The sequence below is a fragment of the Salmo salar genome, chromosome 06 (genome assembly GCF_965601325.2).
Source record: "Salmo salar chromosome 06, fSalSal1, whole genome shotgun sequence".
NCBI classification, from domain to species: Eukaryota; Metazoa; Chordata; class Actinopteri; order Salmoniformes; family Salmonidae; genus Salmo; species Salmo salar.
The window spans coordinates 63,026,947-63,171,125 of record NC_138296.1 but is presented as its reverse complement, the minus strand read 5'-3'; the positions used below and the strand labels follow the sequence as shown (position 1 = coordinate 63,171,125).

Sequence of the window (144,179 nt, the reverse complement as noted above, 5' to 3'; positions counted from 1 at the left end):
CTTCCTGGGCCACAGACACACGGCATACTTTTGTTTTCCCCTGAAAATGCAGACATCAGGGCAGCATATCATCATTAATAAATGACCAAACATACTGTACTGTATTCTCTTTTCATTCTCTTGTTCAATGGAGAGAGCACCACCCTCATGATTCATACTTTATTATGGCGGGGGGAAAATGACGCTTTTTAATGTATTTTTTTTATATCACCTTTATTTAACCAGGTAGGCCAGTTGAGAACAAGTTCTCATTTACAACTGCGACCTGGCCAAGAAAAAGCAAAGCAGTGCGACAAAAACAACAACACAGAGTTATTACACATGGGATAAACAAACGTACAGTCAATAACACAATTGAAAAATCTATATACACTGTGTGCAAATGTAGTAAGATTAGGGAGGAATGGCAATAAAAAGGCCATAGTGGCGAAATAATTGCAATTTAGCATTAACACTGGAGTGATAGATGTGCAGATGATGGTGTGCAAGTAGAGATACTGGAGTGCAAAAGAGCAAGAATAAATAACAATATGGGGATGAGGTAGTTGGGCGGGCTATTTACAGATTTGGCTGTGTACAGGTGCAGTGATCGGTAAGCTGCTCTGACAGCTGATGATTAAAGTTAGTGAGGGAGATATAAGTCTCCAGCTTTAGTGATTTTTGTCATTCGTTCCAGTCATTGGCAGCAGAGAACTGGAAGGAAAGACGGCCAAAGGAGATGTTAGCTTTGGGGAGGACCAGTGAAATATACCTGCTGGAGCGTGTGCTACGGGTGGGGCTTTACCTAGCAAAGACTTATAGATGACCTGGAGCCAGTGGGTTTGGCGACGAATATGAAGCGAGGGCCAGCCAACGAGAGCATACAGGTCGCAGCATACTACGAGAGCATACAACTCAAATGTTTACAATTGAAAGCCTATTTCATGAAGTTACATGTCCGAGTCATACATATCACAACATACACAGGCACACAATCTTACCACCCACAATATGTTATATTGATATCATTTCATATGCAAAATACTTAGGAGAGAGAAATCGTCCTGCCATTCAACAAAGGACGAAGCATTCCCTATATACAATCCAACACAAGGCAATATGAAGTCTAACATTGATTCATAAAGTAATAAAGGGAAAACCCTCGGTTTTCATTTTCTTTTCATTTTCCACAGGAAATAATATGTGTGCTCTCCCAGCTGTGTGTAAAGCCCCACGAGGAAGTGATGGAGATTTGTTGTTCAGACAGCAGCATATGGCGGAAACCTGCTATGAGAACCTATCATTGCTGCCTCAGTACTTGTGCAGTGGTAAGAACATTTAGGTTGGTGGTTGGTAGAATCCATGTACTTATTTAGCAATATAATCTTAAAATATAGTCTTGCCAGTTTGCACATAAGAGCGCCATTAGGACTGCAAGGCTCCTGAATACAGACCTTTATTGAAGATGAAAGGTACAGTACATTGGAGTTTGAGAGATTAAATATGAGAGAGAGAGCGAGACTAAAATAGAAACAGTTCGGGACACTATTAGGGGAAGCCCTGACGCTGTGCTAATGCTCTCAAACCAATTTCAATTGAAAAAAAAAAACAGTACATTTCCTTGAATGATATCTGTATAGTCAGTTACCACTTAGTGACACCAAACCAGTGTATAGGCTATTTCTGCCTTCACTGTAAACATCTTTCAGTACCAAGAAATCACTAGCTTCCTTCCCCACGCAACAAAACCACACACACACACACACTTCAGGGTTTCCATTAGCCAGTAATAATCAGTTTTTGGCAAAAAAATAAATAAATCAGATGTCCGGGAGAAGAAAAAAAAATCTGATTGCAAAATAATGCTTTTTAGCCTATTCATTAATGGAAATACCAGTTGATGGAAATACATTTGACCTGTCATGCTTATCGGTCTATGGGTTGCATAATTTTGTGGAATTAAATTGGCGGGTGTATATATTCGTTATGTAACTTATTTATCACAAGCGCACAGTACAGAGCCTTTGAGCGGATGACAGCACTTTTTAGAAGCCCAATCATTACGCAACAATTCTACTGTAAATGCAATCGTGTGTTAAAAATAGTTTTTGGGCCACGATTAAAATAAGCTACTATTTTTATTTCTCAACTGGTAATTGAAGCGCGTTTCCCATTCGCCATTCAAATGCATAGGCAACGTAAGGCAGACTTCCTCAGCGCCTCACACACCACTTTGCAATGAGCTGGAGGCAGCATCCATTTTGAAAACATATGACCAAAAATATAAACCCAACAATTTCAAAAGATTTTACTGAGTTACAGTTCATATAAGGAAATCAGTCAATTGAAATTAATTAATTAGGCCCTAATCTATGGATTTTACATGACTGGGAATACAGATATGCATCTGTTGGTCACAGATACCTTAAAAAAAAAAGGTACGGGCGTGGATCAGAAAACCAGTCAGTAAATAGTGTGACCACCATTTGCCTCACGCAGCATGACACATCTCCTTCGCATAGAGTTGATAAGGCTGTTGATTGTGTCCTGTGGAATGTTGTCCCACTCCTCTTCAATGGCTGTGTGAAGTTGCTGGATATTGTCGAGGACTGGAACACACTGTTGTACACGTCGATCCAGAGCATCCCAAACATGGGCAACATGTCTAGTGAGTATGCAGGCCATGGAAGAACTGGGAAATGTTCAGCTTCCTGTCACACCCTGATCTGTTTCACCCGTCTTGTGCTCATCTCCACCCCCACCAGGTGTCTCCCATTTGTCCCCATTATCTCCTGTGTATTTATACCTGCGTTTTCTGTTTGTCTGTTGCCAGTTCGTCTTGTCCCATCAAGTCCTACCAGTGTGTTTTCCCGTTTTCGAGTTGCTATAGTTGCTGTTTTCTAGTCCTCCAGGTTTTGACCATTCGCCTGCCCTGAGCCTGTCTGCTGTTCTGTACCCTTCTGACACTGCCCTGGATTACTGACCTCTGCCTCCTCCTCTGTCGTTTGCCTGCCCCCTCCTCTGTCGTTTGCCTGCCCCCTGTTTGATAAACATCTGTGATTCGAACTGTCTGCATCTGAGTCTTATCCTCAGTCCTGATACTTCCAGGAATTGTGTACAGATCCTTGCAACATGGGGCTGTGCATTATCATGCTGAAACATGAGGGGATGGTGACAAGATTTTTGGCACGACAATGGGCCTTAGGATCTCACCACGGTATCTCTGTGCATTCAAATTGCCATCTATAAAATGCAATTGTGTTTGTTGTCCATAGCTTTTGCCTGCCCCTACCATAACCCCACCGCCATTATGGAGCACTTTGTTCCCAATGATGACATCACCAAACCGCTCGAGCCCACACGACGCCATACGTGGTCTGTCAAATTCTCAAAAATGACATTGAAGACGGCTTAAGGTAGAGAAATTAACATTAAATTATCTGGCAAGCTCTGGTGGACATTCCTGCAGTCAGCAAGCCAATTGCACGCATCCTTTAAAACTTGAAACATCTGTGGCATTGTGTTATGTGACAAAACTGCACATTTTAGAGTGGCCTTTTCTGTCCTCAGGTGCATCTGTGTAATGATCATGTTTAATCAGCTTGTTGATATGCCACACCTGTCAGGTGGATGGATTATCTTGGCAAAGGAAACATTTTCACTAACAGGGATGTAAACAAATTTGTGCACAATATTTTTGTGCATTGGAACATTTCTGGGATCTTTTTTTTCAGCTCATGAAACATGGGACCATAACATTACATGTTGTGTTTTATATTTTTGTTCAGTGTAGCTACTTAATTATTTGAAACCTGAATGTTTTACTACATATTATGAGGCATGTTTTACCTTGCTTCATAGTAGCTTATACAAAATCCGACCATATCCGTGGAGGATATTATTGTATAAAAGACTTTCATATGCCATGGAAACCATCTTCTATTGGTTTTCAACTGTCTTTCATTGTCCGGTATCAAAATTCGCACGTAGCCTACTGCCTTGTGCCCATTGTTGCGCTAATAATGTGAAGAAATAATAGCTGATCAACATTTTAAGCTTTTAAACTTTTTTTTAAATGTATCCTTGGCCAACTGGTTGTATGAATTTGAGATCTATTGTCCCACAACTGTCCCAGAGTCTGTTTGGGCAATTTCTTTCTCGACAAGCTGACCAATAGAATAGAGAGTATAAAACTTTATGGGGGATAGTAGATTCTCATAGGTGGCGCGTCCATAAGGCTAGGTAGGGGAAACTAAGCTTTCCCTAAGTAAATTGAATTAAATTGCCAAAATGATAAATGGACAATGTTGTTTTTATTGATCTGTTTGTTTGTCAGTGTCAGCAGCGTAGGCTACCCTGTAATTTGTAGTATTAAAAAAATATTCTGCTAAATGTCTCCAGTCATATAAAATGTAGTAAAATTGCATGAAGTGTGTTTTTCCCCATGCAAAGAAAGAATAAAAGTATCTGATATTGCCTATAACCCAGGCCTCTACGCTATGTGTGCTCAGCCATGCATTGAACGGTCTTTTTTGCGAACAGTGATTGAGTTATATTATTAGCCTAAATTATGACTATCCAATCTACTCATCACATTACATAAGTCTGCAAATGCGATGATGCATGGAATGCTTTATTGTAAAGGTGCATTTGTCATATTTTTTTTTGCTTCCCCAAACTTGAAACTCACGTGCCGCCTATACATAGACTACTGTTCATTACTCACCTTGTCGGCGGAGAAAAGCAAATGCGGATAGTTATTATAACATCTTCAAAGTGCACGGTAAGGACACAAGTCATTGCATCCTCGACTTGTATGTTGATTAATTACCATAATCTGAATGTGATTTCTGTCATTCTGAGCAGCGTGTGTGGACTCCCTAATCAGGTTATGTACCCAATGCATATGGGTCCGGTAAATTTCTCAAAATGTCTGCTAAATTAAAATGCTGCCGGTCAAATGTCTGGTACCACATTTTCATAATGGGACTGGTTAGATAAACAGTCCAGCTAATTGAATTCCGCCTTGAAGGAATATTCCCAAAATGGCCATCTCCATGAGGCCTGAGCCAACCCTGTTTTGACAGGCTTTCATGCAAGCATATCAGTTGCGCACATCATTTAATCCGATGATGTTAGTGCAACAATGACCCAGCGGCACATGCTTGGGTTTCAGTCATATTCTTTCCACCATGTTTCGTTTTGGGGTGGAGTCTACGAGCTGTGAAGAAGTGAACACACCGGCCTTTGATATCACTAAAGTAAAAATGCAAAAGCAGAAATGACACAAAGATGCTTCTGGGGATTCACGTGGAGGAAATCATATGATCTCCTAGCTTGACATGTCAACCACAGGAGGCTGCTGAGGGGAGGACAGCTCATAATGAAGTCTGGAATGGAGTAAATGGAATGGTATTAAATCAAGCTTTATTTATATAGCACATTTCAGAAGTGGAATGCAACGAAATGTGCTTTACAGGAAAAAACGAATAAAAAAACTAAAATAAAAGCTGAAATATTTACTACATAACAAACAAGATAAAAAACTAAAGAAAAGCAAAGCTAAAAAGGATGTGTTTTAATATCTCTTTTAAATATGTCCACAGTTTCGGGTTTTCTGGACGGCTATTCCAGAGGCTTGGGGCATAGTAACTAATGGCTGCCTCTCCATGCCTCTTGGTCCTAGGCTTTGGGGTAGTTAAAAGACCAGTGCCAGAGGACCTGAGGGACCTACTGGGTACATAACTTAAAAACATGTATTGGAGTGCACAAATGTGGATTGACTTACAGTGGCAAGAAAAAGTATGTGAACTCTTTGAAATTACCTGGATTTCTGCATAAATTAGTCATAAAATTTGATCTGATCTTCATCTTAGTCACAACAATAGACAAACAGTGTGCTTAAACTAATAACACACAAATTATAGTTTTTTTCTTGTCTATATTGAATACATAATTTAAACATTCACAGCGTAGGTTGGAAGAAGTATGTGAACCTCGAGGCTAATGACTTCTCCAAAAGCTAATTGGAGTCAGGAGTCAGCTAACCTGGAGTCCAACATATGAGACGAGATTGGAGATGTTGGTTATAGCTGCCCTGCCCTATAAAAAACACGTACAAAATTTGAGTATTGCTATTCACAAGAGGCATTGCCTGATGTGAACCATGCCTCGAACAAAAGAGATCTCAGAAGACCTAAGATTAAGAATTGTTGACTTGCATAAAGCTGAAAAGGGTTACAAAAGTATCTCTAAAAGCCTTGACGTTCATCAGTCCACGGTAAGACATTGTCTATAAATGTAGAAACTTCAACACTGTTGCTACTCTCCCTAGGAGTGGCCGTCCTGCAAAAATGACTGCAAGAGCACAGTGCAGAATGCTCAATGAGGTTAAGAAATATCCTACCTAGAGTGTCAGCTAAAGATTTACAGAAATCTCTGGAACATGCTAACATCTCTGTTGACTAGTTTACGATATGTAAAACATTAAACAAGAATGGTGTTCATGGGAGGACACCATGGAAGAAGCCACTGCTGTCCAAAAGAACATTGCTGCACGTCTGAAGTTCGCAAAAGAGCACCTGGATGTTCCACAGAGCTTCTGGCAAAATATTCTGTGGACAGATTAAACTAAAGTTGAGCTGTTTGGAAGGAACACACAACACTATGTGTGGAGAAAAAAAAGGCCCAGCACACCAACATCAAAACCTCATCCCAACTGTAAGGTATGGTGGAGGGAGCATCATGGTTTGGGGCTGCTTTGCTGCCTCAGGGCTTAGACAGCTTGCGATCATCGACAATTGAAGCTTAACAGACGTTGGGTGATGCAACAGGCCAACGACCCAAAACACAGAAGTAAATCAACAACAGAATGGCTTCAACAGAAGAAAATACGCCTTCTGGAGTGGCCCAGTCAGAGTCCTGACCTCAACCCGATTTAAAATGCTCTGGCATGACCTTGAGAGCGGTTCACACCAGACATCCTAAGAATATTGCTGCACTGAAACAGTTTTGTAAAGATGAACGGTCCAAAATTCCTCCTGACCGCTGTGCAGGTCTGATCCGCAACTACAGAAAACGTTTGGTTGAGTTTATTGCTGCCAAAGGAGGGTCAACCAGTTATTAAATCTAACGGTTCACATACTTTTTCCACCCTGCACTGTGAATGTTTACCTGGTGTGTTCAATAAAGACAAACGTATAATTGTTTGTGTGTCATTAGTTTAAGCAGACTGTGTTTGTCTACTGTTGTGACTAAGATTAAGATCAGATCAAATTTTATGACCAATTTATGCAGAAATCCAGATAATTCCAAAGGGTTCACATACGTTTTCTTGCCACTGTAAAAACAAATAGAAGAATCTTAAAATGAATTATAAAACTCACAGGCAGCCAGTACAGAGACCTTAAAACCGCTGTAATGTGTGCTCTCCGTCTGGTCTTGGTCAGTACCCACGCTGCAGCATTCTGTATGTTTTGCAGTTGACCAATGGCTTTCTTGGGTAGACCAGACAGGAGAGCATTACAGTAGTCAAGCCTGCTTGTAATAAAAGCATGGATGAGTCGCTGTATCAGCCTGAGAGAGAAATGGCTGTGACTTGGCAATGTTCCTCAGGTGGTAAAAACCTATTTTGGTCACATTCCTAATGTTTGATGTGTTCGATACCATTCCATTGATTCGTTCCAGTGATTACTATGAGCCTGTCCTCCCCAATTAAGGCGCCACCAGACGCCTGTGATGTCAACATACACCCCTAGTGAAGCTGTCATACTCTGAATTCATCCATGGTTAAACATTTACTCATCTGTAAAAATCCGTTAATTTTAGCCCATCAGTACGTCAGCGTAAACCACACAATCTGAACAACAAAAAAAAAACTGTAAAACACAGAGACAGATTTCATCTCCCCACACTAGATTTGTCACACAAATGGCATCATTGTTGTTGTGTGTGTGTGACCTTCGGAGCACTGGGCTGATGCTGAGCACAGAGCGGCTACTGAGCTCTGAGGTTAGGGGGACGACCCACGCGTGAGCCCCACATCTGACCTAACGTGGGCTTAGAGCAGAACAGCAGCTATGCGATTACATCAGCACTGAACACAACACAGGCCCCTGGTCATGGCCCTTTCAAAATGGCCTCTGCTATTAGAGGAGAGGGTGAGGGGACAGGGAATGTCACACAGAAGACTGTGACTACAGTGGCCCCAACCAGATTGTCAAAATGGAGCACAAAGTGGTTGGGTTGTGTTACGCACATCCAACTAGCATAAATCCAGCCAAAATGACAATACAAAGACCTGGATTGATTTAGCCAACAAATGTGGTGATGTTGGGCAAGATATGAACCAAAGCATCCCAGTTCAAATGAAAGCACCTGAAAAGCACAAAAACCCAGTCCAAAGAAGCGGCTGTATAGCGTGATTTACTATATGAGCAGGTCAGAGCAGTTTTGTCAATCTGTGGTGCGACAGCAGAGAGTAGCAGCATGCCATGCTGTCACAGGATCAACAGTGAGCAGCATCATGGTGGTTTGGCAGCTCTCTCTCTCCAGCAGAAGAATGGGAGTGAATGGGAGAAAGTGCACAGTTCTGTATCTGTGATTTACAAACTGCACTGTATGCAGACTGACTGGGCTCCAGGTGCCAAATGGTGAATTACACAGAGGAAAAGGCTCTGCATACCTCATTACTATCAGGTTAAATTACTCAAAAGAGCTCGCCTCTGTAGGAAAGTTCATTATGACAAGAGCAGCATGCACTTGCCCTTTCCAAGCTGAAATTTCTACAAGGACAACAGTGGCTAAAATGCATTATGGAAAAGTCCAAACCTTTTTTTCAAAACATTAAGGAATATTGAAGAGAGACGAGGGAATATTTGCTCAATCTTGTGCTGAAATTAGACAAAACAAACCTCATTCATGTACATCGGGGATGGGCAAATTTGATGGGGGTGGGGGCCGCGAAATTATCTGAACTCCTCATGAGGGCCCTCAAATGCTCCCGAGTCTGCGCACCCACATGTGCAAAAGAGGGCCGCCGCCCATGGAACGTAACCTTGTGAACCATGTTGAGTTGGTGTATGTGTGGCTTCTATGTAAGATGATATTTCAACATGAGCAGGGATTTCTGTAGTTTCCAAGGTTACCATTGTGGATCCTGCAACCAAAAAAAAAAACCGCAGGAGCACCTTGCAGACAGCTTTTCACACCAAACAATTATACTATGCATCCATGCCTGACACCTGAAATCAAGCTGACAATATAGGCCTATGTTCAGCAATTGTAATACAAGCAGCTTTTCTGTAAAAGACTTGTAGTAAGTTTAGTCAGCAAGTTGCCGTGCCAACCCGAGTCAATGGTCAAAAACCAACAGATACAGGAACTCTGGAAGTTGGGATAATAGTACAAGCCTAGGCAAGTTGTCTGTACATTCTTAGCTTTAGTAAAAAAAAATAATAATAATAATAAATAAAATCAATTTGAGAGTTATTTACATCAATACTGAAGAGCAGCAAATGTGATGTGTAGCCCAATAATTAAGCAACTTGTCTCTCCATCATCTTAGTTGATGGAGAGACAAGATACAATAGTCCCGACATCAACTACTGTACCGGATAACCAACTGTAAAGTTTGGTGGAGGAGGAATAATGGTCTGGAGCTGTTTTTTATGGTTCGGGCTTAGTTCCAGTGAAGGGAAATCTGAACTCTACAGCATACAATGACATTCTAGACGATTCTGTGCTTCCAACTTTGTGGTAACAGTTTGCGGAAGGCCCTTTCCTGTTTCAGCATGACAATACCCCTGTGCACAAAGTGAGGTCCATACAGAAATGGTTTGTCAACATCAGTGTGGAAGAATTTGCCTGGCCTTCACAGAGCCCTGACCTCAACCCCATCGAACACCTTTGGGATGAATTGGAACGCTGACTGCGAGCCAGGCTTAATTGCCCAAAATCAATGCCCGAACCTCACTAATGCTCTTGTGGCTGAATGGAAGCAAGTCCCCACAGCAATGTTCCAACATCTCATGGAAAGCCTTCCCAGGTGAGTGGAGGCTGTTATAGCAGCAAAGCGGCTGGCAACTCCATATTAATGCCCATGATTTTGGAATGAGATGTTCAACAAGAAAGTGGCCACATATTTTTGGTAATGTAGTGTATTTAACCTGTCTTTGACAAAACCTTCCTACAGGGTATGAAGGAAACGGACCAAATATAGCTTGGTATGGCATCTGACCTTCGTTGACAAGTAGTTAAAGAATAAGAAACTAACAATACAATAGTACTCCCATTTGGTACAGTAAGTGTAATGCAAAACAATGAAAATGTATTGGCCTATGTAAACTAGGCCACAGCTATGTAATAAACAACCAGTTACTATGTTTGGGACCTGTACTGCATAGAGGAAATAGCATAAGTGCATTCATGACTTGATTTTAGGAAGGATGCCTAGTATTGTATTGATAGAAGAATGTGGAGATCAACCAGCACAATTGACCCCAACTAACAAAGGAAAGTGGCAACCAATTTCACAACAACGGGTTGGTTTATTCTCAAAGACTGCATATTCTCAGGAGTATTCAATGAGGAGGTTATTATCCAACCCACTTCATGTAATTACGAGTATTTGAAATATGCATAAATAGCATTGTTTTTCTGAATGAGTCATATCCAAGTCTTGAAATATTTCTAAATTATTTTAATGGAAAAAGTGGGTCATCAACAAATGCTGTGATGAACACAGCAAAGGATGTGAAGGAATACAAGTTGGCAACATACAGTACGACGGTCTTCACAACCAAGTGATGGCAAGCTTGTTCACTGGTTGACTATAGCGCTTCACTATATACAGACTAGTCAACCAATAGAAACCAATCAAGAAATCAACATTTGCTTCATTGTATCTTCATCGCGATGCAATCTTTTATGAATGAATTGGATAGAATGTTGATAGAGATGGTTATCACTTGGCTACTAGTGCTGTATGGTAAACAAATTCACCAAGCGGCTCAATGCGACAAGGCACTGAAGGTTGACTGTTTTTGCAGACACTGCACATTGATTTGATTTCTAATGAATACACACAACGCGTTCGAGGATCGAGGGCAGGATACTTGAGATTGGCCAATGCAATTTGCACGTTCTTATTATGGCAACGAAAGCCTATAAATATATTTCGGAAACATCTGATCTGTAACATCAGCCTACAAACAAGAGACAAAATGCGTTATCCACAAGAACACACTAAATTGACCCCATTTGCTGTTACAATTGATACAATCAAAGTAATTAATTTCGCACTGTTAGCTATAGGGAGCGATTCAACAGAAACAGGATAGTAAAGGATAAATGGTTCCTTACCGATTCGAAGGCGTTTAATTAACCGGACGAATGTATTCCATTGCAGTTGTAGATGAGACAGACGCTTATAGTTTTTAAGAAAATAATGGCCAAATAGCTTGCAGAAATCCAGCGCTATCTTCGTGCTGCCCCACTCCCTCGCTGTAGCTGATGAGTGTGATGGCGTTGTCTTTGCAGGGCCACAATTAAACTAACGAGACCAGTGGCGTGATTGACAACACCGCCAGCCAATAGAATGGGAGGATGCTTTTAGTGAGGAACAGGGGATTGTAAACAGGGCCACGTTCAGTTTCCAAACGTGCTCGAACGTTGCAGATAGAAATGCCATAAATAGAGCCTCCGTGATTCCATGTTCTACATGTCAGAGAGGCGTGTTTGCTTTAACATATTGATATCTGAACATTCCAAAATGTTGTGACCTACTGGACGCGCCCCAGGTTTGATAAAGTCAACAGGCTAGGCCTATGTGGAGAGCGTTGAAGTTGAGATACTATTGCATTAGAAGTATTTCCATGACATCAGATTAATTTGGGGTCTAGACTAGGACAAGGCGTGGTTGCCCATAATGAATGTTAATCAAAAGATGGAGGGACGACGTATGCCTACTTCACATTTAGGCTATGAAAAAAAATAAAAAAATAAATGGAAAACTGTTCAATTAGAACAGTGCGTGGCCAATTAACATGCCTATAGGCCTACATGAATACCAAATGTTAGATACTTTTCGAGTTGAGAAGATACAAAAGAACTGCTCAATACCAGGAAAAAGTGTAGGACAATGCAATGTCCTCCTCCTCATCGTCATCCTCACCACCATCATCAGTGTGATTCAATCGAAGATTATTGGAATTCAGTCAATTATTCCTCGCGTTGACACCGCGCTCTGATAACCATTGCGTTGGGGCGCCCTCTGCTGCTTAAAGACAACAATGACCAGTTTTCGTCACTCAAACTGCCCCCCCCCCCAGTTATCCCTTATTATAAACCAGGTAGTTTGGGTCCTGTATGCAGATTGGCTGAAAGCCACGGTATTTGATTTGATTTGATATTTAAGGGATAAACGCTAAACGCAACTGTACCACAGTTGCCAAAGACAAAAATACTTAGGCACAAATTTACCGGTAGAAAATAATAATTTGGTTGATATTTTCATTTTTATAAGCAAATTCACACTTTCTCATCTTTTGGTTGCTAGAGATGCAGTCGTTCGTTCAATTGAATTGGTTCTATTTTTATGGACACGACCCAGCTGTTCGTTCTATATGTTCCGTTGCCATGCTCGGTGGCAACCTTTTTATCCCTTGCTTGCTAGCTAGCCAACTAGTTTGTTTAAGCAGTTTTCTATTGACATTTGGATACATCATTTGGATACATTCAAATGAGTGATGATGCCCGAATTTGCCTGGCAAAGATAGACAAGTTTGCCTTCTCATCAGGACACTCAACACTGTTAATTACGAGGAAATCACAGTGCATATCAAACTCTAGGCTAGAAGCTAGCTAAATAGTTTGTTGCTGGCAAACATGCCAATATGACAAGCAAATAAAAACGTACCAGTTGCTGGAAACAGCTGGTTAAACTAGAAACGTGGGAGGAATGGGCAACATAGTGCCACTTGCGTCATGACTGCAACAGTACGAACCGGAGAAATTCACGTTCATCACATAAGTATATATACCTTTTTGCTTAATTATACCTTGATAGAATTCAGGAAATTAGATCTGGATTATTCGAATACCAGTGAGATCAGATATGGAAATGTAGTCACACTTATGAAACTTCTGTTTTCAATGTCATGCCTTTATTCTAGAAACAGGGGTCTAGAAAGTAATTGCAATAGCCCTAGTGTAAACATTCTCAGCATAATACCAGAGCAAATGTCAGTGTGGGCATGATATTCTATGGAGAGGTTAGCCTACAGCTTGACCCTTGTTTCAGACTAGCTTCTCTGTCATTTCGAACAATGGATCTTTTCACATCACGCTTTACAATGACAGTAGGCCTACTTTACATACATGCATTGCCACAGACAATGCCACTACAACCATGAACTATTTAGTCAACGCTCTCACAGACAAAGAAGGGTATAACAGCTCTGAGCTCCCTGCATGTCAGTGTCGTGGGGGGGATGGTCAGTGGGTACTTGCAGCTGTTGCCTCTCAGAATCCTCTGTTATAATTGAAATGGCAATAATTGAAATGCCAGTTGTTTTCAAATGCCCCATGAGCAGTGAATCATTGACAGCCATGCTACATGCCTGTGCCAGCTACTCAGTCAGTCAGAGAGCACAGAACCTGTAGTTGTTCCCCACAATGAGGTGGAGTCTATTAACACCGGCATCTGGTCAACCCCTTAGCTGCCCCTCACCATTGGCTATAAGCCTTTTTGAAATGACACCCAGCATAGCGGACATTGTGTAAGCAGAACTATCTTATACACTGCGTGGACAATTATTAGGCAAGTGAGTATTCTGATCTTATCATTATTTCTATTCACATTTTCCAACTCCAAACCATATAAACTTGAATGCTTATTGGATTTAATCATTTTCAGGTGATATGTATTTGTGTAATGAGGGAGGGTGTGGCGAAAGTGAATAACACCTTATATCAAGGTGTGCATAATTATTAGGCAGCCTCATTACCTCAGGTAAAATGGGTCCAAAAAGAGATTTAACTGACACTGAAAAGCCAAAAATGTAAAATGCCTTTCAGACGGATGCGACACCCTTTAAATAGCTAAACTATTGAGGCGTGACCACCGGACAATCAAACGTTTTGTTGCGAATAGTCAACTGGGGTGCAAAAAATGCATGGGGAAGAAAAGGCGCAAATTAACTGCAAAAGACTTGAGAAGAATTAAACATCAAACTACCAGGAACCCATTATCCTCCAGTGCCACCGTATTCCAGAACTGCAACCAACCTGGAGTGTTCAAAAGTACAAGGTGTCAAGTGCTCAGAGACATGTCCAAGGTCAAGAAGACTGAAACAAGACCACCACTGAATAAGATTCACAAGTTGAAGCGTCAAGATTGGGCAAAGAAATACCTGAAGACAGATTTTTCAAAGGTTTTATGGACAGATTAAATGAAAGTGACTCTTGATGGACCAAATGGATGGGCCTGTGGCTGGATCAGTAATGGACACAGGGCACCACTTTGAGTCAGGTGCCAGCAAGGTGAAGGAGGGGTACTGGCATGGGCTGCTATCATTGAGGATGAGGTAGTTGGACCTTTTCGGGTTGAAGATGGACTGAAACTCAACTCCCAAACCTACTGCCAGTTTCTGGAAGATTCTTTCATCAAACAGTGGTACAGGAAAAAGTCCTCAGCATTCTAGGCCATGATCTTTATACAGGACAATGCTCCATCACATGCATCCAAGTACTCCACTGCTTGGCTAGCCAGCAAGGGCCTCAAAGATGCCTGAATAACGACCTTGCCCCCTTCCTCACCTGACTTAAATCCTATTGAGAACTTGTGGGCCCTTCTCAAATGTGAGATTTACAGTGAGGGAAGACAATACACCTCTTTGAACAGCATTTGGGAGGCTGTGGTTGCTGCTTCAGCGAAAATTGATTGTGAACAGATCAAGAAACTGACAGACTCCATGGATGGAAGGCTCATGGCAGTTCTTGAAAATAAGGGTGGCTATATTGGTCACTGAATATTTTTGAAAGGCCAACATTTTTATATATTTGTCATTTTGTGTTACTTATCTGTTACATTTACTCTAAAAATTGAGAATCAACAAGTGAGTTGAGAGAAATTATTTTTGTAATTTAGTTGCCTAATAATTCTGCACACTAATCGTTGCCTAATAATTGTGCACACTTATATATTTCCCTGAGAAAGACAAAACTCACTTTTCCTTTGTTAAACATTCAGGTTTGAGGTTCAATAACATTTTGGATAGACTGAGAGCATTGTGTTTGTTCAACAGTAAAATTAATCCAGAGGAATACAATTTGCCTAACAATTGTGCACGGAGTGTATAAATTAAGTTGAATTCCTCTTTTTCCCCCTCACAGTGTGGATACAATTTTCCAGTCGTACTTTTGTTCTGTAAATCTGAAACGCATACGTATGCATGTATTATGTATGTATAAAAGTACTGATTGCACAGAACAGTAGAAAGGAAATGCACATATTGTAACACAATCGCTGTGGTCATAATGCCTGAGCTTCGTTATAGTACTTATAATGTATACAGCACCTGACCTTAGAATAGAAGCAAGTACCACTTTTCTCCAGAGAGTGGCAGTGATCAGTAACACAATGAGCCCTGACTCCTGTTGACCACCATTACTAAACATATATTACAGTGGGTTAGCCTACATGACTGCAAGGCAAACTGTCACGCCCTAACCTTGGAGATCTTTTATTCTCTATTTTGGTTAGGTCGGGGTGTGACTAGGGTGGGCATTCTAGTTTCTTTATTTCTATGTTGGCCTGGTGTGGTTCCCAATCAGAGGCAGCTGTTTATCGTTGGCTCTGATTGGGGATCATATTTAGGCAGCCATTTCCCCACTGTGTTTTGTGGGATCTTATTTTGAGTAAGTGCATGTAGCGCCTCTGTCGTCATGGTTTGTTGTTTGTAAAGTTTCACTAAAATAAATATGTGGAACTTAGAGCCCGCTGCGCCTTGGTCCGTCTCTCCATCCTGACACAAACACTGTATTTCATCCAAAACAAGAATTTGTGGCTTTGCTCTCTTAAGCCTTACAATGACAACGGAACAATTCAGACCCGTCAAATCATTCACTGTAATAACAAATGATAAGTTCCAACCCAAACCACAGTCCTAAAATTACTTTTTCCATCCTGCTCCACCCAATGTTGAAGATCACAAACTAGGATCTGTTTCTCTGCTGTTAGTGCTGCCGTTCAACTGCTTTATGTCATACACTTAATGTAAACACTCAGAATGAAAGCCTTCAGCAGAAGTATTAATAACGTAATGGAAATGTGAAATGTAAACTTCGTGTTTGAAGAGAGGGCACTGTCATAACGGTTTATCATTCAGTCCAGCCATCCCTGTCTTGGACAATGGCTTCCTTGTCTTGTATTTGGGCTCGCCACAGACGTCACAGCATATCTGCTGACCCTATAGAGACGTGTAACTGGGTCATTTTAGAGTTGACGCTGGGACCTTGAGGTTCCATGGCTGGTAGAAGGTCGCACGCAGATGGTTAGTAATTCAACATGGTAATCTGACAAACATTCCGTGGAGCAGCTTGCTGTGCTGGAGAACGAGTCAAACTTACTGTATAAAAAGGCTCATCATGATCATGGATCAACAACTTCAAACACATTCACGTCTAAAAGTAAGAGTTAGGAGTGTCAAATACAAAATTCACAGAGTTTATTATCAAATAGAAAAAATGGTTCCCTATTCAACTTGCATATGTGTGATATTTTACATAATTGGTTCTCTCTGCTCTTTCACAGTGTGGACACTTGGGTCTTTATATGAAATCACAATGCATGATGAACAGTAAGGCATTTGCTGGCTGGAACTGAGTTCACATCTCAAGGTGAACCTGTTAGGTATGAGCAGTACTGTAGGGGTGTGTAAACTGATAAGACACGCACTCAGGGGCTTCCGGTGACGCAACTTAAGAAATGGCTGCCTAGTTTTTCGAACTGCACATCGGTTGGGTATTTACCCCCCTAAATTCAAGTATTTACTCAGAGCATTGTAATAACTTAAGTAAAATGGAAAAGGGGAAAATAGGAAAAGGTCGCGGAGCTACAACAGCCCGTAACAAGACAGCAGAAAATATAATCGTCGATGAATCCGAGATGGCTAATGCTAGCGCAAATAAGATAGCAGCAGCAAAAGAACCCTCATTTCGTGAGGTGATAAAGGAGGAATTGCGCGAGGCGCTCACAGGCTTACGAGAGGAACTAAATGTGTTCAAGATAGACATTAACCAGAAACTTGAAGAAAAAAAATTAGAACTTCACAGCATATCTACAAGAATGGGGGACGCAGAACAGCGCATTGGGGAAATGGACACATGGAACTCCGCAGTCAAGGAAATACTTGAACAGTCACTGAAAAACCAACACGCACTACAGGCAAAAGTGACAGAACTCGAAGGTTTCTCACGTTGAAACAACATTAGACTTTATTACGTAGTAGAGGGCGCAGAAAAATACTCTATGCCCAAATTCGTGGAGGGTCCATTCAAAGACATACTTGAAGACGACACTGACCTCGGAATTGAGAGAGCACACCGAGCTCTGGCCCCAAAAACCCCCAGCGGCGCCCCACCAAGATCAATAGTAGTACGGTTCCTAAAATTCTCAGTCAAAGAGAAAGTCTTACATGCAACCTGGAAAAAGCCTGTCAGCTTCCAAGGCCAACGAGTGTTCTTTGATCATGACTACGAGGGATAGATACTGAAAAGAAGGAAAGAATACACCCCCATTAAGAAAGCACTTAAAGAGAAGGGTATACGCTTCCAAACACCATTCCCGGCAAAAATGCGGGTATTTCTGGAAAATGGCCCGGTTACATACGAGCATGCAGACGAGGCGGCTGAGGATCTGAAGTCGAGGGGCATCCCAGTGGAGTATACCGCCAGGAGAAAGGCGACATCACCGGCGGGAAGACTTGAGCAGGCTCTCCCATGGATCGTTATCGACAAGCAGAGCCATGGAGAAAGAGGGAAACCACCTCGGCGAGAGGACGTTCACATCCGAGAGAGACTCAGGCATTTCCAACGGGAAGATGGAAGACACTGAATCAGATTTAACAGAATGAATAGTTACCGCGAGCTGTTAAGACGTTGGGTTGTTACGGTTGACATCGCAATAGGTAAAGTATCTCCCCTATTTTCCCCCAATGCTGAACAAGGGTGAGTAGCCAAACGTATGTGTTCTTTATGAACACACTAAGTAGCGTCACGTTAATAACATATATATTAACTAAGTATTAATGACACATTGACAACGGGGTGACAGAAGGGCATATCAAGGGGAGGATTCATGATATGCACGCATGACTGATATAGTTTTCACTTGTAATTAACCGATGTGTATAAGCGACGAAATAGGCGCCCTTATTATTTTCATTTCCAACAGGTCTGGTTTGTGACTACGTCAGGCATTTTCATATCTGAGCGAGGGGCCCCTCCTGCGGACAGGCTCATCCCCTCAAACCCCAGAGGCAAGAGACAGTCCTCTGACATGGGAGTCCAAATACCAAAGTATCTTCCCACTTTGGTTTACTTTATTATCGTTCTTGATTTTTCGTTCATTTTTAGGCTCAAGATAAGCAGGCAGATATGGTGCAAACATTTTTTTTTTTTATATCGATGCATCATCGGGAATTTAAGGTCATAAGTCTCAATGTAAACGGACTGGGGAGTGCCATCAAGAGAAGTAAGCTAATAGCAAAGATGAAACGGGAGAGAGTTGACATACTATTCTGGCAGGAAACTCACTTATCCACACCTGAACACGAGAAACTCAAGAAAATGGGATATAGGAATACATTTTTTTCTTCTTACAAAATGGTGTAGAAGGGGAGTTGCAATCTTGATCCCAAATTCAGTTAATTTTGAGTTTATGTCAGAAATAAAAGACAAGGAGGGTAGATTTATACTTGTTAAATGTAAACTGGATAACAAGGACGTTACATTATTTAATGTATACGCACCCCCAAGACATGGTCTTCTACAGGAAGGTGTTTGATTGAATTGCCACAGAAACTTCTGGCACTCTTTTCTGTGGAGGGGATTTTAACACAATTCTAAACTCAAAATTGGACGGCACAAATCAACATAGGAAAATGAGTCTAGTTGCTAAAAAGATCAATAGGATATTGCAGGATCTAGGACTGCTCGATGTATGTCGTGACACCCACAAGACCGATAAGGAATATACACTGCTCAAAAAAATAAAGGGAACATTTAAACAACACATCCTAGATCTGAATGAATGAAATAATCTTATTAAATACTTTTTTCTTTACATAGTTGAATGTTCTGACAACAAAATCACACAAAAATAATCAATGGAAATCCAATTTATCAACCCATGGAGGTCTGGATTTGGAGTCACACTCAAAATTAAAGTGGAAAACCACACTACAGGCTGATCCAACTTTGATGTAATGTCCTTAAAACAAGTCAAAATGAGGCTCAGTAGTGTGTGTGGCCTCCACGTGCCTGTATGGCCTCCCTACAACGCCTGGGCATGCTCCTGATGAGGTGGCGGATGGTATCCTGAGGGATCTCCTCCCAGACCTAGACTAAAACATCCACCAACTCCTGGACAGTCTGTGGTGCAACGTGGCGTTGGTGGATGGAGCGAGACATGATGTCCCAGATGTGCTCAATTGGATTCAGGTCTGGGGAACAGGCGGGCCAGTCCATAGCATCAATGCCTTCCTCTTGCAGGAACTGCTGACACACTCCAGCCACATGAGGTCTAGCATTGTCTTGCATTAGGAAGAACCCAGGGCCAACCGCACCAGCATATGGTCTCACAAGGGGTCTGAGGATCTCATCTCGGTACCTACCGGTCATGCTGGAGGATGTTGCAGGCAGCAGAACGTTCTCCAGGGCGTCTCCAGACTCTGTCACGTCTGTCACGTGCTCAGTGTGAACCTGCTTTCATCTGTGAAGAGCACAGGGCGCCAGTGGCGAATTTGCCAATCTTTGTGTTCTCTGGCAAATGCCAAACGTCCTGCACGGTGTTGGGCTGTAAGCACAACCCCCACCTGTGGACGTCGGGCCCCTGACCGTTTGAGCAGACACATGCACATTTGTGGCCTGCAGGAGGTCATTTTGCAGGGCTCTGGCAGTGCTCCTCCTGCTCCTCCTTGCACAAAGGCGGAGGTAGCGGTCCTGCTGCTGGGTTGTTGCCCTCCTACGGCCTCCTCCACGCCTCCTGATGTACTGGCCTGTCTCCTGGCAGCGCCTCCATGCTCTGGACACTACGCTGACAGACACAGCAAACCTTCTTGCCACAGCTCGCATTGATGTGCCATCCTGGATGAGCTGCACTACCTGAGCCACTTGTGTGGGTTGTAGACTCCGTTTCATGCTACCACTAGAGTGAAAGCACCGCCAGCATTCAAAAGTGACCAAAACATCAGCCAGGAAGCATAGGAACTGAGAAGTGGTCTGTGGTCTCCACCTGCAGAACCACTCCTTTATTGGGGGTGTCTTGTTTATTGCCTATAATATCCACCTGTTTTCTATTCCATTTGCACAACAGCATGTGAAATGTATTGTCAATCAGTGTTGCTTCCTAAGTGGACAGTTTGATTTCACAGAAGTGTGATTGACTTGGAGTTACATTGTGTTGTTTAAGTGTTCCCTTTATTTTTTTGAGCAGTATACTTTTTACTCAGCCCGCCACACTGAATACTCCAGGTTAGACTATTTTTTCATGTACAGTGCAGATAGACACAGGCTTAAGGATTGTAGGATCAGGCAGAGCGACTTATCAGATCATAATGGAGTTTTCCTTACTCTACACCTTGATAGCAAACCAAGAAATACTCTATGGAGACTTAATACTAGCATGCTGAATGATCCAGCATTCAAGGAATCAATAAAGACAGAATTGAACATCTATCTGGAGAATAATGATAACGGGGTAGTATCTCCTGCTACATTGAGGGATGCAGCTAAGGCGGTTATTAGAGGAAAGATCATAGCCACATCATCTCTCAAGAAAAAGATTAAAGCACAGAAACTGCTGAAATTACAGGAAACACTAAGAAACTTAGAATGATCTCATAGTCAATACAAAGATCCTCTTATATTACGAGAGATTCAAAAGGTAAAAACAGGAAATTGACCAGATTTATAGAGAAGAAGTAGAGAAAAAGCTCAGGTTCCTGAAACAACGATATTATGAAGCAGGCTCAAAGGCAACCAAATTACTAGCATGGAGACTCAGGAAACAACAAGCACAGAATACCATTTTCAAAATAAAAGACCCTAAAACAAAGAAGATCACATGCAAATTACATGAAATACAGAATGCATTTGAATCAGATGCGTGAACTTACACAATAGAGAAAAGTACCTCTTGAAGGTCCTACTGGCAGCCAGTAAAAAGGCTATCACTAGGAAATGGCTACAAAAATAACCTCCCACAGTGACACAATGGATAGACATTGTAAAAGAAATACACCACATGGAGCGTATGACCTTTGCTTTAAGAACACAAGAGGAGAGAGGTCAGGAATACTGGGAAGAATGGGTTTCGTATTTGGAAAAGGTCTAATTCAAAGATGTCAATGTACAGTGAGGGAAAAAAGTATTTGATCCCCTTCTGATTTTGTACGTTTGCCCACTGACAAAGATCAGTCTATAATTTTAATGGTAGGTTTATTTGAACAGTGAGAATAACAACAAAAAAATCCAGAAAAATGCATGTCAAAAATGTTATAAAATGATTTGCATTTTAATGAGGGAAATAAGTATTTGACCCCCTCTCAATCAGAAAGATTTCTGGCTCCCAGGTGTCTTTTATACAGGTACCGAGCTGAGATTAGGAGCACACTCTTAAAGGGAGTGCTCCTAATCTCAGTTTGTTACCTGTATAAAAGACACCTGTCCACAGAAGCAATCAATCAATCAGATTCCAAACTCTCCACCATGGCCAAGACCAAAGAGCTCTCCAAGGATGTCAGGGACAAGATTGTAGACCTACACAAGGCTGGAATGGGCTACAAGACCATCGCCAAGCAGCTTGGTGAGAAGGTTACAACAGTTGGTGCGATTATTCGCAAATGGAAGAAACACAAAAGAACTGTCAATCTCCCTTGGCCTGGGGTTCCATGCAAGATCTCACCTCGTGGAGATGCAATGATCATGAGAACGGTGAGGAATCAGCCCAAAACTACACGGGAGGATCTTGTCAATGATCTCAAGGCAGCTGGGACCATAGTCACCAAGAAAACAATTGGTAACACACTATGTCGTGAAGGACTGAAATCCTGCAGCGCCCGCAAGGTCCCCCTGCTGAAGAAAGCACATATACATGCCCGTCTGAAGTTTGCCAATGAACATCTGAATGATTCAGAGGACAACTGGTTGAAAGTGTTGTGGTCAGATGAGACCAAAATGGAGCTCTTTGGCATCAACTCAACGTGTTTGGAGGAGGAGGAATGCTGCCTATGACCCCAAGAACACCATCCCCACCGTCAAACATGGAGGTGGAAACATTATGCTTTGGGGGTGTTTTTCTGCTAAGGGGACAGGACAACTTCACCGCATCAAAGGGACGATGGACGGGGCCATGTACCGTCAAATCTTGGGTGAGAACCTCCTTCCCTCAGCCAGGGCATTGAAAATGGGTTGTGGATGGGTATTCCAGCATGACAATGACCCAAAACACACGGCCAAGGCAAGAAAGGAGTGGCTCAAGAAGAAGCACATTAAGGTCCCGGAGTGGCGTAGCCTGTCTCCAGTCCTTAATCCCATAGAAAATCTGTGGAGGGAGCTGAAGGTTTGAGTTGCCAAACGTCAGCCTCGAAACCTTAATGTCTTGGAGAAGATCTGCAAAGAGGAGTGGGACAAAATCCCTCCTGAGATGTGTGCAAACCTGGTGGCCAACTACAACAAACGTCTGACCTCTGTGATTGCCAACAAGGGTTTTGCCACCAAGTACTAAGTCATGTTTTGCAGAGGGGTCAAATACTTATTTCCCTCATTAAAATGCAAATCATTTTATAACATTTTTGACATGCATTTTTCTGGATTTTTTTGTTGTTATTTTGTCTCTCACTGTTCAAATAAACCTACCATTAAAATTATAGACTGATCATTTCTTTGTCAGTGGGCAAACGTACAAAATCAGCAGGGGATCAAATACTTTTTTCCCTCACTGTAACTAATATGATGAAGGTATGACGTGCACTATAACTGCCAGATCTTTTTTGTCGTTCTTTTATTTTACTTTATTTGTACCTTCTTTGTGTTCCTACAATAAAAAAAGACAGGCACTCGGGAAGACCTACTAGATAACAGACAGGGACGGGACGGAGTGAGTTCGGTTCAGGAAGAGGGATGCACCAGCAAAAATATTTTGATAAAAAGAGCACAAGGCTATTCGAACCACACAAAGGTGTGTCCATGACAGTATACACTGAGTGTACAAAACATTATAGTATCCTAATCCTAATATTGACTTGCTCCCCCTTTTGTCCTAAGAACATTCTTAATTCGTCAGGGCCTGTGCTCTCCAAGGTGTCAAAAGCATTCCACAGAAATGCTGGCCCATGTTGAGTCCAATGCTTCCCAGTTGTGTCAAATTGGCTGGATGGCACCTACTACCATATTCTGTTCAAAGGCACTGAAATATTTTGTCTTGCCTATTCTCCTCTGAATGGCACACATACACAATCCATGTCTTAATTGTCTCCAAGCTTCATAATCCTTCTTTTACCTGTCTCCTCCACTTAATCTACACCAATTGAAGTGGTTTTAAGAGGTGATATCAATAACGGATCATAGCTTTCACCTGGATTCACCTGGTCAGTCTGTCATGGAAAGAGCAGGTGTTCCTAATGTTTTATACACTCATTGTATACAGAAGCTAAGAAATTATATTTGGTGCATAAATGAACTGTTACTATTGTACTTCATTATCAACCAATATATGACCTGATAGTCACCATAAAAATCTATATACTGTACATCTTTTCACAACAAAATAACATTTTTGAAATATAAAGCCAAACTGTATAAACATGTCAGTTAAGTGACATCATTGTCTTACGTACGAAATGGGAAATAGCTTTACAAGCTACAACTATGTTCAAGCGTTCTTAGCAGATAGCTTACAATGCACAGTTGAGTTCCTTGGGCTAATGGTCTTTCCGTGTAGAAGTCATCCAGAAGACAGTACCACAGGTCTCAAAGTATCAGTGCGGACTGGTGGCTTGTCCCACTCCAAGTTCTTCAGTTTATGATGTCTGGGTTCCTTGTTGGACATTCCTCATAGAGGTCTGGTTTCATGTTCCCTTCCTCTGAGTCCTCACTAGAAGAGACAAGGGGATATCATTGGATTGCTATTAACATTACATGAACATAACACCAGTTCAGCACCGTAATTAAGCAATACGGCACGAGAGGGTGTGGTATATGGCCAATATACCATGGCTAAGGACTGTTCTTAATCACGACACAACCTGTGCCTGGACACAGCCCTTAGCCGTGGTATATTGGCCATATACCACAAACCCTGAGGTGCCTTATTGCTATTATAAACTGGTTACCAACGTAATTAGAGCAGTAAAAAAAAATATTTCTCATACCTGTGCTATACGGTCTGACATACCACAGCTGTCAGCCAATCAGCATTCAGGGCTCGAACCACCCAGTTTATAATAATAGTTATAGTACAATATTAAAGGTTGAAATGGCTACTAACCCAGGCTTAGATGTTCATCCCTGGTTTCAAGGCTGTATCTCCAGAGTATAATATTGACAGATAAATACTAAGGAATTTAAAGTGTTAAATACTATGTAATAGAATATTCCCTCTCTCTTCCCCTTCAGTGGACAAAAGAGGGTAAAGACCTGATGCTGGATCCTTCCACATCCTGGATGTTGTCAGCCAGGGGCTGGTGGACTGTCTCAGGCAGCAGCAGGGTGAGGGCTGCCCCTAGCAGAGTACACAGGCCAAACAGAACCATAGGAGCCTTCTTACTGACACCCCTCAACAGGTAGATGATTGGGGCCAGGACTCCCCCTGCCCGGGCACACATGGAGCCCATACCGATCCCACTCTGCCTGAGGATCACATTGGAGACTTGTTCAGCCAAACTAACGTCACAACGTTATATTTAAGTGCTGTAATAAAGACTGTGGATCAAGATTAGTCTCGCCAACATCCCAAAAACAATTACAGTACTTACTGTGGTTGTTTACGTCAAGGCAAATGTATAACTTTTCATATCGAAAACAGAATACAATGAAAGAGGATTGTTAATACATTCAAAACCCTCTTGAGCAGTTGTTTCAAACCTTATCAGAAGCTTGCGCTGACCCTAACATAAATCTACTGAGCCCAAGTTGGCTATTGCGATGGGGGAAATAAGTTATGTTACACACTGATGCCAGTTATCTTGCTTAAGAAATACCTCAGCCCCCTCTCCACGACAAAAGAAAGGTCACAGAGATATTGACAGAGTAGCAGAGAGGATTATTTAAACAACTCCAAAAATGGTTAGGCTCATTTTGGGACCTCATGATCTACACCTGTTTGACTCTGCTGGAAACACGCCTAGACATCAGCAGTCCATATTAGTCAGCAGAACACTACTTTTGACCAGAGCCCTATTGACCAGACGCTCACCTTATGACAGTAGGGAAAACCTCTGCTGAATAGATGTAGACTATGGTCAGGGAGGCGGTGATCCCAAACTTTCCTACCATGGCCAGGACTGTTCTAATAATGGAGAGATCTGTGTGTGTGAGAGAGAGAGAGAGAGAGAGAGAGAGAGAGAGAGCGAGAGAGAGCGAGAGAGAGAGAGAAGTGATGGGGTTAGACGTTAAAGGGGTGAAGAGCTGGGCTGTGTATATGTATAGCACCTGCAACTCAAGTCTACATCCCTGTGGATCAATCTACCGCATTCCAACTGGTGACCGTAAACATCTAAGGTAGTGGCCTCGAGTGTGAGACTGACATGACTTCCCTGAGGGCCGCGGTGGGAGTTCTGAACAACTCTTACTCTACATCCAGGAGGTTACGTCGGCAACAAACTCTGGTTATTACAAAAGGACCTTGGTATATACAAATAAATATTGTGGCTTGAATACCTTTTTCAGTTTCAACCAAAAGCCAAGTTCCAAGCCACAAAGACTTTCCATTTGACACTAGCTAAACCCTAATAAACAGGGCTATAAAACAACACAACTGTGGCATCATTCAATGTCAATACAGTGAGGGAAAAAAGTATTTGATTCCCTGCTGATTTTGTACGTTTGCCCACTGACAAAGAAATGATCAGTCTATAATTTTAATGGTAGGTTTATTTGAACAGTGAGAGACAGAATAACAACAAAAAAATCCAGAAAAACACATTGTAAACCTACACAAGGCTGGAATGGGCTACAAGACCATCGCCAAGCAGCTTGGTGAGAAGGTGACAACAGTTGGTGCGATTATTCGCAAATGGAAGAAACACAAAAGAACTGTCAATATCCCTCGGCCTGGGGCTCCATGCAAGATCTCACCTCGTGGAGTTGCAATGATCATGAGAACGGTGAGGAATCAGCCCAGAACTACACGGGAGGATCTTGTCAATGATCTCAAGGCAGCTGGGACCATAGTCACCAAGAAAACAATTGGTAACACACTACGTCGTGAAGGACTGAAATCCTGCTCCGCCCGCAAGGTCCCCCTGCTCAAGAAAGCACATATACATGCCCGTCTGAAGTTTGCCAATGAACATCTGAATGATTCAGAGGACAACTGGGTGAAAGTGTTGTGGTCAGATGAGACCAAAATGGAGCTCTTTGGCATCAACTCAACTCGCCGTGTTTGGAGGAGGAGGAATGCTGCCTATGACCCCAAGAATACCATCCCCACCGTCAAACATGGAGGTGGAAACATTATGCTTTGGGGGTGTTTTTCTGCTAAGGGGACAGGACAACTTCACCGCATCAAAGGGACGATGGACGGGGCCATGTACCGTCAAATCTTGGGTGAGAACCTTCTTCCCTCAGCCAGGGCATTGAAAATGGGTCGTGGATGGGTATTCCAGCATGACAATGACCCAAAACACACGGCCAAGGCAACAAAGGAGTGGCTCAAGAAGAAGCACATTAAGGTCCCGGAGTGGCGTAGCCTGTCTCCAGTCCTTAATCCCATAGAAAATCTGTGGAGGGAGCTGAAGGTTCGAGTTGCCAAACGTCAGCCTCGAAACCTTAATGACTTGGAGAAGATCTGCAAAGAGGAGTGGGACAAAATCCCTCCTGAGATGTGTGCAAACCTGGTGGCCAACTACAAGAAACGTCTGACCTCTGTGATTGCCAACAAGGGTTTTGCCACCAAGTACTAAGTCATGTTTTGCAGAGGGGTCAAATACTTATTTCCCTCATTAAAATGCAAATCATTTTATAACATTTTTGACATGCATTTTTCTGGATTTTTGTTGTTGTTATTTTGTCTCTCACTGTTCAAATAAACTTACCATTAAAATTATAGACTGATCATTTCTTTGTCAGTGGGCAAACGTACAAAATCAGCATGGGATCAAATACTTTTTTCCCTCACTGTAACTTCAGTGCCAGGGGGATACTATAAGTGATCAAGTACCTCAGGATGTTTATAAACAATACTTTAAAAGGCACATTAAAGGCAGCAGAGTTTTGTCTGGAAAGCTCCGTACCATCGGGAATGAAGACAGTGAGCAGGCAGGCTAGGCCTCCCACAACGAGGAAGGCTATCTGGGATATCCTCCTGGAGCGGTTGAGGGTGAAGAGAGTGATGGTGCGAGCAGGAATCTCCACCAGGCCAAAGATCAGCTGGGTCAGGTAGATGCTCATCCCAAAGTCAGAGATGTTTAGGGACAGGCCGTAGTAGACCAGCACGTTGACAAACCTGGACAGGCAGAGATGGAATGGTAGGGGAAACACTGATGAGGCAAAGAAGGGGTTAATAACATTCTACTGTCACAGCAGTGAAACAAGGACTTCCTTCTTCCTCTGGTTTGCCACAAGTCTACCATGCAGAATAGAGATCTACAGTACACAGGGTGAGAGTTGAGAGGTTAATGTTGCAATGAATAGGAAATTAGAAGAAAGTGTCGAGGAAGCAACAATGTCTCTCTAGCCACAGACAGGGTAATATAACCCTGGCATAATCAAGGTACTTTTCTACCAGAGTAAAATTACAAAGAAGGCCTCATCTAACTTGGACTGGATAGGGAATACAATAGAACATTTCACAATAGTGAAAAAGTTACGTCTATTGGCAATTTTTTTCTCATTTCTCATGGCCTGGTAAGCTATGTAAAGTATTCACATTCGAATACTAATCCTCCAGTGTTACCTCAGTGAGTGACATACTGCAATTTGAATGGCTTACACAACAAGCACAGTGACTTAAGGATTAAGGAGGCCTTGAGAAGCTTGGTCAGTGAATAATTCTGCAAATGCCATTGGCATACCACATCAAGTGATCAACCCACAATAAAAAGACTAGATGAAGATTAGTGTGTTCGACTGATGCGTGAGTGAAACAGTTGATGATGTGATAAATGCTTGTTTGCCCCCAAGAGGCATGTGTCCTGACAAAGATCTACTGTATGTCTATTTCTCCCTCAATGACAGATTGTATTTGAGGCTTAATCGCTGCCAACTTCACAAGCAATTAGTGAACCCTGAAATGAATGGCAGGACACTCACCACAGGTAAAACATGATCAATGAGCTCCTCCTCATTTTTGGAGTTCGGACCAGGTCAATGACTGTGTGTTTTGTCCTCTCTATCTTCACCATGTCTTTGTACCCCTGGAAAATAACTGGCAGATTAGCCATGAGCATTTCACAGTGATGGTTATAAGTAAAGGAATGAGCTCATCAAAGCGATAAGCACACCAATGCAATTTATATAATGTTCATGCCACTGCATGCCTTACAGTATCGGGACAACATGCAAAGCAATTTAACATGCTCAGGCTTTAGCGCTATTGCTCTCAACATTGCTTGTATATTGAAGTGTTGTTTTGCAAGTGCTTTTATCAAGGCTGTTGGAATCTCTCTCTATAGCAATTAGCCTGTCGACAAAACAACATAACCAACAAACCACACCTGACATATCTCTATGTCCTCCCGCAGGGGTTTGCCGTTCATCAGAGCTGCTTTCCTGACGAGATCCATGGCCTCCTCGTACCTCTGGTTGGCCATCAGCCACCGAGCTGACTTTGGTAGGACCCTAAGAAGGTAGAGGAGAGGTGTTCAATTGAGCCACACACATAATCAACTACATATGACAACGGGCATTAGTTTGACCCCATGGGAACAAGAGATAAACATGAAGTTACATTTAGCCATGAGGTAGGAAGTAGGCCAATACTTGTCCTACAATATCAGAGAAAATATGCACACAATCTTGCAATTTAGATATACTTAGATATTCCCAAATGGCATGTAATGACCCATCTGGCTTGGATTATTGAAGACAAAAGGGTTCCTCTTCATTCTCTTGAAATTCTCCTTTAGTGGGTTGGCGTGCTAGCCTGGAATCCAAACTGAATGATCCTTTCATTTTACTGAAGATAATGAAAGTGAGTGATATTCAGTTTGTAGTCCAGGCTATAGGCATACTGAAGCTGGCCAGTGACTCACCAAATGTAGAAGATGAAGAGGAAGCCTGGTGCTGAGATGGCCAGCTGGAGCTTACGCCAGTCTCGGATGAGGTAGGCCAGGCCTGCCAGGATGATGTAGCCAAACCCAAAGAAGTAGTCGGTGATGATCCCAGCTAGCATGCGGTGCTTTGATCCTGTCCACTCTGTGCCTTTGGGCCACAAACAAATCAGTATAGAGAGTAGAAAACCAGCACCTTATCATCTTCATTTTGCTAAGATCACAAGTCAATAACTTTATGAATATTTAATGTATGTATGTATGTGTGTGTATGAGAGAGAGAGAGAGAGAGAGGAGAGAGAGTGAGAGAGAGAGACTGACCCAAAACAAATGCGTTCATGATGACAGCAGAAATAGTGGTTCCAACAACAAAGCGCAAAAAAACATACACGTAGAAATTTGGGGCGAAGGCAGCTCCGACCCCACAAGTTGACTGGATAGTCAAACCAACCAGGATTATGTTCCTGCGTCCATACCTGAAACAAGAAAGAGGGAGATTATACCTTTTTAAATGACTAGAAACTGTTTCACCTGAGGTGTCCTCACTCACGGCACTGTACGAGTGTGTTGAGAATGAATTGGACTGATAGGGAGTGGGAAATGTGCTGCAGATTAGATGCACTCTTTAATATCCCGTGTTAAAATGCTTCAAATGCTTTTGACTTGGCTGGCCTACAAGAGCTCTGAATAAGACTGCTACTACTGAAAATAGTCTGTGCAGACATTTCTCTGTGTACTTTCTATAAATAATCCGAGTTACACAAAGAAAATGTGCCAGCAAATGTAAATATCAATACAAGCTGCAAAGTGTTCATTGAGCTCAATTTTTGTTTTACTTCACCTAAAGTGGGACTGAGTTTGTGTGAGTTTTGTTTAGCATGACCCTGCATTAAGTTTGTGACCTACCTAGAATGCATGTCTCATAGATCATCAGGCTAAATGAGATTAAAAAAACACATGGTGGAAAATGCACAGTTGTTTTATACTTACTTATCAGCTAAGAAACCAAACAGCACAGCGCCAACCACTAGACCAAACATGTAGATTGAGGAACCAACATTGTTTAGATTTGCGTGGTCACACACCAGATCCCACTGTCAAGGACAGAGGGTTCAAATTAGTTGAAAAGCTACGTCATATTGGCAAGCACCAATTGCACAGCCCTGTAACTGTATTTTGACTGTGGTGTCCAAATATTTTGCCCATGAGCTATAGAAGCCTATGAGCACATGCTTCTCAACAGATTCCATCTAAGTGTCCGTCATGGCTCTCACATCAATTATAACAGATGAGTCGTTACATGTAATTTCAGCATGCCATGACACGCACCATCTCAGATTGTTCTGAAATCGTGTCTGTATTTACAAATCGATAAGATTAGCGTTCCTGCAACATTATTTAGTTGAAAATCAAATAAAAGGGTCAAAAGCCACCGACGCACCCACCACCAATCTCACCCCTACAACCAGTATACAGTATCAGTTCTCTATGTCTGACAAGTAGTATGGAGCTGCGGCTTGGAGTATTGCTTCTTCATCCAAAGTAATATATTCCCTGTGAATCTGATATTTTCCCCCCCTTGTTCAGAGAAGTTAGCCATTGAAGTCACTAGTTTGCATTTCTTTACCATAAATGTGTGTGAAAGTACAAGGTTTAGCCCATTAGATGCCACTGTTTCTGCTACTGCCACACCGTTTATTAACTTGCTGGTCTCTTTTTTGTGTTTATTAAATGGATCACAACCTTTTCTTTGCAAACCAATAGTCAAGACAGTCCTTCATGAAAGCCATTCAGTTTCACCTTCTCATAACAACCCTTATGCTTCAAACCAACTCTCCTTGAATTGTCCAACAAATAGCAGGCCTCTGAGGCAGCTATCACTATGATACAGTTCTCACATGATTATTTCCTGCATGGCCAAAACTTTGATGGAGAAATGGCCTAGTGACTCAAATGTGGTGACAACCTGAATAAAATAATACAATTATAAGCCATTGCATTGCAGTCCTATGTTTTTCAATAAAATAATTGTATCTATATCTACACTACCGTTCAAAAGTTTGGGGTCACCTTGGGTTTGAAAGAAAAGCACATTTTTTGTCCTTTAAAATAACATCAAATTGATCAGAAATACAGTGTAGACATTGTAAATGTTGCAAATGACTATTGTAGCTGGAAACTGATGATTTTTCATGGAATATCTACATAGGCGTACAGAGGCCCTGTAATGTCGTGTGTGTAGGTGGCATGGAAGTCAGGTGCAGGAAAATCGAACTTGGTATAAATGGAGTAGTTTAATAGTCTTTAACAAAACTCCAAAACCAAAGTACATAATACATAAAAGTGGGTACAAGAACCCGTCGCGCACCAATACATAATAAACGAGCATACAAAACAAACAATCTCTGACAAGGACATGAGGGGAAACAGAAGGTTAAATACACAACATGTAATGAATGGGATTGGAACCAGATGTGTAGGAAGACAAGACAAAACCAATGGAAAATGAAAAATGGATCAATGATGGCTAGAAGACCGGTGACGTCGATCGCCGAGCACCGCCCGAACAAGGAGAGGCATCGACTTCGGAAGAAGTCGTGACAGTATTCCCCCCCTGACGCGCGGCTCCAGCTGCGCGTCGACACCGGCCTCGGGGACAACCCGGAGGACGAGGCGCAGGGCGATCCGGATGGAGACGGTGGAACTCTCACAGCAGGGAAGGATCTAACACGTCCTCCACTGGAACCCAGCATCTCTCCTCCGGACCGTAACCCTCCCAGTCCACGAGGTACTGAAGGCCCCTCGCCCGACGTCTCAAATCCAGGATGGATCGAACAGAGTACGCCGGGGCCCCCTCGATGTCCAGAGGGGGCGGAGGAACCTCCCGCACCTCAGCTTCCTGGAGCCGGCCAGCCACCACCGGCCTGAGGAGAGACACATGTAACGAGGGGTTAATGCGGTAATCGGGGGGAAGCTGTAACCTATAACATACCTTGTTCACTCTCCTCAGGACTTTAAACGGCCCCACAAACCGCGGACCCAGCTTCCGGCAGGGCTGGCGGAGGGGCAGGATTCGGGTCGAGAGCCAGACCCTGTCCCCTGGTGTGAACACCGGGGCCTCACTGCGGTGACGGTCTGCGCCAAATTTCTGGCGCAGTACGGCGCGCTGAAGGTGGACGTGGGCGGCGTACCATGTTTCCTCCGCGCGCCGGAACCAGTCGTCCACCGCAGGAGCCTCAGTCTGACTCTGATGCCAAGGAGCCAGAACCGGCTGATACCCCAATACACACTGAAAGGGAGAAAGGTTAGTGGAGGAGTGGCGGAGCGAGTTCTGGGACATCTCTGCCCAGGGCAAGAATGCCGCCCACTCCCCCGGCCGGTCCTGGCAATAAGACCTCAGAAACCTACCCACATCGTGGTTAACTCTCTCCACCTGCCCTATACTCTCGGGGTGAAAACCTGAGGTAAGGCTGACCGAGACCCCCAGACATTCCATGAACGCCTTCCAGACCCTTGACGTGAACTGGGGACCCCGATCAACCCCGATATATCCTCAGGCACCCCGTAGTGCCGGAAGACGTGTGTAAACAGGGCCTCCGCAGTTTGTAGGGCCGTAGGGAGACCGGGCAAAGGGAGGAGACGACAGGACTTAGAAAAATGATCCACAACGACCAGGATCGTGGTGTTACCCTGTGAAGGTGGAAGATCGGTTAGGAAATCCACCGACACGTGCGACCACGGCCGTTGTGGAACGGGTAAGGGTTGTAACTTACCTCTGGGCAGGTGTCTAGGAGCCTTGCACTGCGCGCACACCGAGCAGGAGGAAACATAAACCCTCATGTCCTTAGCTAAAGTGGGCCACCATTACTTCCCACTAAGACAGCGCACCGTTGACCGATCCCAGGATGACCAGAGGAGGGTGACGTGTGGGCCCAATAGATCAGCCTGTCGCGGACAGCAGATGGAACGTACTGACGCCCGCTCAATGTCCGCGTCCAGCTCCCACACTACCGGCGCCACCAAAGAAGAGGCGGGGAGGATGGGAGTGGGATCCATGGGCCGCTCCTCTGTGTCATACAGCCGGGACAGTGCGTCTGCCTTAACATTCTGGGAGCCTGGTCTGTAAGAGAGGGTAAACAGAAAACGGGTGAAAAACATGGCCCACCTTGCCTGGCGAGGATTCAGTCTCCTTGCCGCCCGGATGTACTCCAGATTGCAGTGGTCAGTCCAGATGAGAAAGGGGTGTTTAGCCCCCTCAAGCCAATGTCTCCACGCCTTCAAGGCTTTGACGACAGCCAACAGCTCCCGGTCCCCCACATCATAGTTTCGCTCCGCCGGGCTGAGCTTCTTAGAGAAGAAGGCAGAGGGGCGGAGCTTCGGTGGCGTACCTGAGCGCTGAGAGAGAGCACAGCTCCTATCCCAGCCTCGGACGTGTCCACCTCCACTATGAATGCCAAAGAGGGATCCGGATGAGCCAACACAGGAGCCGAGGCAAACAGAGCACTCAGGTGCCTAAAAGCCCTGTCTGCCTCAGCTGACCACTGCAAGCACACCGGGCCCCCCTTTAGCAGTGAGGTAATGGGGGCAGCTACCTGACCAAAACACCGGACAAACCTCCGGTAGTAGTTGGCAAACCCTAAGAATCGCTGCACCTCCTTCACCGTGGTGGGAGTCGGTCAATTACGCACGGCTGCAATGCGGTCACTCTCCATCTCCACCCCTGACGTGGAAATGCGATACCCTAGGAAGGAGACGGACTGTTGGAAGAACAGACATTTCTCAGCCTTGACGTACAGGTCATGCTCCAACAGGCGACCAAGCACTCTGCGCACCAGGGACACATGCTGGGCGCGTGTAGCGGAGTATATCAGAATATCATCGATATACACCACTACACCCTGCCTGTGCAGGTCCCTGAAAATCTCATCTACAAAGGATTGGAAGACTGATGGAGCATTCATCAACCCGTACGGTATGACGAGGTACTCATAATGAGGTGGTACTAAATGCTGTCTTCCACTCGTCTCCCTCCCGGATACGCACCAGGTTGTACGCACTCCTGAGATCCAATTAAGTGAAGAAGCGCGCCCCGTGCATTGACTCAATCGCCGTGGCGATAAGCGGTAGCGGGTAACTGTACCTCACCGTGATTTGATTGAGACCTCGATAATCAATGCACGGGCACAGACCTCCATCCTTCTTCTTCACAAAAAAATAAAGTTGAGGAGACGGGTGAAGTGGAGGACCGAATGTACCCCTGATGCAGGGATTCGGAGACATTTGTCTCCGCTTGCGACAGAGGATACATGTGACTCCTGGGAAGTGCAGCGTCTACCAGGAGATTTATCGCACAATCCCCCCATCGATGGGGTGGTAATTGAGTCGCCTTCTTTTTACAGAAGGCGAGAGCCAAATCGGCATATTCTGGGGGAATGCGCACAGTGGAGACTTGGTCTGGACTCTCCACCGTAGTAGCACCAACGGAAACCCCTAAACACCTACCTGAGCACTCTCGCGACCACCCCGTGAGAGCCCTCTGTGGCCAAGAAACAGTGGGATTATGACAAGCTAACCAGGGTAGGCCCAGCACCACGGGAAACGCAGGAGAGTCAATAAGGAAAATAAAAAAAAATCCCGTGTGACCCCCTGCGTCACCATGCCCAAAGGAGCGGTGGTCTCCCTGATTAACCCTGACCCTAATGGTCGACTATCTAAGGCGTGAACGGGGAAGGGCACATTCACGGGAACAATGGGAGTCCCTAAACTATGAGCTAACGCTCTATCAATGAAATTCCCACCCGCGCCTGAATCTACGAGCGCCTTATGCTGGGAATGCGGGGAAAATTCAGGAAAAGTGACAGACACAAACATATGTGCAACAGAGGGCTCTGGGTGAGAATGGTGCCGGCTCACCTGGGGTGACGCCAGAGCACCCTGCCTGCTGCCTCGATTCCCAGAGGAACCAACCCGGCACCGACCAGCAGTGTGACCTCTGCGGCCACAGATGGTGCACGAGCGGGATCCCCCTCCGGTCTCCCTGCGCACCGCCCCTCCTAGCTCCATGGGTATCGGAGAGGGGGTGCGGGAGGATGGAACCACCAGACCCCGATCTGGATGTCCGCGAGTAGCCAGCAGGTTGTCCAGCCGAATGGACAGGTCCACCAGCTGGTCGAAAGTGAGGGTGGTGTCTCTGCAGGCCAGCTTCCGATGGACGTCCTCGCGCAGACTGCAGTGGAAATGGTCGATCAGGGCCCTGTTGTTCCATCCCGCGCCGGCAGCCAGGGTCCTAATCTCCAGGGCAAACTAGTGGGCACTCCTCGTCTCCTGCCTCAGATGGTAGAGGCGCTCACCTGTCGCTCTGCCCTTGGGTGGGTGGTCGAAGACTGCCCGGAAACAGCGGGTGAACTCCTCAAAATGGTCCAATGCCGCATCTCCCTCTCTCCACACGGCGTTGGCCCACTCCAGGGCTTTCCCGGTGAGGCACGAGATGAGGGTGGACACCTCACGGTCCGATGGAGCTGGGTGGACCGTGGCCAGATAGAGGTTTAGTTGGAGGAGGAAACCCTGGCAGTTGGCAGCACTCCCGTCGTACTCCTGTGGCATGGAGAGACGGATCCCACTGGGTTCAGGCGGGAAAGGGGCGCTCAGGATAGACCCCGGTTGTGCTGGTGGAGGCGCTGGAAGAACTCCCTGTCTCTCCCAGCGGTCCATTGTCTGGACAACGCGATCCATGGCAGGGTACCTTATCCTGCTGACTGGTGTTTTGCGGGTACTAGTTAATGAAGCTGCCATTTGAGGACTTGTGAGGCGAACCCACAAATGCTGATGCTCCAGATACTCAACTAGTCTAAAGAAGTCCAGTTTCATTGCTTCTTTAATCAGTACAACAGTGTTCAGCTGTGCTAACATAACTACAAAAGGGTTTTCTAATGTTCAATTAGCCTTTTAAAATGATAAACTTGGATTAGCTAACACAACGTGCCATTGGAACACAGGAGTGATGGTTGCGGATAATGGGCCTCTGTAAGCCTATGTAGGTATTCCATAAAAAATCTGCCGTTTCCAGCTACAATAGTCATTTACAACATTAACAATGTCTAGGACCATGCCTCAGGACTACCAGGCCTGATGACTCCTTGCTGTCCCCAGTCCACCTGGCTGTGCTGCTGCTCCAGTTTCAACTGTTCTGCCTGCGGCTATGGAACGCGAAGCGAGGCGGCCATCTTTGTCGGTGCCGGAAGTAGAAGTGGAACCCTGACCTGTTCACCAGACGTGCCACCAGTCTCAGACCTGCTGTTTTCAACTCTCTAGAGACAGCAGGAGCGGTAGAGATACTCTGAATGATCGGCTATGAAAAGCCAACTTCTGAGGTGCTAACCTGTTGCACCCTCAACAACCACTGTGATTATTATTATTTGACCCTGCTGGTCATCTATGAACATTTGAACATCTTGGCCACGTTGTGTTATAATCTCCACCCGGCACAGCCAGAAGAGGACTGGCCACCCCTCATAGCCTGGTTTCTCTCTAGGTTTCTTCCTAGGTTCTGGCCTTTCTAGGGAGTTTTTCCTAGCCACCGTGCTTCTACACTTGCATTGCTTGCTGTTTGGGGTTTTAGGCTGGGTTTCTGTACAGCACTTTGTGACATCAGCTGATGTAAGAAGGGCTTTATAAATACATTTGATTGATTGATTGGTCTACACTGTATTTCTGATCAATTTGATATTATTTTAATGGACAAAAAAGGTGCTTTTCTTTCAAAAACAAGGACATTTCTAAGTGACCCCAAACTTTGAACGGTAGTGTATATGTAATGTGATTGGTGACATTTACCATTAAAGCCAACCCTTGGAAGTTGTGGGAACATAGGTTTTTGGTTTACCATTGGTTCTGGGAACGAAGCCAAGTTCCCTGACCGGTACAACTGAACATTTTTTAAACGTTCTGAGAACGGAAGAGAATATTTTGCCTCTTCTGGGAAGGTACATTTTTAGTTGCAGGGAGGTTCTGAGAATGTTTTACTATGGTTCCTTAAAAGTTTTCCTGTGAGGATTTCTTTTAAAAATAAAACATTTAGCCTTTTTCTCCCCAATTTCGTGATTACGATCTTGTCTCATCGCTGCAACTCCCCAACGGGCTCGGAAGCCAGCCGCACCAATGTGTCGGAGGAAACACTGTTAGACTGACGACCGAAGTCAGCCTGCAGGGGAACGAAGTCAGTCTGCATGCTTCCTTGTCTCATCGCTTCAACTCCCCAACAGGCTCGGCAGAGGCAAAGGTCGAGTCATGCGTCCTCCGAAACATGACCCGCCAAACCACGCTTCTTAACACCCGCTCACTTAACCCGGAAGCCAGCTGCACCAATGTGTCGGAGGAAACACCATTCAACTGACGACCGAATTCAGCCTGCAGGCTTCCTGGGAGGTTTTATTAACATTCTGAGAACAGAAATGATAGGTTATTTTTAAGGTTCCTTAAAACTTTCACTGAATGTCTCAATAAGACTTTTAATAAAACTAATAGCTTAGGTTGTCACGATTGTCGTATGAAGGAGCGGATCAAAGCGCAGCATGTGTATCGTTCCACATCTTTATTTAACTGTGAAACTATGCAAGACATACAATAAACTAATAAACAAAAACAACAAACCTTGATGAAGAGGTGCAACATAAACTAACTCAAAATATAATCTCCCACAAACCCAGGTGGGAAAAACAACTACTTAAATATGATCCCCAATTAGAGACAACGATGACCAGCTGCCTCTAATTGGAGATCATCCCCCCCAAAAAACAACATAGAAAAACAGAAACTAGAACCACACAACATAGAACATTTAAACTAGACAAAACCCCCTGTCACGCCCTGACTTACTCTACCATAGAAAATAAAAGCTTTCTATGGTCAGGACGTGACAGTATCCCCCCCCCCCCCCCAAATGTGCGGACTCCGATCGCAAAACCTGAAACAACAAAAAAACAGGGAGGGTTAGGGTGGGTGTCTAATGTCGGTGGCGGCTCTGGTGCAGGACGAATAACCTTCTCATCCCGCGGATCCTCCTGCATCGGAGGCGGTTCTGGTGCGGGACGAAGAACCCTCTCATCCTGCTTATCCGCCAGCATAGGAGGCGGCTCCGGTTTGGGGCGTAGCCCCCGCTCCGCCCGCTAATCCCTCCGCTTTTGTGTCACCGGACCGTGGATCGTCGCCGAAGGACCCGGACCGTGGATCATCGCCGGAGGCTCTGAACTGAGAACCCCCGCTGGAGGTTCTGGACTGCAGACCGTCGCTGGAGGCTCCGGACTGCGGACCGTCGCTGGAGGCTCCGGACTAGGGGACGTCATTGGAGGCTTCGTGCCATGGATCATCACGTCGCTGGAGGCTCCAGACTTGGGACCCTCACTGCAGACTCAGTGCCATGGATCATCGCTACAGGTTCCGCGCCATGGATCATCACTGGAGGCTTCTTGCCATGGATCATCACTGGAGGCTCCGGGCCATGGATCATCACTGGAGGCTTCGTGCCATGGATCATCACTGGAGGCTCCGGGCCATGGATTATCACTGGAGGCTTCGTGCCATGGATCATCACTGGAGGCTTCGTACGTGGAGCCGGAACAGGTCTCACCAGACTGGGAAGACGCACTGGAGACCGGGTGTGCGGAGCTGGCACAGGATATACTGGGCCGTGGACGCGCACTGGAGGTCTGGAGCATAGGGCTGGCACAACCCATCCTGGCTGGATGCTTACTTTAGCCCGGCAAGTGCGGGGCGCTGGCACAGGACGAACTGGTCTGTGAAGGCGTACTGGCGACACAGTGCGTAGAGCTGGCGCAGGATATCCTGGACTGAGGAGGCGTACTGGAGACCAGGAGCACTGAGCCGGCACAATCCGTCCTGGCTGAATGCCCACTCTAGCACGGCAAATACGGGGCGCAGGCACAGAGCGCATCGGGCTATGAATGCACACTGGAGATATAGTGCGCATCACAGCATAACACGTTGCCCGACTGGTCACATGCTCCCCACGGTAAGCACGGGGAGTTGGCTCAGGTCTGAACCCTGACTCTGCCAATCTCCCCGTGGGGCTGCCTCTCGTGTTTGCCTTGATGGTATAACACCTCGTAACGTCGCCGTTCTGCTCTCGCTGCTTCAATCTCCTCCTTCGGACGACGATACTCCCCGGCCTGCCTCCAGGGTCGTTTCCCGTCCCGGATTCCTTCCATGTCCATTGTTCCTGACCACGCTGCTTGGTCCTTTTGTGGTGGGACATTCTGTCACGTTCGTTGTACGAAGGAGCGGACCAAAGCGCAGCGTGTGTATCGTTCCACATTTTTATTTAACTGTGAAACGGCAAGACATACAATAAACTAATAAACAAAAACAACATAGAAAAACAGAAACTAGAACCACACAACATAGAAAATTTAAACTAGACAAAACCCCTTGTCACGCCCTGACCTACTCTACCATAGAAAATAAAAGCTTTCTATGGTCAGGACGTGACCTAGGTTAACTGCTATGAACTCCAAGCACAGTTAGGACACATATAAATTAATTTGCTTAGGCATTAATCATGCAAACACATTTAATTTTTATTGTGGCACGGCATCAGTGAAATTTGAACCTACGATCTTATGTTCTCTACCCATGGAATTAGTTCACTGCTCCACCAGTATGGCGCTAACTTGTCATGTCTTTTTTTTATTCATACAAAGCTGTTCATTTTAGTCAACTCAAACAGACCCCATTTCAAAGGAAACTAGCACTCTTTAAGATCAGGTGTGGCCAATTAGTGGCCAACACACATGACAAGATAGAGGATACTTCCTCAATATGTGCTGAGAATGTTCCAAAGCCAAGAAACTATGCTGCAACATTCCCAGAATGTTGTGGGAAGGTTATATGCAAAATAACCATAGGACAACCACACTCTCACCAAGCTCTAAGAAACATATGGTTCTCAGAACGTTATGTGCTAGCTGGGTGTGTGTCTGGGACTATATCCAGACCATTAAAACCATTAGAACTGCTGTAGTATAATGGTTTGCTTGTTCACCAAGAATGGTCTAACTAATCCAGAACTTTTGTGAAGGGAATAAACCACACACAGAGCAGCCATTTCCTGGACACAGATTAAGCCTAAGAGAAGGACAAACTGAATTGCTTTCATGGAGAACTGGCTTGAATTGTGAGGATGACCACACATTTTATTTTCATCATGAGCAAAAGCTATTGGTTTTCTACCCAAAGTTCCAAAGAAAATGTTGTAATCCATTTAAACACAAGACCAGCTGGATAAAATTGTGTGGCAGCAGCAGGGACAGTGGCATCTCCAATGGCATTGAGGAGTACACCACATCTGTCATTGGCTTCATCAATAAGTGCATCGATGACGTCGTCCCCACAGTGACCGTACGTACATACCCCAACTGGAAACCATGGATTACAGGCAGCATCCGCACCGAGCTAAAGGCTAGAGCTGCCGTTTTCAAAGAGAGGGACTCCCGCTATACCTTCCGACGAACCATCAAACAGGCAAAGCGTCAATACAGGACTAAGATCGAGTCGTACTACACCGGCTCTGACGCTCGTCGGATGTGGCAGGGCCTGCAAACCATTACAGACTACAAAGGGAAGCACAGCCGAGATCTGCCCAGTGACACGAGCCTATTGGACGAGCTAAACTACTTCTATGCTCGCTTCGCGGCAAATAACACTGAAACATGCATGAGAGCACCAGCTGTACCGGAAGACTGTGTAATCACGCCCTCCGCAGCCGATGTGAGTAAGACCTTTAAACAGGCAACATTCACAAGGCCGCAGGGCCAGAGGGATTACCAGGATGTGTACTGCGAGCATGCGCCCACCAACTAGCAAGTGTCTTCACTGACATTTTCAACCTCTCCCTGTCCGAGTCTGTAATACCAACATGTTTTAAGCAGACCACCATAGTGCCTGTGCCCAAGAAAACTAAGGTAACCGTCCTAAATGACTACCAACCCGTAGCACTCACGTCTGTAGCTACGAAGTGCTTTGAAAGGCTGGTCATGGCTCACATCAACACCATCATCCCAGAAACCCTAGACCCACTCCAATTTGTATACCTCCCCAACAGATCCACAGATGATGCAGTATCTATTGCACTCCACACTGCCCTTTCTCACCTGGACAGAAGGAACACCTATGTGAGAATGCTATTCATTGACTACAGCTCAGCGTTCAACACCATAGTGCCCTCAAAGCTCATCAATAAGCTAAGGACCCTGGGACTAAACACCTCCCTCTGCAACTGGATCCTGGACTTCCTGATGGGCCCCCCCCAGGTGTTAAGGGTAGGTAACACCACATCCACCAAGCTGATCCTCAACACATGGGCCCTCAGCTGTGCGTGCTCAGCCCCCTCCTCTACTCCCTGTTCACTCATAACTGCACGGCCAGGCACGACTCCAACACCATCATTAAATTTGTCAATGACACAACAGTGGTAGGCCTGATCACCTGTAGGGAGGAGGTCAGAGACCTGGCCGTGTGGTGCCAGGACAACAACCTCTCCCTCAACGTGATCAAGACAAAGGAGATGATTGTGGACTACAGGAAAAATAGGACCAAGCACGCCCCCATTCTCATCAACGGGGCTGCAGTGGAACAGGTTGAGAGCTTCAAGTTCCTTGGTGTCCACATCACCAACAAACTAACATGGTCCAAGCACACCATGACAGTCGTGAAGCGGGCACAACAAAACCTATTCCCCCTCAGGAGACTGAAAAGATTTGTCATGGGTCCTCAGATCCTCAAAAGGTTCTACAGCTGCACCATCGAGAGCATCCTGACTGGTTGCATCACTGCCTGGTATGGCAACTGCTCGGCCTCCGACCGCAAGGCACTACAGAGGGTAGTGCGAACGGCCCAGTACATCACTGGGGCCAAGCTTCCTGCCATCCAGGGCCTCTATACCAGGCGGTGTCAGAGGAAGGCCCTGAAAATTGTCAAAGACTCTAGCCACCCTAGTCATAGACTGTTCTCTCTGCTACCACACGGCAAGTGGTACCCGAGCGCCAAGTCTAGGTCCAAGAGGCTTCTAAACAGCTTCTACCCCTAAGCCATAAGACTCCTGAACATCTAGTCAAATGGCTACACAGACTATTCACATTGCCCCCCCTCCCCTCCCCTCCCCACACCACTACCACTCTCTGTTGTCATCTATGCATAGTCACTTTAATTAACTCTACCTAAATGTACATACTACCTCAACTAACCGGTGCCCCCGCACATTGACTCTGTACCTGCACCCCCTGTAAATATTGTTGTTTTTTACTGCTTCTCTCTAATTACTTGTTACTCTTATCTCTTATTCTTATCCATATTTTTTTTTAAACTGCACTGTCGGTTAGGGGCTCGTAAGTAAGCATTTTCCTGTAAGGTCTACACCTGTGTTATTCGGCGCATGTGACTAATAACATTTGATTTGATATAGTGGGCAAAACCTGGTACTTTCACAATCATTTATCATAAATAATGTAAGTGACTTCAATTGGTAGTTTCTCTGAACAGGTGAACGAAACATCACAAGATACACAGGGATGCAATAATCCAAGAATCTCAGAGAATCTCGAATCTTAATTCTATACTACAATCTGAGAAGAATTTGAGAAGGTGGGTGTCAATCTTTTTGAGGTGGAACCACACCCCATGGAATGTAAACGAACGGGTCATGAGTTGTCATACAGCCTACTGTATAGACAGCCTTTAACAGTCGGCCTCCCAGTGGAGGTCTGATCAAATCAAAGTTCATTGGTTGCGTACACAGTTCTGCAGACGTTGTCGCAGGTGCAGTGAAATGCGCATGTTTCTCACCCCAACAATGCAGCAATATCTAGCAATACAATAACAATAAACACATAACCCCCCCAAAAATAAATAAAATAAAGTACAATAAACGAAGACATTAAGAACGGGCAATCCTAGGTCAGTGTTTGTAAATCAAAAACCTTCAACATGTTCTGCGGGCTGGGACCATTCCATTATGGTTAGTGTTGCTGTGTGAAGGTCCCTCAAGAAGCACTAGACCCAAACAGTTCATTCAAGTATCCCCCCACCCAACCCTGATCCACATACTGTTTACTAGTGGATCATGGGGAAAATGAACTTCACTGGCCAGGCTTTAGAGAGAGAGAGAGAAAAGGAGAGAGAGAGAGAGAGAGAGAGCGAGAGAGGATGCCTGCACCACAGGAGTCCATCTCACAACCCTCCACTCTCCCCCCAGCCCAGCCTAGATCAGGTTCAGATATCACCACCACTACACAGTTACATAGCTGTAAAAATGCTTCCAGGGAAAAATGAGTTCCACATAACCAACTGCAGAATGGCTTCAATTCATATGAGAATGTGGGACCAGAAGGTGTTCATCACATTTGAACCCCCCCAGACAGACAGAGAGAGAGCCTGCCCTGCCTGCCACGTCCATTTTCCTGGCGTGTCTCTTACTCACCTCGGTTGCCACGGTGCTGTGGAAGGTCTCCTTGCTGAATTCCCATCCCCCTTGGCAACCCTCAGTGGCGTGGCTGTCACTAAGGGCCAGGGCGGTGCTGTGATTCAGCTGGGCCAGCGGGGTGCCAGGGATCCCCCCAGGGGCAGAGCAGGACCGGCCAGGGTCACCGTCTGGGCCGGTCACCAGGCTGAAGTTGAAATTGGGAGGGTCTGAGCTGGCGGTCAAGGGCCAGGTGGTGTTGGTGGAACGACAGAGATGAGGGGGGACGGCCCCTGTGAATACGGATATCAGCATGTGGAACGCCAGCAGGATCTGGGGGAGGCAAATCCACACATACAGGCTCTTCTGGAACTTGCCAAAGCCCCCAATATGAGAAAGAATCTCGTCAAAATTCATGCTTCTTTCCATGGCTGCTATTCCAATGCAGACCTTACCCTAACATATCACCACAGATTCAAGAAGTCCAACACAGCAGTGCACTCTCAAGTTGCCACTAAAGATCTGAGGGTGGAACAGAAAGCTGAAGGCTGAGAGGCAGCTGGCACAGAGCTCAGGATCATCTATGAAGGCTGGTTTAATAATGAGTTGTGTCAGTCTTCTCATTCAGATGCAATCACACCTGTCTGTAGCGTAGTGAACCCTGAGTGCAGGCAGGCTGTTGATGTCGTCTGCGGTGTTGTGAACCCGCAGCACTCCCCTAGCAGGGTAATATAACTGTCATCTGCAGGGAGGGAGGGAACTAGATCATGGGGTGGAGTCCTAGCTCAGAAGGAGGAGTTGCTCTTTGTGATAGCTGAGTGACTGCATTCACTCGCGCTCCCTCTCGCTCTGTTTATTTGCATGGTGAGAGTCTTACATTTTGGAAACCGTGGTAATAAGTCATATAGAAGCCCATAACACAACATACAGACATAAACATACAGACATATGTCCCGTGTGGCTCAGTTGGTAGAGCATGGTGTTTACAGGGTTGTGGGTTCAATTCCCACGGGGGACCAGTACGGGAAAAAAATGTATGAAATGTAAGCATTCACTACTGTAAATTGCTCTGGATTAGAGCGTCTGCTAAATGACTAAAATGTAAAAAAAATAAAGTGAAGGCTAATTGTCAAATGTGTCAGAGGGACTCAAATTTCAAGAGGGATGTACAATAAAAGTCAACCTAAGCCCAAAGTTATCATGCAGATAACTCCTTAGAAAGTGTGTACATGTATTTTTGCTTTACATTACATTTTCAACAATCAGATTCCCAACAATGACGTGGGAATATTGCTAAGCTGTAAATCCACTTGCCTGCCCCCTGAGACACTACAGTTGCAAAACACCACCAAATGCCCCCAGTTTAAAGAAATGCATATTCTCTCTGGCACCCAATCATTCATCTGGCATGGGGATGCCAACAGGGGAGAGCTGGCTGAGGCTAAGCTGGCCAGACAAAAGCAGCAGATAAATACCATGGCAGGGGACTTGTACATGACACAAATGAAAGGCATGTACTCTGGCAACTCCAAAACTACCCATTTTCCCTGGCTCTTATCATTTCATCTTTTCCCCTGTTGTGGTGTCACATGTTTGAACATGCTGAGTGCTCTTTTCTCTCAATGAGCCACAGCCCATCACTCTCAACTAGGGAGTAACTCAATAATGTCTGGATGTTGAAATGACTGCCACTGACTATCATGATCATATTCCTCAGACTCACATGTGAAACTAGCATATGAAGATTTCCTGTGTTTCTGGAGTGACATGAAGACAGCGTCTATGCAATAGATCCTGTGAATGGCAGTGTTGGAAGAACAGGAAGCCAATGAGAAACAATTTGTTTGTAAATTGTTTGTCAATTGTTTCTCCCTGATAATGATCCAAATTAATGTGTAGTTCCATAAAGGGTAAATGCTTTCTTCGGAATGATGGCTAGCGAAGTAGAACACTTGAAAAATTAAAGGAAAGCCAAAACACTCTAGGAGCTCAGATGCAAAAATTGAATAACCTAATAACCAACGTTTCAGACAAGCTGTTTTCATCAGGGTATAATGACAAACTGTAACGAGGGTCGTATAAAGGAGACCAAGGTGCAGCGTGTGAAGTGCTCATATTTACTTTTAATGAATATACTTAAACAAAAAAAAAAATTGACCGACAACAGTTCCGTCAGGTGACATACACTAAACAGAAAACAACTACCCACCAAACCCAGGAAGAAAAACCCCTGCTTAAATATGATCTCTAATCAGAGGCAACGAGGATCAGCTGCCTCCAATTAGAGATCAACCCAAACAATCCCAACATAGAAATACTAGAACTTAAACAGAAATAGAAAACATAGAACCCAAAACACCCCCTGTCACGCCCTGACCTACTCTACTATAGAAAATTACATCTTACTAGGATCAGGACGTGACAGTACCCCCCCCCAAAAGGTGCAGACTCCGAATGCAACATAATCAAAACAACAACAAAACACAAAGGGAGGGTAGGGAGGGTGACAAAAGTCTATGGCGGCTCAAATGCAGTCCACAACTTCCAGCATAGGAGGCGGCTCCGGTTCTGGGCGTACTCCCCGCTCCACCCGCTGATCCTTCTGCTTTATTACCACCTGACCGTGGATCGTCGTCGAAGGAACCGGACTGTAGATCATTGCTGGAGGTTCCGGGCTGCCGCTGGAGGTTCCGGGCTGCGGGCCGCCATTGAAGACTCCGGGCTGGGGAGCGTCACTGGAGGCTCCGGACTGGGGAGCGTCGCTGGAGGCTCCGGACTGAAGAACGTCGCTGGAGGCGTCATAATAGGTTCCGGACTAGTGACCGTTGCTGCTGGCTCCTTGCCATGGATCATCTCTACAGGTTCAGCGCTAAGGATCATCACTGGAGGCTTCTTACCATGGATTATCTCTACAGGTGCCGGGCCATGGATTATTCCTACAGGCTTCGTGCCATGGTTTATCCCTACAGGCTCCGGACCATTTATAATCCCTCCAGGCTTTTTGCCAAGGATTACTTCTTCAGGTTCCGGGCCATGGATTACCTCTTCAGGCTCCGGGCCATGGATCATCACTAGAGGCTTAGTGCCATGGATCATCACTACAGGCGTCGGACCATCGATTATCACTGGAGGCTTTGTACGAGGAGCAGGAACCGGTCTCACTGGACTGCCTGCTCAAAGCAGGCACCGGCCGTACTGGGTTATGGATGCGCACTGGAGGGAGAGTGCAAAGAACAGGCACAGGACGTACTGGATTCTGGAGGCGCGCTGGAGAGAGAGCACGAGGAGCAGGCACAGGACGTACTGTGCTATGGAGGCGCACTGGAGAGAGAGTGCGAGAGGCAGGCACATGCTCACCACAAAAAGCACGGGGAATTGGCTCAGGTCCCAGTCCTGGCCTAGCCAAACTACCCGTGTGCCCCCCCCAATTCTTTTTTTGGGGGGCTGCCTCTTGTTCTTCCCAGGTAGGCTCCGATATCGCTCGATTACCTGGCCCCAAGTCCAGTCTCTCCTCTCAATCCACTCCTGATGTGACCAGGTGTCCATTTCTGCCCGGGCACGCCGCTTGATCCAATCATTTTGGGTAGTTCTGTACCGAGGGTCGTATAAAGGAGACCAAGGTGCGGCGTGTGAAGTGCTCATATTTACTTTTAATGAATATACTTAAACAAAAATCCAACCAACAACAGTTCCGTCAGGTGACATACACTAAACAGAAAACAACTACCCACCAAACCCAGGAAGAAAAACCCCTACTTAAATATGATCTCTAATCAAAGGCAACGAGGATCAGCTGCCTCCAATTAGAGATCAACCCAAACAATCCCAACATAGAAATAGAAAAACTAGAACTTAAACATAGAAATAGAAAACATAGAACAACCCAAAACACCCTTTGTCACGCCCTGACCTACTCTACTATAGAAAATGACATCTTACTAGGATCAGGACGTGACACAAACACTGTGGGGTGACTAGTTTATATGGTGTCAAAGGACACACACAGGTGTCTGTGATCATGGCTGGGTGTGGCCTGATATCATTGGTTAAGTCTCAGATGTAAAAATAACATACCAAAAACATGAATAGATAGCATACTATTATAGATACAATTTGGCTACATAGGCCTACAAACATTTACAATAGCAAAATGACAACAATCACAAGAATGGCTTCTACGTTGAGACCGAAGGGAGCAAAAGTCTTTAAATTAAAGATCCAGGCAGCCTCTCGTTTTAACAATAAATTGTCGAGGTCACCCCCTCTCCCAGGGAGGGTGACATGTTTGATGCCGATATAACGTAGGGACGAGATCGAGTGGTTTGCTTCCAAAAAGTGGGCCGCAATTGGGTAAGTTGAGTTTTTGCACCTAATGATGCTACGATGCTCCGAGATTCATACTTTTAATTCACGCTTTGTTTTACCCAAATCATTTTTTCCACAAGGACAAGTTATAAGATAAATAACTGCCTTCGTGGAGCACGTGATAACACCTTTGATTGGGATCTGTTTCCCTGTTTGGGGGTGTCACGCCCTGACCATAGAGAACCATTGTTTCTCTATGGCATAGTAGGTCAGGGCGTGACTAGGGGGTGATCTAGTATTTCTATGTCTATGGTGTGTTCTAGTTTCTTTTTCTATGTTGGTGTTTTGTATGATTCCCAATTAGAGGCAGCTGGTAATCGTTGTCTCTAATTGGGGATCATATTTAAGTAGTTGTTTTCCCCACCTGTGTTAGTGGGATCTTGTTTTGTATTTGTGCACCACTTAGTCACGGTTCTTTTATTTCATTTGCTGTTTTGCTAAGTTTCACATTATAATAAAGATGTGGAACGCTACTCACGCTGCGCCTTGGTCCAATTATTATGACGATCGTGACAGGGGGGTGTTTGAAGGATCTACATTTATATGAGCCATTGCATTGAGCACAGCCATTTGTAGTTTCCATCCAGTAGGGGCGCAAATAGACTGTTGTGCAGGGATATCTTGGGGTGGTAAATCAGAGTTTACCAATTGATATCTGAGATTTCTGCCCCGCGAGAATATGATCAAGGGACGGTCCGAAAACACATTACCGATACGATCATCGGAGCTTAGAATATGCCAATGTTTGTGAACGGTTCCCTTAATTTGTTCAGAGGACTTTGAATAGCGGGTAGTTAGAACAGAAGAATGCTTCTTTTGGAGAGACTGTCCTTGAAAAGATCATGGCTCGGTTTGTTTTGAATTTTCTCAATGGCAGTATTAATCTGACCATTTTTGTACCCCCTCTCCTTGAATTTTCTTTGCGTCTCAGCCATATTTCTGTCGAAATCTGATTGTTTTTTGCAAATTATTTTGATTCGACAAAATTGGCTGTAGGGCAAACTGTTTCTTAAGGGAAGCGGGTGACAACAATCAGCCCTCAACAAACGATCAGTTGGTTTCCTGTAAAGATCAGTGTATAGAACGTTATCCTCACACAAGATCAGAAGATCAAGGAAACTGATTTGACGTGTGTCAGATTGCATAGTAAATCTCAGATGCTCAGAAAAAGAGTTCAGAAAAGCATGGAATGCCTGGAGCTGTTTTGCATCACCCCTCCACAGAACAAAAATATCAATATACCGTTTCCAAATAATGATCTTAGGCAAGAAAACATTTTTGAGAGGATTGAAAATGGACTGTTTCTCCATGTAACCTACATACAAATTAGCATAGTTAGGAGACATGGGGGATCCCATAGCAGTACCCTTCGTCTGAATAAAGAAATCATTTAGAAACATGAAGTAGTTGTGTGTGTGTGAGTACTATTTCAGCCAATCTTATAATGCATGCACTGGAAGGTAGTTCATTAGGGTCACGTTGCAGAAGAAAATGTTCCATAGCTTCAATACCGCCCTCGTGTGAAATATTCGTGTATAACTACTCAACGTCAAAAGTAACTAACAAAGTATTATCAGGGAGAGGATCAAGAGATTCAATAATAGAGATCATAATGCTGGTGTCCTTTACAAAGGCGGGGAGCTGTTATGCGAGTGGTCTAATAAAAAAGTCGATAGAGGGGCCGTTACTGCATCAATGCCCGCTACAATAGGGCGCCCTGGAGGTTTTGTAACATTCTTGTGTCATTTCGGCAAAGTATAGAAAGTAGCAATTTTAGGGTGTTGAATAGACAAAAAGTTGTGTTCTTTTTTGGTTATCTGACCAGAACTTAAATTCCCATCTAGGACAGTAAAGATGGTCTTCTGAAATTGGGAAGTGGGGTCACTTCTGAGTTTCTTGTAAAAGGTGTTGTCAAGCAGTTGTCTACATAAACAGTCCTATCCAAGAGTACAACTGACCCACCCTTATCAACAGGGCGGGTAAGGACTGACGCATCGGACTGTAAATCAAGCAATGCTTGTTTTTCATCCTTAGGTAAATTATGGAAAGATATGTACTCCTGTTTGTTCTTGAGGAGATGAACAACATATTATTGAACGAGTCTGCAAAATGTCTCATTAGAGTGATTGCGATTGTATGGAGGTACAAAATAACTCGTACTTCTAAAAGGAGTCGGGGTATGTGCAGGTGAGCAACCTACATGTTCAGTGGAAATATCACGATTAGGGGAGATAAAGTATACCCCTTAAACAGATGTTTTGTTAAAAACTTAAACATGTCTACCTTAACATCGAAATCGTTGCACTGAGTTGTAGGCACAAAATATAACACTTTATTAAGCAAGGAGACATGGGCAGGGCTCAATATCTTGCTTGATACATTGAAGACACTCAGTCCCGTGGGTCCCTCTGCCTCTGGTAGTCGTTTCTTCTTACCTCGTCGGGTGCGCGTGTCCGCCGCCACCTCCGAGCTTCGGTCGGCCCAGTCTCTGGTTGGATAAAAAACTGGCTCTGGAAGCGGGTGGATAGAAGTAAGCGGCCTCCCTCATGCGTCTGTCATGGAGAGGAGAAGCAGAACATTCTGCCAGCTGTTCAAGGGTAACGTGGGGATTTCATAATGGAAACTACATCTTAGAGTGGGCTGGATAATGCAGGCAACGGCATGATATCACCGGACAGGAATAAAAACCGTAGTAAAGTGGAAAACAGGCGGGCCAGGGAATGGCTGTCACAGACTTGGCGTGGTGGGCACTAGGCAGTAGGCTGTAATCTGCTCTAGTCTGATATAGGTTTAATGCAGATTCTTTGAATGGTGTGTTTCAAGGATAACTACTAATAATGTAAATCAGGAATGGCCCTCGGATCAATTTCCAAAGAAAAAAATATATATATGTTTTTGAGGGTTAGAATAGTAGAATACACAAGGTGCAATTTCAAAATTTGGTTGTGCATCAGCAGTTTTTCTCTTGTTATGTCAGTCACTGACAGTCACTCAATTAGCCCATGCCAGCTAACATTTTTTAGATAGGTAAATTAGTCTAGCGGCCAGCTATCTAAACTTATAGTAATCATGGTTGAATTAACGACCGGGGTCCCCCCCTCTCCCACAGATATCATATTAAAAACTGCAACCATTTCCCTCTACTCCATGTGTGGGTATGGATGTGAGTACGCAGACCCGTGAGCCACTGTGGCCCCCCATGATGAGTTCAGATTTTTTGTGGCCCCCACCCCCATCAACGTTGCCCATCCCTGATGTAAGTGTATGTCATATCCATAAAACAATACATCTGTTTACAAACCATCAAAAACCGGTAGTCAAAACCGGCAGACCTGCCTTGAGAGCAGTCTTTGTTTCCACTACAGCAAGATTGACATGTGAACATTCCTTGACGTTTGCAATTTATTTGCATAATTCCTCAAATCTAAGCGAATCAGATAAACAACCAATCTTACAACCTTTCATAAGCCTCATTATGTGAAGATGCGTTACACTTCTGTTGAAGCATGCTGTTACTTCTTCAGTCCAACATATTCTTAACCACAGATGGTTTCTATAACGGAAACCACTTTGAGTAACTGGCAATGGCAGTTACTCTACTCCGTTTTAGTGTGAGATCATGTGAAAGGTGTGTGGGTGGGTAATTTATGAGTGGCTGAGCTGAGAACACAGCTTTGGACAGGAATGTCCCCCAGGGCCCCCCTGTCTATGGGACCTGTCAGAGATGGCTCTTGAGAGGAAGAGGAGGTGGCCCTCTGTTTCAATGTTTATTAAAGCACTCAGAGAGGTCTCACCTACATTTTTTGTTAAATAGCTTTTAGCGATCACCAACGGCGGAAACAGAAGTGTGAATAATTGCGCTGTAACTGTCAAGTCCAAGACATCAGGTAGTATATTTAAGACGAGAGTGAAAGTAAAAATAACTACTCAGTTTGAACCAGAGACATTTACTGCACAATGGGGTTCATGAAAGAAGCTCTGGCACAAATTCCTGTTTGTGATATAGGATTCCCTCTGATTGTTCTGTGTGCCCCCTTGTGGTAGGAGAAGTATATTTTATGCAACAGGCAGCTACAAAACTGTCGGCAGGGTTACTATTTCAAAGACCTTCGGAAAGTTTTGCTGTCATGCACTGGCCATAAGAGAAACACTTTCATAACCCCATGATATGAATATGTTGGATGAAAAGTAAAAATAACCATTATGTACGGATATTATGAAAAATAACTTTGGCTATTGCTTTACCTTTTAATCAATACATGCTACTCTTGGAGAGATCATTCCTAGAAGGGAGTCTTGCCTGAACGAGTGGCTGCATTCCAGATCAGTGTGTGTGTGGGTGTGTGTGGGAAAAAGAGAGAGAGAGAGAGAGACTGTGTGTGTTAGTGTGTCAGGATACCACAGGCCCCTCCACCACTTCATTAAGAAACTAATACATGTATGTGTTTGTGTGTGTGATGCCTACCTCAGCACCTACGTCCCAAGCCCAGTATCCTGTCCACAGACCCCATCCTTGCGTGCGGCACAAGAGGAAGGGGGACACATCAGCAGCTTGTGCCCCCACATCCACTGGGGCCTGTCTCTGTCTGTCTGTCTGTCTGTCTGTCTGTCTGTCTGTCTGTCTGTCTGTCTGTCTGTCTGTCTGTCTGTCTGTCTGTCTGTCTGTCTGTCTGTCTGTCTGTCTGTCTGTCTGTCTGTCTGTCAATATCAGGACGTCTGACTGTCAGTTAATCTCCGCATCTATACTGAACAAAGGTATTTTGTAATTTGCATTTTTATTTATTTAACCTTTAATTAACTAGGCAAGTATAAACGCAACATGCAACAATTTCTACGATTTTACTGAGTTACAGTTCATATAAGGAAATCAATCAATTGAAATAAATTTGTTAGGCCCTAATGTATGGATTTCACATGGCTGGGAATACAGATTTGCATCATGCAGTGCGACACATCTCCTTCGCAGTTGATCAGGCTGTTGATTGTGGCCTGTGGAATGTTGTCCCACTCCTCTTCAATAGTTGTGTGAAGTTGCTGGATATTGGCGGGAACTGGAACACACAGTCATTCTACACATCGATCCAGAGCATCCAAAACATGCTCAATGGGTGACATGTCTGGTGAGTATGCAAGCCATGGAAGAACTGGGACATTTTCAGCTTCCAGCAATTGTGTACAGATCGTTGTGACATGGGGCTGTGCATTATCATGCTGAAACATGAAGTGATGGCGGCGGATGAATGGTACGACAATGGGCCTCGGGATCTCATCACGGTATATCTATACATTCAAATTGCCATTGATAAAATGCAATTGTGTTCATTGTCTGTAGCTTATGCCTGCCCATACCCCACCACCACCATGGGGAACAACGTTATGTTTACCACCATATGTTTACAACGTTGACATCAGCAAACCGCTCGCCCACACAACGTCATACATGTGGTCTGTGGTTGTAAGGCCGGTTGGACGTACTGCCAAATTCTCTAAAACAAAGTTGGAGGGGGCTTATACAGTTTAAGTCGGAAGTTTACATATACTTAGATTGGAGTCATCAAAACTCGTTTTTCAACCACTCTACAAATTTCTTGTTAACAAACTATAGTTTTGGCAAGTCGGTTAGGACATCTACTTTGTGCATGACACAAGTCATTTTTCCAACAATTGTTTACAGACAGATTATTTCACTTATAATTCACTGTATCACAGTTCCAGTGGGTCCGAAGTTTACATACACTAAAATGACTGTGCATTTAAACAGCTTGGAAAATTCCAGAAACTTATGTCATGGCTTTAGAAGCTTCTGATAGGCTAATTGATATCATTTGAGCCAATTGGAGGTGTACCTGTGGATGTATTTCAAGGCCTACCTTCAAACTCAGTGCCTCTTTGCTTGACATCATGGGAAAATCGAAAGAAATCAGCCAAGACCTCAGAAAAAATATTGTAGACCTCCACAAGTCTGGTTCATCCTTGGGAGCAATTTCCAAATGCCTGAAGGTACCACATTCATCTGTACAAACAATAGTACGCAAGTATAAACACCATGGGACCACGCAGCCGTCATACCACTCAGGAAGGAGACGCGTTCTGTCTCCTAGAGATGAACGTACTTTGGTACGAAAAGTGCAAATCAACCCCAGAACAACAGCAAAGGACCTTGTGAGGATGCTGGAGGACAGTATACAAAAGTAAAGGTACAAAATTATCTGTATCCACAGTAAAACAAGTCCTAACCTGAAAACATAACCTGAAAGGTCGCTCAGCAAGGAAGAAGCCACTGCTCCAGAATCGCCATAAAAAAGCCAGACTACGGTTTGCAACAGCACATGGGGACAAAGATCGTACTTTTTGGAGATATGTCCTCTGGTCTGATGAAACAAAAACAGAACTGTTTGGCCATCGTTATGTTTGAGGAAAATGGAGGAGGCTTGCAAGCCGAAAAACACCATTCCAACCGTGAAGCACGGGGGTGGCAGCATCATGTTGTGGGGGTGCTTTGCTGCAGGAGGGACTGGTTCACTTCACAAAATAGATGGCATCATGAGGGAGGAAAATTATCTGGATATATTGAAGCAACATCTCAAGACATCAGTCAGGAAGTTAAAGCTTGGTTGCAAATGGGTCTTCCAAATGGACAATGACTCCAAGCATACTTCCAAAGTTGTGGCAAAACGGCTTAAGGACAACAAAGTCAAGGTATTGGAGTGGCCATCACAAAGCCCTGATCTCAATCTCATAGAAAAATTGTGGGCAGAACTGAGAAAGCGTGTGCGAGCAAGGAGGCCTACAAACCTGACTCAGTTACACCAGCTCTGTCAGGAGGAATGGACCAAAATTCACCCAACTTATTGTGGAAAAATGTGGAAGGCTACCCAAAACATTTGACCCAAGTTAAACAATTTAAAGGCAATGCTTCCAAATACTAATTGAGTGTAGGTAAACTTCTGACCCACTGGGAATGTGATGAAAGAAATAAAAGCTGAAATAAATAATTCTCTCTACTATTATTCAGGCATTTCACATTTTTAAAATAAAGTGGTGATCCTGAATTTTTACTTGGATTAAATGTCAGGAATTGTAAAACTGAGTTTAAATGTATTTGGCTAAGGTGTATGTAAAGTTCCGACTTCAACTGTAGTAGAGAAATTAACATTAAATTCTCTGGCAAAAGCTCTGGTGGACATTCCTGCAGTCAGTATGCCAATTGCACGCTCCCTCGAAACTTGAGACATCTGTGGCATTGTGTTGCATGACAAAACTGCATATTTCAGAGTGGCCTATTAATGCCCCCAGCACAAGGTGCATCTGTGTAATGATCATGCTGTTTAATCAGCTTCTTGATATGCCATACCTGTCTGGTGGATGGAATATCTTATTAAAGGGTTACTAAACACTGACATATAGCACTGAAATATAGCAAATGAGACTAGTACAATTTAAACATCCAAATCATTGGTGTTTTGTTTGGGCGCGGCTTACGGTGCAACACAGTGACACAACATCACCTCTCAATGTACAGCAACAATGAAGTATAACTCAGTTTGACAATATTCTCTGCCTAGACAGTGCATTATCAGCTTTTAAGGGGCATAAAGTCTAATGAGGTCTAATGCTTCGAAAACCTTGACCTATTATTCAGTGTACTCGTGCCTCTCGACTACTTCTGTATGCGATACAAATCAAACATTGGTGTCATATGAAGCTTTACCGCTTGCTCTGTAATATGAGTAGTATTTGAAGCCCAGAGTTGATCCTCGGGCATTGTTAAAGCAATTGTACATGAGAGAACGAACAAATGACTAGTCGGTACTCGGCTCTGCCTCGTATCTACGACCGCAGCAGAGTCGTGAAAAACAGTTGTTTACCACAACGTCGGGTGTAAAATTGCTTTACTACAATGAAATAAACAACATTATTTTAAAATGTATTCATAGGTTACTATTTCATCCCTCAAGAAGTATATACTGTTGTCCCAACACAAATCTTGAGTTGCAAGCCAAGCCGACTGGTCATTTGTTCGATTGTCACCGTTGCCAGCCAAGCCTACTGGTCGTTTGTTCCATTGAGGTTTGTTCCATTGGCACGTTGCTATGCCAAACAAAGATCGTTGCTTTGCAGGCTCTTCTCCCTTGCTAGCTAGCAAACTACACAGCTAACACAATCCCTTCAAACTGATGCTGGAGAGACAGCAAACCAGCTGCATTTTGTTTCATTTGAACTGTTACTCTATTGAGATGAAGTATGCATGATTTTGCCTGTCATAGAAAAGCTGTATGTTTTGTCCAGACATGTTGATTCTCTTTGGGCTGGTGGAAATCGCATTTCAAAATGTTGCAAAGGCCGTAGAAGCAGACAGCAACATGTGTTTAAATCCCTGCTGTTGCAAACCAAATGCTAGTATACAAGCAAGGGGAAATAATGTTTAGATGCTTTTTTTTTTACAGTGGACATCGAGTTTATGGATTACCTGGCTGGGAAGATGAGTCAGTGGATCCAGTGATTTCTCAGATAGAACAGTAAACAAGTAGCCTATTTATGCGTCATAGGCCTACCCGTTGTCAACAAAAAAAATGTGCACCGCTTACAACATTTTAACCAATCACAATGCTTGTTTTGACCAACCCTTTATAGAAACTACTATTACCACTACCATTACTACTACTACCACACCTACTACTACTACTACTACACACACACCCAGTCAGAAGGGAACATTAGGGCATACTATACTGAACAAAAATATAAACACAACATACAACAACTTCAAAGATATGACTTAGTTACAGTTCATATAAGGAAATCAGTCAATTTTAATAAATTGATTAGGCCCTAATCTATGGATTTCACATGACTGGGAATACAGATATGCATCTGTTGGTCACAGATATCTTTAAAAAAAAAGGTAGGGCCGTGGATCAGAAAACCAATGTCTGTGTGAAGTTGCTGGATATTGCCGGGAACTAGAAAACACTGTCACACGTCGACCCAGAGCATCCCAAACATGGTCAATGGGTGACATGTCTGGTGAGTATGCAGGCCATGGAAGAACTGGGACATTTTCAGAATCCCAAACAGATATAATATTTGACTAAAACATGATAATGTATATAGTCACATTTGTATATGATCAAGTGTCTCTCTATTATGCGTGGGAATAACTGGGAAAAGATGTCCAAAATTAAAATGACTTCCTGGTGTTTTTACAGAGAGAATGATCATAACCTACTCTACAGTATCTCAGATGAGCACTACATTTAAACGAATGATTACGGTTTTATAACCATTTTTGATTGGATTATTTTCATTCAAAAAGTGATTTCAAAAATTCTAAATAATATGCTTATACCACAGTAAATTGTAGCAAAAAACGATCAATAACCTGTTATTATCTGTAACTGTAGTAGTAGATTGTTGTGTTAGGGGTAGGAGGTAGGTTACTGGCTGTGAGACGGACCTCTTTACACAGTGTAAATAATTAAGGAATGTTACCTCAAATATATCCAGGTCCACCAAAACAAGGACATGCCCAGCACCACACGAAGCCGAAAAACCCTGTCCACTCCTGCTTGAGAATATCACTTCTATATAAATTAATTCACATATACTGTCTATCTTTAGAGTATGAGTGTAGTGTAAACATGTTCATCTAAAATGTGTCAGTATAGTGTGGTTTCAAATACGTTTTAACTGAAAGCTACAAGGTTTGAGAATAAAGCACAGATGAATCCAATATGAATGTGCTTGTGTTAGCCAATAGATCTACAGACTGGGGGATAAACAAGTGGGCCGAACTTGGAGGTCTACGAGCATACCAGAAGTTATGAAGTTAAATATTTCTCCTTTGGATCAGTAAGCCAAAGAAAGGTGTGCTTGAAGGAGACAGAGGGGTGCTTTGTGCCTCTCCACCAGGTCAGCTCCCTCGATCTCTCTCTTTCCCATTCCCCCTCCTTCTCTCTTGGTCGCTATCCCTCCTTCCCACTCTTTCGTTCTCAAGCTCCCAGAGTTCACCCAAACCTGGGTACTTAAAAGATGCTATCTCCGCTCTGCTCTTTGCTACTGGTCATTCTAGCTCAACAGGTAAGAGCTGCGACTTTCCTTTTCTCTTAACAATAGTGATGAGTTGTGTCTCTGCGGTCTCTGATAGGACCAGGCTTGATGTGATACTCAACACCTGCTTTCTAGGGAGAACCAGGAAAAGGTGTTGACAACAAACCATAGAGAAAGGTGGTAGGGTTGATCTCAAAGTAAGGCATCAGTTGAACAGATGTTATTCACACCTTACAATATGGGGAACTTACGTTACTTTCTAGGTTAATGTTATCTGAGTGAAAGTGTTTTCTTGGCCTTATTTTATATTTACAACTTGATTCAAGGTTTTGTTTTGAATGAGTGGCTAATTCTACAGTGGCAGGGAATTACTACTGAGGCTTGCTGAGTGAGGTAACGTCACAGTAAAGTCGCAGTCAAAAGGGTTCCCTTTACGTCACTTTTTAAAAGACGTTCCTGGCAAAAGAGGGCAAGAGGTATGAGGTTCGCTGTGCTTTTGAAATGAGCGCATTCTGTAAACCTGGTAGAAAGGATTCCAATTTTTGGCATAACCAATCAATCAAATGTATTTTATAAAGCCCGTTTTACAACAACAGTTGTCACAAATTGCTATACAGATACCCAGCCTAAAACCCCAAAGAGTAAGCAATGCAGATGAAGCACAGTGGCTACGAAAAACTCCTTAGAAAGGCTGGAACCTAGGAAGAAACCTAGAGAGGAACCAGCCTCCGAGGGGTGTCCAGTCCTCTTCTGGCTGTGCCGGGTAAAATTATAAGAGTACGGCCATTTAGTAGAGAAAAGAGTAGAGAAAAGAGTTGAGATTGTAATCAGGGGTTGGGGAAATATTTTTGGTTTACAACGGTTTTCCAGGATTGCAAAAACGGGGTACTTTGCCCTTGTCCATATCTCCGTTTTTATTGTCATAAAGAGCATGTCTAAGATCACATGGGACACCAGAAAGGACAGGAAAGTTTTGAGGTCACACAGTGCACCAGATAGGACAGACAGACCCTTGCCCCCCACACTCACTTTGCCAAAGCACAGCCCCCACACCACCAAAGGGAAATCAACAGACCACTAACTTACTACCCTGAGACAAAACAGAGTAAAGCCCACAAAGATCTCCTTTACTGTACGAGCCCGAGGGGGGTACAAAACCAGACAGAAAGATCACGTCAGTGGCTCAAGTCGAGTATAGCAAATAAAGCCTGGCATGTCGTGATGCGCCCTAGGGATGGCATGGGAGCCCCCCGTAATAGGGTCAGAGGCAGAGAATCCACGTGGCGAGGGGAGAGCCGGCTAGGCAAAAACAGCAAGGGTGGTTCGTCACTCCAGTGCCTTGCCGTTCACTTTCGCACCCCTGGGACTGACTACACTCAATCGTAGGACCTACAGAAGAGTTGAGTCTTCAGTAAGGACTTAAAGGTTGAGAGACCGAGTCTGCGTCTCTCACATGGATCGGCAGACCATTCCATAAAAATGGAGCTCTATAGGAGAAATCCCCAACTCCACCTGTTTGCTTAGAAATTCTGGGACAATAAGGAGGCCTGCGTCTTGTGACCATGGCACATGTGTAGATATGTATGGCAGGACCAAATCAGAGAGATGGTAGGAGCAAGTCCATGCAATGCTTTGTAGGTTAACAGTAAAACCTTGAAATCAGCCCTAGACTTAACAGCAAGTCAGTTGATAATGATAATCTGAAGTACCAAAAAGGGCCAATATGTCATCTGATACAATTCCATACATTCCTTGAAAGTTACCAAAATTCCAGTAGTTTACTGGTAAATTTAGAAAGTTTCCAATAATATATCATCCATTTGCAGTCCTAATCATAATCAATGGGCATTCCATTGACTCGCTCCCTTCTTCCATAGAGTTGTAAATTTTTATATAATACATTTTAAATCTGTGCTATAGAATTTCCATATGTTGGAACAGAAATGAATTGCTCCCAGTTAAACTGACCTAAATACTGCGACTTACTGCTAATGTACAAAGGAGCTACTTGTTTACGTCTGAGGGCGGAAGAGATTTTTTCGAGGGCTCTATGTCGACATAAACATGGCTATTTCTAGATTAATAAGAAGTCATTGCTGATTCTGGAATGAAAAAGACAAAGATTGTAAAGCAATTTACACATCAGGCATGTATGATATGTTGTGTGTATCAAAATGGCAATCTGAATTCTATCACTATTAATACTGATATAATTTATAGATTTTTTTGGCCTAAGATCGATTTTTATAATTCGTTAATGGAATTTGTTGATACTTTTGTAAGAACACCATGTTACTAGTCCTGCATTGTTTTGGTGTTGTTATCTTTTTATCCTTGTTCGTAGCCTCTTGACTGTTGTGAATGTTCTACCTTAGGTGACTTCTTGGTGAACTTTAAACTTTACCAAGAATTTACCAAAGGCAAAACTATATGAAGTCACATAAGGCAACACAATCGCAGGCTTTGTTACCTATTGGGTAACGATTATCTTTGACTACATATCCATAACACATTTACAGTATTACACGTCTATAAGCATTTCATTATCATTTTATAACAGGTCCCATTATTAAAGGTTAATAAAGTACATCCATAGCATATCTATAGCAGATTCATGTCATGCTATGCAATAACCAATATTTAATATCTTAATACAGTAGATGCATCATTACAATGAAAGTGTAGTGTCATCATTATGGCAGTTGTTTTTATTTTCTATAAAAGGGTGCTTCTGTATACCAATGTTAGTCAGTACGCCAAAATATATACACGGGTGGGCTGACATCACGAAAATGATGCGTGCGCATCGATGGTACCGGACGCCGTGCGTTGTTATGATTCTGAACGGTCAGATAGCTAGCAACAATGACAAGAATCGTAGGTGGCTTATTTCAGCTAGTTTTATGTAGTTCGTGATACGTCTTGTTTTGAGGCGTTTTGGCTGATTTCATGTCAATGCTAACATGGCTAACATTCGCTAGCTAGCGAACAAACAACTGTAACGATGTATTTGAGAGACAACAAGTGCTCATCGTGCAAATGTACTTATGTTTTCAAGAAATATTTGGAGACTAAATATAGTTTACATGTTGTCAACAATAAGCCAACCCTGCCTGTTTTGCCCAATGGTGGCGCACAAGTCGGTTTTGTTGCTAAACAACCTACCCACCTATAGCCCCGTGACTTACCTTCTTCTCACGGAGGTCAATGGTGCATTATTATCCCCACAGGGTTGAATCGTCTGTAAAAATGTTACGATCAATTCGTGTAGTTGAGGGTCATAATATAACTCATTAGAATTATTTTCAATCACTTTGGCATTTTTTTCAGATGGAAGTGGTATATTTTAAAAACTCTTAAGTACAAAACTGTTAAGACTTGTAATGCCCCCAATCTTACGTGCAGAACCTTCGATTGTGCATTCACCCATGAGTCATTCATGCAAAATCTACGTTTTCCGTGAAATACCACGAGAACATTTAGTTTAGTCACCAATGCATCAAATAATGAAAGGCTCACCATTTAAGTCATATAAACTACCATTGAATCCAATAGCAAAAAATACAAGATACACATTTCAAAACTGTTCTTTTTGAAGTGCTGAATTTAAACAATAGTAGATGGTATCATTTTCCATACAGTATTTCACGATTACTTGACATTTTTAAAATAATTTGTATGCAATGGCAGGTTGTGAGCATGTTGAGAAATATGTATGTCTTACAGTTTCATTGTCCTTTTACAGTACATACATAGGACAAATCGTCAGAAATATGGGTTTTGTATGCCATTTCTGCCCCATGCAACATTGTACAAGATCACCTTTCTATGCGACTTGTCAACTGATACAATATTGCCTGTCGGCATACAGTGTATCAATAAAATGTATATAATGAATAGAATATATTGTTATATACAACCCAAGTATTTCAGCAGTGCATTGTACACTACACTATAATTCCAAAGGGTAGCACAGAGTGACTCTTTCCACTTTGTCCTATTGAAGCAATGGAGAATAATGAAGTAGTATTTACAGCCACATCCATATATGATTTGGTTTTACATTCCAACATAACTTAATGTCCAATTTATACATTTAGAGAATTGTACAGTGTTCAGCATTTAATAAACTATATACGTTAACTAGGCACTACATCATTTGGTTCAGTAGTTATTCGTTTTGAGTAGTTTGATTAAGTGATAGTCAATTGTATTGTTAACAAATTACAAGAAAATCATATCAAAAGTAAAGTTGATTTTGAAAAGCAGATACTTAGATTGAATATGTATCCAAATTGAAAGTGATTTGGTGCAGTGAAGAAGTGACTTTGTGGATTTGTTTGCTGTACTCAGCAAAATAATTTGCTTAGTTTTGAAACCATTTTGATGTTTAGATTTTTGCTTAGAGTTGTGAAAATGTACCACGCACTTGTGAAAATTGCACCCAAGTGAAAAAAACTGTAACAGCCCTCCCCCACATCATAATTAGACCTAAATTGGCCAAACTGGTTTATAACGCACACATGAAGGGTCTATGTATGAATTCTATTCAGTCAAAGTTAAGTCAAATCTATTTTCTCATTCATAATGCATTGATAGCTAAGCACTTCATGGTAATTAATGCCGCGTTCACGTGCTATCAGAGTTAGCCGAAGCTCAAATTTCACTTGAATGCTCCTCCAAGTCGGAATTAAAAGTGGGAAACGGAGAAAATGTTGTCACCCGATTTGCTGAGTTGTGACATTTTACCACGGACTTTTTCAAATTTTCAACCAAAAAATAACAACAAATAAGTTTGACAATACAACCGTATCAATATGGATAATGTTGCTAGTCTGACCATATTGTTAAGCAAGCTATCTAACTTTATTGTTAGCAACTTTATCAAGCTAGCTAAAATGTTCCGACTTCAAAAGCACTTGAACACAATCATGTCTGACTTACCACCCCCCAGTTTCCTATTTCTCACGAGCATGTGAAGCCAGCATACCTGTGAAGTTTGCCACTCTGATCTATAACACCAACATTATAAGGTCTATGAATTCTATGCAGTCATTGTACTGTCATTGCTATTTTCCGATTTATAAAGCATTTATAAACATGCCTCACTTATTTAAAAAAAGTATACGGACACCACTGATTGTTAAAGGAAATATGAACATTTTATTTACATTTTCCAGATGTAGTAGAGAAAACAATTGCGGAGGACATTGCCGAAGAATCTTACTATTGACATTTTTCAGTTTGACTTTTCTTAAATAGATTCATATTCAAACATTCAAATTCAATTCCCCATTTCAGACTCATAGCAATAATTATTAGTGAGTAAAATGTATTAACACAAGGTGTCCCCCCCCCTTACTTGGCTACTAATGTAGCTAGCTAAGCACCTGGCATAATGTAAACACGTTAATCATCAAGCTGTTGCTTTTGTTTTGACTGCAGAGAAGAGGATGAGGTCAGTGACATCACTTCCAGGTGACAGCCTACTGTGCATTCAGAAAGTGACTTTTTCCACATTTTGTTGTTACAGCCTTATTCTAAAAGAGATTCAATTGTTTCCCCTCATCGATCTACACACAATACCCCATAATCACAGAGCAAAAACTGGTTTTTAGAAATGTTTGCAAATGTATACATTTTTTAAAACTGAAATATCACATTTACATAAGTATTCAGACCCTTTACTCAGTACTTTGTTGAAGCAACTTTGGCAGCTATTACAGCCTCAAGTCTTCTTGGGTATGACACTACAAGCTTGGCACACCTATATTTGGGGAGTTTCCCTCATTATTCTATGCAGATCCTCTCAAGCGCTGTCAGGTTGGATGGGGAGTGTCGCTGCACAGCTATTTTCAGGTCTCTCCAGAGATGTTCGATTGGGTTCAAGTCCAGGCTCTGGCTGGGCCACCCAAAGACATTCAGAGACTTGTCCCGAAGCCACTCCTGTGTTATCTTGGCTGTGTGCTTAGGGTCGTTGTACTGTTGGAAGGTGAACTGTCACCCCAATCTGAGGGCTGAGTGCTCTGGAGCAGGTTTTCATCAAGGATCTTTTTGTACTTTCCTCCGTTCATTTATGCCTCGATCCTGACTAGTCTCCCAGGAAAAACATCCCCACAGCATGATGCTTTCACCACCATGCTTCACCGTAGGGATGGTGCCAGGTTTCCTCCAGATGTGACGCTTGGTATTTAGGCCAAAGAGTTCCATCTTCGTTTCATCAGACCAGAGAATCTTGTTTCTCATGGTCTGAGTCCTTTTGGTGCCATTTGGCAAACTCCAAGCGGGCTGTCATGTGCCTTTTACTGAAGAGTGGCTTTCGTCTGGCCACTCTACCATAAAGGCCTTATTGGTGGAGTGCTGCAGAGATGGTTGTCCTTCTGGAAGGTTCTCCCATCTCTACAGAGGAACTCTGGAGGTCTGTCAGAGTGACCATCGGGTTCTTGGTCACCTCCCTGACCAGGGCCCTGCTCCCCAGATTGCTCAGTTTGGCCGGGCAGCCAGCCAGGTCTAGGAAGAGTCTTGCTGGTTTCAAACTTCTTCCACTTAAGAATGATGGAGGTCACTGTGTTCTTGAGGACCTTCAATGCTGCACAAATGTTTTGGTACCCTTCCCCAGATCTGTGCCTTGACACAATCCTGTCTCGGAGCTCTACGGGAATTTCCTTCGAAATCATGGCTTGGTTTTTGCTCTGACATGCACTGCCAACTGTGGGACCTTATATAGACAGGCATGTGCCTTTCCATATCATGTCCAATCAAATAAATTTAACACAGGTGGACTCCAATCAAGTTGTCGAAACATCTCAAGGATGATCAATGGAAACAGGATGCACCTGAGCTCAATTTATTTTGAGTCTGATTGCAAAGGGTCTGAATACTTATGTAAATAAGGTATTTGTGTTCTGTTATTTTTTAAATAAATTTGCAAAAAAATTCTAAAACCCTGTTATCGCTTTGTCATTATAGGGTAGTTAATCAATTTTAGAATAAGTCTGAAACCTAACAAAATGTGGAAAAAGTCAAGGGGTCTGAATACTTTCCGAAGGCACTGAGTATACAAAATAGGACCTAGAGTGAGACCAGGTGAATCCAGGTGAAAGCTATGATCCCTTATTGATGTCAGTTTTTAAATCCACTTCAATCAGTGTAGATGAAGGGGAGGAGACAAGTTAAAAATTGATTTTTAAGCCTTGAGACAATTGAGACATGGACTGTGTATGTGCGTATTCAGAGGATGAATGGGCAAGACAAAAAATCTGCTTTTTACCGGGGTATGGTAGTAGGTGCCAGGCGCCCCACTTCGTGTCAAGAACTGCAATGCTGCTGGGTTTCCTGTGTGTATCAAGAATGGTCCTTGACACAACTGTGGGAAGCATTGGAGTCAACATATGCCAGCATTCCTGTGGAACGCTTTCGACACATGCCCCAATGAATTGAGTCTGTTCTGAGAGCAAAAAGTGTGTGTCTGTCTAAAGGGGGGCAGTACGTCCAACTGGCCTCACAACCGCAGGCCACGTGTATGGTGTGAGACCGGCAAGTCTTTTGCATGACAATAACCGGCTGACAAAATTACATGACCGTCACAGCCCTAGCTTGGCCTTTAGGCATATTCACTAACACTGGTATGGCAGAAGCCCACTACGGTGTCATTGCAATTATGCATCTATTAAGATACCTAAATATGAGCTCTTGCATAGCATGACATGAATGCACTATAGATTAAATCAAATCAAATTTTATTGGTCACATACACATGGTTAGCAGATGTTAATGCGAGTGTAGTGAAATGCTTGTGCTTCTAGTTTCGACTATGCAATAAAATCTAACAAGTAATCAAACAAATTCACAACAACTACCTTATACACACAATGTATACTAATATGCGAATGATATAGTTTATTAATTATTAACATTTAACAATGTGGTTAGGACCTGTTAAAGCAAGTTAATGAAATGCTTATAGACGTGTAATGAATGCATTATGGCTATGTAATCAAAGTAAATCGTTAGCCTGTTAATTCCACCTCCCAAGCAGTGGTCTTTTACCACTGCACCACATGGGGATCCTGAGTGGCGCAGCGGTCTAAGGCACTACATCTCAGGACTTGAGGCGTCACTACAGACACCCTGGTTCAATTCCAGGCTGTATCACAACCGACCGTGATTGGGAGTCCCATAGGGCGGGGCACAATTGGCCCAGCGTCGTCCGGGTTTGGCCGGTGTAGGCCGTCATTGTAAATAAGACTTTGTTCTTAACTGACTTGCCTAGTTAAATATAGGTTACATTTAAGAACCCTGTCCTTCCTTCCTTCCCTCCAGTCTCTATGCAGGGCTCAGAACCATGGTGGGCAGCTATCTGGTCCGCGAGGAGGCAAGGCCATGTTGGAGAGGAAACAGTTGTGCCAGTGGCCGTGTAAGTGCAGGGCCAAGCCCCAGTGTGCCCCGGGGGTCAGCTCAGTGCTGGACGGCTGTGGCTGCTGTAAGAGCTGCGCCCGGCAGATAGGAGAGGCCTGCAACGAGAGGGACATCTGCGACCCCCACAAGGGCATGTACTGCGACTTCTCTAATGACCAGCCGCGATATGAGGTCGGAGTCTGCGCTTGTGAGTGAACTTTTCGTTTCATATGTTACCCGTTCGGGCTATTCATAAGTTAAAAGTCAATGTATGACTGAATGTCTCAAGGTCAATAAAAAAAAATTCAGAGGGGGCAGGTGCTGGATTGTGTAATAGGACTCAGCTACTTCAAAGACCTGGCTAGAAACTGTACTACAGCTAAATACTTTAATCTCATGCTACTCACCCAGGATTGGAGATTTGCATAAACCTGTAGTTCCATGGGATTGGTTGACTCATTTACCCATGGTCTCTTTGATCATGAAAAGAACCCATTAGGTCACACACATATATCAATCAGGCAAACACCCCAAGGCCAACCACACTAATAGAAACACACTTAGACCAGAAGAATGCTGCAAGCAGTGCACAGGCCAGTCAACCAAGTCGTGTTCAGTTTCCCCATCTCCTTCTCTGTAGACTTGATGGCAGTTGGTTGTGACCTGAATGGGGCCCACTATGAGAACGGCGAGGCCTTCCAGCCCAGCCCGCTGTATAAATGCACGTGCATCGCGGGAGCCATCGGCTGCACCCCGGCCTTCATCCAGAAGCCCGCTGGTCTCCTGGGTCCTACCCCTCTGAGGAGCAACGCACCCCTGCCAGCTGGCCTCCAGAGCGCCCCTGGTGCCTCCAGAAAACACCAGCAGGACACAACAAACATGGCCGCCATGCCAGGTGTGTGTTTACAGGGAAAACCAGGGCCAGAACCGCCAGCTTGTCTGCCCTGGAATGCTAATTGCTGTAAAAGCAGGATGGAAAGAGGGAGGCGTTTTGATTACTTTGGCTGGGAAGTGCGGAGGGTGGATGGAGTGTGGCTGACTGACTGTGGTTAGCCACACAGAGGGAGTAGGGTGGATGGTTCCAGTCATGCACAAAGGTCCATAGAGAGCTCTAGTTCACTTTCCATCAAAAGCACCAATGCCTCTTTTAAGGATGCTTCTTTGATATATTTGAGTAAATGTTCGCTTTGCTTGGCTTGATAAACACGAATGTCCTGCTTTCTAGTGAATCTGAAAGGTTAGCCATCACTAGGTCTTGATGTTTTTGATATTGCCAACACACAAATCAAATATGTTTGCAATCACTGACTTCAAACCTTACAAAGATGCAATTGAAACCATCTTGACATCATGGCCCGCCTAAAGATCATTTCTTTCCAACTGGGTTATCCAATTATCTTTAGCAGGCAGAATGACTGAGGACCGAGGGCTCTTGATTCACTCTGAACAGGTATGTGCTCTGTAGCAGCATGGCGGCGTACAGGCGGGTTCCTTCATCTATCGATGCCCTTTTAATACTGTAAAACCGAAAGCTTACAGGGATCCTCCTTTAGCCTGGAAGAAGAATTGCCTGATCCAGACCACTCCGTGGAGCCCCTGCTCCAAGACCTGCGGCCTGGGTATCTCAGTCCGGGTCAAAAATGACAACGGCAAGTGTGAGATGAGGAAGGACCGCCGCCTCTGCCTGCTGCGGCCGTGTGAGAAGAGCATCATGAAGTCCGTCCAGGTGACTGACCACTGATCAGCCAGGCTCTCTCTGAGAGATGATGTGTTCTGATGGTAATCGGTGAAATGTTAAATAACTGACTTGTACGCCCACAACACCCAGTGATATTTCTAATTCTGAAAATATGACAATGGTCTTGTAACTACTATATACAGTGCCTTCAGAAAGAATTCACACCTCTTGACTTTTTCCACATTTTGTTGTGTTACAGCCTGCATTTAAAATGGATTAGATTGTCACTGGCCTACACTCAATACCCCACAATATCAAAGTGGTATTATGCTTTTAGAAATGTTTACAAATGAAAAGCTGCAATGTCTTGAGTCAATAAGTATTCAACCATTTTGTTATGGCAAGCCTAAATAAGTTAAGGAGAAAAATGTGCTTAATAAGTCACATAATAAGTTGCATGGACTCACTCTATGTGCAATAATAGTATTTAACTTGATTTTTAAATGACTACCTCATCTCTGTACCCCACACATACAATCATCTGTAGGGTCCCTCAGTCGAGCAGTGGCTTTTAGACATAGATTCAACCAGGTTTTTCAATGCCTTGCAAAGTAGGGCACATATTGGTAGATAGGTAAAATAGCAGACATTGAATATCCCTTTGAGCATGGTGAAGTTATAAATTACACTTTGGATGGTGTATCAATATGCCCAGTCACTAAGAATATACCGGCGTCCTTCCTAACTCAGTTGACGGAGGGAAAGAAAACCGCTCAGGGATTTCACCACGAGGCCAACGGTGACTTTAAAACAGTTATAGTTTAATGGCTGTGATAGGAGAAAATTGAGGATGGATCAACAACATTGTAGCTACTCTCTAAATGACAGAGTGAAAAGATGGAAGCCTGTACAGAATAAAAAACATTCCAAAACATTCATCCTGTTTGTAATAAAGTAATACAGAATTTTTTTTTAAACTAACTTTGTCCTTAATACAAAGCATTATGTTTGGGGCAAATCCAACACAACACATCACCGAGTACCACTCTTCATATTTTCAAGCATGGTGGTGTCTGTTGTTATGGGTACGTTTTGTTTATCACCGGCAAAGTGGGGGGGGGGGGGGGGGGGGTTTGGGGGGGGGCTAGATACAGTTTGACTTAAATTGTCTTGAAAATCTATGGCAAGACTTGAAAATGGCTGTCTAGCAATGATCAACAACCACCTTGACAGAGCTTGAAGAAATTAAAAAAGATAATGTGCAAATATTGTACAATCAAGGTGTGTAAATCTCTTAGAGACTCACAGCTGTAATCACTGCCAAAGGTGATTCTAACATGTATTGACTCAGTGGGTTGAATACTTATCTAATCAAGATAAATATATTTATATATATTACCAGTCAAAAGTTTAGACACACCTACTCATTCAAGGGTTTTTCTTTATTTTTACTATTCTACATTGTAGAATAATAGTGAAGACATCAAAACTATGAAATAACACATATGGAATCATGTTCAACAAATCAAAATATATTTTAAGTAGCCACCCTTTGCCTTGATGACAGCTTTGCACACTCTTGGCATTCTCTCAACCAGCTTCATGATAAGGTAATCACCTGGAATGCATTTCAATTAACAGGTGTGCCTTGTTAAAAGTTCATTTGTGTCCAAACATTTGACTGGTACTGTATATAAACTCAGCAAAAAAAGAAACGTCCTCTCACTGTCAACTGCGTTTATTTTCAGCAAACTTAACATGTGTAAATATTTGTATGAACATAACAAGATTCAACAACAGACAAACTGAACAAGGTCCACAGACATGTGATTAACAGAAATTGAAAAATGTGTCCCTGAACAAAAGGGAGGGTCAAGGCACCTGCAAGTTCCCGGACATTTCTGGGGGGAATGGCCCTAGCCCTCACCCTCCGATCCAACAGGTCCCAGACGTGCTCAATGGGATTGAGATCCGGGCTCTTCGCTGGCCATGGCAGAACACTGACATTCCTGTCTTGCAGGAAATCATGCTGGAGGGTCATGTCAGGATGAGCCTGCAGGAAGGGTACAACATGAGGATGATGTCTTCCCTGTAACGCACAGCATTAAGATTGCCTGCAATGACAACAAGCTCAGTCCGATGATGCTGTGACACACCGCCCCAGACCACGACAGACCCTCCACCTCCAAATCGATCCCGCTCCAGAGCACAGGCCTCGGTGTAACACTCATTCCTTCGAAGATAAACGCAAATCCGACCATCACCCCTGGTGAGACAAAACCGCGACTCGTCAGTGAAGAGTCTGACCAGTCCTGTCTGGTCCAGCGACGGTGGGTTTGTGCCCATAGGCGACGTTGTTGCCGGTGATGTCTGGTGAGGACCTGCCTTACAAAAGGCCTACAAGCCCTCAGTCCAGCCTCTCTCAGCCTACTGCGGACAGTCTGAGCACTGATGGAGTTGTGCGTTCCTGGTGTAACTCGGGAAGTTGTTGCCATCCTGTACCTGTCCTGCAGGTGTGATGTTCGGATGTACCGATCCTGTGCAGGTGTTGTTACACGTGGGCTGCCACTGTGAAGGCAATCTGCTGTCCATCCTGTCTCCCTGTAGCGCTGTCTTAGGTGTCTCACAGTACGGACATGGCAACTTATTGCCCTGGCCACATCTGCAGTCCTCATGCCTCCTTGCAGCATGCCTAAGGCACATTCACGCAGATGAGCAGGGACCCTGGGCATCTTTCTTTTGATGTTTTTCAGAGTCAGTAGAAAGGCCTCTTTAGTGTCCTAAGTTTTCATAACTGTGACCTTAATTGCCTACCGTCTGTAAGCTGTTAGTGTCTTAATGACCGTTCCACAGGTGCATGTTCATTAATTGTTTATGGTTCATTGAACAAGCATGGGAAACAGTGTTTAAAGCCTTTACAATGAGTTTTTATCCATTTTGATATAGATCTTTAACAAATCAATTTTAATTTCACTTTGTAGCACAAAATGTGGAAAAAGTCAAGAAGTGTCAATTCTTTCTAAAGGCACTGTATGCTCACAAAAGAAGAGCAGAAGTATGATAGATTGATAGAAACCCTATCATATGACAAGAGAAGATTTAACTATGTCCCTTTTCCCCTCTAGATGCTGAGAGGAAAGACATGTAAGCCCAAGTTCCAGGCTCGGAAAGCAGAGAAGCTGACCCTGTCTGGGTGCACCAGCACCAAGAGTTTCAAACCCACTTACTGCGGCATCTGCACTGACAAGCGCTGTTGCGTCCCCAACAAATCCAAAATGGTGACCGTCAACTTCAAGTGCAAGGGCGGCTCCAACGTGCGCTGGAAGATGCAGTGGATAACGTCCTGCGTGTGCCAGAGGAAGTGTAATGACCCTGGGGACATGTTCGCAGAGCTACGCTTTCTCTAGCACCTTCTCCAGCATCTATAATCAACCTCAGAGCCATGTCCATGCCCACAGACTAACACAGGCCTGGCCTTACTGCCTCTGGCCCCGTGCTGCCCGAGTCATGGTATTTGTGTGTACAGGGCTGAGCTGGTCAGGGTTCGGTCTGGCCATGAAGTGCTACTAAACAGTGCCTGTGTTCTCTGGCGATGTGCCAATGGGCTGGTATTGAACGTTTAAAATGTGGAACCTCAACTCATGAAGACTGGAGAAACAACTTGTTCTGGGTATATTGCTTGACAATTAACATGAAAGGAAATGTAATGTAAGTGATGACAATGTGGGCTTAGACCTCAATTCTAGGGTTTTTAACAGTACCTCATTAAACAAGGCTGTGAGTGAGGCCATTAGTGGCAACAGGGATAGATAGAGCAAACATGATCTGGGTCAATCTTAATGAATCTTTGTAGCGATCCATTGATTATACCCCTTATCAACTCCAAACAGTGTTGTACCAGCTGGATCACAATACATCTTCCTACCAGTTAATTCTCAACCAAGTTTGCACCACAATACCTCATACAATCTCATGTCCACTCTGATTCACTAGAGATTTAGAATCAAAATCAATAAAATGAATTGTTATTATTTTCCCCTGTGTTGTTAACCTTTTTCAAGGCATACATAATCAATAACTCAGTCATTAATTGTAATTTTTAATGGATAAGGAATACCATTTAGACACAGGTAAGAAATCCTTTGTAACTTATAAAAATAAATAAACCAAGTTATTAAATTACAGTACTATTTTCTGCTAATAAAACACAAAAGTGCTTTGCACGCACACACAAACACGCTCCACCATGTGTAGTCTGCTAGTGCGAACACACACAGAGGACCTTCATGTGGCGATGTTGAGCCTGGCAGCGTCAGGCATAAGTCTGTCCTTGGTGGCATCCAGCTGACTGTACTCTTCTATCAGAGAGGAGAGGGAAGAGAGAGCCTCCATGAAGCAGCCCTGCTCCATCCCATCCACATGCAGGTAGTGATGCATGTGAGCCTGCCAAAACAATCCATCATGTCAGATTAGAATATACTCCACACTGATTGCGAGCAGAGGAGAAAAAAAAACTGATTGGGAAAATACAGGTGCCTACAACCCTGCTTAGAGAACATTAACTGCTGGTCTTTCCTTAGTATAACTCTGGTATTGTCCACTGTGAAATAGAAATGGGTCTTTTTGCTGTCTTTAACCCTCAATCTTCTGGACCGTTAACACTTATTCTGCAACAGAGTTGAAGATTGAAGATTAGGATGTACCTTCTTCCTGTAGAGCTTGGTGAAGCGGTCTCGGAGCTCCATGAAGGTGGGTTTGACACAGGTGTTGTTGGCCAGGGCTAGTAGTGAGTGGGAGTGACCCACAGGGGGCACAGAACACAGGCCTGTCTTCCATCCCTCCTGATTCCATGACACAAAAGGCAGCATGGGCTTCAGTCTGAGAGGAAGAAGGGAAAGAGAGTAAATGCTGCTTTTCTATGAAGACGGATAGGATCTGCTTTTCCTTCTCAATAGAGAATATTCATTAAAAGTGCATTTTAGGCTCTGGGAAAAAAAAAACTAAAATAAATAAAAAAATAAATAAAAAATCAGCCCACAGGGTGTTTTTTTTTTTTTTTTACTTAGTCACAAGAAACCCATTAAGACCAGGGTCTCATTATCAAAAGGTGCCCTGAACACAGCAATACAACAAAATTAATCACTCTAACAAAGACAAAACTACAAGTTACAACATTACAAACAACAATTTCTTCTTCTTAAAAAAAAATACAACTCTCATTCAACACATCTAATACTAGAGTCAAAAACTGCCATGGCAGCACCAGGGAATCAAGATGCAAAGAGTTCTGCAGGCGATTCCAAGAATGGGGACCATTAAAACGGAACGCGTATCTACCTAGAGCGGTACAGAGTCGGACTAGTGGAATCTCGAGTTAACCACCCCTATGAATGGGTTTGGTGTCTCACTTTTTTTCTCTCCCCTGTGAAGTAGGTTGCAAGCTTTTTCAGCAGAGCTTTGTAAACAAAAAGGAACTAATGAAGTGCTCTATGGGACTTTAGTGAGCACCAGCCAACCTTCTGATACGGGATGCAGTGATGAGTACTAAACCAGTCACCTGTGATAAAGCGAAGTGCTCTATGCTAGACTGCATCCAATGGTTTTAAAGTGGTGTCTGCTGCAATTTGATAAATGGCGTCACCATCGTCCAAAACTGTCAGGAAAGTTGATTTTTAAAACCTGCTTCCTGCTGTTTAGAGAGAGAAGATATATTAAAAAAAGAAAAAAAAAAGAAGCCCACTTTAAATCTTAGCTTTTTAACTAGCTCAACCATGTTTTTTTAACATGAGATCTTTAATAATCCAAAAACGGCCAGACATTTATTGGCGGGAACACACACACGATGAATCATCCGATGAGTAAATACTATATGTAGTCCATCAGACATTTTTTGCATGAATTAGAGAACATATTTAGATTTGCCCGCATTAAGTCAACAAGGGCTTTCTGTAATATACTGTAACAAAATCAGATTGCAGCTCTAACATAGCTTGGTCAACAGTTGGTGAAAATGGCGTACATAACCGTATCGTTTGCGTACAGATTCATATTACAGGAGATTACAGGTCGCAGACACTGAATCAACCTACATATCCAGGGTTGATTTTAAAAATGGTATCTTCATGCGCAGGCTAATTCAACAACCAAGGTGAATAATACTGTCGCTATCTAAAGCCACTAAACGTGCCACAAGGTCTCTGTGCTCCAGGAGATTTCCCCTCCTGATTTAGATGGTGGTCACACACAAGTATGTGCTCTCATAGAAGCTCCTGTTTCTGTTGCCCTTGACAACATGCCACGTGAAAAAAGGTCTCTGCAGGGAGAGGAGGAAAGAAGGTGGGAGCTGAATGGGCCAGTCATGAATCAGGGGCGTCTGTATTGGAGCACAAACACACGGCGGTGAATGGGAACACTATTTGAGAGTGAGCAGTTGGGAAGGTCATCTCTGGGTCTTATGAGTAGTTATGATGCTGGGTGAACTGGCAGCCCTTTTTATTCGAGGCGGGGGAGGGGAGGATAGTGCTCAAAGTCATTTCCCCCGTGGGGATCAATGAAGAATTGATCGTTCCATGTCATTTCAACAAGCCACAACACCCACTATCTCAGATTGTTCTAAAGTTTGGTCCAACTCAGATGTTGGGTACTACACTGAACTAAATATAAATGCAACATGTAAAGTGTTGGTCCCATGTTTCATGAGCTGAAATAAAAGATCCCAGAAATGTTCCATACGTACAAAAAGCTTATTTCTCTCAAATTAGTTTACATCCCTGTTAGGGAGCATTTTATCCTTTGTCAAGATAGTCCATCCACCTGGCAGGTGTGGCATATCAAGAAGCTGATTAAACAACATGAACATTACACAGGTAATGAACATGGGGACAATAAAAGGCCACTTTAAAATGTACAGTTTTATCACGCAACACTATGCCACAGATGTTACAAGTTGAGGGTGCGCGCAATTGGCATGCAGACTGCAGGAATGTCCATCAGAGCTGTATCCAGAGAATTGAATGAGCCGCCTCCAACGTCGTTTTAGAGAATTTGGCAGTAGGTCCAACAGGCCTCACAACCACACGTAACCACGCCAGCCCAGGAACTCCACATCTGACGATCCCGCAGGTGAAGAAGCCAGAGGGGGAGGGCTGGGTGCTGAGGAGTATTTCTGTCTGTAATAAAGCCTTAAAAAAAAAAAAAAAAAAAACCAATTCTGATTGTCTGAGCCTGGCTCCACAGTGGGTGGGCCTATGACCTCCCAGGCCCACCCATGGCTGCACCCCTGCCCAATCATGTGAAATCCATAGATTAGGGCCTAATACATTTATTTAAATTGACTGATTTCCTTATATGAACTGTAACTCAGCAAAATTGTGTACATGTTGCGTTTCTATTTTTGTTCAGTATATACACAGTACCAGTATGAGGGCATTTTCTGTTAAACCTTACCAATGCTTGTGCACTAAAATATCCTTCTTTAAGCATAGGCATTGGGCTTGAGTTTGTTAAAGAAACTAACTCATAAGATAGAAAAGTAAGTTTTGCATTAATAGAGGCCTGTGTGTGAAGAACAACCCCATGATGTCTGGGTGCTCAGCCAAGACCTGACAAAAACTAACTGGTCCCTCTTAGCTTAACTGGAGACAGAGTAAAAGGTTATATCCTGCACAGAAGGTGACAGAGCTGTTGTTCTGTTTGGAGCCTGTTTCTGGGCCAAAGATTCATGCTTTGTGTGTGTGACCAGTAGGACCATACATCATCTGGGACGACAGTCAAAGGCGCTTGCTTGCCCAACTTGGGGGAACCGTTGAGCTACTGTTAGAGGAAGTATGTCTGGAGTGACTTCCTGTCACTTTGGTACCCATTGTCCTCACTCAGTTGCGACAGACTGATACAACCTCTCCATTATCATCTGTACCCTGTAACCCAGTTGTCTCCACACACACACACACACACACACACACACCCCCCTTGTTTTTTTAAAGAAAAGCAATTTTTTTGTCCATTAAAATAACATCAAATTGATCAGAAATACAGTGTAGACATTGTTAATGTTGTAAATGACTATTGTAGCTGGAAACGGCAGATTTTTTAATGGAATATTTACAACGGAGGACAGCGGCCTATTATCAGCAACCATCACTCCTGTGTTCCAATGGCACGTTGTGTTACCTAATCCAAGTTTATAATTTTAAAAGGCTAATTGATCATTAGAAAACCCTTTTTCAATTATGTTAGCACAGCTGAAAACTGAGCAAGAGGACAAGTACATTAGAGTGTCTAGTTTGAGAAACAGACGCCTCACAAGTCCTCAACTGGGAGCTTCATTAAATAGTACCCGCAAAACACCAGTCAACGCCAACAGTGAAGAGGCGACTCCGGGATGCTGGCCTTCTAGGCAGAGTTCCTCTGTCCAGTGTCTGTGTTCTTTTGCCCATCTTAATCTTTTATTTTTATTGGCCAGTCTGATATGGCTTTTTCTTTGCAACTCTGCCGAGAAGGCCAGTATCCCGGAGTCGCATCTTCACTGTTGACGTTGAGACTGGCGTTTTGCGTGTGCTATTTAATGAAGCTGCCAGTTGAGGACTTGTGAGGAGTCTGCTTCTCAAACTAGACACTAATGTACTTGTCTTCTTGCTCAGTTGTGCACCGGGGCCTCCCACTCTTTCTATTCTGTTTAGAGCCCGTTTGTGCTGTTTTGTGGAGAGTAGTACACAGCATTGTACGAGATCTTCAGTTCCTTGGCAACTTCTCGCATGGAATAGCCTTCATTTCTCAGAACAAGAATAGATTGACGAGTTTCAGAATAAATATCTTTGTTTCTGGCCATTTTGAGCCTGTAAATCAAACCCACAAATGCTGATGCTCCAAATACTCAACTAGTCTAAAGGCCAGTTTTATTGCTTCTTTAAAGCAGGACAACAGTTTTCAGCTGTGCTAACATAATTGCAAAAGCATTTTCTAATGATCAATTAGCCTTTTAAAAACGATAAACTTGGATTAGCTAACACAACGTGCTATTGGAACACAGGAGTGATCGTTGCTGATAATGGGCCTCTGTACACCTATGTAGATATTCCATTAAAAATCTGCTGTTTCCAGCTACAATAGTCATTTACAACATTAACAATGTCTACACTGTATTTCTGATCAATTTGATGTCATTTTAAAATGGAAAAAAATTAAAAATAAATAAAAAGGTGCTTTTCTTTCAAATACAAGGACATTTCTAAGTGACCCCAAACTTTTGAACGGTAGCGTACATACAAGGTCACGTGCTTTGCAGATGCTTGTATGAGATAGCTTGACTATATAAGGCTGCCGTACTCGTGCGGGGGCTCTCACTTCATTCACTTTGTGAATGGTGCGACCAGCCTCCTTATTGCAATATTGACTTTGCCTCTCCTCATTAGTTAAAGGTAGAATTTCCACCACACCAGTCAGAAGTTTTAGAACACCCACTCATTCAAGGGTTTTTCTTTATTTTTACTATTTTCTACATTGTACAATAATAGTAAAGACATCAAAACTATGAAATAACACATATGGAATCACGCAGTAACCAAAAAAGGACACCAATAAGAAGAGACTTGCTTGGGCCAAGAAACATAAGCAATAGACATTTGACCGGTGGAAATCTGTCCTTTGGTCTGAGGAGTCCAAATATGAAACTTTTCGTTCCAACCGCTGTGAGACGCAGAGAAGCTGAACGGATGATATCTGCATGTGTGGTTCCCACCGAGAAGCATGGAGGTGGTGCTTTGCTGGTGACACAGTCTGATTTATTTAGAATTCAAGGCACACTTAACCAGGATGGCTACCACAGCATTCTGCAGCGACGAGCAATCCCATCTGGTTTGCGCTTAGTGGGATTTGTTTTTCAACAGGACAATGACCCAAAACACACCTACAGGCTGTGTAAGGGCTATTGACTAAGGAGAGTGATGGAGTGCTGTATCAGATGACCTAGCCTCCACAATCACCCGACCTCAACCCAATTGAGATGGTCTGGGATGAGTTGGATGGCAGAATGAAGGAAAAGCAGCCAACAAGTGCTCAGCATATGTGGGAACTCCTTCAAGACCGTTGGAAAAGCATTCCTCATGAAGCTGGTTGAGAGAATGCCAAGAGTGTACAAAGCTGTCATCAAGGCAAAGGGTGGCAACTTTGAAGAATCTCAAATATATATTTGGATTTGTTTTAACACTTTTTAGGTTTCTACATGATTCCGTGTGTTATTTCATAGTTTTGATGTTTTCACCATTATTCTACAACATAGAAATAGTAAAAATAAAGAAAAACCCTGGAATGAGAAGGTGTGCACACTTTTGACTGGTACTGTATTTATTGAATATCATGTGAACCATATTTATTTTTATTTTTTTTAAAAGGGCCAATTTGCCAATTTAAAAGGGCCAATTTCTAAATACAGAAACAATTTCAGGAAAATCTGAGATGGTGCGTGTGCTTTTTGAGGTGGAACAATCCTAGTAGCTCTCTCTGGGTCTCACCTCTCTATGTTCCTGCGGAGGTCCGACACTTGCACGTTGCCACGGACCATGAGGGCACAGGCCAGGTACAGGCTGTGTTTGGGGTCAGCCCGGATCAGCTGGTGGTCTTTACTGAAGGCATCAGTGAACATCTGATCAAGCCTGAGGTAGAGAGGGTACACAGCTAAGGAACAACATTTATACAGAAGGGATACATGCCATTTACATTTTACTCATTCAGTAGATGCTATTATCCATGGTGCCTAACTAACAAAAAAAGTGCATTCAACTAAGAAATACCACACTAGCTCTTCTGCAGTACACTTAACATTATACAGGCCTGGACATGATCATTGGCACAATGTGCTGCTTATATATTTCCCACGTTCATCCTGAAGAGAGACACTGGAGTGAAAATGAATTCCTGTTCAGTCTTGTCCTGTACATTTTTTGCCCGTACTATCCCAATCGCACAACAGTTCTATTACCCCACAACTTTCCTGTCCCAATAGAAATCACCCCCGCTCAATTTAACGCACAGAAATGACAAATTGCTTATTCCGTTAGCTGCACTCTGCTGCATGAGTTTCCATAGCAACAGCCTCCTTTTGGGCTCACGAGACAAGAGCGGGGGCTGTTAGCTAGCTACTATTTTGTTGCCTGCCCAGCTGGGTACCAAAACATTTTCCCAACAAATATATTTTGATTTGTTTCACACTTTCTTGGTTACTACATGATTCCATATGTGTTATTTCATATTTTTGATGTCTTCACTATTATGCTACAATGTAGAAAATAGTACAAATAAATAAAAACCCTTGAATGAGTAGGTGTGTCCAAACTTTTGACTGGTACTGTATAAATAAATGGAATATATTATGTATAACATTGATATTTATTATGTGAACTGTTGGAATAATCGAAATAAAAATGAGTAGGCTATTCTAATTCTGTGGTTGGTGTTTGTCATGAAAGTGAATGAAAAAGACAGTGTAGTAGGAGTTGTGGAAAGTCAGTGCTTCCCAGGGGACCCGACCCTTTGAATAGAAATGTTATCAAGATTTTAGAATATGCTTCACCTATTCAGAACATGACGTTGTTCAAGCAACATGCTGGCACTACCACTGGCAAGCACCTGTATTAGAGCTAACATTTGCTAGCCAGATATTCCCTAGCTTCATATTACGTGCTAGCTCAATGCATTTAGCTAGCGATTAGCATTAGCAGCTAATGCAAAAAAATTATGGGGAGCTTGCTAAGACTAACTTACTAGCAGTTGGCAGAGATAAAGAAACTAATAGTATAATACAAAACATGTGGATTGATATGAAGAAGCAAAGTCGAAAGCAGCATCGTTCTTGTTTCTTGACTGCATGGGAATCCTGTCCCCTTGTCAACCTCTAATCCAGAGATTAAACCGAGACACCTGGATTTAGAACAAGTACCGTTTTATACAGCACAGATAACACAGAGCTTTGCCATTCACTAACTGTCAACAAAGGGCACTTGTACAGAGGGCGGTGGAGGAGCTCCAAACAAGTCCAAACAAAGCAGGAGTAAAATTAGCAATAGGGACAGCAGAGCAGACCTTCTGGTGGGGATGTTGACATCAGCCAGGGTGTAAAGAGGGGTGAGGCTGGGCACCAGGTAGTGCAGTCGAGGGAAGGGCACTAGGTTCATGGCTATCTCATTCAGGTCCATGTTGAGAGATCCCTCAAAACGAGCTGAACTGCAACAAAAGAAAAACAAACAGTTAATTGATATCACATTTCAGAATCAAGCAGACAGAGGCTATCGCCTAAAACAAACAAGTGGTCTTCTTTACTGACGTAAATAACCCCTTTAACATTTCAATGACTGCACTACACAATTACGTTGTTGGTGGTGAGATGGGTTTTTTTAAATTCTAATGCAGCACTTAAATAATTCTGAATTTTCTCTCATTTTTACAGTGGCAGTAAAATGCACTGGAGGAGACCAGACTCCAAACACCTGGGAGGCTTAATGAAGGGAGTCCGAAGGTCAATAAAAAGCCTAGTGCCACAGACAGCAGACAGTTTGTCTCCAGTAGTCTACCTGGTGATATTGAGCAGCAGGTTGGCTACAATGTTGTTCATGGCATCAAAAGGCTTCTCGGCTCCACTGACCCCTCCCTGGCCTGAGATGATGGCACTGTCCTTCTTGATCACAGAACCTGGCTTCCCACTGTGGGACATGTGCTTGATCTTGTTCACTATGTCTACCAGTGACTGGAAGAGGAATCATAAGAACGGATAAACGGAAGGGAATTGTTATTTACAACAGTCAGTAACAGATTGTAAAACATGGTCATGCATAATACGGAAATACCTTGCACGCACGCAAACACACCTGATTCTCCACAGGGAGGACACAGTCGGCATGCTCGGTGAGCTCCCGCATGGCCAAGACACTGTTGTAGGGGGAAGTGACGACATCGTCCTCTGCTGAGGGGTAGACTGAGGTGACGATACGACATACCTCGGGGAACTCCTCCTCCAGAAGTTTCAACACACAGGTGCCCAGGCCTGATCCAGTCCCTGTCCGTCACAGCATAGGACACGACACATCATGGTTATCCAAAACATTACGCTGAAAAAGCTTGAACGTCGTTCATGTAGTAATAATGTGTTTCAGTAGTTATGAGACCATGTATACATTTGTACACTCGAGTCCTCACCTCCACCCATAGAGTGAATGAGAAAGAAGCACTGTAGGCAGTCACAATGCTCTGCTGCCCTCCTCAGCTGGTCCACAATCTGTTCCCTGTAGGCTGAGCCATACGTCCAGTGGCCCACTGCCCTGGAGAGGAATAAAATAGTTGTTTTACAAATTCATATTATCAAACATAAAATGTACCTGCAATCGTACTGATGGAAATTACTACTGAGTGCCAGTCTGGTGCTATCATGCCAAGTCCTTGTCACTCATCGTTATGCCATAAGAAATGGAGTTGGCAAGAGCACCAACAGATCTGGGACCAGCCTGGGATATGACCATGTATAGACTATACAGGAAAAAAAATTCAGAGTTTCATAAAGCAATATTTTGAAGGCATGCGAGATGGCACCCCGCGAGGCAGGCAGGCACAGTCGCTAACCAGTTGTTGCCTGAGCCGGACACGTCCGTGATGAGCTGAGTGCTATCAAACAATTCTCTCAGCGGGCCCTGTAGAATCTTATTCACCACACCCTCCTCCATGTCCACCAGCACCGCCTGTAGTGAAGACATTAGTCTTGTCAGAGGGTGTGAAGCCGACACACAAACAAACACACACGTCAAAGTGAAACAATAACTCGTCACTGGAATTTACCCTGGCCTTCAGGGATTGGATCCTCCCACCAGTGATGTCACAAGATCCCCCGACGCTTCTCCTGGAAATACACACATAGCAGGGAACCACAGGGGTCATTTGAGAAGGCACTCCATTTGTTTGTCTGAATGAACATGCACATTTCACAGCCATGTGGTAGCTAGGGTTGAATGGATCACAGCAAGAGATTGGCAGGATGGAATTACCTTGAGTCAACATTCCGAAAGAAGCTGCTCAGCGCCTCATCGTAGATTCCTTTCTAAAATAAATAAATAGGAAGGCCATGTTAGAGATAATGCAGCTTAGGTAATGAATAGCCTATGCCATTGTCCAATGGAAACATACCAGTAGACTAACTTCCTGTACCATTACACACAACAAGTGATAAGACATGAGGCAAGTATATTTAGGCTACCACCCTGGACTTTTCCCACAAAATCAAATATTTAATAAATTTTCTTTAAAAAGTATTACTTACTTTATTGACATGGGAATGTTCCCGCAAAGCAAGATCCCAAAACCTGCAGCCCACCTGGTTACCACACTGCCCAACTGCAGAACACAGACCATGAAAGCGAAGGGGACAGTCTGTCATAGAACATTGTGAAACCAGCTGACCCATGTAAACATGAGCTAGCGCTTCCAGTTTCAAGTATGATGTAATAATATTCAAGTAATGATATTCCCATTGTTATTCCTCACTCATCACCCAACTTTCGCCAACATGGCGCTGCTTTATTTACGAGACCACGGTAAACAATGAGCTCAAAATAGATCATCTTTGTCACTGCTCAAAAATCGTAGAAGACAGACAGTATCAAACAAACTTACCTTGTACAACAACTGATTGTGTCATCACTGGAAATAATAGCAGTCGTCTACGACGTATTGCAACATTATCGTTTACAGAACTTCCTATCAACTTTCAGGGCAAATGTACACGAATGTAACAACACAGTTGTATAACCGCCGCACACGTTTGTCGCATGTTGATGCCGTATATTTGTCATGGAAACATAAACCGTGGACCAATGCAACTTGTTTCTTTCATCATATTTCCCCCTTCAGTTTGACATCGGCTTGCATCTGTATGGCCGAGATGCAATCGCGATGAATATTGACGCAATCGAAGAAGAACGCGATGAATCAGCACAGAGAAATGTTCCATCAACTTCCATCTTCCACTGTCATCATACACTAGATGGCAGTACACTGTGGTTGAAATTCATACCTCTCCCTCCTAGAATAATAAAACAGGTAAGATCTTATTTATAGCATTCAATATATTTCCCATACAGCAATAGTGGGGTTTTAGGTCCGCCTTCTGGATTCAAAGTTGAAAAATAAAACCATACTTGATAGTCAAAACCAACTTCGCACAACTAAAATAGTACATCGACAAAACTAAAACAAACTCACACTTCTTCCGTCCTCAAAGTTCCATATTTCCCCACTCCGTCTCTTGGGCTTGAGAGGGTAGTACGGCTCGTGACAGCCTTTCATGTAACTCATTCGTAGGGAAGTTCTCCAATCCCAGAAACTGCTCCACAATGATGTCCGTTTTTCTGAACTTATTCTCAATTTCGGCAGTGCCGTTGATCACTATAGCCACAAAGACTACAAAGCCCACCTTCTTAACATGTAGAATATCTGGGTGCTGCTGATTAGAGGCAACCCCTTCCGCCTGCAGTGAAGGCCTACCCACCACCATGGGCACTTCAGGACCATTCAGTGGTGGAAAAAGTACCCAGTTGAGTCTTACTTGAGTAAAAGTAAAGATACGTTAATAGAAAATGACTCAAGTGAAAGTCAGCCAGTAAAATACTACTTGAGTAAAAGTATTTGGTTTTAAATATACAGTTGAAGTCGGAAGTTTACGTACACTTAGGTTGGAGTCATTAAAACTGGTTTTTCAACCACTCCACAAATTTCTTGTTAACAAACTATAATTTTGGCAAGTCGGTTAGGACATCTACTTAGTGCATGACACAAGTAATTTTTCCAACAATTGTTTACAGACAGATTATTTCACTTGTAATTCACCATATCACAATTCCAGTGGGTCAGAAGTTTACATACAATAAGTTGACTGTGCCTTTAAACAGATTGGAAAATTCCAGAAAATTATGTCATGGCTTTAGAAGCTTCTGATAGGCTAATTGACATCATTTGAGTCAATTGGAGGTACCTGTGGATGTATTTCAAGGCCTACCTTCAAGCTCACTGCCTCTTTGCTTGACATCATGGGAAAATCAAAAGAAATCAGCCAAGAGCTCAGAAAAAAAAATTGTAGACCTCCACAAGTCGGGATCATCCTTGGGAGCAATTTCCAAACGCCTGAAGGTACCACGTTCATCTGTACAAACAATAGTACGCAAGTATAAACACCATGGGACCACGCAGCCGTCATACCGCTCAGGAAGGAGACGCCTTCTGTCTCCTAGAGATGAACGTACTTTGGTGCGAAAAGTGCAAATCAATCCCAGAACAACAGCAAAGGACCTTGTGAAGATGCTGGAGGAAACAGGTACAAAAGTATCCATATCCACAGTAAAACGAGTCCTGTATCGACATAACCTGAAAGGTCACTCAGCAAGGAAGAAGCCACTGCTCCTAAACCGCCATAAAAAAGCCAGACTACGGTTTGCAACTGCACATGAGGACAAAGATCGTACTTTTTGGAGAAATGTCCTCTGGTCTGATGAAACAAAAATAGAACTGTCTGGCCATAATGACCATCGTTATGTTTGGAGGAAAAAGGGGGAGGCTTGCAAGCCGAAGAACATCATCCCAACCGTGAAGCATGGGGGTGGCAGCATCATGTTGTGGGGTTGCTTTGCTGCTGGAGGGACTGGTGCACTTCACCAAATAGATGGCCGCATGAGGGAGGAAAATTATGTGGATAAATTGAAGCAACATCTCAAGACTTCAGTCAGGAAGTTAAAGCTTGGTAGCAAATGGGCCTTCCAAATGGACAATGATTAAAGCATACTTCTGAAGTTGTGACAAAATGGCTTAAGGACAACGAAGTCAAGGTATTGGAGTGGCCATCACTAAGTCCTAACCTCAATCCCATAGAAAATTTGTGGGCAGAACTGAAAAAACGTGTGTAAGCAAGGAGGCCTACAATCCTGACTCAGTTACACCAGCTCTGTCAGGAGGAATGGACCAAAATTCACCCAACTTATTGTGAGAAACTTTTGGAAGGCTACCAGAAACGTTTGACCCAAGTTAAACAATTTAAAGGCAATGCTACCAAATACTAATTGAGTATACGTAAACTTCTGACCCACTAGGAATATGATGAAAGAAATTAAAGTGGAAATAAATGATTCTCTCTACTATTATTCTGACATTTCACATTCTTAAAATAAAGTGGTGATCCTAACTGACCTAACAGGGATTTTTTACTAGGATTAAATGTCAGGAATTGTGAAAAACTGAGTTTAAATGTATTTGGCTAAGGTGTATGTAAACTTTCAACTTCAACTGTACTTAAGTATCAAATGTAATTGCTACAATATACTTAAGTATCAAAAGTATAAACCATTTCAAATTCCTTATATTAACCAAACCAGACGGCACTATTTTCTTGTTTTCAAAATTTACGGATAGCCAGGGGCACACTCCAACACTCAGAAATAATTTACAAATTAATTATTTGTGTTTGTGAGTCTGCAAGATCAGAGGCAATAGGGATAACCAGGGATGTTTTCTTGATAAGCGTGTGAATTTGACAATTTTCCTTTCCTGCTATCCATGCAAAATGAAGTTAGCTAGCTAAATTGAAACTGCTGGGGGAAAGGTACCTAGCTGACTCTCACCATAATCACTGCAGTGTAGCTAATGTTAGCTAGGTTTCTAGAAAATAAAACTATAGCTATATTTTAAAGACTTGTTGCTGACTTTTGAACCCTTTTTGTCAGAGTACTTAATTCCACTGCCTGTTTATTTATTAATTGGTGACTGGAAAAGTTGCAAAGAAATATGTCCATCCAAATTTCACTGCAAATAGACTAATAGGCTGTATTGGTTGGGTATCATTTGGCTGATGTGGACATTTACATAACAGGCTGACCACACCGCTGGCATCGCGTGCGCGAGCATTGCAAAATAAATTTAGAAATCTATGTTATTCAATTATTGCATCCAAACTGCTCGCGTGCGCCAACGAGCGTCTGCGTTGCCAAGGGCTAAAATAGAAATCATATTTCTGACGCAGATTATATTTCTGACGCAGATCGCGCTGCAAGGTCCTGCCTCTCCTATCTCCTCATTGGTTTATAGAAGCAGGTACCCACGTGCCATCTCCTCATTGGTTAGACCCACATGGGTGACTGAAAGACGAACGAGGTCAGTGGCGGTAATGCACCTAATTTATGAAATTTGCCAATCGCAATATAAAGTCAAGAGAAGAAAAAGCCTGGAAGGAAGAGAGATGACTAGAAACAATTCAGTTGACCGTTTTATGTGTGGATTAATTGGTAGAGTAGAGGACCTTGTGCATTTCAGGTAAAATAACAACTCAATGTTTATCTCAGGACAAATTAGCTAGCAACAGCAAGCAAGCTAAATAGGACAAATTAGCTAGCAAGTGCAAGCTAACTAGCTAAATTGCCATAAATGTTTAATGCTTTTTGACCTGTCCCCAAATTAATATAATTGGTTCAAAGTTTGTTTTGATATTTTAACCTGCTTGTCGTAATCGAGTTTGGTGTGGGGGGACAAAATACATTTATGTACAATGGCGCACGCGCTCAGCCGGTTTAGGTTCCGTGTGACTGTTTAGTTAGCGAAGTTACCGACTTATAGGCATATTGTTATTCATGTTTTTGTTATTGCATTTTAGGTGGAGAGGGAGTAAGATCGCATGAAAGCAGCATGCTGCCACAACCACTGAATACTGGGGCCTGCCTTGGAGTATTGTTGTATTCATTTCCACCACGTGCCTAGAAATCATATGACGAACCTGCATAGACTAACAAAGGAAAATTGTGTATAGGTTTTTGTTCCAGTACTTCACTAACACATCATTCAACTAATTGTGGTCTAAATTGAACAAAAACTTGCACAGTTTAGTCCCCTGGGACAGAAATCACCCAAGTCTGTATTATTGAAGGAGCTTCCAAAGTTACAAGCTTCAATTCTGCATGATAGAGAATAACATGTGTGGAACTATTTCTATCATGATTGTACTTGCAAATCTCATCCTACAAATTGACAAAACTTCCTTCAACGTGACAACAGTGACAGAACTCTGAGCGAGCACAGATTCAAAATATTCATAGTCGGAAATGGACTTGCAATAATTTTGAAAATAAATGATGCTTTCAAATCTTATTGAATGTATTCAAATGTAGAGTTAAAAGTTTTCAGACCGTTATTAAACCTTTCACACGTCCTGATACAAGCTTGCAAAAATAAATTACACATTTTGCAAATTGTACTTGCTACCACGAAACTCAATTTGCGACCACAAAATGTAAAATACAAATTCACATAGTTCTGTCATGATTTATAATCCCATATAACAAACTCTTTCTCATCCTCAGAAGTACACTAAATAAAAACAGTCCTCTTCTCATAATCCTCTCAGCATTTACTTTACCCATCACTCTTTCCACCAGGTTAGATATCTCAAATGGATTCCTCATGTTTGGCAACTCAATATGCCCCTTCTCAATCTCCCACGTTTCCCATTCTTTTGGACCATAGTCCAATCTTCCTCGCTTTCACCGCCATTAGTTCCAAGATCTACACCTAATCCTGCCATCTTTTTCTCCTTTCCGGCCTCTCTCTTTCTGTGTGTGTAAGGGGAATAAACCAATAACAGCAAGGATTTTAGAATATACATTTTATTCATCAGAAAGTAAGTAGAAAAACTACACTGTGACAAAGCAATGAAGACAATTTTGTTACGTACAGATGTGGCACTATTGAGATGTAGGGATAGGGTGGTGGAAGCATTGTCTGGAACTAGACTTGGCTGCACTCCTACAGTACATCACAGCTCTCTGACAAAAATATAAACTATGCTTTAGGGTTCTATCAACCAAACCAATCCCTTTGGAGTGGGAGTCTGGATTTATGAGTTCTGTCAATGTAGATTAAAGGCCCAATGCAGCCTTTTATATATATATATAGGGGAGTGGAAGAGTGGAAAACTAGAAACGAAAATCCCGCCCATGCAAACCTGCTGATTAGAAGGTCTTTTGTAGATTGTATTTTCAACCAGCTACTATCAGGAAATAACACTGATAAAAAATGTTCTTACACTTTTACAGTGTTAGTTTCATCAGCTGTTGTACAATATTATATAAAACAATGCATTTTGACTGTACTGGGCCTTTAAGAAAATGAAGATACCTTCTCATAGGGTGATACATTTACAAGCCTTCTTAAGTTGGCTATAATATGAGCAGTGGTCCTTAATCACATCATGTTGCAGTCCAACTCTTTTGGGGGGATATTTTCTCATGTGAAACTAATTCATATGGGAGGGTTGGTTACGTTGCCGTGTCATTTTCTTTTCCAAATTAAAACAAACATTGTTCTAGTTAACATCAAACAAGAATAGACAATTTAAAACACAATGAAAATGGCTTTTCATGCTTTATTGACAGTGCGGAAACTTGTTAGGAAGCAGAATTTGGTCAGTCGTGTTGCTGGAGAGCTGGGCTGTATTCGTTATGACAGGGCCTTTAGGCAGCTGGACAGGAGCCCACACTGACGGACCCGCTGACCAGGGCAGCTTTGCTGAAGGCCACTTGGCTCTCGTTCACCGTCAGGTTCCTCATACAGCCTGTGTAGGCCCTCCTAGTGGCAATGCCCTCTGAGAGAAGAGATTCTAGGAAGATATATAATAAACAACATTATAAACACATTTCCTTTTATTTTGCAAACTCAAGGTTGATAGTGCTGCCTCACCCTGTAACCTAAGTACTCACAGTTTGGATGTGTTTTGTTAGTTGGAATGTCAGATATTGTGTCTAGCAAAAACTATTTTGTGTGAAGTTCAGTCGTCTTGAAATGCATGGTTTTGCCACTGACCTGGAGCTCCACCAATGAACACAGGGGCCCTGGCACTCTGGGTACTGGGGTGGAGAGGTCCCACCACATGGTTGACATCTGAGTCCACATCCAGCTGGATTACATTGGCATCTCGGATCACTGAACCAGAGGCAGAAAGGACAACAGAACACATTGTCAGCCACTGCACATAACATGGGCCAATCATTGCAAATGAACCGTGGTCCCATACTGTTTAAATCAGGGGCAGTCAATGCAATAAAGAGATCTCTTACCTGTGATCCTGTGCCAGCTCCCATCACACAGACCCAGTCTGGGAGTGACCTGAGTGAAGAACTCACGGACCCCATTGTTCACCAGCACCACCACCTGTGAGCATAGAACAATACTCGCATTGAAGATCTACTAATAGCAAATTATCAAATTACGACTGATTGCTTTGTATTAGTCGCTTACCGCTCCTTGATGAATATACATGGTTAAGTACTCCTCTGCTGCTGTGTAGACATGCAGTAGTACCCCTGACGCCACACGAGGGCGCACCTCTACCACCAGCTCAAACTTCCGCCCCAGGTTGAACGTGTCATCTGAAGGAGACGGACAGAGTAATTCAAGTAAAGACTGCTCTACCAGCCCCTCCGTCCGTTTGGAACCTCATCTTTAACGCCTGTAACCTGGAATGTTTTACTGCACTTCGGCCCAATGGGGCGTGTGCACATGTGAAACTTAGCCAGCCACAGTAGGGTGTGAAATTGCTCTGCGCTCGTTCAAACAGCTGCAGCTTGGCTTCCAAGACCTTGGAGCCTGCAGCTCTCCTCCGCGCCCTCAACTTTCCCACCAGGCCAAATTTTCACCACAGCTGCACGTGGGATATCAAATTCCGATATCCTGACTAGAGCCTCTCTGCTTCCCCGTCTCTGTGGTGATTGGTGAGCGGCCCAGGGGTTTTGTCTGCTTTCCAGAGAAAATCTAACGTGGCGTGTGATATAACTGACACATTGTTTCCAAACAGCTCCAGGCCCTGCCAAAGTCAACCGTGTACAATGATAGGATGGAGTATGTCCTGAAGATTGCAGGAAAATCAATGTTTCACAAGCTTTTTCTTTGGTATCATACTTCAAATTAATCTGGTAGGGTTCAGCCACAGTATAACGCCAGAAGGGCCTTGAGGATAATCATATGCCATTACTTTCTTAATTCCTAGCAAAATGGAGAGGCTTGGCAAAGTGTGTTTTGTTTGTGTCTTACCCAAGACGACATATCCTCCCTCTTCAGAGAAGTATGTCCCCGGCTCAGAGAGTCCCTCGAAGCACGGCGTCACCCCGAAGGTCTGGGACACGGAGGACAGCCATTGGCCATTCAGCTGGAAGTTCTTCACACAGCCAGTGAAGCTGTACGCAGAGTTTCTCTATTGGAGACAAATACAGCACAGGAAAGTGTAAATGGGTGGTAGTACAGATATCTGTACGTAATATGTTCCACTAACAGGCCCCAGAGAGGGGTCACGTTGATGGTTTATTGTTTTCTGTGGGAAACGTATTGTCTGAGCACAGCAGTCTGAAGTGAAAATACTTGGATGGCTCCCAGTGTGAACATATAATGCCAGAAAAGACTAGAGGACTGTAAATCATTCCAGACATCTCTTATAATGTTCTTTATCGAAAGGTCAGGATCTTGACTTTTTTGTTCTTATACATTCTTGGCCAGGGTTTTCATATGTTTCCAGGTTTCCACTGTAAAAACATTCTGCTCCATTTTTCTTCAGTAGGCTATAAGGTCCTGCTCTGTGTCCCAAATTCCACCTCATTCCCTATATAGTGCACAACTTTTTGACCCGGGTGAAAAGTAGTACACTACATAGGGAATAGGGTACCATTTGGGATGCAGACCTGGGCACTAAGGGGTGTATCATACCAGTATGTTCTGCTGGGCCCTCCCTGGTGGCACCCCTCCCACATAGAGGGTACTGCTGATGTGCCAGGAGACGTTGGAGCCCTGAGCTCTATCCTCCAGCAGTGTCAGCCCATCAATAATTAATCGGCCCAGATTCCCATCACGAATAAAAATAACCTGCAGGAGGAGAGACAAGACAGGGATGTTACACTGTAGGTTAGAACTATGTCACTGCTGAAAACAAGTGGCTTATCCCATAGAACAATCTATTTATGTGTGACAGATGTCAGAGGTAAAAGTTATGTATTTTATGATATGGTTAATAAGTACACTACCGGTCAAAAGTTTTAGAACACCTACTCATTCAAGGGTTTTTCTTTATTTTTACTATTTTATACATTGTAGAAAAATAGTGAAGACATCAAAACTATGAAATAACACATGGAATCATGTAGTAACCAAAAAAGTGTTAAACAAATGAAAAAATATTTTATATTTGAGATTCTTCAAATAGCCACCCTTTGTCTTGATGACAGCTTGGCATTCTCTCAACCAGCTTCACTTGGAATGTTTTTCCAACAGTCTTGAAGGAGTTCCCACATATGCTGAGCACTTGCTGGCTGCTTTTCCTTCACTCTGCGATCCGACTCATCCCAAACCATCTCAATTTGGTTGAGGTCGGGAGACTGTGGGGGCCAGGTCATCTGATGCAGCACTCCATCACTCTCCTTCTTGGTAAAATATCCTTTACACAGCCTGGAGGTGTGTTGGGTCATTGTCCTGTTGAAAAATAAATGATAGTACCACAAAGCCCAAACCAGATGGGGTGGCGTATCGCTGCAGAATGCTGTGGTTGCCATGCTGGTTAAGTGTGCCTTGAATTCTAAATAAATCACAGACAGTGTCACCAGCAAACCACCCCCACACCATGACACCTCCTCCTCCATGCTTTACGGTGGAAAATACACATGCGGAGATCCTCCGTTCACCCACACTGCATCTCACAAAGACATGGCGGTTGGAACCAGTTTAGACTCCAAACCAAAAGACTGGTGGAAATTTGTCCAATGTCCATTGCTCATGTTTCTTGGCCCAAGAAAGTGTCTTCTTCTTATTGGTGTCCTTTAGTAGTGGTTTCTTTGCAGCAATTCGACCATGAAGGCCTGATTCACACAGTTGCCTCTGAACAGTTGTGTTGAGATGTGTCTGTTACTTGAACTCTGTGAATCATTTATTTGGGCTGCAATTTCTGAGGCTGGTAACTCTAATGAACTTATTCTCTGCAGTCTTCCATTCCTGTGGCGGTCCTCATGAGAGCCAGTTTCATCATAGCGCTTGATGGTTTTTGAGGCTGCACAAAGTTCTTGAAATGTTCCATATTGATTGACCTTCATGTCTTAAAGTAATGATGGACTGTCGTTTCTCTTTTGCTTATTTGAGCTGTTCTTGCCATAATATGGACTTGGTATTTTACCAAATAGGGCTATCTTCTGTATACCCCTTTACCTTTTCACAACACAACTGATTGGCTCAAACACATTAAGAAGGAAAGAAATTCCACAAGTGAACTTTTAAGAAGGCACACCTGTTAATTGAAATGGATTCCAGGTGACTACCTCATGAAGCAGGTTGAGAGAATGCCAAGAGTGTGCAAAGCTGTCATCAAGGCAAAGTGTGGCTATTTGAAGAATCTAAATATAAAATATATTTTGATTTGTTTAACAATTTTTTGGTTACTACATGATTCCATATGTGTTATTTCATAGTTTTGATGTCTTCACTATTATTCACTAAAATAGTAAAAATAAAGAAAAACCCTTGAATGAGTAGGTGTTCTAAAACTTTTGACCGATAGTGTATATTTACTTACATTGTGCCATGTTCCGTCGTTGTACTTCTCTGGGCTCTTGACCTTGACCTGTTGTTGACCCAGGTTGAAGGTGTACACCAGCTTCCCATGGGAAAAGAACAGAGCCATGTAGTTGTCCTCTGCCTCGTCTGATGCATAAAAGATGAGGCCGAACGAGGACTGGGTCTTCAGGGACAGGGAGAAGTGAGACCTGGGGGTAAAAGGTGCATTATAAACCGGGTTGTTCGAGACCTGAATGCTGATTGGTAGAAAGCTGTGGTATATTTAAGTAATAAGGCCTAATAAGGGTTTGAGGGCCTTATTGCTTTTATAAAACGGTTACCATAATACGGTTTAGAAAAACATGAATTACTTTTTCTCAGTAAAACATGATTTTAACGGGTAAATTCGTTTTTGCATTCTGTAGTTGCTACCCAAGCGTGCTGGTCGTTAGTTATTTTCTAATGTTTTGACCCAGTCGTTAATTCGAATCATTCTACGTTGCTATGCTAAACAAATCATTGGCTTGTAGCTAGCAGATAATCAATGATGATGAGAGACAATAACTTCAATAAATATTGATTTAATAAGTATCCAATAGGCCTACATAGGCCGCACTGCTCTGATTAATGAATTAATGGGATTCTGAGTGTTTACGGTTTCCATGGTGAATTATTAGTTTTGCGTTAATTTATGGGCTAGCTAGCTAGCCTACAGGCACGGGAGAGACCGCATTTGTAAAATGAAACATTGTTGCACAACTAGTAGAGGCATACAGGTAGGTTTATACAACCCCCAACTGTTGCAAACCAAGTAGCAGCATGGGAAAATAAAGCTGTAGATGCTTTTTTCCCAGAGGGAATTATGACATTAACACGTCATGGTTGTCCCACAACTCCCGCATATCAACCAATCAGCATCCAGTATCCTAACAACCTTTTTTATAACAGACCTATACCCACGAGTGTGACACAAAAAAATGTTATACTGTTGTCATTATGTTGGTAGCAATAAGGCACCTTGGGAGTTTATGGTATATGGCCAATATACCATGGCTGACTTCTGTATCCAGGCACTCCGCGTTGCGTCGTGCTTAAGAACAGCCCTTAGCCGTGGTATAGTGGCCATATACCACACTACCTCGTGCCTTATTGCTTAATTATACTATACTCAGACCATTACTCAGAGACCCAGAGTAAAGTGCATGTGACTAGTACTTAGACCAAGAAAACAGAGTGGAGTTCATGTGTAGAGTGGGCTCATGATTGACCTCTGGTTGACCTCTGGTTGACTTCTGCTTGACCTATCACCTATGTTGTACCCCCAGGTTGTGGCCCAAATGTCACCATATTCCCTTCACAGTGTACTACCTTTATACAGAGCCCTATAGATGCGGTGAAGAAGTCATTTGAATGCAGACCATGGGGGGATAGAGGAAGGATGCAGGATTGATCTAACAAAGTGGATATTTGTCAATTCCGTCATGGTTGATTTATTGGAACAGGCCCACAATGTGGTTAATAAAGTCTGATATGGATATCTTTGGTTGTTTTTGCATAACATTTAGAAGTTGTCCCTTTTCAGGTTGAGAAGTGTCTGCTAAATGCTAACTCCCGTTCATAAAAATGACTTTGACTACCACCACCGATGTATGCTAGCTACTCTATGCTACCAGCTTATAACTGTAATGCAGTTGATTGGTGACGATGACATGAACGTGTTGGGGTTGACATCCATAAAAGCATTATACTCAGATTTTTACCTCAACATAGTGTGAAATACACATATAAACACTAGCCTACATGTAGGATCATTTTGCTGGGGGGCAATGAGGAGATTGGGGATCTTTCCCAGACAGCATCTTTAACCCAGGCGTTTCCATGGCATTTCCATTGTTTTGGTTGAGTTCCATTGACCTCTTTACCACATCTATGGGCCCTGGTCAAAAGTAGTACACTATATAGGGAATAGGGTGCTATTTGGGATGCATCCCAGGTGTTCTTCCCTTTCCTGGCCTTACCTCTCAGCGAGGGACTCTGGGATGTCAGTGTACTCCTGCCTGCTGTTGGCGATACCCCCGTAGTGGTGGGCGTGGCGGGTGGCATGGGGCCTGGCGGACAGGTAGCATGGTGTCTCTTCTGTCGCTCCTGGCTCCTGGTCATCACTGTTCAGTCCCAACAGGCCTTGTGGCTGGTTTTTCTTGTCTCTGCCCACCTTAGTGAGAGAAGGGAAGTTACTTGACTGTTAGTAGTGGGTCAATGCATGCCTATTGTTCAGTATACAGTATCATCTTTAAAGATCGAAATTAGGGGAAGCAGCACTACTGTTTGCCCCAGCGCCTTTGTTATTGTGGGGAATGGCGCCTCCGGCAGCATTGTTGTTTGGAGTAACTTCTTTGTTATTGTAGTATCCCTAACGGATGTGGCAGTATCACCAATTAAGGATTCCATCTTTAAGTGTTTATGGACTCTTTTAAGACTTGAATGAATACTGATGACTTTTGTATCCGTCAGGCATAAGCTTTTAGAAGCTAAACTCGGGTTCAATGACATGTATTTAAATTATCTTTATTTCTTTACCTTCCTAATATGGCCCTGCTTGGAGTTTTTGCTGTGCTTTGAGAGCAGGGCAGCGGGCGGTCGCTCCACAGGGCAGTCCTGCAGGGAGGTCTGGACATTCTCAGTGTACTTCTGAAAGTCCTCAGGCTCAATGTCCCTGTCTTGTCTAGAGAGAGAGAGAGAGAGAAAGAGAAAGAGAGAGAGAGAGAGAGAGAGAGAGAGACTAGCAACTCAGTGCCAAAGACATAAGAACCATAGAGATACACACACACACAACTCTGTCTCCATGGAAACAAACTCCATGTCCTCCCACTCGGCTCTCAACAGCAGCTCTGCCTGGCTTTCTTCCTCTCATAGATACAGCTAGGCAGCAAGGTTTTCACCAACCCGACCTGAGCCAGATGTCCAATGAGCTTGCTATCATAACAACGTTCTCTGGAGATAGGTGTGTAAAACCTTGGACTCGTTCACTTGCTAATATTAGATGCAATCCATTACACTCCATGACGTCAAACGCATAAGGCTTTTAATGTGGTCCGAGTGCTGTGGCAGTGAGAGAGGGGCCAGGTCACCTGCTGATGTAGGCGTAGCTGATGCAGCCAGTGAAGTTCTTGATGCTACTACTGGGAGAGCCTCCTAAGTAGAAGCTCCTCACTGTGGAGGCTGAGGCGGGGGAGGACGGACGTTTCTTCTCATGCTTGTCTTTGTCATCCACCACCAGCTCATATCTGATGGAGATAGATAGTTATCGGTCAATTGTTACAGTGAACAAATATAATACATTTTGCTTTTAAATCACACTTTTAAATATGAAGAGATATGTATGTGGCTTGACAGCGAGGCAATCCGTAAAAAATACTTGCCAGATAAAGGGAGATGTTTTTTACGGTACATAGGATTCTTACTTGTCATTATTCGCTGAAGCTACCAGGAAATGGGTCATTCCATCGTTGTACTGCTTCTTCTGTGATTTGACTCTGGTGCCCCTGGAGTTCAATACCACTGCTCCGTTCTCCAGAGCGATGGTAAACTCATCAGACTGAAGGAGGAATAGAGTTTGGAGTTGAACAACAGTTGTATTTCCTTTGCAGTTCCTTTGGAACTCATAAACTCCTCAGCAAAAAAAAGAAACATCCCTTTTTCAGGACATCCCTTTACAATCTTCATTGTAAAGGGTTTAAACAGTGTTTCCCATGCTTGTTCAATGAACAATAAACAATTAATGAACATGCACCTGTGGAACGGTCATTAAGACACTAACAGTTTACAGACGGTAGGCAATTAAGATCACAGTTATGAAAACTTAAAACACTAAAGAGGCCTTTCTACTGACTCTGAAAAACACCAAAAGGAAGATGCCCAGGGTCCCTGCTCATCTGCGTGAACGTGCCTTAGGCATGCTGCAAGGAGGCATGAGGACTGCAGATGTGGCCAGGGCAATAAATTGCAATGTCCGTACTGTGAGACGCATAAGACAGCGCTACATGGAGACAGGATGGACAGCTGATCGTCCTCGCAGTGGCAGAACACGTGTAACAACACCTGCACAGGCTCGGTACATCCGAACATCACACCTGTGGGACAGGTACAGGATGGCAACAACAATTGCATGAGTTACACCAGGAACGCACAATCCCTCCATCAGTGCTCAGACTGTCCGCAATAGGCTGAGAGAGGCTGGACTGAGGGCTTGTAGGCCTGTTGTAAGGCAGGTCCTCACCAGACATCACCGGCAACAACGTTGCCTATGGGCACAAACCCACCGTCGCTGGACCAGACAGGACTGGCAAAAAGTGCTCTTCACTGACGAGTCATGGTTTTGTCTCACCAGGGGTGATGGTCGGATTTGCGTTTATCGTCGGAGGAATGAGCGTTACATCGAGGCTTGTACTCTGGAGCGGGATCGATTTGGAGGTGGAGGGTCCGTCATGGTCTGGGGCGTGGTGTCACAGCATCATCGGACAGAACTTGTTGTCATTGCAGGCAATCTCAACACTGTGCGTTACAGGGAAGACATCCTCCTCCCTCATGTGGTACCCTTCCTGCAGGCTCATCCTAACATGACCCTCCAGCATGACAATGCCACCAGCCATACTGCTCGTTCTGTGCGTGATTTCCTGCAAGACAGGAATGTCAGTGTTCTGCCATGGCCAGCGAAGAGCCCGGATCTCAATCCCATTGAGCACGTCTGGGCCCTGTTGGATCGGAGGGTGAGGGCTTGGGCCATTCCTGCCAGAAATGTCCAGGAATTTGCAGGTGCCTTCGTGGAAGTGGGTAACATCTTACAGCAAGAAACGGCAAATCTGGTGCAGCCCATGAGGAGGAGATGCACTGCAGTACTTAATGCAGCTGGTGGCCACACCAGATACTGACTGTTACTTTTGATTTTGACCCCCCCTTTGTTCAGGGACACATTATTCCATTTCTGTTGGTCACATGTCTGTGGAACTTGTTCAGTTTATGTCTCAGTTGTTGAATCTTGTTATGTTCATACACATATTTACACATGTTAAGTTTGCTGAAAATAAACGCAGTTGACAGTGAGAGGACGTTTCTTTTTTTGTTGAGTTTATGAAACAAATAAATACAATTCAGGCAAGAATCAATATACCCCTTCGATGTGGTAGAACAGGAGACCAGTAGGCTGCAGTGTCCTGAAGTTAAGGCCACCCTCGAAGGCGTCGAAGGGAGATATCTTTGCTGCAGACCCCAGGTAGCTCTCTCCAGTGAAGTAGGCTTTACGGGACATCTGTTAGAATCCAAGACACAACAGGGACATTGTCAACTATTGTAGTTCAGTTGATTCTGTATACACCACCAATGCTTTGTCTAATAGCATTTGCTATGGACTACAGTACATACAAAGGACTCCTCAGGACAACCGCTGCTGATGCCAATAGTGCCTGGTTCCTCCAGGAGGTTAAAGTCTTTCTTCTGGAACTGGAAGCCCTTCACACAGCCCTTCAGCCCCATCAGGGAGGACAGCTCAGGCCTGGGAATATGCTCATAGTCACATAGGGCCTGCTGTCCAACTGTACTCAGTGTAATGCTAATGTAATAATCTGTTGATATTGTGTTGCAATTGTCAACTATGCTTACAAAGTTAGACCTCTTAAGGTCCTTGGATTGGTGTGAGGAAGTGCATGTGTGTGATTAGATATCTGACTCACCTGGAGAGGAGAATATGCGAGGGGGCCCCTCCTATGTAGATATCGGAGAAGGGCAACGTTTTTTTCTCATTCTCCATGGACTTCACGTGACTCTTGTCCACCAATAGAATGATCTTCTTGGAGTAATGATAGATGACTGACACCTATAAAAAGAACAGCACAGCTTAGATTGGATTAGGCCTACTGTTGAAAGGAAATTGATTTCATTCACATCTCAATAGGCACACCCCTGCCGACAAAAAGACAATGGGCTGATTTAGATTTACCTCATGGTATCTTGCGTCATTGATCTGTAGTTTAGGTAAGTTACTCTCCATGACGATCGGGCCTCCGCTGAAGCCAAAGTCGTACATGAGACGTAGGAAGCCATTCTTCAACTCTAACAGGAAGAAGTTGTCCTGGAAAGAATTATTGAACAGTTTTTTCTAGAGTCATTTTTCCCAGTAACATGATGCAGAACAAGTATCGGTAAATCTCTCTATGCTCTCTGAAGAATTGCAAGGCATAGCATTGCATCGCTGACCGACTGACTATGTTGCTTGTTCAAAAATACAGGGGACATTTTCACTACTATATTTACCCCGGTGACCATGAGTAACAGGATGCCGTTGTTTGCTACAGTCCGAACAGCAATGTCAAACCGGGTGACGATGCCAAATTTACCCCTCCTCTCCATGTTGTTGATGAGGGCATATCCAGTTCCGTCAAACAGGTAGCTGGCGATACGACTCTGTGAGAATGCCAGCTTATACCTGATACGGGAAAGAAAACAATGTTAAGTCGAAATGAAGCGACTTGTCTGAAGGAGCCTCAGATGGAGACATGTGGACTCTTTAAGGGCAGAGGTAATATCTAAAGTTCCCAACAGAAAACGTATAGACAAGATACAGTATATCATACCTGGGACAAGGTGTTGAAGCAACTACATCCATCTTGTGGGTCTGTTTGAAATTGTACAGACTGATGACGTCATTATTTAAAGAGGCCAACTCGATGCATCCCACAAAAGGAGCTAGGCTGAGTGCAGGTGGAAGCTACAAGAAAAACAGAACATTCAGAATCTTATCTTGGAAGGAAAAAGTAAAAAGAGAGTCATCTCAGAACTGATTCAATTCTGCTGTGTCAATGGTTCATGAGGGAAGTACAGTTTACATCAACACTGTATGATGTAAATGGTCTGCTATGCATTAGCCAATGCCACAGAACTCTGATCAGAGGTTGATGTCATATCCTGTTAGAAAGTAATACCGTACCCTGACATCAGCGGGGACGCCACCCACGAAGAAGACAGTGTCTTCAGGGTCCAGGTTGAACAGGGAGTCGGTGCCAAAGGCTTCGCCCTTTTGGATGAACTTCTGCTCGTCAGTGGACGTCTGACTGGGTACAGTCAGGAACACTTTTCCATGTCTGCCCAGCCTGTCAAAACAAAGACACAAAGCAGCGTGAATAATCAGTCCCATCAACACCATTACATCCTGCATGGGCAGAACAGCCTCATAAATCCCTGTGAGTGGTTAGACTAGACAGATGTCCTGTCTGTGTGAATGGACGGACGGTCTTTAGCAAGGTTGCAAATCTGTACTGTATGTGCTTTAGCCAAGTTCTTTGTCATTGCTTGTCATTCATGAAACATGTATGGCATGACAACAGACACGACAGATGTCTTGTCTAATAAGCATTAGTTCATCTTCTACCAGGCTATGCCAGTCTATCTGTGCGACTGGATCTGTTGCTTAGGTAACGCATTACTGTACCTCTCCACTTTGATGAGGTTGAAGACTGGAGGCCATTGGCTGACAGGCTTTGAACCCAGCGGGATTTCAACATCTTCCCCTCCCAGGTTGTAGATGTACACCAGGTTGTCATTCTTGATGGCCAGACCCATGTAGTCCTTCTTACCCTATATGATATGTAGGAGAGAAACCAAGGTGACAGGTTTTATATAGCACAGTGCATGTATTGTAAAATTGAATCCCTGCCTGCGATCTTATTCAGGTAAAATCTCCTAATCTTTGCTTTATAAAACCAACGAAGGGTCACAGAGTGCCATTTCTAAGCATCAAGCAGACTTACACAAACACCACTGCATAATTTACAGCAGTGGCAGAATCACCAGGGCAAGCAGCATCATTAAAGAGAACAGAGAGGCCCAGAGAGGAGAGCTCTGCCCTGCCGTCATTAAGCTCCTGTGGGTGGGGGGTAACGGCATTTATGTAAATGAGCCCCGACTTTGGCGGCAGTGGCACACACAACAGGCGTCTCCTGGAAACCTTTTGAAAAAGGCAACTGTCTGTTCTCAAAGGCCTCTTCTGCTCACATGATCACAGCAAACCATTCATCTGCACACAAGCTGCTCTCACCCTTTTATCTCAAGCCATCCTCAGGGTCCAAGTCTGGGAACTTTCAATAGCAGATCTGGGCCATTCTGCAACCCCCTTCTCCAACCCACCCACACAATAGAAAAACACCTCAGTATTATCGCTATATACTGGTCTATGCTAGCCTGATCCCAGATGTGTTTATGCTGTATGGCCAACTTCCAGGGTTGTGGCATGACAACACAAGGAGTAAGCTATACAGGACAAGTAGATCTGAACCCAGCACCAGCCCATCTCCCTATTTCCTGACCTCCCCCTCTCCCCCCAGCCTCCTCACGTTTCTGTCTCCCAGATAGAAGATGAAGCGGTCCTCAATAGGGTCCTTATCTGGGTCCACCCTGATGAACAGACTGATGGTGGTCACTGTCTTAAGGTCCGCCACATTGATGTGGGGCTGCACTTCAACCGACGACTGACCGTTGAACTTCATGGAAACTTGGACCTACAGTATGGTGTAACAAAACATGATATACAGGGCCTTCGGAAAGTATTCAGACCCCTTGACTTTTTCCACATTTTGTTACGTTACAGCTTTATTCTAAAATGGATTAAATAAATGTCATTATGGGGTATTGTGTGTATATTGATGAGGAAAAAAATATTTGATCAATATTAGAATAAGTCTGTAACTTAACAAAATGTGGAAAAAATCAAGGGGTCTGAACACTTTCCGAAGGCACTGTATCTGTGTCATACAGGACTCGATTTTGAACAAGACTTGGGATTATAGTAACACAAGACTATACAGGGTTTTTCATTGGTTGAAAGTACATTTTGGTTGTGATGTTAGTGATTGTTCAGAAGTTAATTTTGACCTTCTTGGCCACACTCCTGGCCTGGGCGATGAGCTCTCTGATCCTCATGATGTTGGTGGTCACGTTGTTCACTGGCTTCTTCTCAATGACACGCAGCTTGTCCAGCAGCTCAGGAACCAGCTCAGACAGGTTCTCAACTGAAAACCCCACCATGGATGGAGAGGATTACCACTTACTAGTTTGAGTGTAATGCTTAGTCATTTAGTCTTCTCTGTCGAGGATTGAAATACTGTAGAAGTGTTTATGAGTGTACTGTACCTGCTTCCCCAGCAGATACTACAGCGCGGTCAAAGGCTGCAGCAGAGTAATCTTGGTTCTTCATGTTGGTGGCCCACTCCTCTACCTTCTCGTGGATGGGGGTGATGGTCTGCAGGACCTCCACGGAGCGGTTCAGGGTGCCTTCAGCCACCTCCCTGGTGAGCTCCAGACGCTTGGTGGTTCTGCCTGGAAGGTCAGAGTGGAATTCAGAGCAACAAATTCAGTACCGAGATGAGGAGAGCAATCTTGGAATGGCAGTGAATACAATGATGTGCATGTCAGAGACCCTAGATAGGCTATGGTCCAGAACAAGAATGTGTTTTACCTGGCTCAATTCCCTTGATGTCTTTCAGTACTTCCGCTAGTTTTTTGGTGTTGTCATCCATGGTCTCCTTGGTCTCCTCAATATATTTAATCTTGTCCAGAACCTCAGTTTCAACCTCTGTTGAGACAATTCACACATGTATCATTGAGGAGAACCTGTACAGCCTAGTCTAACAACAATCAGACAATGCCTAATCTAAACAATATGTCATACCAAATTGCTCAGAACGCAATGAAATAGATTCCCTGAAGATGTTGTCACTCTGGGTCTTCAGGAACCCCAGCTGTGTGTTGATCCCGTTGGTGGCCTGCCATAGACAGCACAGTTTTAGCTTATCAATTGAAAACCACTCTATATTAGCCTAAATACTGTATGTAGCTAATGTAGCTAACTGCTGCGCATTTCAGACAACCTACATCCTCAGCTCTTGTTGCTAAATCCAGTGTTGTCAGTCCAGTGATGTTGGCCTCTTCGATGTACTGGACTATGTTGTTGTACACATTGGCTGCATCCAGAGCCTTCTGCACGAATCCGTTGGCATCGCTGCGTTTCAGATCACTAGGTGGAAAGAAACGTACAACAACATCAAGGTCTAGTTGGAGTCTTTGTAAAGCATTAAGGGTAAAGAACATAGCTGTAGTTTTGGCCTGCTTTTAACTGTGATACTACTACTGTACTACTCATTTGTGCTTCAAGTAAAGTGTGATTGAGTGTTGATCAGTTTTGAATAATGTTCAGTGGTGGTTTTGTTCTTGAATGTGGTGTGCATTATAATGGAATAAAGTGGATAATCGAGTGTAGTCATGTTTAGCAGTTGGTTGTTTGGTTCTACAATGTGATGTGCATTAGAGTGATGCCATTATGAGATCACTACTATAAGACATCACTACTACTCACTACTCCAGCTCGTCCGCTTGACTCTGTAGATCCTTTGCGTGGTCCTGGGCTCTCTGGACTAGGTCTCTGTCTGCCAGGGACAGCGCCTCAGTCTTCTCCTGCAGCAGCTTGCTGGCGCCATCGATCGCAGCGTGGTACTCAGTCACGTTCTACACAGATACAGACCCCATTCCAGGACTTAACTAACAAAGTTACGTCTGAATGATTCTATTTCCCCACTGACTAAACCAATAGAGAGCCAATTGACTTAAAGGGATACCTTGGGATTTTGGCAATGAAGCCCTATGCTTACCATTGATGTCCTGTCATTATGCTAAAGCTAGATAGCAATTGCACTAATGGTAGTTAGCAAAATTCTTCCAGCAGAGACATACAAATGGTATCCACAAGTTCATCTGACTCTGGGGAAGAATACAAAGTGCTACAAAATCCTGAAGTATCCCCTCAAAAGGGGAATTGTATAACCTGTTTCAACTCTGAGCGGTTGTTTTGGGTCCTGTACAGGGTCTGGCAAATGTTGGTGGGTCATAAGAATGAAGTTCTTACCTTTTCTAACAGTACTAAGCGTGTGTTTGTAGTACTTATAGTTTTGAAACCGAAATGTACTTTATGAGGGTAGTACACAATATTATGAATCGTTTAGAAAATGCCATCAGAGGGCGTCAGAGTTTGCAGCAGCGTTTTTGATCTCCTGCAACTCCAAAAAATGCCCTAATATCATTTTGGGTGTCTGTTAGATTTGTCATGGATTCATACTAAGTGTATTGAGAATACATGGTACTCTCCCTGTCATGCCATACAGTGCCTTTAGAAAGTATTCACACCCCTTGTCTTTTTCCACATTTCGTTGTGTTAAAGCCTGAATTTAAAAGGGATTCCATTTAGATTTTGTGGCAGTGGCCTACACACAGTACCCCATTATGTCAAAGTGGAATTATGTTTTGAGACATTTTTACAAATTAATAGAAAATGAAAAGTTGAAATGTCTTTAGCCAATAAGTATTCAACCCCTTTGTTATGGCAAGCCTAAATAAGTTCAGGAGTAAAAATGTGCATAACAAGTCACATAATAAGTTGCATGGACTCACTCTGTGTGCAATAATAGTGTTTAACATTGTTTTTGAATACTTCATCTCTGTAACCCACAAATACAATTATCTGTAAGATCCCCCAGCCGAGCAGTGAATTTCAAACACAGATTCAACCACAAAGGCCAGGGAGGTTTTCCAATGCCTCGCAAAGAAGGGCACCTAATGGTAGATGGGTATCCTTTTCAGCAGTGATTAATTACACTTTGGATGGTGTATTGATACACCCAGTCACTACAAAGATACAGGCGTTCTTCCAAACTCAGTTGCCGGAGAGGAAGGAAACCGCTCAGGGATTTCACCATGCTGACTTTAAAACCGTTACAGAGTTTACTGGCTGTGATAGGAGAAAACTGAAGATGGATCAACAACATTGTAGTTACTCCACAATACTAACCTAAATGACAGTGTGAAAAGAAGGAAGCCTGTACAGAATACTCATTTTCTAAAATATGCATCCTGAATAAGGCACTAAAGTAAAACTGTAAAAGATTTGCCAAAGAAATTAGCTTTATGTCCTGAATACAAAGTGTTATGTTTGGGGCAAAACCAACATGACACATCACTGAGTACCACTCTTCATATTTTCAAGCATGGTGGTGGCTGCATCATATTATGGGTATGCTTGTCATCGGCAAGGACTAGGGAGTTTTCTTTTGGATAAAAATAAATGGAATAGAACTAAGCACAGCACAGGCAATCCTAGAGGAAAACCTTATTCAGTCTGCTTTCCAACAGATACTGGGAGTCCTTTCACCTTTCAGCAGGACAATAACTTAAAACACAAGGCCAAATATACACTGGAGTTGTTTACCAAGACGACATTGAATGTTCCTGAGTAGCCTAGTTCCAGTTTTGACTTGAAAATCTTTGGCAAGACTTGAAAATGGCTGTCTAGCAATGATCAACAACTAACTTGAAAGAGCTTAAATAATTTTTTTAATAATAATTTGCTAATATTGTACAATCCAGGTGTGCAAAGCTCTTAGAGACTTACCCAGAAAGACTCACAGCTTTAATTGCTGCCAAAGGTGATTCTAACATGTATTGATTCAGAGGTTTGAATACTTATGTAAATGAGAAATGTTTTTGTTATACATTTTTTTTACCCCTTTTTCTCCCCAATTTCGTGATATCCAATTGGTAGTTACAGTCTTGTCCCATCACTGCAACTCCCGTACGTGAGAGGCGAAGGTCGAGAGCCATACGTCCTCCGAAACACGACCCCGCCGAGCCGCACTGCTTCTTGACACACTGCTCGCTTAACCCGGAAGCCTGCCGCACCAACGTGTTGGGGGAAACACCGTACAGACCAAAGTCAGCTTGCATGCGCCCGACCCTCCATAAGGAGTCGCTAGAGCACAATGGGACAAGGACATACCAGCTGGCCAAACCCTCCCCTAACCCGGATAACGCTGTGCCAATTGTTCGCTGCCTCATGGGTCTCCCAGTCACAGCCGGCTGCGACACAGCCTGGGATCGAACCTGGGTCTGTAGTGACACCTCAAGCACTGCAATGCAGTGCCTTAGACCACTGCGCCACTCGGGAGGCCCCCAAAATGAGATATTTCTGCATTTCATTTTCAATACATTTGCAAACATTTTCTAAAAACATGTCTTCACGTTGTCATTATGGGATAGATGGGTGAGAGAAAAAACATCGCACTGCAGCAATGGGTCCAAAATACAAAGCTTTCAGGCATAGGTTAATGGTGACTGTGGTGTGTACAGAAAGAGAGCAGGCCTTACCTGCACCAGGAGAACCATCTCAGCAACAGTATTCTCAGTGTCTATGATGAGGTCTTCAGCTGTCTGCAAGGTGTCATTCACAGCTTCGTAGTTCTCCATCAGTATCTGCTGCTTGGCCTGGGAGAGAGAGTGGACAGGACTGGTGACTACTTGAATACTTCCGTTTTTGTAGTACAGAGCAAAGGAGGCTGGTGGGAGGAGCTATACGAGGACAGATGATACATTATGTGTAGTGAGTACAGGTTATGCATGTCTCCCATTTGAACCCTGTTATCATAAAAGTACATAAATCATAGGAACAATAATATTAAACGTGAAATGAAAATGATGAAAAATGTGTTTTCCCCAAAGAGGCAAGATAGAGATATTTGTTGACAAAGATATAAGTATAGCACAGTAACATCTTCCTACCCCCATAGTAACCCTGGCTTTGTTTCTGTTGCTACGACTAGTGTTGACCAATCTGCTTAGGGAAGGAAGATCCCCAGATTATGGGAGGCCTCCTGTTTGGACAGTGCACCATTCATGTCATTGGTTTACAGCAGAGGCCCTGATCATGGGGATAACACACACATACGGCACTGCAGCAGCTGGCTGCTCCAAGCTCCACTGGAGCACAACCACAATGGGCCCATAATGTCAACTTGGCCATGACAACAGGCCAGTCTGTGTTCTACAAAGAATCGCAATCCCTCAGGTTTTCACACCATAATGAATAGGACCAACAGGCCTGTTGTATTGTATTTCGGATCTATAAACAGAACAGACACGCCCCAGACTTAAAGAAATTTTAAGGAGCTTTACAAAATGACTGTACACATGATACCCAATTCAATGTCAAGCAGCTGTAGGTGTTTAACTCTAAGGGGCATAGCCTCTTTATATGGGGATACAATTGTGTGGTGCAGTAATGCATCTCCCCCAGTTTGTGCCTCCGAACAATCCAATCCAACAGCTGTTTCTGTGTTACTGTTCTCTACTACTAAATACCACGGGTAATTGAGTTCTCTGGCAGACTTTGGGAACAACAACAATCCCCATACAGATGGAGAGAAATATCTGGTCTATTCCTTGGCAGGAGCAGGACAGCGTTGCTTCCCAGTGATAAAGCCAAGCTGAACTCCTACAACATTCAGAGGGAAGTTAGAGGTAGACTGCACTGAGGCAGAACTCAACAACATCACACTCCCCCTAGAGCAGGCTTGAGCTGCACTTATCTTTTTAGCAGGGCGTTCTCACAGGGAGCTGTAGTAATAAACCCAAGCGGACGAACACAGAGAGCTGGAAACCAGAGAGCCAGGGAGTCAGGCCAGCAGGCAGTCAGTCAGTCTGTCAGGCAGCCAGTAAGGAAGTCAGTCAGAGAGTCAGAGGATCAGGGAGGCTGGGAGTCAGGGAGTCAGCGAGAGACATTTGGGGAGCCAGGACGAGAGCGGCTCCCGGCGGCACGGTTTGGTCCAAGCGGACCCCGGGGTTGTGGGAAGTTACCTCACTCCTCTGGAATTTGACGGTGTTGGCCTTGTTAATGTCCTCCGTCTCCTGGACAGTGTTGGCAGCCTTCTGGAGGATATCCTGGGCCTCAGAGAGCTTTTTGGTGAAGCGGGAGAGCACCTCCCGTATCGGGGCCACGCGGCCTTCCGTACTGATCAGCTTCTTCTCCAGCTGACGCACGTGTCTAAGGACTGAACAACACACAAATGGGACCACAAACGCAGCCTTTTGTAACACATCATCAAAAATGTGTGTGTGTGCGCATGCACGTGTTTTCCTCACGGTCGTGGGCCTCCGTGGACTCATCGGTGGCAGTGGGCTCTCGTGTGGACAGGTCCAGTTTCTTCATCAATGTCACCATGCCCTCGGCCATGGCCGTCTTCTTTCTGATGACCTCTGGGTCCAGGTCCTGATGGACACTGTAGAGCTCCCAGTCACTGATCATTTCTGTGAGACACAAACATAACAGGGAGCACAGGGTGAAGGAAGGCTGGGATGTGACTGAGGCCATGTTACCAGAAGCACCTCTCGTAAACTCAAACGCTGATAAATGGACGACAGTAGGAAATACAGCAAAGTTGATTTGGATTTCAATCTTAAGCCAAGTTATTGAATATCACATATCAATATTTAGAACGTACCTAAAAGCCTTAATAATCCCGGGGAGGTGGACAGTACTCAAAGAGGCATAGCAGTGTAGCTTTAGCAGGCCTAAAATTACCTTCAATGAGTACGTTGAGGGTGGTGAGGTTAGTGGTCAGCTCGTCAGCAAGAGTGACGCTTTGTAGTGTGTCTTCATCCACTCGGTCCCCCATGGACTTCACTTCACTCTCCTGGCCCACCACAAACACCAGACACATCAATGACATAGTCAAGACAAACACCACAAGAACACACAAATCAATCACAGTCCGGACACTACCACTACAGCTCAATAAAATAGATTTGATGGCTCTGAGAGATAAGCTAACTGATCTACACTCCCCTACGTATTTATTTGGACAGTGAAGCTAAAACTTTCTTACTGGCTCTATACTCCAGGATTTTGTATTTGAGGTCAAATATTTTTTCTCAGGCGACTACAGAATGTCACCTTTTTTTTCCTAGGGTATTTTCATACATATCTGTTTTACTGTTTAGAAATGAAAGCACTTCGTGTATCTAGTCCCCCTCATTTGAGGATGTCATAAATATTTGGCCAAATCCACTTATTAGTGTATTAAAATTGGTCAAAAGTTTAGTAATCTGCCCCATATTCCCAGCATGCAATGACTACATCAAGCTTGTGACTCTAAAAACTTGTTGGATGCATTTGCAGTTTGTTTTGGTTGTGTTTCGGGATTAATAGAAATTGTTTTCTGCAGGTGGACTTTATTTCACCTCCAGAGTAATGTAAACAGTGAAAGAGGGAGGAAGAGGAGTGCGAGTGAGTTAGATGAGCGATGAAGGTGTCCTCTTACTGTCTCTGCCAGATGGTTCATGTCTGAGAGTAGAGCAGCACTGGCCTCCTCCAGCTGCCCTGTCTGTGTCCTCATCATAGATGACTTATTTCTCCAGTTCATAAACTGAGTCTGAAACCAAAACGGGAGAAATTAGATACACTTAAACAATGCAATTACAATACAGTCAATGCATGTTAGGATCGTGAGAAGAGAATTGTGTGATGTGCACTGTACAATGGTTGGTGTATTGGTTGGTTAGTTAGTTGGTAGGTTAGTTAGTTGGTTGGGTGGTTGGTTGGGTGTTTAGTGTATGAGATTTGCCAATATCCAGTGGCTTTGTAATAGTTCAACTCCTGAAGTTGAGTTGCTTATTTCGCTTGTTTAAATCAGAATGAACGGATAATATAGGTGTGTATAAACATGATTGAGTCCCGACTATATCAGCGTGAGCAGAAAGAGAGGCTGTACTCTACCTGCAGACGGTGGGCGGTGTAGTTGTAGTACTTGAGTCTGTCGTTGGCTGCAGCCCCAGTGGAGATGTTCAACACGCTGACCTTCACCTGGTCCAGCGTCTTATTGGATAGCCTCAGGTCACCAATCAGGTGCCAGATACACTCATCACAACCTGATAGGAGGGAGGAGCCAAATAACGACAAATCATTTTCTATGTAATTTCCCCAACATCACATCAGTCCAACACAAAAAAAATATTTGTTTACGATGAACTGAAATGTCTTTTATTTCTAACCAAGCCCTCTTACTGATGTTGCAGGGGTTGACCATGGCCGCTTCTGGCAAACACTCCCCAGTGTGCATGTCACAGTGACCGCTAGCACAGTCACATTCTGGATGGAAGAAACAGACACACACATGCACCTCATATAGCTACAGTTGATTCCATGTGGAGTTCCCTTGATCAAGTCGAATGATTTATCAGCTGGACATGTGAGAGTCAGTCTGGGTACCAAAAATATGATGGAACCCATGGTGAGTATTATGGCTGGGAAGGAGTGCTGCTGCACATGCTGAGGGGTTTGGTATTGGCTCTGACCTTGTACTGTATATAGCTTCCTCTCTTAGTTCTTATTTCTCATGTTTTGTATTTTCTTAGAATTTATACTTTTGAATACTGCGCTGTTGGGTAGGGCTTGCAAGTGAAAGGTGCAATATGCCGAAATCGCTCCGCCATTGCCTGGATGCTAAAATTCTACAAGTTCGCCTATTTCAGTTTATGTGACAAAAATAGTCTATGCGTAGTGTAGAGAATCATTGTACCATCTAAACCACTGTGTAATATCTTTTCAATAGCCCAAAATATTGTATTTTCAGCTGTTTGAAGCTGGTGTACAAAACCGAAAGTAAAAGACACAAAAACGAAAGATAAGAATGGGAAGCATAGAAATAGCGCAATAGATCTATCGCTTCTTAGACTTGCTTTCAATGAGAATGACATATCTACAACTCACATTTCTATGTGAATTTGGTTGGGTCGCCCAAAAGTTACATAGCAGCTTTAAGCATTTCACTGTACTTGTGCATGTGACAAATAAAACTTGAACTTAGTTCCCTGGTTCTCTATACTGTGGCTGTGGGATGATTTTGGCAGCTGGCCAGATCAATTGGGGCTGGGCGGTGATGTCAGCGGAAAGTCGGATGCTAGCTGCAGTCTGTCCTTGTGGTCGTGCACAGATGTGTACAGCTGGTCCCCGGGTTGCAGATTGCAGCAGATGCCTGCCTGACATCATGTATGAGTGGGTGTGGGAACAGTGGACTGGCTAGCTAGCTGCAGTAAAAACTCTGGGGAAAACAATATCGGTACCGAATGTTTGACCAAACTGGTCTGGGTGGTTTATGTTCTTGAGTGTGTGAAACACAGAGAGAGGGATTTTTTTGACGTGTATGACAGACACTAGCTTTTGATTCCAGGATTTCCTGCATGTTGGTGATTGAGACGGGAGTAGGGTCACACATGACTTACTCTGGCACCCTGAGGGGCCGTAGTTCCAGTGGTCTGGGAGGCAGCGCTCGCAGTATCGGCCTCCGGCCCCTGGTTGGCACTGGCAGCTGTGGGTCAGAGGATGACAAGTAGGCCGGAGACCGGCAGCCCCACAGTCACACCTCCGGCAGCCCTGGCAACTGTTGAAACCTGTGTGACCCTCCTAAAGCACATTATAGACACAAGCCTTATAGTTAGTTTTGCTTGCTGTTGTTCATGCTGTTGTTAACTATATATTCACAGTAGCCTAAATGATTTTGTCTGCTCTCTTCTACGCCTGCTTTGCTTAGTTATCAGGAAAGACTGTCCAACAGTGTGAATATGTGTCCACATGGTTGTACGGCTCGCCTTGATAAGGCCCTCGAAGTGACTCACCTCACATCGGTCACAGAGTCGGCCGGTGACACCAGGCTTACAGTGACACGTCCCGGTCCTGTCGTCACACGAACCTGTCCCGCACTTGCTGCACTCGCACGCTGTAGCACAGGACACACTCATAGGTAATACAGCGCGGGTCACAGAAGCATGGCATGGTCACAATGGGAAAGGTTATTTTTGTCCTTGCGGAGGACAATACAAATGCTAATCCTGCAACAGACTGACAAGGAGTTTCCCATGTCTATTAGTATTCTATGACGTTTTCTACAAGTAACCAGAAGATCGACTCTTTGTCTCCTTGAGTTACTAGAGCTTGACTTTCCATGATGCTATTCTTACACTGATGTGCACATGCCACAAGGTTATCTTTGTTGTACTGCACTGTCTCTGAGGCATGGAGGCATTAGAGCATGGCAGGAATTCTCACTGACCAGCCTGCCAAACTATGTAAACACACAAAATGGACTTTGTTTCACATAGAGCTTTGTAATTGGCGTATGTCTATAACACCCATTATGAGCAACACAAGGGGGAATTGTCCGAGCTCTACTGAAGACAACGCCATAGTAAGCCTTTAAGACAAAGAGCAAGGTAAAAGCAGGGTTCAAATACAAAGTTAAGCATATAACTGCTCATGAACATATCTTCACCCTCCGCATCATCTTTAGATGTATAAATATCTGTTTTGTTCTCTATGTTTTCCCATGGGTAGTCTTCATTGACAGTAGGGCTGACTTATATTAGTGGAGCAAGGGCCTTAGGGTAAGTCATGTTTAATAGTACTCTTGGCAAGTTGGCACGCACCTCTGCAGTTCTTGGCACTGATGGCATCACCGTAGAAACCCGGGGCACACCGTTCACAGTTGGCTCCAGCCGTGTCCCCCCAGCAGTTCTGACAGAAGCCGGTCACGTTGTGGCATTCATTGAAGATGTGGTTGGGGTCCGAGTTACCGTTACAGTCGCACCTCTTACAGGAGTCACCAATCACCATGGGGTTGCCATAGAAACCTGGAGCACATCTGGGTGAGGAAGACGCAAGGTGATTGCCAATAATTGTTTGACTTAGGATGTCTTAATCACTTATACTGAAACATCATTGTTATTTGAAAGCATTTCCAAATATTTTCCTTTCAGGTTCAGAAAAATTGGCCCATATTCAAAATGTAGAAATAGGTGAAAATGCAAGAGTTTCATTTGTGGCTGCTTGAGCTGATTTAATGTTATGAGTGTAATTGGTCCCATGGTGGAGTTGCAGTAAAGCATGGTTGTGGCCAAGCCAAGTCCCTGTCAGCACTGACCTCTCACAGTAATGTCCAGCATAGCCCTCTTGGCACTTGCACCGTAGGATGTTACTGCTTCTGTCACAGTGCTGTGCAAAGCTGGCCAGACACACAGGGGAAAGAATGTTAGTCAGTGAGCTCTGCTCGCCAACACACAGCCCACTGGGCACAGACGTAATTTTAACGTCTAGCTCCGATTTACATTTGGTTGAGACGTCAACTAACGTGAATTAAACATGAAATCAACACAAAGTGGCACCATGTCATTGGATTTAGATTACAACTTGGGTGAGAGAAAGACGTCATTTCCTTTACATTGATGACTTTTGGCAAATCCAATCAGTTTTTTTTCATGCTGATTCAACGTCATCAGATTTGTATTTATTTTTTTAATGACGTGGAAACAACGTTGATTCAACCAGTTGCCCAGTGGGAGGCTTCTCCCTGCAGGGCCGACACAACGGTAGGGTCTGGAGGTACGGGCGCTGTGGCTTACTTGTTGGAGGGGATGGACAGGGGACAGGCGCACGGCCGGCAGGAGTGTCGTCCGTATGTGTTGACGTCAGGCATGTATCCATCTTCACAGATCTCACAGAAATCCCCAGTGGTGTGGTCCTGACATGACTGTATGGTAGGGGAGAGTGGGGTAAGTTGAGCCAAAGGGGTAAGTTGAGCTACCCTTGTTTCTAGGAAACCATAAACAAAATTCATAATTTGACCAAATATTTAGGAAGAGGTTATCCTTTCATGGAGCCTGTGAAGGAAAAAAACACATATAAAAGTGGTAAGTAAGTTAAGTCCAACATTTTTTATTTTCACCAAGTCAAAGAAATGCATGAAAGTGCATCCTTGTGGCTGTGTGGGCTAATATGGTCAAAATGTTTGCCTTGGGGTAAGTTGAGCCAATGGCCATGAGGTAAGTTGAGCCAATGGTTGAGCAAATGGAAGTGTTTTCTTCCCAGATGTAATGTAAGGCATTATCTCTGGGATATGAGGTAACAACAGAGCCTGGCCTATGTTAAAAGTCTTTAAAAAAGTACAAAGTGTTTGTTTGCTGCTAAGCCGGTGTAAAAAGACGCTTAAAATGATTAAAAGACCAAAATGATTGTGATTGTGTTGAATTGTGTTTGGGAAATAAAGATAAACATGGTTTTAAAAAGGTAGGGGTAATATTTATTTCAGTACATGAAGTTGTAGGCGGTTTTAAGTTACCCTATCCCTCTGCTCAACTAACCCCATACCCGGAGTAAATTGTGCCAAGAGACCACTTTTTTTTGGACAAGCTACATTTTCAAAACTGTAATGTTTACATGAATTCTGATTATTTCCAGGGATACACATCACCCTAAAATGTATGTAGATATCTTTGTGAGAAAGAATACTATATTTCCCTTGACGGAGTGATATTGAATATACAGGTATATTTAAAAAAAAACACTCTACCCTAAAGAGTGTAATCTAGTTGAAATCTATTACTGATATAATAGTAGATTGTAATCTAAAGATTATAATCTATTACACCATAGTGTAATAATGATTAATCAAGAGGAGGTAATACATGGGAAAATACTTACTAAACAAATGCCGGTGATTTCCTCACAGGTTTCTGAGTGGCCTTTGCAGTTACATGGTAGGCATTTGTTCTGGTTACTGAGGAAATATCCTTTTGCACACACCTAAGAGAGGGAACATGAGGGAGATTTTTGTTAACGGAGTACAATCTCAGTTCCCAACAAATACAAATTTGCCCCTGAACCTGATCTGTCTAAAATTAACCAGTTTAATGGCTGCAGAATTAGAAACATATTGACCAGAGAGCAGCTGGGTCCCTGACATTAATGCCAAGTTGCTAACGAGGCACTCTATCATTCAACAGCAATTTCAGAAAGTAGAGCACCTGGAATCGTTTTGGCCAGACTGGCTTAGGTGGTCTGTCATCAATGGGCTACAACGTTCCACTGTTTTCCACAACATCTCTTATCAAACACATGCACATTCCTTCATGGGAGAAGATGCTCTCTTATTCAGCTACTGTAAGATGTGAAAGTTAAGCACAGTACTTGACCAGGAAAAAAGTATTACATACTGGATACTGCTCTGCAATATATTTACAGAATGTCAGTTACACAACATTTGTGCCCAGTTCACTCTGCCACTTTTTCTGCCACTGCTAGTGCTGTGGATTAAAGTGCAGGGATGTGGGATCGACAGTCCCAGCTCCGACACCTCAGAGTTTCTCCCTCACACGGCCGACACGGAATTTATGAGACAGTACTTTTAGTCATCCCACGTTTGGTACATGTAAATCCACTTAGAGGTGGTTTCCTGCTGCAGTATGATGTCAGAGTTCAGTAACCCCTCTCCACACCCCTTCCTCCCCACACACACATCACTTTGATCTTCAGTCACCCCATTCAAAGAGCGCACCGATCATACAATACCACTCTGTTCATATTGGCCTACTGTAAGAATGCCAAGTTTGCCCCCTTGTTCCATCCAGATTGGCTGGGACAAATACATCATACATTCCAGAGATACTGTATGCTCCCAGTTGTGATGCATATTTTCTATTGATTTATTCGTGAGCAGGCCATGAGACAAAGAAATGCCTCTCCAGTGAACTAATGTGGAACATCCTGTGAACAGCAGTGCTTTCATGACCAGAGCAGATTTTTCCCTGTAGCCCTTTCCTTCCTGTGGCTTTCCTGACCTATAGTACACAAAGTAAATAAGAACAGACTTATACATCATATTGTTACAATGTTATATGATGTCCTGGTTATAGTTCAATCAATTCCACTGGCCTTATGCACGCACACATACAGTATGTTTGCATTACAATTGATGACATGTTTTTTTATTTAACCCTTTGTTTAATAATTAACACGTACTAAAGAGTAGATGTTAGAGGCCAGACATAATGTAAAATGATCTGACTGGGTACAGGGATGATAAGCAGTCTAGAGATCCATATCACAGATGAGGCCATTGGACAAGTCCAACCACAGAATGTTAGTCCACCGGTTTTAGCGGTGGCTGACAGTGCTGAAGAATGACCCTTCATTGCTAATGACTGGATTTAGAATGATTAGCTGTGTGACATCCTGTGACAGGTCAAACAGCTGGACGATGCATACACAACCAGACCCATGGGACTAGAGGTTCCTGGGAAAGATGGAGCAGAATCAGCAGATGGTTTAGTGTGGGATAGGCTGTGTCCCAACTGGCAACAGATTCCCTACATAGTGCACTACTTTTGACCCCCAAGGCCAATACACTAGGGTTCTGGTCAAAATAGTGCACTATATAGGGAATAGTGTGCCATTTAGGACTCAAGTGTGTATACAACCCAGTAGCCTTTACACCACCGTCATATCTAATTACATTATTTCCTGTTCGTATTAATGCTTTCATTAAAATGTAATTTAGTTTCGAATCCCCTTTCATTCAAAAACCAAGCCCAAACTTTGGGTGATATTTCCCCTGGGTATAGGGAGTAATCCTGAGATACTGAAAAGGAACCCCTCAATAAGAGTTCACAGCATGGTGAATGCTCTAATCCGCTCCTAAGTGGCATGAACATTGAAATAATGGACATCTGTAGCCTTCAGGTCCACTGTGAATGTCCACTGTAATGTGAGCAATTTCGGAACTTCTCTGTGTGCCCACTACCATAGAGAACAAAGATGACATTCACCATGCGGTATAGCCTTTCTGTGTTTCATATGCAGCAGCATGTTCCAAAGACTATGTCACTGGGTTCCACTTCTAACAGGACTGAACATTGTTAAATGGTATGCGTTTATCACTAGCTGTTTATATCATGTGTTCAGAAGTGCTGTAGTAGGCCTATGTTATTAGATTCACAAGATTGACCATGAGTCTGCCTTCATCTCTGCCTCTGGGACAGCGCTGAATAAATACAGTGTTTTTTTTTAGCTCAGGCCAAAAGAAAACAAGAATTGGCTTCAAACAGGAATTCAGTCCAAAATCTACATCTCTTCAGGTCTGAGGCTGTGGGACTGTGTGGCTGTGAAATCTCGCTCTCTTTGCAATGGGAGCAACAAACCATATGCCTCCCTGAGTCCACTCCTCACAATAAGGGGCAGATAGGTTATTGACTTTGGCCCTGGTGAAGGTTTCGGCCCCTGGCTTAGTGGTAAACTCCTCGGAAGACACTGGGAGGAAAAGGGCCTGGTTAGGTCATGTGAATTTCCTTATAATCCAAAAACAGAGCAGAGACGATATGTCTGCAGTGGAGAGGCCTCATTCTCCTCATGGGACAATGGAATTGGAATGCTCACAGAACGAGTAAACAATCTTCACATTTCACAAGAGGCGGAAGATCGTCAATTCTCAATTGAAACACTATGGGGGGTCTGCTCCCTGCCCCTGCCCCACACAAGTCTAGCTATTCAATTCATTGTTCTTACATTAGTCTAGCTCTGGACACATTGTTTTGCCTGTGTCCCCCTGAGATAGAAGAAGGCATCTTTAAGCTCGATGCCCATTTATAGGGGTCCCTACTGGCCCCACAAACAGGAAATACCAGCCCGTACCCAGTCTACCCACTATAAATATGTCAGCAGCACGTCACGTATTGTTTCTCATGCTCTTTCTGCCTGCTGTGTTCCCTCTGTGTGTGTTGCTCAACACTTGGCAGCTGGTTTCCATTAGGGCCCTATCGGGGGGCCAGCGGGTGCCAGTGGAGAATGGCACGGCCCTCATCGAGGTCTCGGCTGGAGCTCCTCCGCTAACAGCCCGACCCCAGGCGGAACACAGAGAGGGTTGAGACGCAGCACTGAGTGGCCAGAGTACGGCCATAGAGATATAGATCCACACAGCAAGATCCTCTCACACCCAAACCACCCCAGCACTTCACAAATGTCTACGAAGCACACTGACTAACTCACAAACATGTCTGTCTTACAGTGGCTCTCAAATCTAAACCCGTCAGGGTTTAGCTGCAGAGGCATACAGCACAAGTCTTTGACATGACACAGTCCAAAGGATAGGACTCTTTCCACAGTCGTGGAAAAGTTTGTAACAACAACAGGCCCTCTATATTTAGCTGTGATAAGGCACTGGAAGCCTGCTATGCATCCTGTACCAGCCAAGCAGAGGAAAAAAAGAAAAGTCTGGTCTTACTTTTACCACCGAACGCTGTTCCAAATCTAAACCGTTGGGAGCCGCTGGGCAGACGATCCCTGAGAGGATGATGGAGAAAAGAAGGCAGAGGCATGGCAGAGCTCTAGTAGCAGACATGTCTGTGTATTAGTCCAGTGGAGCACTGCTCCCTCTCTGTCTCTCCCTGTCCCGTCTGTAGTGAAGTCTCTCTGGGACACAGACAGCTCTCTCCCTCGCTCCACTGCACCCGTTGGTTTCACTTTTCCACTGGTCCGACCTCCAGATGCGGTGCCTGCGCCAGCCCAGCCCCAAGTCCTGTAAACTGTGTGTACTTCCTCCTCTCCCTCCTCCCTCTCTCCTCTCGACTCCCCCCTACGCCTCCCCCAGCGGACCTGCCTCTCCCCAGAGCCTGAGCTTAAATCACATACATATGGGAAGTCTGGAGAGAGTGGGAGAGATGGGGGGGGGGGGGGGGGGAGAGGGGTGGTTTGAATTGAGAGAGGAGGGGGAGAGAGAGAGGGGAGGGAGAGAGAGGGAGGGAGGGAGGGAGGGAGGGAAGAGAGAGGAGGGGGAGAGAGGGGAGGGAGAGAGAGGGAGGGAGGGAAAGAGAGAGGAGGGGGAGAGAGAGTGGGATAGGAGATAGTTGAATTGAGGGGGGAGAGAGAGAGGGAGAAAGAGAGAGAGATGGATAGAGAGCAATAGAGAGTTCACTAGACTAGTGTGTATGTCCAGCAGGCAGGCAGACAGACAGTGTAGTGTAGACATCCAGACGGCATATCCACCGCTGACTGTCAGAGTCACATTGAGTGTTGTCTGGCAGCAGTCGCCTCCGTTTGCAGGGTCCGCGTGTGGCACCCTTTCACCTTGGGGGCCTAAGCAGCAGACACAACCCCCAAACCCCCTCAGACCCCTATCCCTTCCCCCTCTGCTCCACTCGTCCAGGAAGAGAGGGCAGCCGGAATAAGCCTCAGCACTCTGTCTGTAGTACAGGCTGAAGGAAAACCAGCTGCCCTCTCACCCCACCTCCTCACCCTTCACCGCCTCTATGTTTGTTTACCCAGGTCAGACCGTCAAAGAAGGTGATTCATTTATGAAAAATGTGTAAGGGTCAGGATGCTTCCACACACCAGGAAGAGGCCGGTAACTGACTGACTGACTGCTACTTTCAGTCACAAAGGAAGTATTGTTCTGTGTATCTACTTGTATGTGTATGGGCATTTTCAATGCAGAAACTCAAGACTATAAAGAGACATGTCATGCTGGACATTAGATTGTGACAGAGGGATTTTGTTCTCGCTTCATGTCTCTGCCTACAAAAAGCGTGTTGTAAGCCGTTCCAAATGCGGCTGAGTTGTGCCATTGGTCCTGACCGAACCATGTGGAAGTTATATGTCTCAGATGACCAATAACCAGGTTGTCAAATTCCATTGATGCATGTTAGGGATGTTCCTTCCCTGCAAGAGCAAAACAACCCCACAACAACATGGCAGTTAACCACTTCCACTTGAATGAGACACATCAAAGGAGAGCAAACCCCAGCTTTTATAATATGCATAAGGTTTCTCTCTCACACACACAGACACAGCACACACACTGGTTTATGTAAGGTTTGTGAGAGGCTGAGAGCTCATAATATGTTATTATTACCAGAAGCAGCAATTCAGCGTTCTGAAACCCGCAAGCTCTCAGCAAGGTTTGTCTAAACTTAGTGAGCACCATGTAAACAAACTTCTCTGGCTGCATGTTGAAGAGGCTGTTGAGGAGACTGTGAGTCTCCTCTTGGTCCCCGAGAGTCCCTCCCCCGTTTGCCCTATTGCACATTGGTATTCTCAGCAGGGGGTCTAAACACAGGGGGAGATCACTCACAGGGCATCGCCTTCTGGAATGATCTGTGGGCTTCACAGAGGTTCACTCCTTCATGGATAAATCAGTCTGTGGTGGTCTACACTGCCCCCATTCAGCCCACTGAGCCCAGGAGTCACAGCAAGGCCATCAATCTGATGAAAAGTTTGGAATGAGGCTCCCTGCCCCTCCTCGCCCGCTGAATGCTTCAACAGTCATGACGCTGCTGCCCTCTGATCAAAAGACTGAAAGAGATCTGATGCATGGTGCTGCCGCCACCTGAGACACTCAGTTCTGCATTGTTCATTGGTGTTTAGTGATGTTGTTCTGTGTGCCCTGCTACTTTCAGGATCCTTTCACTGCTCTGAATAATAAGGAGATTAATTGGAGGCTACTGCCAGCGCATTATTTAGGTGTTTTGACAGAGACAGATGCTATCTAACCCCAATCTCCCATTTATCTAACATTTTGGCCTATCTAACCATCAGTATGGGCTGAGAAAGTCATGGTACTGTATGGAGAGGGAGTCTTTACTGCTGCACATGAGTGTGTGTTTGATTAAAGTGAAGAAGCGTTTGTTATGATAGATCTTTTCCCTGGCTGGCTGGGCTTACCATGTGGCAGAGAGTGAAAGAGGATCTCCTAGGCAAGGAGGGGGGCAAGGAGCGAGACAAACAGGGGTGAGGGTTGACCTCTCAGGGCGCTCTTGGACTCTCTGATCTCCCTCTCACTCCAGGAGAGACCATAAAGCCAGTCTGCGTCCCCCTTCCCCCCTACTTTATGTGACACTGCTCAGCCTAACCCTATCATGGTGGAATGAGGTATACATTTCACAGGCAAAATGACTTGGGGTTAGGTCTAGCACCCGAACTGTTTTCAAAATGAACTTCAGGACGCTGCCTGCTTAGTTGACCATAGACAAGGAAGTTGCAGGAAATGAATTATCCATGTATTTGGAAAAATCCTCATGAAATCAGTTTTAGTTTCTCTCCCCACTCCCAGACAGTCCTAGCAAATGTCTTGCTTGAGAAATTGCTCTTTGCTAAGAAGCTCTTTTTTAGTTTTGTTACCATTTTAATTTAAAACAGTCACAGTAAGGTACTTAATTGTTACCCAGAAATTATTTTTACAAAATTTAAAAAAAGGAATCCACCAATCTGGAGACTACAGACAGCTCAAGAGGTACAGAGGCAAGAAAAAGTATGTGAACCCTTTGGAAATACCTGGATTTCTGCATAAATTGGTCATACATTTTGATCTGATCTTCATCTAGGTCACAACAATAGACACAGGCTGGTTAAACTAATAACACACAAAAAAGTATATATTTTCATGTCTTTATTGAACACCGTGTAAACATTCACAGTGTAGGGTGGGAAAAGTATGTGAACCCTTGGATTTAATAACTGGTTGACCCTCCTTTGGCAGCAATAAACTCAACCAAACGTGTTCTGTAGTTGCGGATCAGACGTGCACAACGGTGAGGAGGAATTTTGGACCATTCCTCTTTACAAAACTGTTTCAGTTCAGCAATATTCTTGAGATGTTTGGTGTGAACTGCTCTCTTGAGGTCATGCCACAGCATCTCAATCGGGTTGAGGTCAGGACTCTGACTTGTCCACTCCAGAAGGCATATTTCCTCTGTTGAAGCCATTCTGTTGTTGGTTTACTTCTGTGTTTTGGGTCGTTGTCCTGTTGCATCACCCAATTTCTGTTGAGCTTCAATTGGCAGACAAATAGCCTAACATTCTCCTGCAAAATGTCTTGATAAACGTTGATAATGGCAAGCTGTCCAGGCCCTGAGGAAGCAAAGCAGCCCCAAACCATGATGCTCCCTCCACCATACTTTACAGTTGGGATGAGGTTTTGATGTTGGTGTGCTGTGCCTTTTTTTTCTCTACACATAGTGTTGTGTGTTCCTTCCAAACAACTCAACTGTAGTTTCATCTGTCCACAGAATACCCAGGTGCACTTTTACAAACTTCAGACGTGCAGCAATGTTTTTTTTGGACAGTAGTGGCTTCTTCCGTGGTGTCCTTCCATGAACACCATTCTTGTTTAGTGTTTTACGTATCGTAGACTCGTCAACAGAGATGTTAGCATGTTCCAGAGATTTCTGTAAGTCTTTAGCTGACACACTAGGATTCTTCTTAACCTCATTGAGCATTCTGCGCTGTGTTCTTGCAGTCATCTTTGCAGAACGGCCACTCCTAGGGAGAGTAGCAACAGTGCTGAACTTTCTCCATTTATAGACAATTTGTCTTACCGTGGACTGATGAACATCAAGGTTTTTAGAGATACTTTTGTAACCCTTTCCAGCTTTATGCAAGTCAGCAATTCTTAATCTTAGGTCTTCTGAGATCTCTTTTGTTTGAGGCATGGTTCACATCAGGCAATGCTTCTTGTGAATAGCAAACTCAAATTTTGTGAGTGTTTTTTATAGGGCAAGGCAGCTCTAACCAACATCTCCAATCTTGTCTCATTGATTGGACTCCAAGTTAGCTGACTCCTGACTCCAGTTAGCTTTTGGAGAAGTCATAAGCCTAGGGATTCACATACTTTTTCCAACCTACACAGTAAATGTTTAAATGATGTATTCAATTCTGTATCCTTAGATAAGCAGAAAATGAAACATATTTTTTACATAGAATTCTGAATAATGATTATGGCTCTAGATTGCAGGAAAAAGATGATTCAGGTGTTTGGAAAATGCAACATTCTCCAACTTCCGGATTGGGGGCTTAGCCCCGCTCCAGATTACCCCCCCCCCCCCCCGAAAGGTAGTGCACTATAGAGGGAATATAAGGTGACATTTGGGATGCAACCAATGAGGCAACATGGGAAAGGATGTACAGTATGCATCACTTCCTGGTCAGGGTATGATGATTATCACCACCAGATGATGATGAGGACCCAATCAAAGAACAGGAAACAGATTTGTTTATATCACCGGTTTCAAGAGTTGAGATAGAATGCAATTCATTCCCACCTGGTCTAAACATATGTTCAGCATGGAAATAAATATTTTTCCTGTGCAATTACATGTTTTTGAACTTGTCTGGTATATATGTAAACATTCCTTTAGACAAATTCAGTACGTGTATTATGTGTGTATGGTTTTCAAGAGTCATCTCAATACTATAACAATATGCTTCTTTCTCTGTCCTTCGGTATTTTGAAAGGCTCAAATAAAATGTATTATTATTATACCATTTGTATTATATCTCTAGCTGATTTGATGACAGTAAAGTCTGTATAATGTGAGCCAAGGAAAGGAATGCTATTTATTGTCTGGTTTCTAGTCTGTTATGCAGTTTCTCAGTTTGTGAAAAGGCTATCATGGGGAATAGGAGAGAATTGGATCCCTGGGCCACTGGCGGTGAGCGTTGATTAGAAGCAGATGCAGAGAGGAGAGGGGGTGTGTGAGAGAGGGATTGGGGGGGGGGGGGGGTGGAGAGGAGAAGCGGTGTGTGGGAGAGGGATTTCATTGTGTAGAGAGGTCTGACTTGATGGGAAAATGTGTAACACATTCAAGACCGCTATAGGCAAACATTTTTTTAAATCCAGCCTGTGACTTTGAAATGTAGAATGTATTTTTATGCCTTTCATAATTAAATACACTGAACAAAAATGTAAATGTTAGTCCCATGTTTCATGAGCTGAAATAAAAGATCCCAAAAATATTCCATACGCTTATTTCTCTCAAATTAAGCTTATTTCTCAAAAATTTGGTGCACATATGTGTTTACATCCCTCTGAGTGAGCATTTCTCCTTAGCCAAAATAATCCATCCACTTGAAAGGTGTGGCATATCAAGAAGCTGATTAAACAGCATGATCTTTACACAGGCGTACCTTGTGCTGGGGACAATAAAAGACCACTCAAAAATGTGCCTTTTTGTCACAATGCCACAGATGTCTCAATTATTGAGGGAGCGTGCAATTGGCATGCTGACTGCAGGAACGTCTACCAGAGCTGTTGGCAGAGAATGTAATGTTAATTTCTCTACCATAATCCGCCTCCAACGTCATTTTAGAGAATTTGGCAATACATCCAACCGGCCTCACAATTGCTGACCACGTGTAACCACGCCAGCCCAGGACCTCCACATCCGGCTTCTTCACCTGTGGGATCGTCTGAGACCAGCCATCCGGACAGCTGTGGATTTGCACAACCGAAGAATTTCTGCACAAATGGTCAGAAATCGTCTCAGGGAAGCTCATCTGCGTGCTTGTCGTCCTCATCAGTGTCTTAACCTGACTGCAGTTCGACGTCGTAACCGACTTCAGTGGGCAAATGCTCATCTTCGATGGCCACTGGCACGCTGGAGAAGTGTGGTCTTCACAGATGAATCCTGGTTTCAACTGTACTGGGCAGATGGCAGACAGCGTTATAGGCGTCGTGTGGGCGAGCGGTTTGCTGATGTCAACGCTGTAAACAGAGTGCCCCATGGTGGCATTAAGATTATGGTATGCGCAGGCATAAGCTACGGACAACGAACACAATTGCATTTTATCGATGGCAATTTTAATGCATAGAGATACCGTGACGAAATCCTGAGGCCCATTGTCGTGCCATTCATCCGCCGCCATCACCTCATGTTTCAGCATGATAATGCACGGCCCAATGTTTCAAGGATCTGTACACAATTCCAGGAAGCTGAAAATGTTCCAGTTCTTCCATGGCCTGCATGCTCACCAGACATGTTGCCCTTTGAGCATGTTTGGGATGCTCTGGATCGACGTGTACGACAGCATCGATCCTCTGATTTCCTTACATGAACTGTAACTCTTGGAAATTGTTGCATGTTGCATTTATATTTTTGTTCAGTGTATAAGAACTGCAAAGGAAAACAGAAGGCAACTTGTATCAGGTCAGATGAAACCACATATCCTAGTCCCTGTCTTTAATTGGAAATCTCTTTTTAAAGCTAACCCAAATAAAAGTGTATAGCTATGTATGACCGCCTCAGCTGGTGGGGCAGTGGTGAATATATCCTTACATAGCGCTGGCCTGCCTGCCTCCCACGGGCTTGGTAAGTTCAGCACAGTCCCAGCCATGCACAGCTGCTGTGGCCAACAGACCTCAGAAACACTACTCCACCATTAGTCAGTTGCTGGGTAATTTTCTAGCGTACACATTTACACAGCAATACCATGAGGCAGTAAATTTGTTTATCAAATTGTACTACAGGAAGAGTGGTTGCACGATCATACTATACATGAAATGGCACTGGAGTAAAAGTCTAAAGGTATTTGGTTTGAAATATACTTACGTATTAAAGGTAAATGTAATTGCTCAAATATACTTAAGTCTCAAAAGTAAACGTAAAGCAAACTAGGCTGCACAATTTTTTATTTGTTTATGTATGGATAGCCAGGGGGACACTCCAACACTCAGACATAATTTACAAATGAAGCATTTGTGCTTAGTGAGTCAGCCAGATCAGAGGCAGTATGGATGACCAGGGATGTTCCCTTGATTTTTTTGATTTTTTAAATTTTTTATTTCACCTTTATTTAACCAGGTAGGCCAGTTGAGAACAAGTTCTCATTTACAACTGCGACCTGGCCAAGATGAAGCAAAGCAGTGCGACACAAACAACAACACAGAGTTACACATGGAATAAACAAACATACAGTCAATAACACAATAGAAAAAATCTATATACAGTGTGTGCAAATTAGGTAAGATTAGGAAGGTAGGGCAGTAAATAGGCCGTAGTGGCGAAGTAATTACAATTTAGCAATTAACACTGGAGTGATAGATGTGCAGAAGATGAATGTGCAAGTAGAGATACTGGGGTGCAAAGGAGCAAGTAAATAAATAACAATATGGCGATGAGGTAGTTGGATGGGCTATTTACAGATGGGCTATGTACATATTGCAATGATCTGTGAGCTGCTCTGACAGCTGATGTTTAAAGTTAATGAGGGAGATATAAGTCTCCAGCTTCAGTGATTTTTGCAATTCGTTCCAGTCATTGGCAGCAGAGAACTGGAAGGAAAGGTGGCCAAAGGAGGACTAGGCTTTGGGGATGACCAGTGAAATATACCTGCTGGAGCGCGTGCTACAGGTGGGTGCTGCTATGGTGACCAGTGAGCTGAGATAAGGTGGGGCTTTACCTAGCAAAGACTTATAGATGACCTGGAGCCAGTGGGTTTGGCGACGAATATGAAGCGAGGGCCAGCCAACGAGAGCATACAGGTCACAGTGGTGGGTAGTATATGGGGCTTTGGTGACAAAACGGATGACACTGTGATAGACTGCATCCAATTTGCTGAGTAGAGTGTTGGAGGCTAATTTGTAAATGACATCGCCGATGTAAAGGATAAGTAGGATGGTCAGTTTTACGAGGGTATGTTTGGCAGCATGAGTGAAGGAGGCTTTGTTGTGAAATAGGAAGCCGATTATAGATTTAATTTTGGATTGGAGATGCTTAATGTGAGTCTGGAAGGAGAGTTTACAGGCTAACCAGACACCTAGGTATTTGTAATTGTCCACATATTCTAAGTCAGAACTGTCCAGAGTAGTGATGCTGGACGGTCGGGCAGGTGCGGGCAGCGATCGGTTTAAGAGCATGCATTTAGTTTTCCTTACATTTAAGAGCAGTTGGAGGCCACGGAAGGAGAGTTGTATTGCATTGAAGCTCGTCTGGAAGTGCGTGAATTGGATGATTTTCCTGTCCTGCTTAGCATTCAAAATGTAACAAGTACTTCTGGGTGTCAGGGAAAATGTATGGGGTAAAAAGTAGATCATTTTCTTTATGAACGTAGTCAAGTAAAAGTAAAAGTAGTCAAAAATATAAATAGTAAAGGACAGTACAGATACCACAAAAACTACTTAAGTAGTACTTTCAAGTATTTTTTACTTAAGTACTTTACACCACTGTGAAATGGTGGCATTTAACAGATAAGGGAGATCATCATCTCTTATGAACATAACTGCATGTTTACTGAGTTGTTGTCTGTGATTATGCAGTGTAACTTTATACCATCCAAATTGACAGCAGAATGTTGCCATAAACTATTCAAAATGTCACTTAGTGACCTTGTCTGTATGCTAGGTATCATATTCCTCATGGTTTAAATTCAAACATACTAATCGTTGTTAGTGTCAGGGCCCTAAACAGGGTACAATACTTCCCCAATACTCAAAAAGAGTAGCACACACGCAGGAAGTTTTAGTCTTCTGGATATGCGTTCCTCCACTATCTCAGTGTGAAAGGCCGGATAGCAACCAGTCTGGATACTAGCAGTGACACTCGGGACTCCTTCCTGTCCTGCTCTGTGTTCACACACCACGTCCTCCTGTTATCAGAGACACTGGCCGGTTGGAGCAGCAACTGACAAGGCCACGTGTCATATCCTGTCCAGTTCCTGTCACCCTATCATGGTCTCACACTCCTGGTTCCAAACCAAGTTCCTTTGAATACTGTTAGTCCATCCTAAAATCCTTAGTGGGAGTAAGCAGTCCCCCCCAAAATTGTTGCATGATGTAAATTAGATAAAAGTCTGAGTAAAACGCTGCCTAATTTCTACTGTATCTTGTTTTAGGCTTGATAATCTTTTAATGACCCTTGTTTGATCGTATTCAAAAGTATTTATCACCCAATGTTAAGAATCATGAAGTTAAGCTACTCAACTGTGCTGGGCCAGGTTTCCCAAAAGCATCTTAAGTCTAAGTTCATCTTTAGAACCATCTTAAGTCTATGTTCATCTTTAGAACCATAGGATCCTATGGTTCTAAGATGAATTTAGCCTTAAGATGCCTTTGGGAAACCTGGAATTGTATTTTAGTTATGAGTGCCCCCTGGTGTTGATACACTAAACTACAGTTAATTTCCCCCAGAAGAATGTCCTGAGCAGTCCCCACTTTGGACTCACCATCCTCATCCTCATTCAGAGAGGAGCATGTTTTTTTTACAAAAAGCACCGAGGATCTTCACACTGGATAAAAAAAGATTTGAATACAGAATGAATACATCCATGGTTGAGGGCTTCTAAGATCTAGTAATATAAACTCCCCACAATATTTTAAAAAGCAGAAACATTTAACACTGCCACACGTCGTGGTCATTTCAATATATACTGAAAATCCTTCTTCCTCTGTCGGCCCCAATTACCATGAAAAATTTAAAAAAAGCAGCAATCTTCAGAGGGACTGTCAAAGTCTCCAAGGGATATTAATCTGCTCCCTTCCCTTCTTCTAGTGAGGTGCAGGTGCTGCGGAGAGCAGGTCTGTGGAGGAGGTGTAATCCTATGGTACCTGACAGAGCACTTTCCCACAGAGACAATAAACCCTATCCATCACCTCCACCCACCTCCACCAGCGAACACCACGGCACAGAAAGATGACAAATTACATTGATTTACTTTTGGAGCACAGCTACCGCTGCGCTGAGGTTCATTGCTCCTCACTTCAAAGTGATTATTTTGTTTGCGGGAGGACCAGTGGAGCGCTGTGTGTGTGTGTGTGTGACAAATGCTCTTCATCTTATTGGTGAGCTGGCTTGATCAAAGCAGCCCACTCCCCGGAACTGTCAGTGCCCAGCCTTCCGTAGGCATCCCAGCTCAGCCTGCATTCAGGGAGACAGTAAATTACTTTTTCTTTCTTCAGAGGCCAAGTAGACAATAATTGTGCTGTGATGGTCTGTCAGACTAATGAAAATACCTGGAGGGGAGTCGCTGGCATTTTAATAACTTCATTATGTTTCATTCATTCATTAGATTAAAACCGCTCTGAGTAGTTTTTTGAACTTTTTTTCCACCCAGTACAGCTATTGTTAGGCCTATTGAGCTGTCACCTGTCTTTTTTGGCTTTACATGAGCAGAGAGTTTCAGTGATGTTTGAGAACGATACTTGAAAGACGATCAAGAAATGTACAGGTCAGTTAGGATCACCACTTTATTTTAAGAATGTGAAATGTCAGAATAATAGTAGAGAGTGATTTATTTCAGCTTTTATTTCTTTCATCACATTCCCAGTGGGTCAGAAGTTTACATACACTCAATTCGTATTTGGTAGCATTGCCTTTACATTTTTTAATTTGGGTCAAACGTGTCAGGTAGCCTTCCACAAGCTTCCCACAATAAGTTGGGTGAATTTTGTCCCATTCCTCCTGACAGAGCATGTGTAACTGAGTCAGGTTTGTAGACCTCCTTGCTTGCACATGCTTTTTCAGTTCTGCCCACATATTTTCTATTGGATTGAGGTCAGGGCTTTGTGATGGCCACTCCAAGACCTTGACTTTGTTGTCCTTAAGCCATTTTGCCACAACTTTGGAAGTATGCTTGAGGTCATTGTCCATTTGGAAGACCCATTTGCGACCAAGCTTTAACTTCCTGACTGATGTCTTGAGATGTTGCTTCAATATATCCACATAATTTTCCTGCCTTGTGATGCCATCTATTTTGTGAAGTGAACTAGTCCCTCCTGCAGCAAAGCACCCCCACAACATGATGCTGCCACCCCCGTGCTTCATGGTTGGGATGGTGCTCTTTGGGTTGCAAGCCTCCCCCTTTTTCCTCCAAACATAACGATGGTCATTATGGCTGAACAGTTATATTTTTGTTTCATCAGACCAGAGGACATTTCTCCAAAAAGTATGAACTTTGGCCCCATGTGCAGTTGCAAACCGTAGTCTGGCTTTTTTATGGCGGTTTTGGAGCAGTGGCTTCTTCCTTGCTGAGCGGCCTTTCAGGTTATGTCGATATAGGACTTGTTTTACTGTTGATATAGATACTTTTGTAGCTGTTTCCTCCAGCATCTTCACGTCCTTTGCTGTTGTTCTAGGATTGATTTGCACTTTTCGCACCAAAGTTCGTTCAACTCTGGGTTGCCGCCCCCCCCTTGGGTTGTGCCATGGCGGAGATCGTTGTGGGCTATACTCGGCCTTGTCTTAGGACGGTAAGTTGGTGGTTGGAGACATCCCTCTAGTGGTGTGGGGGCTGTGCTTTGGCAAAGTGGGTGGGGTTATATCCTGCCTGTTTGGCCCTGTCCGGGGGTATCATCGGATGGGACCACAGTGTCTTCTGATCCCTCCTGTCTCAGCCTCCAGTATTTATGCTGCAGTAGTTTATGTGTCGGGGGGCTAGGGTCAGTCTGTTACATCTGGAGTATTTCTCTTGTCTTATCCGGTGTCCTGTGTGAATTTAAATATGCTCTCTCTAATTCTCTCTTTCTGTCTTTCTCTCGGAGGACCTGAGCCCTAGGACCATGCCTCAGGACTACCTGGTATGATGACTCCTTGCTGTCCCCAGTCCACCTGGCCGTGCTGCTGCTCCAGTTTCAACTGTTCTGCCTGCGGCTATGGAACCCTGACCTGTTCACTGGACGTGCTTGTTGCACCCTCGACAACTACTATGATTATTATTATTTGCCCATGCTGGTCATTTATGAACATTTTAACATCTTGACCATGTTCTGTTATAATATCCACCCTGCACAGCCAGAAGAGGACTGGCCACCCCTCATGCCTGGTTCCTCTCTAGGTTTCTTCCTAGGTTTTTGGCCTTTCTAGGGAGTTTTTCCTAGGGAGTTTTTCCTAGCCACCGTGCTTCTTTCACATGCTTTGCTTGCTGTTTGGGGTTTTAGGCTGGGTTTCTGTACAGCACTTTGAGATATCAGCTGATGTACGAAGGGCTATATAAAAATAAATTTGATTGATTGAACTCTAGGAGACAGAACATGTCTCCTTCCTGAGCGGTATGACGGCTGCGTGGTCCCATGGTGTTTATACTTGTGTACTTTTGTTTGTACAGATGAACGTGGTACCTTCAGGCGTTTGGAAATTGCTCCCAAGGATGAACCAGACTTGTGGAGGTCTACAATTCTTTTTCTGATGTCTTGGTTGATTTCTTTTGATTTTCCCATGATGTCAAGCAAAGAGGCAGTGAGTTTGAAGGTAGGCCTTGAAATACATCCACAGGTACATCTCCAATTGACTCAAATTATGTCAATTAGCCTATCAGAAGCTTCTAAAGCCATGACATCCTTTTCTGGAATTTTCCAAGCTGTTTAAAGGCACAGTCAACTTAGTGTATGTTAACCTCTGACCCACTGGAATTATGATACAGTGAATTATAAGTGAAATAATCTGTCTGTGAACAATTGTTGGAAAAATTACTTGTGTCATGCGCAAAGTAGCCTTCCCTGTAGCTCAGTTGGTAGAGCATGGTGTTTGCAACGCCAGGGTTGTGGGTTCGATTCCCACGGGGGGCCAGTACGGGGGGAAAAAAATACAAATGAATGAAATCTATGCATTCACTACTGTAAGTCGCTCTGGATAAGAGCGTCTGCTAAATGACTAAAATGTAAAATGTAAATGTAAAAATGAGTTTTAATGACTCCAATCTAAGTGTATGTAAACTTCCGACTTCAGCTGTATATGCACATTGTTTGTACAGTAGTTACTCCCAAAATGTGATTTAAATTCTAGGTTAGTTTATCTTTGCAAACTGTTTGTACAAGTGAGACATGAGTTTATCTATAATGGTTGCCTGGCTATTTTCCGCCCAGTAGGTTTATATATGCTTATGGTACTGAGCAGTCACCTGTCATCTTGTGCTTTGGATGAACAGAACGTATAATGTTCCAGTAACACAACCGTGTTGGAAAATAAACCTGAGTACCATAGCAACAAGCCCGCATATTGATTCCAAATGGACTCTGCAGAATGATACCTATTCATATGCTAATCACCTGTGAAGCTGTTTCAATCTGAATTGAGAAATTATAAAAGAAAGTATGAAAATGTGAAACATTTCCTTATAATTGTATGAGAAGAGATGGCTGGTGTCCATGCTAAAGCAAGCTATTCACACTCATTGTTTATAAGTGTGTCTGTTTATAAGTGTGTAAGTGAGACAGTCTGTAATGGTTGTGAAAGCAGTGAGTGATGTAATGGTCTTTGAAGTAGAGGAACTAAGAGTGTAAATGTCAAACCCTTGAACCCAGAGTCCCAATTATTTCAAATTTGTCATCATCAGTAGCTAGCAATAACATAAAAAAAATATATGGGACATTTTACAAACATATCAGCCATCTTTGAACCCACCCACTCATGTTCACATGGTGTGTATCAACCAGACCTATTTCCCCATGAGCAAGATTTCACCACACACACACAGACACCAGCATATATCAACATCTGCATGGTCAAACAACACACTAAATCTGACTCAGTCCCTGGGATAAACAATCTGATTCGTCATGAACAGCAAACAAAGCCTACAGTGTAGCACTGTTAGCCCCATCTCTCAGTCAGAGTCAGGCCGGCTGGATGACTGGATGTCTGGCCCACATTTCTCCGCAGGCTGCAGTACCCTGGCAGACACTCTAGAGGGCAACGCCGCTCACAGGTTCAGGCCCGGACCAACCGCAACATCTCCCTTAGGCCTCCTATTACAGGGGGAGAAAAAAAACAGGCGGTCTTCCTCTTCCTAGTTACTGCAGGATGGGACCCCTGCCAGCCTCCTCTCAAATATTACACACACAGAGAAGAATGAGTGAAAACCCTATGGAGCAAAATACAGGCCACAAACATTCAGACCTGGCATGTGCCATTTCATTCCTGGTCTTGGAGAGTGGAAGTGGAAGTGTTTTTTCCTTCAGTAGGCCTAAATAATATAGCCAGCAACATTTCACAATGGCCGTCAATTTGTCTGGTTGCATCAAACCATGATAGATGTAACTCAAAAAGAGAGATACGATATAGAAGGCCGTAAAGCACTGCTTTTGATAAATCTGCCAAGCGCATTTATATTGTGATGTGAAAATGTATATTTTAAAAGAAAAATAAGCCAAGGTGAAGGAAAGACCATAAAATATGCACGAGATTGTCTCTTTAAATGCTATTGTCAAAGACGACAGGCAGGTGTCAAAGGTTAACAAAGGAGATGTAAATACAGACTTCTCTCCGGTCCCCAAGGCATTATGGGGGGAGTTATCAATGTCAGACAGATGCAAGCGGGCGGTGTGGGTGTGGGAGAGCCGTGCTATCCTCGTGTGATTGGGTTGAAATGTCCACTCTACCCCAACAGCACACACCCACACAGCACATCAAAGCTGTCAGTCTCCTCATGCCCTTAGCTGTAAATCAAACACGTCCTCCAGCTCCCAGATCTATACCGTGGGATTCACACCCCACTCCCGGCCTCCCATTTCTGACACATAATGAAAAATACATATTTCAAAGTCACTCATGTCTAATCCTTTTTCTAACGTCTCAGGAGAGACTCGGAGACAGGTCAAGGTCGAGGTGAAAGCAACCAGGCACGGAGATGTCGATGAAATAATGATTTGAATTTCTAATTCTGAATCATCAATCATGTTCGGTCAGATAGGTCTTGTTTGTTTTTATATTCAATCTTTAGAGGGTGCAACAACAACAAAAAGAACAAAACATTAGCAGAATGTGGGAAATTGCAAATGAAATGGCCGGGCACTCACACCCATAACAATCTAGTGTTGTATACACTTCTATTTCCTGCATCAAATATTCAAGAGCAGATTAAATCAGAGGAGTCCCTCCCCTGGAGTGACCCCTCCCTCCCCTGTGATTTCTGGGAATATGGCTACAAAGTGACCATACTGGTTATATGCACCGATATGATGATTGTAGATGCCCTATGACAATATGCTCACATATATGTCTGAGTATGCACACAAGCATAATAGCATGTGCATGTAATGAGAGTACATAGAAGCACCTCGAAAAATAAGGCACTGAACTGGATGTGCGCCAGCTCACCTGCTCGCTTGAGGACAGTAAGAGTAAGCATGTCCTTCTCTGTATAAAAACAAGCACACCATTGAGGAGTATGCTTACGCTGTGAGAACCCCTCAGCCCTGTTTAGCAGTCAGCCTCAGAGCTAGGAGTCCGAGGCAGAGCAGTAGAACGGCGAGTGAATGGACAGGCAGACATCTGCTGCCTGCCAACTTGTCAATATTTGCTCTAATAATTGCCAGGGGCTGTATGATCCTCCAAACCCCCCTGTAATAACGGTCAATCAGAGTTCCTCAAATAAGAAGCCGTAGTCTGCGAGCACTTTCAGTTTTTATTTCAAATAGGCTGTACATTTCCACGCTTCTTTTTTCGAGGTGTGAGACAGAATTCCTTTTCGTAGAAGTTTAGTTTTCTATGAGACGTGTCCAGGGTCTCCAAAAGAACACACAGCCATGGAGAAGTGTACTGTAGTAGCCACCGCATAGCTTAACGGTCGTCACTGCTAATGTCCATGATACAGCTCATGTACTGCAAAGCAAAGAAAAACATGTCCCCTTGATGAAGAGATGTTCCCCTCCTGCCCTATCATGCAGGTTTTAGAGCATGGCCTGAAGGCAATGAACAGCAGCTCCCCAAACGACCACGAGATGACTTGTCTGCTGATACAGTCTATGGCTGAGATGTTATTTGGTGGAAGGTGTGCTTTGCCTTACTTCAAAAGGGGAGTGAACATAGTGCCAAAAACAGATCTCACATGAGAGTCATTACCTATGTATTTCACACTTTAAAATACACACTTTGATTCAGCAAAAATGTTTGTCAACTTTTTTCGATTTCTGTCAAGTGACCACCGCTCCTTCTGAAGCTCCTCTGACTGAGAGCGCGTTGCCTGAGAAGGAATGTACCCGTTGCTCTCTGGGTGCAGCGGAGGGAGCTGCGGTGGACCTTTAACCATTGATTTATTATTCCCCAGCACATTCTACTGCTTTGTGTCAGTACACCATTTTGTTTTTGCCCCGGAGCGCTGAGCCTGATCTCAAAAGGAGACATGTCATAAAATACAGTAAACAGAATGTTGAAATTATTACAAAATACCCACAAAACATGTGGCTTAGAGATTTATGAAACCATCATTCAATTACGTGTGTTTTGAAAAGAGGCCAGACTCCCCTAAACCCTACGCTTTGGGTTGGCCAGCCAGTCTTTGTTTGCTTTTCACTTCACAGATTTATATAACTCTAGTGCACAGCGATATTGATGAATTATGCCTCCGTTACCCTCCTTGCATTGTGTAGAGAGAGAGAGGACACATTTTCACCATCTGTTTCTTCTCCCAAACGGAAAATCCATACACCTTTTCCTCATCTGTTATAGTAGAATCCAGACATGATCACATGTAATACGTTATATGGGAACTGACGTTTAAATGCCCAGATGTTAGTCATAAGACATCTCCATGCAATACATCACATGCCACGTTCAAATGTCTCTGTACTATCTAGTTTCACCATGCAAGGCATTCTTTTAAAAAAACGACTGCTCCTGTCCAATGTTACTGACAGTAAATTAAGTGTGTTTGGAGTGAGCGGCCTGGGTTTCGGCTTGAATCCCAAATGGCTTCTCATTCTTTATGTACTGTAGTGTGCTTTTTCTTTTTACCTATAGGGAATAGGGTGCCATTTGGGACACAGCCATGTTGTGCAGAATGGACCATACCAGAGGCTCATGGTGCTAGCTGTGTCAGGGAGGTCCAGCCAGCTGGACTTAAACAAACACAGCTGTTGGTTATTATAACACCGCTGTCTCTAGACAAACATTATCGTTAAAATGCATTTGATGGGCATTCTATTAATGAAGCAAATATTCACCCCAAGTTATTTCTGCAATGTATAAAACAAAAATGATTTATGTTTATTCACATTCTAGGCATTCCACCCCTGTCTCTTCTCTCTTCAGTCACGTCAACCTGACATTGTGCACCCAGTCTCTTTTGCTGTCACTGACGATTAACCCCACAAAAATGATGGCGGTGCTACCTGAATCTAAATGTAATAAAGCCATGCCCAACTACAAAATGACATTAGAGAAGCAGTCAGATACGGAGTTTCCAACAAGTTGCACTTGTGATTAGCCGGTGTGAAGGACTCCTGTTCCAGTAATTCCTTGGCTCACTGGCCTTTTAATGGGATTAAACTACTACCACAGCCAGATAAACTGGATTCCCATATCACTCCTGGCAGGAGGGCCTAGGTTATTATCACTGGAGGAGCTACCGAGTGGAGGAGAAGAGAGAGAGAGCGAGGGATGGAGGAAGGGAGAGGAGGAGAGAATTAAAGATGGGAAGTGATTAGGCTAGATTAGGGGCCCTGGTGTCCACATCTCAGCTCTAATCAGTCCACAAGGAGAGAAAGTGCGAAGAGAGAGAAAAGAGGAGAGAGGGAGGGAGGGAGGGAAGGAGCGGATGATGAGTCCAAAAAGCAGTGGTGCCCTACCGAGAGGAAAGAGAAGTAACTACAGTAATCAGTCCCCTATGAAATGGACTGAAGAATGGCAGTGGAGCTGTACTGTGGAAGTAGTGCCTTTGTAGGACATCATTACTATATAAGCTTCAGACAGATTCAACTAACATACTACTTGAACAGAAGCATTTACAACTAACTGATAAAGGTGCTATTGTCACGCCCTGACCGTAGAGAGCCTTTTTATTTCTCTATTTGGTTAGGTCAGGGTGTGATTTGGGTGGGTATTCTAGATTATGTATATCTATTTTTTTATTTCTATGTTGGCCTGATATGGTTCCCAATCAGAGGCAGCTGTCTTTCGTTGTCTCTGATTGGGGATCATATTTAGGCAGCCTTTTCCCACTGGGTTTTTGTGGGATCTTGTTTTGTATAGCTGCTTTGAAGCCTGCAGAACTTTACGTTCGTTTTTGTATTTCATTGTTTTGACGGTGTTCATTTAATAAAGAGAAAATGTTCGCCTGCCACGCTGCACCTTGGTCTCATCCTTCAGACGAACGTAACAGAAGATCCCACCAAAAACGGACCAAGCAGCGTGGCCAGGAGGAATGGACATGGGAGGACATCCTGGATGGCAAAGAATCCTGGACGTGGGAGGAGATCCAGGCCGGATGGGATTGCCTCCCATGGGAACAGGTGGAAGCAGCGAGGGAGGAACGGCGACGAGATCGGGAGTCACGGCAACGACGGAAGCCTGAGAGGCAGCTCCAAAATATTTTTTGGGGGGGGGCACACGGGGAGATTTGCGGATTCAGGGTTTAGACCTGAGCCAACTCCCCGTGCTTACCGTGGGGAGCGTGTGACCAGTCAGGCACCGTGTTATGCGGTGATGCGCACTGTATCTCCAGTGTGCATTCATAGCCCGGTGCGCTCTGTGCCTGCGTCCTGCATTTGCCGTGCTAGAGTGGGCATTCAGCCAGTATGGATTGTGCCGGCTCAGTGCTCCTGGTCTCCAGTACGCCTCCTTGGTTCAGGATATCCTGCGCCAGCTCTATGCACTGTGTCGCCAGTGCGCCTTCACAGCCCAGTTCGTCCTGTGCCAGCGCCCCGCACTTTCCGGGCTAAAGTGAGCATCCAGCCAGGACGGGTTGTGCCAGCACTACGCTCCAGACCTCCAGTGCGCCTCCACGGCCCAGTATATCTTGCACCAGCTCTACGCACTGTGTCGCCAGTGCGCCTTCACAGCCCAGTTCATCCTGTGCCAGCGCCCCGCACTTGCCGGACTAAAGTAAGCATCCAGCCAGGACGGGTTGTGCCAGCCCTATGGTCCAGACCTCCAGTGTGCCTCCACGGCCCAGTATATCCTGTGCCAGCTCCGCGCTCCCGGTCTCCAGTGCGTCTCTCCAGCCTGGTACGCCCTGTGCCTACTCCACGCGCCCGGCCTCCAGTGCGTCCTGTTCCGGCTCCACGTACGAAGCCTCCAGTGATGATCCATGGCCCGGAGCCTGCAGTGATGATCCATGGCCCGGAGCCTCCAGTGATAATCCATGGCCCAGAGCCTCCAGTGATAATCCATGGCACGAAGCCTCCAGTGATGATCCATGGCCCGGAGCCTGTAGTGATGATCCATGGCACGGAGCCTGCAGCGAGGGTCCCCGGTCCGGAGCCTGCAGCGACAGTTCCCAGTCCGGAGCCTGCAGTGACAATTCCCAGTCTGGAGCCGGCAGTGACAGTTCCCAGTCCGGAGCCTGCAGCGATAGTTCCCAGTCCGGAGCCTGCAGCGACGGTCCCCAGTTCAGAGTCTTCAGCGACGGTCCCCAGTTCAGAGTCTTCAGCGACGGTCTGCAGTCCAGAGCCTCCAGCGACGGTCTGCAGTCAAGAGCCTCCAGCGACGGTCTGCAGCCAAGAGCCTCCAGCGACGGTCTGCAATCCAGAGCCTCCAGCGGCGGTCGGCAGTCCAGAGCCTCCAGCGGGGGTTCCCAGTTCAGAGCCTCCGGCGACGATCTATGGTCCGGTCCCTCCGGCAACGATCCACGGTCCGATTCCTCCGGCAACGATCCACGGTCCGGAGCTTCCGGCGACGATCCACAGTCTAGAGCATTCGGCGACAACCCCCGAAAGAGTCGCCACCGAGGATGGCGGATCCGCAAGCAGAGCGGGGTCTACGTCCCGCACCGGAGGGAGCCTTTATTTCTCTATTTGGTTAGGTCAGGGTGTGATTTGGGTGGGTATTCTAGATTATGTATATCTATTTTTTTTATTTATATGTTGGTCTGATATGGTTCCCAATCAGAGGCAGCTATCTTTTGTTGTCTCTGATTGGGGATCATATTTAGGCAGCCTTTTCCCACTGGGTTTTTGTGGGATCTTGTTTTTGTATAGCTGCTTTGAAGCCTGCAGAACTTTACGTTCGTTTTTGTATTTCGTTGTTTTGACGGTGTTCATTTAATAAAGAGAAAATGTTCGCCTGCCACGCTGCACCTTGGTCTCATCCTTCAGACGAACGTAACAGCTATCTAGAATCTAAAAAGGTTCTTCGGCTGTCCCCATAGGAGAACCCTTTCAATAACTCGTTTAGGATCGAGGTAGAACCCTTTTTGGTTTCAGGTAGAATTGTTTTGGGTACCATGAAGAACCTTTTGGGAAAAGGGTTCTACATGGAACTCAATAGGGTTCTACCTCGAACCTAAACAGGTTATTGAAAGTTTTATCCTATGGGGACAGCCGAAGAACCTTTTTAGGTTCTAGATAGCTGTTACGTTCGTCTGAAGGATGAGACCAAGGTGCAGCGTGGCAGGCGAACATTTTCTCTTTATTAAATGAACACCGTCAAAACAACGAAATACAAAAACGAACGTAAAGTTAGTTGTAAATGCTTCTGTTCAAGTAGTACGTTAGTTAAATCTGTCTGAAGCTTATTATAGTAATGATGTCCTACAAAGGCACTACTTCCACAGTACAGCTCCACTGCCATTCAAATGGTTATCCTATGGTGGACAGCTGAAGGAACCCTTTTGGAATCCTTTTTTTTCTAAGCCTGTAAGATAATGCTAATGCTATGAATCTAGTGTCTAGACCACAGTATGACACAAGGGGATGGATAGTAGGCTATACAATGATACCCTTCTGCTCCTATAATGCTACAGCACAATCACTTTTGCATGATACAGTATCAGCCTGATGATCCCCTTTAATGATCCTCTTTCAGGGCTCTTGGCAGTAGAGCGCTTCTCCCATAGAATTAAAGAGATCATATTCTCTGGCTTCGCCCCCCTCCCTCCTTCCCACGTCCTTCAGCAGTGTGTGTTTTGTAGCAGTGTGTATTGTAGTACACAATATACAGTAAGTGGCAGTTGGTGCCGACCCCCCCTGGAGCAGTGTAGTAGGAGTGGTGATGGGTGATGCCAGACCCCATGTGAATAATGGGAACCCTGTACGATGGCCCAGCTGCTCCTGGTTGGCCTCTGCACAGTCAAAGGCAAACAGCGGGGCCTCTTACAGTCGACGTTCCACACAGATAACACCCTCTGCTCTGCCACCGGCCAGTCATAGGCCAGTACAGGCACACAGCCAATCATAGCAGAGAATGGCATGTGGCGATATCTCAGGCCTCTGCCCATCTGCTTCCTGGCCTATGTGACCTTGGAGGTGACCTCTCTCGACGGATGTGACAGACTAAACCTGGGATGAAGTCAGGATGATGTCTGAGTGCAGGACTGACCCCTGGTTAACACGCAACCTGCATTCAGAGGGAATATCTGAAATGTGGACTTGTATGACAGTTATTGCATGACATCGTTTTATTCAACAGCATGCATGTCAGAACTATTCGTACAACACAACAAGTTATTGTTGTAACACACCACTAGCTCACACCTGTTTGGATCTCATTCTCCTTCCTCTGAAAACCAGAGGCCTGTACCTCAAACAGGTTTCCAAACAGAAACAGAAAGGGACACTTCTGGTAATGAGACACATGACACCGGATGACAGTCAAAAGACAGCTATCGACCTGGTGTAATAAAACTGCCAGGAGCTTCACCGCTCCCCTGTCAAGACGTGAACGGTGCAGAGCAGACTGACTGACAGAGAGACGGTCCCCACTTCATTTCCCCTGCGTATCAGGCAGCCGTGGTGTGCATAGAGCAAGTCAACAGGACGTCAACTGATAAGTCAAGTAAACACTGAGAGAAGGTAGCAAACTGTCAAAAGCAGTGAGCGGCGCTCTGGGAGATAGGATGAGATGAGAGGCCTTAGCTGAGGCGGAATGCTTACCAAACACATAGATAAACCACAGAGCAGAAACATAGCTCACACAGGTGGGGTGGGTGGGATGAGAAGTGCATCCGGTCATTCCCTTGTGTGATATGTTTAACCCATGGTGCACAGGCGAATTGCCTGGTGGGATCTGAAATGTGGGTGGATGAGAGGAAGCAGGGGCACCGCTAGAGACAAATATTTCCCCATGGCTCAGGTTTGGATGGTGGAGGGCGGTGGGATCACATCCCGGAGAGGAACATAGACAGTGTTTGGGTAGGGGTGGATGAAGGAAGTGGATGGAGTGATAGGTTAATGATGTAAGGAGAGTGGGTGGTGGTTGGGTGGATGGTATAGAAGGGGGGTAGTGACTGTAGCTTGGGTGGTTCAGTCGACACACTGACCAGCAGATTAAGGTGGAGCTGGAGGTGGAGCTGGAGGTGGCGCTGGAGGTGGAGGTGGACCAGTACCACACCACACTGCTGTGGCTCCACTCTCAGGAAGTCAGCCGGCTCTGTCCCCACATTCCTGAAAATATTTCCAGAGCTGGGAGGGAAGGAAGGGAAAATAAATGTTTTATGATATATCATACTGGAGGTAGCGAGAAAAAAAGAAAACACACACAAGATGATATTACGATCAACTTACTGTTCTCACGGAGTCTTCACAAGTTTGGGCCAGAACACTGAACAGTATGTCCATTCAGAGTTTCCTCAATCTTTCGCAGGTTTCACTGTGTCAATGCTCTGACGTGTATTCCAGCTGATCTTTATCCATTCATCCATCATCCATCCACCAGCCTGGTGAGAGGACTGTGCATGGGTGCATTCTGTTCAGGGCCCTGACGCTAACAACGATTAGTGTGTTTGTCTACCATTAGGAATACGACACATAGCTTATATGTCACAGGTGTGACTCATTTGCAATTTTTTTACCTAACAATCATTTCTATTGGTTAATTACCTGGTCATGTGACTTGAGCTGTATGTATTTAAACCCCCCTGTTTTGTGTTTCTTGGTGGCCGCCCACAGGAAGTGATGCAGTCTGGAGGTGTGGTTGAGAAGAGCATGTAATGGCAGCAATGGGTCAGAGCATATGGCTAAAATGGAGTTAGTATGATCAAATGGAACATATGAGGAAATGGTTGCCTGCCTGCTGGACTGTGCCGCATTTTGTTTGTTTGTGTTAGTTTGTTCTGTTGTATTTTAAATAACGTGGTTTGTAAAGCTAAAAGTATAAGAAAATGATACAAAGTGTGGAAATATTTTTCTTTTTTTCACCGCCTTTTTCTCCTCAATTTTGTGGTATCCAATTGTCTCATCGCTGCATTTCCGTACGGAATCGGGAGAGGCGAAGGCCGAGAGCCGTGCGTCCTCCGAAACACAACCCAACCAAGCCGCACTGCTTCTTAAAACAATGCCCACTTAACCAGGAAGCCAGCCGCACCAATGTGTCGGAGGAAACACTGTACACCTGGCTACCGTGTCAGCGTGCACTGCGCCCGGCCCACAGGAGTCGCTAGAGCGCGATTCCCCTAACCCGGACGACACTGGGCCAATTGTGCGCCGCCCCATCGGTCTCCTGGTCGCGGCCGGCTGTGACATAGCCTGGACTCGAACATAGCCTGAACACTGTGCCACCTCGGAGGCACGGAAATGATTTATGAAACTTAACCGAGAACGAGCATGAACTTTGATTTCAACTTGTGGAGAACCATGCCTGAAGGAAATACATGTTGACTTTTGTTGTCTGCCTCTGGTTCACTAAAGCCTGCTCAACCCATACCTAGAACGTGTCACTTCCCACCCCGCGACATATACACAATGTAACTTTGTCTCATTTGAATAGTTTATAGTTTAGGATGGTATAATGCATAATCACAGACAACAACTCAGTAAACATGTAGTTATGATTATATAAGATGATGTCCCTTATTTGTTTAATGTCACCATTTCCTTTATAGTTTGACCGTGCAACCAATATGATAAACAATTTACTGTCTCATGGTATTGCTGTGTAAATGTGTACGCTAGAAAATTACCCAGCAACTGACTAATGGTGGAGTAGTGTTTCTGAGGTCTGTTGGCCACAGCAGCTGTGCATGGCTGGGACTGTGCTGAACTTACCAAGCCCGTGGGAGGCAGGCAGGCCAGCGCTATGTAAGGATATATTCACCACTGCCCCACCAGCTGAGGGATACATACAGGTAACTGCCAAAATATCGGTAGTGCCATAATAGGGCATTGGGCCACCACGAGCCAGAACAGCTTTAATGCACCTTGGCATAGATTCTACATTTGTCTGGAACTCTATTGGAGGGCTGTGACACCAATATGCTTCCACGAAAAATTCCATAATTTGGTGTTTTGTTGATGATGGGGGAAAACGCTGTCTCAGGTGCCACTCTAGAATCTCCTATAAGTGTTTGAGATCTGGTGACTGAAACAGCCTTTGCATATGGTTCACATTGTGTTCATGGTCCTTAAACCGTTCAGTGACCACTCGTGCCCTGTGGATGGGGGCATTGTCATCCTATGGGGGCATAGCCATGGTAGCCAAAATAATGTCCTGCTCAGCATTTTTATACATGACCCTAAGCATGATGGGATGTTAATTACTTAATTAACTCGGGACCACACCTGTGTGTAAGCACCTGCTTTTAATATACTTTATATCCCTCATTTACTCAAGTGTTTCCATTATTTTGGCAGTTACACAATTCTAAACTTTTATTTGGGTTGGTTTTAAAAAGTGATGTCCAATTAAGACAGGGCCTAGGATATGTGGTTTCATCTGACCATATACAACATGCCTTCTGTTTTACTTTGGTATTTGTGGAATTGGGACAGCTGCAGTCCTTATATTTAATTACAAAATGCATAAAAATAAATGCCACATTCCAAAGACACAGGTTGATTTTGCCTAGGTTAGATGCAATGCTTCCTTATCACTCAGCAGGAGTTGCACACACACATTACATGTTAGTCTGGAGCCAGAATAATGCAACGCACAACACATTCACTTCACTTTGTCCAATTGTATCTCTTTTCGCTGTAGACAGGAAAATTTGTAAAACCTTGAAAGTGTGACAAGTTTTCCCAGCATGCCCGTGGACTCTACTATGCACACTCCCGTTTCTACACCAAGGTCCATAGAGTTATGTTAGTCCATCTCTAATATGTAACAAAGCAGATGGATGGAATTGAATGCAGTAGCTGGATGACTTTATGTTTTGTTTTGGACCATGTCAGATGGGAGAAGCTAAGTGGTCTTCATCAGGCAGAATAACAGTGCCAGCCCAGTACAGGGTTTATATGGGAGACTGTGTGTGGTTCCTAAATGATACCCTAGGGTGCCATTTGGGATGCAGGTGTGGTCTTATCACCCAGAATACAAGCGCCAGCCAGCGCGCCAAGTACGGGCTGCTTTATATGGGAGCCTCTCTCTGGGGAAGCATTTCCCAAACTCGGTCCCGGGGACCCCAAGGGTAGCACATTTTGGTTTTTACCCTAGCACTACACAGCTGTTTCAAATAATGGACTTTTCATTTAAGCTTTTTATTATTTGAATCCGCTGTATAGTGCTTGGTCGAAAAGCAAAACGTGCACCCCTTGGTGTCCCCGGGACTGAGTTTGGGAAATGCTGCTCTATGGGGAGGCCCCAGTGCTCTGAGCTCCTCTGAACAGAAACCTCATAAACACCAGGG

General features: G+C 43.9%; 5 protein-coding genes across 9 annotated transcripts in view; 1 reads left to right on the top strand and 4 right to left on the bottom strand.

Annotated features, from left to right (window-relative positions):
- fynb (FYN proto-oncogene, Src family tyrosine kinase b) overlaps positions 1-11,521 on the bottom strand; it is a 64,828-nt gene extending 53,307 nt beyond the window's left edge. Inside the window, exon 1 of one of the 3 annotated variants that reach the window (XM_014204743.3) lies at positions 11,341-11,521. The gene's annotated coding sequence lies outside the window, so the exon portion shown is untranslated. 3 annotated transcript variants of the gene reach the window in all.
- Positions 11,522-23,939: 12,418 nt separating this feature from the next.
- si:dkey-119m7.4 (solute carrier family 22 member 6-A) lies at positions 23,940-45,011 on the bottom strand. Its single transcript, XM_014205005.3, has 10 exons — positions 44,179-45,011; positions 30,681-30,784; positions 30,012-30,166; positions 29,673-29,841; positions 29,136-29,259; positions 28,732-28,835; positions 27,714-27,925; positions 25,676-25,784; positions 24,898-25,110; positions 23,940-24,355 (listed from the first exon to the last, which is right to left on the bottom strand). Exons 1-10 carry the CDS (start codon positions 44,584-44,586, stop codon positions 24,277-24,279), a joined length of 1,677 nt encoding a protein of 558 aa, XP_014060480.1. The 5' UTR covers positions 44,587-45,011; the 3' UTR covers positions 23,940-24,276.
- A 13,315-nt stretch (positions 45,012-58,326) lies between these two features.
- Positions 58,327-72,682, top strand: ccn6 (cellular communication network factor 6). Of its 2 annotated transcripts, none has more exons than XM_082976803.1 (5): positions 58,327-58,602; positions 66,895-67,177; positions 67,610-67,864; positions 68,523-68,695; positions 71,773-72,682. In XM_082976803.1, exons 1-5 carry the CDS (start codon positions 58,555-58,557, stop codon positions 72,052-72,054), a joined length of 1,041 nt encoding a protein of 346 aa, XP_082832929.1. In that variant the 5' UTR covers positions 58,327-58,554; the 3' UTR covers positions 72,055-72,682. The 2 variants fall into 2 exon arrangements, with proteins under 2 accessions (XP_082832929.1, XP_014060485.1); XM_014205010.3 differs by having other exon boundaries at positions 58,334-58,602; positions 68,502-68,695.
- Positions 72,683-72,733: 51 nt separating this feature from the next.
- tube1 (tubulin, epsilon 1) lies at positions 72,734-84,098 on the bottom strand. 2 transcript variants are annotated; one of them, XM_014205009.3, is made up of 12 exons: positions 83,297-84,092; positions 82,944-83,017; positions 82,672-82,724; positions 82,466-82,526; positions 82,253-82,368; positions 81,833-81,954; positions 81,505-81,692; positions 81,211-81,383; positions 80,723-80,863; positions 79,156-79,296; positions 73,351-73,525; positions 72,734-73,090 (listed from the first exon to the last, which is right to left on the bottom strand). In XM_014205009.3, exons 1-12 carry the CDS (start codon positions 83,319-83,321, stop codon positions 72,932-72,934), a joined length of 1,428 nt encoding a protein of 475 aa, XP_014060484.1. In that variant the 5' UTR covers positions 83,322-84,092; the 3' UTR covers positions 72,734-72,931. The 2 variants fall into 2 exon arrangements, with proteins under 2 accessions (XP_014060484.1, XP_082832928.1); XM_082976802.1 differs by lacking the exons at positions 72,734-73,090; positions 73,351-73,525 and adding an exon at positions 75,123-75,828 and having other exon boundaries at positions 83,297-84,098.
- Positions 84,099-88,304: 4,206 nt separating this feature from the next.
- On the bottom strand, positions 88,305-118,579 carry LOC106607733 (laminin subunit alpha-4-like). The gene is made up of 40 exons (XM_014205004.3): positions 118,207-118,579; positions 114,633-114,734; positions 113,555-113,682; positions 113,077-113,157; positions 112,583-112,797; positions 111,776-111,876; positions 111,383-111,563; positions 110,166-110,249; positions 109,878-110,029; positions 109,423-109,533; positions 108,684-108,795; positions 108,245-108,409; positions 107,960-108,153; positions 106,475-106,591; positions 103,638-103,786; positions 103,157-103,298; positions 102,954-103,047; positions 102,741-102,857; positions 102,416-102,601; positions 102,158-102,294; positions 101,620-101,784; positions 100,719-100,864; positions 100,218-100,380; positions 99,865-99,998; positions 99,545-99,716; positions 99,231-99,362; positions 98,965-99,107; positions 98,657-98,786; positions 98,406-98,543; positions 96,700-96,833; positions 96,367-96,522; positions 95,816-95,960; positions 95,257-95,450; positions 93,258-93,447; positions 91,409-91,564; positions 90,743-90,902; positions 89,951-90,081; positions 89,770-89,863; positions 89,516-89,635; positions 88,305-89,312 (listed from the first exon to the last, which is right to left on the bottom strand). The coding sequence occupies exons 1-40, from the start codon at positions 118,321-118,323 to the stop codon at positions 89,167-89,169; spliced, it is 5,634 nt and encodes a 1,877-aa protein (XP_014060479.3). The 5' UTR covers positions 118,324-118,579; the 3' UTR covers positions 88,305-89,166.
- Between the last annotated feature and the right edge of the window lie 25,600 nt (positions 118,580-144,179).

What these genes read in the sequence shown, in the direction of transcription:
- si:dkey-119m7.4 (XM_014205005.3), bottom strand. Translation starts at nt 44,586, where the DNA reads ATGGAAAGAAGCATGAATTTTGACGAGATTCTTTCTCATATTGGGGGC. An exon ending in GTTTTCCCTACTGTCATAAG is followed by an intron (nt 25,111 to 25,675) that starts GTGAGCGTCTGG and finishes TGTGATCCTCAG; the next exon opens with GCAGAGTGGGATCGGTATGG. An exon ending in GTGGAAGGATCCAGCATCAG is followed by an intron (nt 24,356 to 24,897) that starts GTCTTTACCCTC and finishes TGTCTCTTCTAG; the next exon opens with TGAGGACTCAGAGGAAGGGA.
- ccn6 (XM_014205010.3), top strand. Translation starts at nt 58,555, where the DNA reads ATGCTATCTCCGCTCTGCTCTTTGCTACTGGTCATTCTAGCTCAACAG. An exon ending in TGAGGTCGGAGTCTGCGCTT is followed by an intron (nt 67,178 to 67,609) that starts GTGAGTGAACTT and finishes CCTTCTCTGTAG; the next exon opens with ACTTGATGGCAGTTGGTTGT. An exon ending in GCATCATGAAGTCCGTCCAG is followed by an intron (nt 68,696 to 71,772) that starts GTGACTGACCAC and finishes TTTCCCCTCTAG; the next exon opens with ATGCTGAGAGGAAAGACATG.
- tube1 (XM_014205009.3), bottom strand. Translation starts at nt 83,321, where the DNA reads ATGACACAATCAGTTGTTGTACAAG. An exon ending in TCCAATCCCTGAAGGCCAGG is followed by an intron (nt 82,369 to 82,465) that starts GTAAATTCCAGT and finishes TCTTCACTACAG; the next exon opens with GCGGTGCTGGTGGACATGGA. An exon ending in CTGCTGCTCAATATCACCAG is followed by an intron (nt 80,864 to 81,210) that starts GTAGACTACTGG and finishes CTTTTGTTGCAG; the next exon opens with TTCAGCTCGTTTTGAGGGAT.
- LOC106607733 (XM_014205004.3), bottom strand. Translation starts at nt 118,323, where the DNA reads ATGTCTGCTACTAGAGCTCTGCCATGCCTCTGCCTTCTTTTCTCCATC. An exon ending in GTCCACGGAGGCCCACGACC is followed by an intron (nt 108,154 to 108,244) that starts GTGAGGAAAACA and finishes TGTGTTGTTCAG; the next exon opens with TCCTTAGACACGTGCGTCAG. An exon ending in AGCTACGCCTACATCAGCAG is followed by an intron (nt 95,961 to 96,366) that starts GTGACCTGGCCC and finishes CTCTCTCTCTAG; the next exon opens with ACAAGACAGGGACATTGAGC.